A 144,179-nucleotide genomic window follows, 5' to 3' on the forward strand; every position below is an offset into this window, starting at 1 on the left:
TAATACTGGCCATATCGAGGAGAACAAGCAAAAATTATGTATATTTGCTAAAAATCAAGAACAGCAGTCGTCGTTATTATAACTCAGAATGTCTCATCTTTTAACTTAGAATGCACAAAATTTATATCATTTGAAGAATTATCTAATCGTTGCCACATGTTCTATTCATAATAAATCTAGAACGATGTATAAAAGAAATTAAGAAAACAAAGCAAAAAAGAAAAAGTTTTTCGCAGACGATTTAGTACTTCTATTTCAATTAATTCAGTTCTCACTTCACGACAAGGCAAAAATATATAAAACCTCAAAATATTTTTATTAAAAATTAAAAGATAAAGAAAAACATAAAACACCAAATACATTTAAAACAATTAATTTTTTTTTTTTCAATTAACATTAGTTTCTACGCAAAAACAAGCAATTCGGCCAGCGGGCATGAAGACAGATTTTTCGGTGTACAAAACTGAAAGTTTCCTTTTGGTCTCATTCAGCACAAAGACACTGAAGGCGTAAAAACTGACTTAATTTGTTGTGGACGCTATGTTGAGTCAATATATGGCATAATTTAATAACTTAAATGTTAATTCCAGAATGGATTAAGCATGATTTAATTCGCAATAATAAAAGACGTTACTTTGTTGTTGCGAAATTTAGTTTCTCTAGATTGGCAACAAATCCACTATTCTGCTAAGTTTCAAATGTAAACAAATATGGCTGCTGTGGAAACAAAATTAGGCTTAGCCGCACTTGAACAACTTTTAAATTGTTGATAATTCTACAACTATAACATGCTGGTTAACTAAAGGCATAAAACCTTAACCGGAATATATGACCGACATTTTTCAATCATTTTAAAGCAAAAAATGCACAGCTTACAAACTTATAAGAATAAAGAAACTGAGCTCACTGAGCCGAGTAACAGAGCGGATATATATTTACATACGTTTGGTGAGGCCGATTGCAACCAAAATACGAGGTGCACATCTACATGTTATAGCAGTCCTATATACAAAATTTCAACGTTCTGAGACTACTCGTTTTTGAGTTATGCGAGATACGTACATACGTTCGTACAGATGCCACGAAAAATTCTCTTCAGAATTCATTTTAAAGCAGTTATATAATTTTTTTTGGAGGAAAAGAGTCTTTTATTCTGTCTTTACGTACAGATGTCAGGCAAAAACATCGTTAAATTGCATTCGATAGCGGTCAAAATGGATATTTTCCTTGAAATATGATACCCGGAATTTTTTGTTACTAGAATACTTCCTTTACTTCGTACAAGGAAGTAAAAAGAACGCGAATGTGGTAATTTCATTCGACCTGAATATGAACTCATCGGGCTTGACTGCCTTAACTTTCTGAACATAATTTAGCATTCTATGTTTTATTCTCTATATTAATTTTTGAAATAATCCCCTCTTTCTTGATTTAAAATAATTTCTGCTTTTACTCAAATATTTTTGTTCAAATTAGATTGAAAAAATAAACCTTAAGAATTGTAATTACGTATCTCATTTACTAAACTTTGTGTCTTCTTAATAATGTAAGAGTATTTTTTAGATGTATTCTAAAATTTGTTTTTCATTAAACGCACATTTCAAATTTTGCTTTAATTAAAAACTTTTAATAATATATCATTGTGATTTTATCTTTATTCTTATATGAAGTAGTCGAGGTTCGAAAGATGCAAGAGACTCAACAACCTTTTGGATTTTGGATTCTGGAATAGTTATTGTTTAACCCAGGTGCTCTCAACACGGGGAAAAATTAAATATTTAGTTTATGAATATAAATGATGACTTTTATTCAAGTTCTGGTATTTAACATCATTTTCTATAATTTTGGTGTTTAGTTTATATAACGTATTAAAAATAATCTAAATAAATGTATTTGTGTATTTTTTAAGTTTTGGAAAGGAGGGGTAGTTGATTTTCTAGCAATAGTGAAAGGGGTGAATGGGGCAAAAGAGGTTGAGAACCACTAGTCTAACTTCTAGAAAACAGGATCGCCGAGAAATGGTTATACCACGCCATGTCTGGCATAATTCCAATATGAATTGTCCAGAGTCGCACAGGATGTGAAAAATAAAATAAATCAATATACAGATGGTGTCGTATTTCGTTCGCGGCTTCCCTGGCGAAGAGGATATTCCGGGAGCATTACGCAACGCCATCTATGACAACTTCCCTTTCCGCCGTTTTGTTTCGGTGGTTTGGTTTCAGAATCGTTTGTTCCCTGCAAGGAAGATGGAATCTCTGAGTGCTAGTGCCGTTTTTCCATACCTGAGGTCTTGTAAAAAGGAATGTGATCAGGTCATTGACGGAGAGCTGAGAGGTAAATTCCTTAAAACCTTTTGAAATAAACTTTCTCAAACCCATGGTGATAATATTTCACAGAACGTTTTTTTTTTCATGACATTATTGGGTCCAGTTAGAAAACCGAGCAATGATTCTATTCAAAATTATCATTGCTGCCAGTTATTAATATTTAATTAACGATAACTTCGTAGTTAAATCACTTTTATTTCCTCAAAAACTGTTTAAATGGCACTTAAGTTACTTCTATTACTATTTATGACAGATCATGATGATATTTTATCATTTAAGATTTAAAATATTTAATACCTAAAAAACCAAAGACTGATATGTTTTAGTTCTATGACTGCAGATTCCGCAGAAAACACCTTTATCACAAAATAAGGAGAAAATGTATTCCATGAATCGACTTTGGTTGCATTGTATCACACAAATATGCATCTTTAGGAGCTAGTAATGACATAAATCGTTACCTATACATATGAAAGTTAGAACTGTTTAGTGAATTGAAAGTAATAATTTCGAAACGAGTTTAAAATTCTATAATAATAATAATATATATAATAAGATAAACAAAACGAAATCAGGACTACTTGAGAATCCTGCTCCTAGGCTGCAATGATTTAATTAAATATAATGAATGAAAGGGGGAATACTCCTATTAAAATTCCAATAAAGTAAAAATTAAGAATGCCAATAAAGAAAATTAAGAATTATACACACGCATGTATACTGCCATCAATTAATAACAAAGTCATTATTCTAAACAGAATTCAAATTAAAGGTGGGAAATGCGAGTACACCTTATGTCTGAAACGTAATTTTCTTCAAATATAAGTATCAGCCTACATAGCTCATGTTTGCCAGATTCACTTTCTTATTCAAAACACAATAGCAATAATGAAAAGCGAGTAATAAGGCAAAAATGTATCTATTTAATTCAAACTTTTACAGCATTAAGAGTTCCAGATTCAAACCATCGCTTTCTTACTTATTGGAACAAAAAGAGTTTAATAGGAAATAGAATATTCCAAAGTAAAATATAAAGTTGACATAGATTTTGAAAAAAATCCTACACCAGTCTAAGTTTTTTTTTGCTTAAAAATGAAAAAAAAAATCTGATGGATGCAAAGTTTTGATATAAGAAAAGTTAAGTCATTTTAAACCAACGGCGAGTTAACATTGATTGCTGGCTACTTGTTTGAAGTGATTTTCTTCCGTCTAATAAATAAAACTGCTACTGCTCACCAAATTGAGAGATTTAAATACACTAAATTTAATGAGGGAGTTAAATATGCTTCTTAATGATTTATAGCTTTATTTTATTTTTAATAATACATTACATTTTGTATAATTTAGAGCAGATTTGATAAATATAATTCGTAATATACTTATCGGCTAATTTTTAGGAAATGTTCTGGATCCATAAAGAAAAAATTCAAACGTTACAAAAAATAGCCATTTTTCACCCTGATGATTCAGTTCAGTCAAGTGTTTACTTTGAAGACTGAGTTCTGTTAAATAAGATTTTCTATTTTCTGGGGTTTATAACGTTAAACTTACAAGTATATGGTAAAATCCGATAACCGTAAAAGATAAATTGACCTTTGATGATTTCAAGCACATTAATTATGTTACAGTATGTTATCTAGATTACATCAAGTAACTTCTGTTATGTAATTAAATAACCCATTCTTATAATTACAAACGCAATTGCTAAGGTTTAATTATCAAATCATACGTATAAGTAAAGCTAATAATTTTGCTCTTCATCCTATACATATCAAAACAAAAATCATTTAATTAATTTGCTTACCTATTTTTAGTAAAATATTTAGTGATTTTTTTCACTGTATCATTAAAAAATGCATCACATCTGATTCTCTAATTAATAAAAGATTTTGAAATATTATTTGGAATTCGTTTGGCCTTTCTTGTATGAGAATTCTGATATTCGTAATCAGTTTGGGTTTACATACTTCATTATCAAAATCGGGTGCAGCCCTATTAGTGGCGAATGGTTAAGACTGCTAATGCTGGAAGTTTGGCTTGGGTTTGATTCCTTGCAAACGTGCTGATTACATGGTTAGTTTTCAGGATATTCCCAATATGTAACGTGAATATGAACCCGTGATAGCCCTCACGCGCTTTGATATATTAAAATAATACAGCTTAACTAAAACTGATTACTTATGTATTAGCACAACGTTGCCAAGTTTTTAGAATGTGCCAAACTCTGGCAACTCAGAATATTTCTTCTCGAAATATTTCGGGCAGGAAAATAAATTTTATAATTTAAATATACATTTTCTTTCTTGTTTTTCTTTCTGTCATTCAAATAACTGTCATTTGTAGGATTGCTTTGTAAATTTTGCTTTAAATCATTAATGTGTTTTACCTTTTGTATGTTAAGACTCTTAATTACATATCGCAAATAATAAATAATAATAATGGAAGAAGGGAGAAATTAAGGGGTACTGTTCTGTTATTGGGAACAGATTCAGAAATGTATGTATGTATGTGCGTATGTTTACACACACATACATTCGTACGTATATATATATATATATGCATACATGAACACATGCATACATACCTACATTTTGTTTTATTATCGAATGGCGTTTGCCAATCGTGTTTTGAAGGGTTACCGTAACTAATAAGGGTAGGTGTATTAAGGAAGAGATTAGTTATGCTGTTGATAAATGCAATACAGGCTACGGATGAGTTGCACAAAAGATTTCTTTTAAGGAGGATTTGCCTAGATAAGAAATCTTCTGCTTTTAAAAACTTTACAGAAGCATGAAACCTCTTTCATTTAAAATTCTAGTTGAACTAAGATCTCACTTAACTGTTATATTCCTAAAATCGAAAAAAAAAAAAAAGTTTTAAGTGCCTCAGAAAACATTTAAGTATCGTTTGATCATTTTTAAAGATTAAAAAAAATCTCAGACGTCGATCAAATCCATGGATTTGACGACTGTCTTTCATGAAACAAAATGCCTTTTGATAAATTTATTGCAATAACTTTCATCTGACTGTGATATTCAGGTAAAATTCTTAGAATTATTTGTTAAAATTATATATATGGTTATGATATGTTATTTTACTTCTGATTTACATAAATACTCATTGACTTAATTTCAAGTAACTAATTAGCGTAAAATGAAATTCAGCGCAGTCGAATACTTTCTACATAATCTATTTAATTCAAAATTTACAATCAAATAAAAAATATCGAATGCTGAATCAATTTGCGAAGTAATCTTTCGAAAGAAATTTCGTAATTTTTAATTTTCTTATGTAGATAGTATACTGCTAATGAGGTGTGAATTTTTTTAATTTTTTCCCCATCAAACACAGAGCCTAAATTAATATTATATGTCATCGAATAGTTGTTTCTGGATTAAAATTCGAAGATGGTAACGCAGTATCTTATTTTTTGTCTCATACTTGTTGCATCATGGTTTGTGTAATTCATATTCTCCTTGTTAATAGTATAGGGTTAGGTCAGGCCTACATAGGTTATACAAATCTGTATTTGCCAAATCTTAAATGTTTCACCATAATCACAATGCTGTAAGAAAGTATAATTACATTTTCCCGTTTATTGCAGCCAATCAGCGGCCGAGCAGCAAAGTCGTTAAATACTGGTAGTTCGATCCGGGGCTCGAATCCCGGCGAACGGGCTGGCTGTTTGGGCGTTTTCGTTGTTTTCCACATGTGTAAATGTGTATACGAGATAGTTTCTCTTAGAAAGTCCTCCTCGAAGGTATCTCTCCCCTTAGGCGGGTAGCTCTCGAGTGCTTTGCCATAATCAAATAAACCAAACCAAACCAAACCAATCTGAGTTGTTGTAGTTGTGCAAATGTTCACCTAGCAATTGAAAGATCTGTAGTTAGAATTTTAGTCCATTTTTTTTTAAACACAGCAGGTCACTGTGGCGTTTTCTGAATTAAAAAGCCTAGCAGTTCATATTTGCTTTATTTTATACTACACTATTTTCGTCGGGATTTGTCTGCAAGTTTCAGTTTCCATAAACAATCCATGAAAAACAAGAAAAAAATACTTTACAACTGTTTTTCTATACATTGTTAGAATGTCACCTAAAATGCTTCTGATTTCAGTCACAATGTAATTTTTAAGGGATCTAAAATAAAGAACAAGCGAAAATGTACAAGCAGGTAATTAACAGGAAGGTAATTGAAGGTTTAAATACTATGATCCATTAATAACAAAACACCCTATTTTGTTTTTTAGAATTATTTTTGTTTTTATTCATGCGTGTCATGTATTAAGAGATATGTTTGCTTTTGCGGACTACTGCACATTTTTTTCCAAATGTATGCTGGAACCAGTGTACAGATATCCTTTAGTTTATACGTATACAATAAGAATACACGAATAAGATGCCAGGGTAAAATTTAAAGCTAGGATAAAAGCAGCCTTAGATTGGCATAAATTTAAAATCTGCAGCAAACTCGGTTTTTTTTTTTTTTTTTTTTTTTTTTGCTTGTTTTAAACATGTTATATGCTGAAACTTTAAATAAAGCATGTCTCTTACTTTGCTTTTCTCGTTACATGCAAATGGCGTAAAATTTTATGATTTACCGACAATTGTTAAAACTGGAGGTTGCGTTTTACCGAAATTTTGCTTTTACAGGAGCCGGGGATTTTTGAGTTGGTAATTTATTTATCGAAGTTTAAAATTCCCTTTTGGAAATTCTCAAGACTTTAAAACCTCCTTTTAGGTAAACAATAAATAAATAAAGTATATTTTAATAAAGTGTGAAACAAAACGATATAGAGACAATCAATCAACATGAAAGCAGAAAAAATGTTAGACTGTTTTGCATTCGTTTTTCTCTTCAATGTTTTAATTATATCGAAAATTAAAAGTATTTCTTTTAACCATTCTAATAGTTTTTATTCAAATAGCTTTTAATTACTAATTTCTGTTTACTAATTTTTATGATAAACATTTTGAATATGTAGACATAAAATTCCACAAATGGCGAATATCATCTCGTACTGTATTAACTTCAGTTTTACGCAGAATGGGGTATTTTTCTGTATTTACAAATTGCATAGGCATACGTAATAAATTTCTGATACAAAGCTTTGTCGTGATTTTTCTACTTTTACACTGTTGTCTATCATGAGCGAAACCTGATGATCACTGTCAAAAAAGACCCAAAAATATAGATTTACCGTTCCTAATTTGAATATAAGCAGATCTGTGAAATTTCATTCCACTTTTCAATAGTACTTTCTTCACAGCTTTGAATGATAGAGGGTAAATCTGGTCACATTCTGTTGTATCTTGAAATAAAATTCCTGCTTTTGAAAGAAATTACCGATTATATTCTATGTTGCTCAAAACTCATCACATCAAAGCACTAAATGAAATAACTTGAGATTTCATTTCTACATTATTTAATATTGATTTTTGTATTTCAGTTTAAGTAATCGAATAATTCCTATGTTTCGTGGTTCACTTGCGCAGTTACGTGGGGGAGGGGGAAAATTTTTCGGTTATAGGAAATCATATGTGTGATGAGTGGAAATAATTTTATTTTACGTTCCCTGATTTTCTAAAAATTTTTCTCGAGAAAAGAGAAATTTCCCAAGACCAAATACTCTAATTAAATTTTAAAGTTAAATGAAAGAAAAAATCTCTTCTCGAGAAAACAAATATGAAATTAAAGTCCTAATTAGAAAGGAAATCAATAGTCATGCTGCAAGAAAAAGAAATTTTTCACTCGAGATGGGCAATGATAAAAGAGCCGAAGGGACATTGTGAAAAATCTGTTGGTATGCATATATAGTGATGGACTGTCGCCAATAGCGCGATAAACTGTGTGAACTGGAAACCCTGCAAAAGAGTTAATTATGTAACACACTTATTCTTCACACTTACTTTTCTTACTCCTTCAGGAAAGGACAGTGATATGACACTCTGTATAATATAACTCCTTTTTCAATGTATATATTTGGAATACTAACGAACGTTTATCTATTTTTCATGTATTAATAAAGAATGTGTTTTGTGATCTTACAATTTCCGTCTACACCTATTTTGTATTACAAGTTAATTCGGTATGATCTCGCTTGCGCTGTAGTGTAGAGTTGGGTGTCCCTTCGATTGGCGACATTTTTTAAAAAATTTTGGCGATGAAACCTCACTTCTGGTTACCACGATAGTTTTAAATTTGTTTTAGCTTCCCGATTTTATTTAAATGAAAAGAAATTGATGTGTACATGGACATGTTTAAGGCAGTGCGCAATGCCTAGTTTGTGCAATTCTAGGATTTTTTTAAAAGTAAAAACAGATCGATGTGTACATGGACACAGATCTTATGCAATTCTTCGACTTCATATTTTGGTTTTGTGTAGCGGCCATCTTGAAATTGTGACTTCCTGGCGCCGATCTTGGCGTCAAGAAAGAATCGCCAATAAACAAGGGGCACCCAACTGTAAACTTTTACCCTCGCTTGAAACTGCGCTGGATACAAGGTAAGAAGAATCATTTTGATCTCTATTTTTTATTAATTTGTTGTGAAAATTCGAGGCTAAAAAATGTTTTACAACAAAATCTACAGGACAAGTGTGATGGCGGCTACTACTAAAGCCAATAATCGTTTCCATGAGTGCTGCTGTAGAGATCAGAAATTTCGTTGCATTCTCGAAAGAGAGTTTACCACTATTGCAAAGGCAGGTCAAGGCCAACCAGCGGCTGAGTGGTAAAGTCGCTGAACACTCGTAGTTCGGTACTTTGTTCGAATTCAGGCTGGCTGCATGAGTGTCTATGTGTTTTCCTCCATGTTTAACGTGGATACCAGTAAGTTTCCTTTGAAAGTCCTCAGTGGGGCATCCCTCCTTTTGGCATATACCATTCTTTGCGTCGCCATAATAATAACAACAAAAAGGACCAAACAGCATTTGCAAATGAGAACTGACTAAGGGACTCATCAAAGAAGAAGAAACACTTGAAGTCACCATTCTGATCGATCCACTCATCAAAAATATGAAATAATAAACGAAGAGATAAAAATGGGAAGAAACATAGTTTGACGGTCAGTACACAATAACATAAAATGAAAGATTAAACAGAAATAGAATAGAACATTTAATCCTACCGATTCAGCTAAATCAAAGATGTCAAACTCGAGGCCCGCGGGCCGCATGCAGCCCACAACAAATATTTTTGCGGCCCGGCCAATATATCGGCAAATAATAATATATAATAATAAAATAACATATCGACGAAGAAAAAAATGAAATGTTTACTGCTAAGTAATTAATGATAATTTATTCAGTGTTGTTAGATTACTCACAGCGAGCTGACACACACACTACTTAAATTATAAATGCGTGTGAGTAGCTTGCGTTCAGCTACCTTCGGCTTTTGGGGGACACGTGCACTCAGAACTTGTACACATCCCCCGATAGCCGAATGTGGCCGAACTCATGGTCTCAGTTTTCCAATCATAGTTTTGTACGATATATTGGTGCATGCATGTGCATGCACTTTGCTTTATTATTAATTATTACTTAATTCATATTGTTACGGATTTCATAGATATTTATTTAGTTAGTTTTTTTATTTAGAATTGTAATTAGATTTGCTTCATGTTGCCTTAGCAACGCAGACGATTTTTGAAAAGACAGCTGCGTTGGAAGGTTAAAAATAGAACAGCGCGTGCATTTAATACCTAATAAATAAATATCTCGTAATTGCTGTTGCCATCCACAGAAATCCAGATATTTATAGATGTTTCCAGTATATTCGAGAAATTAATTATAAAGCTTATAAAAGCCGAGAACAAACAACTCATCTCAGTAGTAGCTGTAGTTCTAGCGAATTGTTTGTTTACTTAATGCTGTGATTGATTTGTAGCGATTTCGCTGTGAGATAGAATTAGTTTCTCTTTTTGAATTGATTTTTGCTAAACGTTTGACATTTTGTGATATTGTTAGAATATTTTTGAAGAAATATTTCAGCCTTTTGATTTATCTCTTGTGGGAAGAATAAATTTTTGTTAACTTTTTAACGTTAACCTTGTTTATTGCAGCCCTTTGTATTCAGTATGTCTATATCAAAACCAAGTGGTAGTAAAATTAAACGAAAAATCGCTGACGAACATAGAATATTCCAAATAAAATGGGAATTAGAATATTTTTGCTGTGAAATAAAAGATAAAATAATCTGCTTGATATGTAATAATACTATTAATGTACCAAAGTTATATAATATTAAACGTCATTACGAACAACACAAATCGAAATATAACAATTACGAAGGATTAATGAGAGAAGAAAAGTTGAAAGAGCTCAAGTTAGGAGTGAAAAAGCAACAGTCCAAGTGTTGCATCAGGTTTTTATATTTACAATAAAATCGATGTAAAATTCCTTACCTGCTGCATTTTCAGTGTTCTCGACGCCAGGCTTCTAATAATCACGTTTCCAGTAAGAGTTTCTATTACAATTAGCAGGCCATCTTGTCTTTTAATTATTTATTGAAATAAGACACTAATATACACTATTTACAAGGTAGGTAATAATTATTTTAAGACAGTACATTTTTAATTCTGAGTCTGAAGTATCGTCTTTACGCTCCTCAGAGCGGTTCCAATCTAGTCTCGTTCTCAGAACTCAATTACAGAAAAAGTAAAGGAAGAGATGCCCGCCATCTAGTGGCAAGAATGTGACACCATGTTTAGTAAAGTATTGCAAGAAAGTGAAGGGGCGGTACATGCAAGCTACGTCTTGTCCGAGTTGATAGCTAAACATTCGAAGCCTTTTACTGACGGTGATTTCATCAAGGAATGCCTAATGAAAGCTGGAGAAATTGTTTGTCCTGGAAATGTGAAGGCTTTTCAATCAATTTCATTGTCTCGAAATACAGTTGCGGAAACAGTTACTGATTTAGCCGCGAATTTAAGTGATCAGATCAAAGCAAATTCATCTAGTTTCGAAAGTTTCTCCATTGCTTGTGACGAGAGCACGGACATTAGTGGCAAAGCTCAATTAGCAGTGTTTCTTCGTTCTTGTGACAAGAATTTTAACATTTTTGAGGAATTACTGGAACTAATACCGATGCCTGGTACTACCACAGGAGAAGATATATTTACTTGTGTTTTAGGACTTCTGCAGAAATACAATCTACCTTTGGCAAAATTAAATTCTGTAGCTACAGATGGCGCTCCATCAATGACCGGGAAAAACAAGAGCTTCGTAGCATTACTAAGAAAAAAACTTAGTGAAATTCACGGTTCAAACATTCATCATATGCATTGTATTATACATCAAGAAGTTCTATGCACGAAAGTAATAAATATGGAGAATGTTTTGTCATATATAAAAAAAAAGTTATAAATTTTATAAGATCTCGAGGTTTAAATCAGCGTCAATTCACTGCTTTCTTAAGTGAGTTAGATAGTGAATATTCGGGTTTGTCCTTCTATACCGAGGTACGTTGGTTATCTTGCTCCAAGATTCTCAAACAATTCTGGGATTTGAAAGAAGAAATATGTCAGTTTTTAAAAACGAAAAATCAAGACGTAAATTTGTTTTACGATCCAATATGGATGCAAGATTTATCTTTCTTGGTTGATATAACCAAACACTTAACCGATTTAAATTTATCGTTACAAGGAAAAGATCATATCATTACGAACATGTTTGACATAATTAAAGCATTCAAATGTCAACTAGTTCTTTGGGAAAAACAACTTAAAAATGAAGATTTGACGCACTTCCCGACGTGTAGCATGAACAAATCAAGTTTAGATGATACTTGTTCGTATCAAAAATACGCAGAAAAAATTGCAAATTTAACAACTGAATTTGAAACGAGGTTTAATGATTTTAGTTCCCTCGAAAACAATTTTTTTTTGTTTTGTTTTTTTTTTTTTTTGTTTTTTTTTTGTTTTCTTCGATTTTTCTCAATAAGCATTGACTCAGTACCCAGCCATATGCAAATGGAGGTGATCGAGATTCAATGCAACTCAAATTTGAAAGCAAATTTCATTGAAGTGGGCGTGCCTGAATTTTACATATATTTACCAGCCAGGTTTGAAAATACTCGAAAATTCGCATATGAAATTATTTCCATGTTTGGTAGCACTTATCGGTGCGTTTTGTTTGAGCATGCAGAATCAACTTTATTTTTTTCACAAATCCAGCTAGTTGAATAACTGTAGATTGTAATTACATTGGAATGAAATTATTGAAAATACAGAATTTTTTTTAAAAGAGGGGATATTTTTTTTGCTTGTTCAGAAGTAAATAAAGTACAGTAAAACCTCAGTTCACGAATTTAATTCGTTCTTAAAGCCCGTTCGTCAACCGAAATGTTCATAAGCCGAAAGCATTTTCCCAATAGAATATGTAACTGTAACAGTATCCGACCCTTTATAGTAGGTAACTTTAACCTTATATAATTTCTAGTAATTTCGAGAAACGGAGGGTAGTAGGAAATCTGTATAAGCCCGGAGAGATTCTCAGTTCTTAATATAGCGTCATGTCTCTTATATATGGCTATATTAAGAACGCTTAATATAGCGAGGCTCGCTCTTTGGATGTACTTTGCATTGCGTTCTGTTTAACGTTCTTAGTAGTTTTAAGTACTGATTGTACTCCGTGATACTTAGAAGAGCTGTATCAGTACTTTTGTGGAAAGTTCTAGAATTCCTTTTTTTTAAATAAATTTTATCAAGCTATCATCGATTTTGTGTGCGTTCAATCCATTATGAATGCAACAATATTATCTCAAAATTTGAAAGTTATTCTGAGACAATGTATTGCCTGCAATCAAGGTAATTCTTGTTGGCCCAAGGCCCAAGGCGTTTGACTTCCGGAGTACCTTTGCAACTTAATGCAATTACCTCCACAACTTCGATAAGGAAACTGAGTTGGATAAGAAAAAGCAATGGCTAAAGGAGAGATGAACAAACCATTAAGGGTTTACTGAAAGAAATGAATAAGGAGTCCACATATGGGACGAGCATTCTCTCTGTTTTCAACTTGTAATTCAAGATTAAAAGAGAGAAAGGTGTTGATTGAGGCGAATTCCGGAACGCATTGCGTTAATGGAATAAGAAAGGTTGGAAGACAATCAGCCGGGAAACATAATTTTCCAGGGCTTGGGAAAGGTAATATTAGGTAATACGGACAGCCGCAGTGATAGCTAATGCCTTGGGGATGAGCCATGGAGGTAGGAAAGGGAGGAGGGGCCATTCCGCGCTAGAAGTGAAGCACTGCTTTGAAGCTTGGGTCACCAGACGGGGTGTTTTTTGTTTACATTCAGAAGCTCGCTTGACAAAATTCTGATAGTATTTCGACACACGACAGTTCCATAGAAATCGAAAAAGGGACACTTTCGCATGAAAGAAACATTCATAGTGGGATGGATAATAGCAATTTGTATAGTTTAGTGACATTTACGCAAAAATCACATCTTGGTTATTTTTCGATAACTAACAACAGCGATTTTGATTATGAATTTGTTTTATAAAATTCTAAGCTGTTGCACTACAAAAATATAGATTTTAAGAAAATTGCTAAAAGAGATCTGCCAAAATTTATTTTCTAGAAGATTTGAAAAGTTTGAAACTTGATGGCTAAATGTAAATATAAAATTATGTATGTTAAAATATTTGTAATTAGGCACATAGGTCAGATTAAGTTTTTAAATAGAGTAACGCATGAAAGGGCTATCTGCCTAAAGAGAGAGATGCCATCGTGGGGGAATTTTGAAGAAAAACTGACCTTTGAGTGGGTATTAAAAATAATACTTATAATTTTCATTCAAATTATATTCATATATATTTTTTATGTAAAACTTTCGGGTGTATGCTAAATTAGTGTAAAGTACTTTACACGAAAAATATAGTGAATGCACAGAAATTAAAGATTTGCACATGCCGGAAATGATAAATAGGAAATATGTATGGGTATTTATGCATGTGCTTGCAAAAAGCATGTATCTGCCTTTGACAAAATACTTAAATATTCATTAAATTATTTATAAATGTATTTGAAATGAAGAATTTATTCATTTATAAACAACTGTGAAAGTACTGTGAAGAAATCTAATGATTAAATGTATCTAATTTATAATGATTATAAATGTTATCTAAATATATAATAACCTTAATATTGAATTGTAAACATAAATTGAAATCCTGTTGACAAATACGTTATAAAACTATTTAAGCAAGAATTGTTCGTATTGGAAAGCAATCTGTTAAAAGGTATTGTAAAGCAAATGCTATGAGATGCGCACTTAAGAACGTAATAAAGAGTTTTGGAATATGTATTGTTGAAATGAAGGGTAAAAAGAACAAAATCTGATAAGTATAATTAAAAGAATTATTCCCTTTACATATTCCCTTAATACATTATTCCCTTAATAACTCAGTTACAAGTTTTAAATAATACATTTTATTCCCTTTCAGAAATGGTCAGAGAAAGTCAAATACTATTTTTCTAATAATTCTCTAATTTAAAATGAACCGAATAGAGCATCAATTATAAATTGACTTACATTTTTCGATTTAAAAGAAGCCAAAAAATCATGTCATATTTAAGAAAGTATTTTAGGAAGAAGCTCTATAAATAGAAAAGAAATAATGCATAATTTTAATATTAATAATACAATAAACTTTGATCTTAATTTTTGTACCTTAACCGAATAAAATCGAACTACCTTAATTTTTTTTTCTAATGTAATTAACGAAAACTTGTGAAAATATTTCATTCAAATTAAACCATTCTGAGAAAAGTATAGCATTTAATTCCGTTCAGAATGAAATGTTGTTTAAAAATATGTTGTTTTCACATACTTAGGACTCTGAAGTGTTGTAGAAAAAGAAAATATATACATTTATATGTATATTTGCGACGTAATTACAAAATATTTACACCCGAACGCGTCAAATCCCATAGAACTCAATGGTAAATGACCCAATGTTTTGGTCACCACGTAGGGATCGCCGGTGCTTCAGAGCAGGGTACGGAGAAACTTGTTTAGGGCGACTCCTTCTTACTTCCTACCTCCATGGGATGAGCGGGGGGGGGAAGAGTCTTACGACTAAAACTGGAATCCAGGGAAGAAGGAGCGAAGAGGAGGGGGGGGGGAGAGTCAATTCAGGAAGGCGAAAAGTTCTCCGACCGCCCGTGGCGAGAGGAGAATAGGAGCAATTTTTGGAGCGGAAAAGAACCCTGAGGAAAGTTAACTGTGAAAAAGACGGAGAAATTATTAGGTGAGGATTTAAAGGGACAGAAATAGAGCAAAGGAAGGAAGTAGAAGGAATTAAAGAAAGTGAAAAGAGTTAAGGGGGAGTGCGAGATTTAAATTTAATTATTGAAGAAGGTCTTGAAGTGATGAAATGCAAGCCTGTGATACCTGTGCAAAAATAAGGAAATGATAAGTTGTAGTTAGGTGAATGGAGCATTGCAGGAATGATTAAAAGTAGATTAATTATTGCTGTATTAATTAAGTCAAAATTTTAATGGAATTTATTAATAGTTATATAAGTTTGAATATGTTGATTTTAATTATTGCTAATTTTTTAAAATTTTCTTTAATGTTAAAAGTCTGGTCCGTGATATATGAAAAGGTGAGGTCCTGATAAATGGGGGGAGGTCATGTTTAGTGGTACAGATGTAGGTCGCGATAAACGAGGCCAGATTAGGTCTAGCGGGCAGTGATGTAAAAAGAGAGTTAATTAAAGGTCGCCGGGTTAGGCCCGTGAAGTGCTGGTTAAAGTTTAAATTTAAAAATTAGAATTCCTAGTCAAGCAAGCACCTCCGCTTTGGCTTCCTAGGAAAGATGTTAAATGTTCTATCAAGAACGCTCCTAGGTCGCTTGGCAGAGCTGGGCTCTGCTGGATTATAAGCAGGAAGTGAGTGCAAGACTGGGTTTTCAATCTGAGATAGTCTATTGAAAAACTTGGCCGAATTTTGCCGAAAAAAGGCATCCAGGGGTAAAATTTTGAGATCATTATGTAGCACTTCATTCCGGACGAAATAATGAGCATTGGTGAGTATGCGAAGCGTAACACTCTGGAATACTTGGAGTTTCTTTAGGTGACTGTTAGCTGCGGTTGACCAGATGATAGCTGCATATGTGAGGATGGGAAAGATGGTACTGCGATATAGGAGGATCTTGTTGCTGAGGGAGAGGTTGCTGGTTCGGTTGATAAGTGACATTAGTTGAGTTCTGACAGTTCTTGCTTTGGCTATTGTATAGTTGATATGAGTACTCCAGAGTAGCTTCACATCTAGATAAACTCCCAGATATTTATAGGATTCCACCCAGGGTATCTCCTCATCAAATAACCTGAGTGGTTGGAGTTGACTATGGACATTCCTCTTTCTGGAAAAGAAAACGGTGGCGGCACTTTTTGCGACGTTGATTTTGATTTTCCAGGTAATGAGCCAGGACTCCAAGTCTGTTAAATAAAGTTGAAGGTAATTGAGAGTGGCGTTAAGTGTTGGGTGCTGAGAGATGATGGCTGTGTCGTCTGCGTAAAGGGCTAGATCGACACTTGGTGATTGTGGTATGTCATTTACATACAAGTTGAAGAGCGTAGCGCTAAGAATTCCTCCCTGAGGCACCCCCGCTAGGATAGGCCGAGGAGAAGAGACAGAATATTTGACTTTAACAGAAAAGGTACGATTATTGAGGTAAGAGTGCATTATGTGCACAAAATTAGCCGAAATTTCAAGTCGCATGAGCTTGAATAAAATTCCGATATGCCAACACCTGTCGAAAGCCTTTGCTACGTCTAAATAAACAATAGCTGTAGGCTTTCCACTGCGAGATCCTGTGTGAATGATTTCTACTACCCTCAGTAGCTGGGTCTGAGTTGAGTGTTTTGCACGAAAACCGAATTGTTGAGGAATAATAATATTTCGGCTTCGGCAGAAATCATTCAGGTATCTAAGCAGTATAGCTTCGTAGATTTTACTAAGTGAAGACAGGAGGCTGATCGGTCTATAATTTTGAGGGACCTTAGGGTCCATGCCAGGTTTTAGAATAGGAATGACTAAAGCATTCTTCCAGCTATTAGGGTAATATTTTAACCTTAGCATTGAGTTAATCAAAACTGCTAGGTAAAATATGAATTTAATAGGCAAGTTTTTAATCATGCGATTAGAAATCCTATCCAGGCCAGGTGCTTTTGCAGGGGTGAGATTTTTGACAATTGCAGAAATCTAGGTCATGGTTGTGGTAATGGGTTCCTCAGAATGTGTATCTGAGGAGAGAAATTCAACTTGGTGTTGGACTTCATGCGTGTGCGTTGCACAGGTATCGAACATGAGTCCAGTGTTTAATGAGAATTGCGTTTGAAGACTGTCCGCTATGCGTTCAGCCTTCTCGGTGTCTGTTAATGCCATCCGGTCATTGACCGTGCCCATTAGGGGGGGACTGTCATGTTTTGGTTTGCGTAGCCGTGTGCTAGCAACCCAGAGGCTATTGTCAGAAGTCTTTAAGGACTTAAGATAATTTGAATATTTATCATCTGCAAATTTTTTAATGTCAGACTTGATCTCATTCTGGATTCTTCGCAGTTGTACTCGAAAGGATTCTAAACGTGTGTTTTGCCAATCTCTGCGAAGACGGTTTTTAATTTTGATTTTATCCTTAATGAAGTCAGGTAATTTATAGTGATTAGGTCTAAATTTGGGTTTGGAAGCAGCTGTGAACGCACTTCCCAGGGTTTGGTTGAGCCTGTCAATGGCTAAGTCAACCTCCTGATTATCGTTAATTTTGATAGGGGGGAGAATACCATTTTCCGAAACATACCGAAAGTTGTCCCAGCTAGTCGAGACTTGCGCCGGTAAATTTTGATTGATTTTGGTAGTTTTAAGGGTGAGGTGAACCGGATAATGGTCAGAGGACAGTTCCGGAATCACTTTGATCGAATAATCTAAAGGAATATTTTTAAATAAGGCCAAATCAATAATGGAAGGAGCACCTAACCCCCCAGGAAACTGGTAATGGGTAGGTGAGTTCGGCGCTATAATTTGGATACGGGCGTCCTGAGCCCAAATTTTGAGTTTATCGCCATAGTTGTTGGCAGTGACACAATCCCAACTTCTATGACGGGCATTTAAATCACCTGCGATAATCAGGTTATTTGCAACACCACTTAATTTTCTGAGATCAGAGAGAAATGCAGGTCCCTGTCTCGGAGGCATGTAGCAGGACGCTACTGTTATTGGGGGGGGGAATTTTGAATATGAATTTGGATAATTGTCGCTTCTAGGGCCTCCAGTGGTGGCGTGGGTATTCTAGAATGCTTTAAGGAGCGTTTTACATAGATGCTAGTACCGCCACTAGCACGAACAGTGTCACTGATGCATACCTCTCTATCATTTCGGTAGCAGAAATAATTCGCGATGTTCGCGCTAAGTCCCTCAACCAGATGTGTCTCCTGAACGAGGAAGAGGTCCATGTGGTGCTCATTAATAAAATCCCGGACTTCGTGGATCTTGTTCTTTATTCCGTTGGCATTCCAGAACGAAATCAGGAGGTCTTCTCTATTTGAGTCGTTGAACTTGATGCTTTAGTTGAGGAGTCCAACGTAGGCTTCATAAATAAAAAATGCTCGCTCAGGTCCGGTGGAGACTGTCCATAGCTGAGGCAGGGCATTTCTGAAGGCTTTCAATAGGGTTTTATGTTCGATTCCAAACTCTGATGAGATCTGGAATACGCAACGGAGAGTATCGGTGCAGCTGTAGTCCTCAGGAGTTGGGGCTAGAGCCTGGGCCGGTGGTGCTGGCTGTGGTGCAGGTTGCAGTGCCGGGGCTTGCTTGAGGGCTTGCTTCTGGCCTTGCTTCTGCTCCGAAGTCATATTAAGTCCGGGATTTTTTCGTCCGGAAGCGATTACGCTAAATAGGGAATCTGTACCACTAAGGAGAGGTTTAGCTGGCGCCGGTACAAATTTTGATTTCCCGCTATCCTTACGAATGTTGGGGTTTTTGCCCTTGTTCATGGGATTCCTGGGATAGTGGAACCAGTTGGCCGCATGCTGACCAAGGCAGTTCGCACATGTGTTCGGTTTCTCAGGGTCTTTGGTACATTGGTACGCAAAATGCGGGCCAGCGCACCGCAGGCATTTGATGGGGAGCGTGCACACTGCTGAACTGTGGAAATATCCTTGGCAGCGCCAACACTGACTGGGTCCCTTTTTTCCATGGTGCTTTTCCACTTTTATTTCGACTCCAAACATGAGAGTTTCCTCGAAGATGTCGTATACATTCAACGAGGGGTTCAATTGAATTAAGAACAGGGGCATTGGATAACGGGTTTTATGCCGACGTAGTTGCGTGACACTGATTACTGAATAGCCCAGAAGCTGAAGTTCGGCTTTGATTTTCTCGGGCTTTGCATTACTTGGCAGTCCCCTTAGCATGGCCTTTACAGGGCGATCTTGTTTGAGATTGAATGATTTATACTCGGCCCCCTGGTTATTTAAAATTTGGGCGACCGAGCGGTAATCGTTCTCATTTTGCATCTCTATTCGAAGATATTTGCCTTTCATGCGGCATATGGCTGTTGGAACTTCAGACTGCACAAGTGAAGTCAGGAATTCAAAGTCCTTAGGGTCTACAAAAAAATATTCTTGTTGGGTCACTCCTGTAATATCGATCATGGACACAAGGCAAATCATGAAATGAATTCCTAGGAATACTTCCATTTCAGCTTTATTTGTGTTTACTGAATTTTCTGTTTTTTCGCATGAATATATGCTATTTTGATTGGCCAAACTTCCAGTTATTTTGTGATCACAAAGCAATAAAGTCTTCATATTATGTAGATAATTCAAGAATATTGTCCTTGAAATATAGAATTAAAATTCTCATGATCTTGTATTCAAGGAACAGTTTCAGTCGGTTACTTTTTTGAATTGCTCATTTTCTTTCTTTTTTTTTTTTTTTTTTCTTACCTTGTGTCTCACTAGCTGGCTCAAGATTTTTACCATTATCTAATTTCATAATTTCTACTTCGTGATCTTCCAAATGATTTTCATATTCAGAATTTGTCGCATGTTTTTGTTCCTCATCTACTTTGATTACAATTAATTTGTTCCCAACAGATATATAACAACATCATTTGACTGATTATTAATTCAGCTTTCAATTTCATCATCCTTAGATAACTTAACCTGTAACATCTTCTCTGATTTCCTCACTGGAATCATCCAATTCAATATCTGAAAAATTTAAGATATTCTTCTGTTATCGAGACCGGTTTCAGAAATGTATGTATGCATGAATGGATGGATGGATGGACGCATGTGATCATGGATGCATGTCTATATGGACCGTGCTCACGTATTTATGTGTATATACACACATACAACACTGCATAGCATACATAAATACATTTTTGAATCCGGTTCTGATAACAGAAGTGTATCAAATTCAATAAATTCTCTGATCAATTGATAAAAATTTCCGTTTTATACTCTGAAACTTAGAAGAAATAACACATGTAACAATAAATCCTATATATAGTCATAAATGTTCCTCAGAAATAACAAAATATTATGAGAAGACACGCCTGGAAGGGCCTCGAGAAAATAGTGATTCCAAGGCTTATTACAGATGACTCTTTCGAATAGTAATAGCAGTATAAATCTAAAGTAAAGAACACAGCAACCAAGATGTGTTACGCTGTACTTAACTTCCACTGATGCCATTTGGAACCTTCAATAAATAAAAATACCAAAATTTTGAAAGAAACATTTGTTAAAGATATTTAAACTACTATTTATAAACACTAAAAAATAAAATAGAAAAGCATTTGATACCGTTAATTCACTTCAATTTCTTCCAAAACTAAACTGATAAATTTGTCTTGATATCTTTATCGGCGTGGTGTATTTAATTATGGCAAAGCACACTAGGGCTATCTGTCTAAGGGGAGGGATGCCTTCGTGGAGGACTTTCTAAGGAAAACTGGCTCGTATACACGTTACACATGGGGAAAACGACGAAAATATCCTATGCAGCCAGCCCGTTCGCTGGATTCGAACCTCGGACCAAACTACCAGTGTTCAGCGACTTAACCGCTCGGCCGCTGGTGAGCTATTTTCATTGGAATAAAGTAAACTTTAAGCAACCATCATTTCATTCATCAACAGGGATAGTGCAACCAATTACTGGTAGAAAGCGAAAATGTATTTTGATAGGAAAATTTATATTGATTATAATATTTTTCATTTGGAATCCGTGGGAGTTTTCGATGGGAAGGGGAAAAAGTCGTAAGTATTACGAATTCCATTTGGCATCACTGGGACAGAAAGGGTTAAAAGAAGCCATAGGCGAAATCAATCAAGCTCGAGTTGCTTTGACTTAATCATTTACCGAAACCTTACCTTTTATAAGCTTGCAACAGTAGATATTATTTTCAAGAAGATATTCAAGTCATTTGTATGTTTTGTTTTTAAATAGTTTTAATAGAACTCTTTTACATGATGATAGGTTATCAAAAGTTGTTCTCAGTTTGCAAGAATTTCTTTTTTCTTTGCCGGGGGGGGGGGCATCGATTCGAACTTTTCTTTGAGTTCATCGGCAATCCCAACTCCTGCCAGGAAACGTGCGTCGTCTGCTAGTTACTTGAAGCTTATCCAAAAACGCATTCACGTATAACAAATTTAGAAAGCGTTTACTCTTAAAGTGCTGCGTCATGCATGCCAGTTTTCAATGTCAAAACGAAGTAGCACGTGAAATAAGCTCTAAAAGCTGTTCAGGATCAAGGTTGACGAATTTGTTACATTACTGGACGAGTGGTGTAACAGAACGGCGATGAAATTGTTGAATTTCGCGAACGACACTTAATTTTTATAGTCTTAAAGAATTCCTTTCTCTTGTTAATTCTTCAGAGTGCTTGCTTTCGATGAAACAGGGTTTTATTTAAGAAAATTCAGAGTTTCAAATAAAGAGCAGAAGAAAGCTTCACTACTTCACTACTTCTGCTTCACTACTTACGGCAGCTTTATCATCATATGAATTGTGATACAGCTTCTTTTCTGAGTTTACACGTAAAGATACTTGAGAAATATAAACAACTGCAAAGCTAATTTATGCAGAACATTGAAATCGTTAAATGGAAGCCATTATTCAAATACCAGATATCTTATTAATAATTTTGTTGCCGATGACGCTATGTGTTTAAAAGGTATACTACCTCACTGTGTTTCAGCTTTAACAAACGCTGTTACTATTATTAAGTTATTTGCAAACATATCGATTATTTAATCTTGTTTCTTCAAAACTCTTCATAATCAATATTCCGTTTTCGTAATCATTGCTGTTCCTCGTCATCTTTTATTCTAGACATATTTTCTTTACTCAGTCTGTTAGAATTCTTTGGATAAGCTAAGTTCTTTTTGTGAGTATCTTATACCTTTATTTCAGACCTTGACAATATGATCCTCGGATCACCAAGTGATCCATTTCATAATTTCAAGTGACCCATTTGAGCTCCGAAAATAAAGTATAATATATAAATTGTAAAACATAAATATGAAACGAACACTTGAAGAATACGTAAATAAATAAACTGAAAATGACTAATATAACATTTTTATTTGATTACATGCTTGCAGTAATGAAGGTGAATTTTTAAAAACTGCAATTTAATTTCAAGGAGAAATCGATAAATCTGCGATAATTGATAATTAACGCCAATCTATAATCTATAATTCTAAATAAATGGCTTAGCCATTTTGTCCGCAACTTATAAATGAAAGCAATTATTATCACACATAAAATTTATTTTAAAAATAGAAGCAGCTTAACTACTGAAAATTCAGATGTTTGTATTAAAAGGATTTAGTGTAAGCCAGCCTGACTATCGAAAGAGAAAATAAAGCTCATTCAGTTGTGTTTGCTTTTATAATAATTAGAATTTTATTTTTATGTTTAAAGGTTAAAGCCTATTGTAATTACTTTCTCAATCAAATTTATCTTGTTATTCATCAAAAAAGGCTGTTAAAGTGGAAATACCGTTGACCTAAAACGTGTTCTTATACACACATTTGGTTGATTTTGATCGCAGCCAAAAAAGGTTACTGACGCCTGTTTTTATAGTAGTAGGTATTATAATTGCATTGATAAATAGCAAAGATGTATAATCACGAATGAAAGGATCTAAAAGATCACTTTTTATAAAGTCTGTGTAGTATGAACACCAGCAGAGGATGCAAATCATTTTTGAGCTACTGTGTTTATCGCGTGTCTTCAGAGAGACTATCACTCATTCGCAGTGCCAGCCAGTCCTGCGCCGCATTTTCACCGAAGTTCGTTCAGAAATTTAGGGCACGCCTAGTCATTGATTTTTGCTATCTTAGTACGAATATCATGTTTTAGCTTCTCATTTGTTTGCATTCTTTCATTTTTTTTTTCGATTGCCTAAAGACTTCAGCTTTTAAGAAATAAAATAACAACAGATTCATTTGTCATGTGTGTTGTAGCTCCATATTGTTGGAACCACAAAGCTACATTTCTAGATCAGAGTTTCTCAAACTGTTGTATATTGCATTATATTTGTAGGTACAGATTTACACAAAAGATAGAAATGAATATTCGAAACGAATGTAAAATGGCGTAGCTTCTAACATTTTATTATAAAATTTATTATATATATTTCGCTTTCATTGCCCTCCCCCTTTAATTTGTATCTGTGACAGCGGCCGCATTTGACCTGTCACGGTTGTGTGGTTAATACTGAAACCAGTATTAATTCATAATATACGGTGAACTGAACGCTTTTTTATGGTGATTAGTGGTAATAGAAAAGGAGTTGGAGATCCTCGGACACCTTCCCTGGGACTTTCATAACACTGGGGTGGAGGGACCCACCAGCGGCCGAGCGGTAAAGTCGCTGAACACTGGTAGTTCGGTCTGAGGTTCGAATCCCGCGAACGGGCTGGCTGCATGGGTGTTTTCGTGGTTTTCCCCATGTGTAACGTGTATACGAGCCAGTTTCCCTTAGAAAGTCCTCCACGAAGACATTTCTTCCCTTAGGCAGATAGCCCTCGAGGCTTTGCCGCAATTAAAATAACCTAACCTAACCTAACACTGGGGTGGAACTAGGCAAAGTGGTATTGTCACCTATATGGTGCCCAACGTTTATGCCAACGACAGATGCAATCTTACACAATTTGTCAGATAAAATTCGTGGGCTTGGTTCTGATTAGGTCACACAAATTAGACTTGGCACAATAACAAGAAACGTCGTTATCCACACAGCGAATGCAGCGGCCTTGTTGATATGAATATTCTCATTAATGTGAGGTATAACTTTAATTGCATAGGCGATTATGGCTACGGCAGGAGCCTCATGTAGTTAACCCTTTTCGGCCATATATCTACTGTCAGCCATCATCAAAGTTTTTTTTATCGTTCCAATCGTATGTTTACTCTCAACCACCAAAACTATTGTTCCAATTGTATGCCTACTGTCAGCCACCACATCAAAGAACAATGCTGTTCATATATTAAGCCAACAAGCTTCATAGTCTTGCATGTTATGTATTACTGTTCGTTCAACGAAAATTTATTGCGACTAGAATGTAACTCAGGTATAAACATAATACAACCGCAAAATGTTAATTGTGTAGCCTTTTGCCGAAATTTGGCGATAAAATTGCCGATATGTCATGGACGGATGGAGAACCTTCTGGAACGAATTCTTACCGGTTTAGCCCAGAATGTTCTCGAACACCAGCCAAAAGCTATATAAACCCTGCTGGTCCGCAGTAAGCGTGTGGGCCTCGCATAGAGTGCGAGTGAGAGTGCCTAGTTAGTATCGAGTTGGTGTCTCGTCTAGCGAGTCAATCCCTGCAGAGTCGATCGAGTTGACAGCCGGGCAGCGAGTGCCGAGTGGGTCGTCAAGTGCACCGAAAAAGTCTCGTAGTGTATCGCAGTTAGTGCATCGTCGAGAGAGCGTGTTGAGCTCCGGGAAAGACTGAACCGAAGAGTCGGGAGCTGTGCTCTGCGTGTCGTCGAAAGCATCGCGAGTTGTAGCGTGGAGAGTCTCGAGAGTACGTGGAGTTCCGAGAACGACCAAGCAGTGTCGGGAGCTGTACTGTGGTGCTTTGCAGTGAAGCTGTCTCCACCGTGATAGCCTGATAACCTGGAGGCTGTGTCGCTGATCGTGTCATCGTGTTTATGGTAGTTCATCGACGACTGTAAACGTGTTTTGGAGCTGTCCTGACAATACTGGCCAATAAAGTGTGTTTTGATACTTCATCGAGTATTGTCGTCTTTATTCACTCCAAATCCACAGAAACCCCGTACGAATGTGAAGGAAGAAAATAACGTAACAACTGGTGTCAGAAAAGAATAAGTTATATTACAGTCGTGTAGGAAATAATGTAGGCTATGATTCCGGTACGCAATATTTCACAAGTGCAGCACATGCTTCCGGTACAATACAAAGAGCATCGCATTAAAACAAGCTACTTGCGTCTTTTTCCCTACTTTAGCATACATAGTACACTACGTGAAACATGTGGATGCTCTCGGGCAAGCAGCAGATTTTCTCACTGTCGTAATAGTGTATGTGCTGAAGTGAAAAAGAGCTAATAGGGTGACCGGAAATTAATGCCGCTTTCTTACATTAAATTCAAACGAATACATTTTTAACAAGTTTTTATTTTTAATCAGTAATATAATCACCCTCGTTATCTACAAACTTTTGCCATCTAATGTACAGATTTTCAATCCCAGACCGATAAAAATCAATTGGTTTTTGAGTAAAATATCTCGAGAGGACATTTTGGACATCATCGAAATTTTCAAACATTTTTGCCACTATGTTGGGTGAGTATGGCAATACCTCCCACCACAATTCATTAATTTTTTTTTTTCCAGTGTTCGTCTTGCACACTGCGGTCTTGCATTGTCGTGTTGCAGAATGACGCCTTTTCTGTTGACAATTGATATTTTTCCATTAAAGATTGGTTCACTCCATCAAATTGTTCACAATAAATGTCTGCATTAACAGTTTGTTCAAGTTTCAGCAATTCAAAATGAACAATTCCGCGAATACTCCATCAAACACCCAGAAGCGCCTTTTAGGGATGTAAACCCTTTGCAACCCCTATTAAAACTGCCTTTTGAGTTTTGGATTACATAGGACTTATTTTTTAGTCTCCACTAATCAAACAATCAAAAAACGGTTCTGTAGGGTGCCGTTGAAGCAATACGTTGCGTGAGGATAATGTGATGGATAGGTTGGCTTTATTCTTTTCGAACAGATTATGGGGGGACTTAAACACCTGCTTTGCTTATTTTTCCATTCTGCTTTAAATGTTCTTGGATGGTCGACCAAGGTGCTTGACGTGGATTTGCTTCCACTTCTGCCCTTAGCATGTTGTTGTCGATGCGCAGAAACGACATTAGTTTCCGGTCTCCCTATTACATTCAGAGGTATCACAGCAAACCTTAAAACCTGAAATGGGTGGGAAAAGTCAACTCAGTGATTTGGAAAAAGTGAATGATAGTTGTTAAAAATCCTCTCGTGAAATTTAAGCAATGTAAGGTGGCGCATTCTACTATGAATAATAATACTGAGAACGGAAAAGCTTGAGGAGTTAACATTCCATAGTACTTTTAGATTTTACGTGAGGATAATGATAATTCATAGAAATTAATAAAATTAATAAAAGCTTCATAGAAATTAATAAAAGCTTGAGGAGTTAACATTCCATAGTACTTTTAGATTTTACGTGAGGATAATGATAATTCATAGAAAGCTGCAAAATATAAGTTTTAACTGAAGAAAAGTTGCTTATAAACATGCATCAAGTGCATCTAATATGAAATATTGCTTTAATGTGTAAAGTGAAAGGTAAGTCGAACCTGAAATAGTGGCGACGTGAGAAGAAACGCTGTACGTTCTATTGGAAGCCTCATGACCGCGTCTTGGTGTGGAGAATAGCAGGTGCAGGGTAGAAGCGGGCTAGACACCAGAATTTCACGGTTGGTCCTAAGGTTGCAATTCTTCTCCAATTTAGAGGAAGAACATCCCGGGGAGCGGTCCAAGGGTCTTCCGATGTGTTCTCCCTCTTCCCCTACCTCTCATCACCTGAGAAAACTTTCAGCTTGCCGTGCATTTTGGCTGCCACCTTGCCACTCAGTCATTTCCCGTGTAAAAACATCGATATGTTTTCCGGGATTTGAATCTGACCCCTTCGGTATGGCATTCAGCGTCACTAACCACTATACTGTTAGGGTGGCGTGGAGAATGCCAGGTGAACGGAATTTACAAGAGCGTATTTGTCCTCAAGTTTGGCGGAAGGTGTATTAGTGTGCTATTTTTAGATTGCTTCGCTTTGGACTCCTGCTTCCTGTGAAAGGAAATATAAAAGCAAAGACTTAACGTAATATTTTAAACATTCCAATCCTTCCTGCATTCTGTCAACTATTTGCTGTGATGCTGTAATTGTTTCAGTAGAGTCGAGCAACGACCCATGTAATGCAGGCTGTTGACGCATGTTTTTCTTATATAGATGTTGTGGAAATGAACTAGCCATTCAGAGCAATAGAATATTTATATGAACTGGAATGCCATTTATCAACGAAGCAACATTGCAAAACCTTTTACTGCTCCTCAACAAGCATTTGTGGTTTCTTTGATTTATTTGATTATGGCAAAACGCTCTGGCTATTTTTCTAAGGGATGGGATGATTTTGTGGAGGAAAATTGACTGCTAGCCACATTACATATGGGGAAAACCATGGCAACGCTTATGCAGCCGTCTACTCGCTTGGAATCGAACTATAAGTATTCAACGATTTCACCGCTCAGTCACCAGTGAGCGGCCCAATAAGAGTGGAAAAGTATTACTGCAACAGTTTATCAAAGTAATATAAAGTAGCCTTTCTGAGTGGTCACTGTCATTTCATCCAGCCGGAGTCCCACTTCCTGCTCATTCCCACCGTGTATGCTCGTAATTCTATTCTACAAGTACTCTGATATTTTTCGTCGCTATAAAGCAGTAAGGTTGCTTTCTCGTGTGTTCGTTAAGAAAGAATTTTTGATATGCTTTAAAATTATTTCTTTCATAAATCTATCAATGCTGGATGCAAGAAACTTCCTTTCGAGCTTTCTCGATGTCTTTCTTTCTAATACTGACCATCTGTAATTTTTACCTTAAGTGAGAGACATACAAATCTTTTCTCTTTAGGCAATGGTTCGATTATTAGTAGTTCAAATTCCTTCATAACTTGAAATATTGAAAGAATAAGCGGCATTTGTATTAGATATGTTTACAGGAGTATAATATTTTAAAAAGGAGAACTACGGAAGTTAAATAATTTTTATAATTACCAAAGTTAAATGAGAGCTTCTTAAAAACTTTTCCAGCAGTATATGAGTAGAAAAGACCTCTGCACATTGTTCGCCTCACGGAAAACGGCCAGTTTATAGCCCGAAAACAGTTTACGTTACTGACAAAAAGTTAATGATCGATTAACTCAATACAGGATTATCACAGATCTTCGAGTTGCGACAAAATAAAATAAGATAGATTTACGGAATACAATAAAATGAGCTGTATTTATGTATGCTATACCCCATATCAGTGTAATCGCTTCAGTGTTCTTAAAATTAACTATGTTTCATAAGTCATTTGAAATTCTTTAAAGTTTTTTTTAGATTGCGACGAGATTAGATTGTAATAATGTTCACTATCTCTTGTATTTTGAAGGTGAAATTCCCAGGTGGCTGAAAGGTTGTCTCATTCGTATCGGATCTGGGTTGTTGGAAGTGGGCAAAGACAGATTCAATCACGTTTTCGATGGCTTGGCTCTGATGCACCGGTTCGCCTTTCTTGATGGCAGAGTCACCTACCAGAGCCAGTTCTTAAGAAGTGACGCCTGCCGGAAGGCTATGAAAGCGAATAGAATTGTGCAGTCGGAATTCGGCACACGCGGAATACCTGATCCTTGTAAGACAATATTTCAGAGGTATGACTTCCGTTCTTTTAATCCCAATTGTTTAGAATTTGTTCGCTTGCTTGATTTCGTTTCCATATCATGATTTCCTTATAAATGACGCAGAGAGCCAAACGTAAACTTGAGTGCAAATTTAATTTTAATTAAATAAAAGTAATGTCTGTGATAAAATAAAAATAAGATCGTGTGTTCGATTTCAGGATTTGGGTCAATTAAAATCAGTTTCATCGTTTCAGTTTAGTTGGAATAAAAATGGGTTACGTAATTAAAATAAAAAATGATTTGTTCTCATAGCAAGTTTACCAAAACAAATGTATCAGAAAAATAAATATATATATAACTCTCTCTCTCTCTCTCTCTATATATATACGTAGCGTATTCGGAAACTAAGTACCGTTTCATTCTAGCGCCGTCGCAGCGCTGTGGTAGGCGTCCCGCCGCATGCGCACTAGTCTTTCTTGTTCACTGACTTTTGATTGCCGCCATTTTTGTTGCTCTACGTTGTGTTTTCAGTTTGCTGTACACATTCAAAATGTTTAAGACAATTAGTTCTCCCGCTAACTGTGAGATTCGTGCCGTGATTAAATTTTTGAACGCGAGGAATGTTAAACCAGCCGAAATTTATCGTCAAGTGACAGAAGTTTACGGTGAATACGCGATAAGTGATGGAATGGTGAGAAAGTGGGTAAGAATGTTTAATACAGGTCAAACAAATGTCCACGCCGAGGCTCGGAATGGTCGGCCTTCTGTTGTCACCGATGATTTGGTAAGGAAAGTTGATGAAGCAATTCATGAGAACAGACGCTTCTCAATGACAACTCTTTCAGAGGCATTTCCAGAAATTTCACGTACTGTTTTGTTCGAAATTGTGTCTGACCGCTTGAATTATCGCAAACTGTGTTCCCGATGGGTTCCAAAAATGCTCACTGATGTTCACAAAACAAAGCGACTTGGTAGTGCCCTGACATTTCTCACACGGTACAGTGATGAGGGAGAAAACGTTTTAAACCAAATTGTGACAGGTGATGAAACTTGGGTGTGTCATTTCACACCAGAATCGAAACAACAATCGATGGAGTGGAGACACACTCATTCTCCGAAAAAACAAAAGTTCAAAGTGACAATATCATCACAAAAAATCGTGTGCACTGTCTTCTGGGATAGGAAAGGCGTATTGCTTACTGAATTTCATCCCAGAGGTGAAACCATTAATGCGGCACGATATTGTGAGACTTTAACAAAACTAAGGCGTGCCATTCAAAACAAACGAAGAGGAATGCTCAGTAAAGGAATTGTGTTGCTCCATAACAATGCTCGGCCCCCATACTGCTGGTGTCACTCAATCGTTAATTCGACAGTTTCATTGGAAGCAGTTCGATCACCCGCCGTACAGCCCGGACTTGGCGCCGTCCCACTGTCACTTGTTCCTGCACATGAAGCGCGAGCTTGGTGGCAAGCGCTTTGGATCTGACGATGACACGAAAAATGCTGTGGAGTCGTAGTTATCGAAAATGGCGGGAAGTTTCATTGACGATGGTATACAAAAACTGGTCACCCGCTATGACAAGTTTTTGATCATTGGAAACTATGTTGAAAAATAGTTTAAGACATGTATTTTCATGTAAAAATAAAATTGGATTCGAAAAAATTGTTTTACTATTATTATTATTTTTTTTTTCCAAAACGGTACTTAGTTTTCGAATACGCTATATATCAAATTGGTCTTTCAGTATTATACTTACTACCTAGCTTGTTAATTTTATATATATATGTAGGATGAGGTTAGGATTAAAATAGAGGAAGGCAGTAGCATTTTAAGGGTATTTAATGATGAAAGAATAAACATGATTATGGTATTTACAGTATGAAAGGAAGTAAGATAAAAAGTTCATCATGAAACAGAATCACATCGTCAATCAATGTTCTCGAGCGGCATGGTTCAGCTCCATCCAACGCCACGTTCTCACATCATCGGAATGCAAATCTGTCCATTTTCTCACGCAGCTTGAAGAAGTATCTCGCTGCTGTCGCTGTTGCCAGATTTAGGAAAAGGCGGACGAGTTATAGGAGCGAATTACCACACGGCCATTCTGCCTTGCCGGGCGCCCTCGCCTGGGGGTTGATCTGAAAAGAAAGAAAAAAAAACAAAAAGCAGAGAAAGTGAAAAAAAAATCAATGTCCAGGTGCCGGATGTTAGCTTTGTGTACCACCAGTTCATCTCATCAGTACAGGTTGATATCATAGTGGTGTCGTCATGGCGTATCTTTCGTACTTCGTAATAATCAGAGGGATGAACTGTTTCATAAGGACCGAATAATTTGGGACGAAGTTTAAGTCCAAGTTTCAGTTCAAGTCGAAGATTTAGTCCAAGTGGAAGTTTCAGTTCAGGCTGGATTGGTATTTGGTGTTCAAGTTTGTATTTGCAGGGAGGTTTGCGACGTTTCTTATACTGTCGTATATGTGCTTGCTGTAAACGGAGGAGGTTCCGTTGAGCTTCAATGTATAATGCAGCTTTTTCATCATCATGCTGTGTCAGCAATTTCATTGTCTTTGTAACGAAAGTTCTAGATCAAAGTCGAATCACTCATAATCCAAAAGACGAGATGCATGGCCTGGAGGGTTTTCCATAAATTTTAATTAAACTTAATATTTACATATATACAATGTAGGCTAAAATGCCTGAATCGAATATTTAATGCTCAAAAGGCAAGAACTGAATAGTTCCAGCTAAAATCTAAATCGAATTCTATTGCGTAGTGCATCGAAATTCTACCTTCAAGAAGACGCATATGTTTTCAAGTCACGTGTTCAGAAGGGGAAAGGTTAAGTAAGCCAATAGATGGACTCCTAACGCCATCTCTTGGCGATATCAAAGAATATTCCTTAACACACTCCCCACCTGAACTCTGACAAGAGTTCATCTAACTCAGTTGTACATACAATCAAGTACAGAAATCACTATTCTATAAAAATATTAAAAAATACTAATTAGTCAAACACTTCAATTCCAATACAGGTTATACACTTCATGTATCAAATAATAAATGTTATAACTAATAAATGAACTAAATTTTAAAATATTTTCCACTTAACTGAACAGACTTAACTAACGATATTCAATTTAATCATTAATAGAAAAAAAAATAACTAAATCGTTAAAGTTCAAAATATCTAAAGTTCAAGAGGATATACATGTTGAACAGTACGTTTTAAAGTCCCATTACCAGTTTTTAATTCGAATGATCGGACTTTACCATCACGTCCAGGAATAATTTTTATGATTCTACCAAGTTTCCATAATAGTTTGTTTTTATTATCTCCTTCAACTAAAACATCTCCTACTTTTAGTTCTGGTTGAAGTTACGGATTCTTCAAGAAATGGGCAGTTCTAAGATCTAATAAATATTGTTGCTTCCATTTCCACCACAACTGTTTTAACAGCAATTCTTGATAACGCTTTCTTTTTAACAGCGTTTCTCTTGTCGTTTCGCTACCGATGATTCTAGCAAAGGTCAGAGGATACTTCAAATCAGTTTGTCCAGTGTTTAAGAAGTGCATTGGAGTCAACGATTGCGGCTCGTCATTGTCGTTGTAAACGTAACTTAGAGGTCGTGAATCAAGAACTGACTCCACTTCGACAAGTAGTGTAGACATTTCTTCGAAAGTCAACAATGCTTTTCCTACGATTTTTCTTAAACATTCTTTAACAGATCTAACAAGTCTCTCATAAAACCCTCCCCACCATGGGGTTCGTTCGATTATAAATTTCCAATGGATTCTTTCTTTGGCAATGAAATTCTTGAATTTGTCATCTTTTGAAACTTTTGAAAAATTCTCAAGTTCTTTCTTTGTCCTCTTAAAGGTCTTGGCGTTGTACGAGAAGATGATTACGCAGTTTCCTCTTCTGCTCAAAAATCTACGAAATGCAAGTAAAAAGGATTCTGTTGACATATCTGATATAAATTCTAAGTGTACAGCTCGGGTTACTGCACAAACGAACAAAACAATATAGGATTTTCGAATGTCTTTAGAATTCTTTACGTAAACTGGTCCGGCGAAATCAATTCCACAGACTGCAAATGGAGGCGATTCTTGGATTCTATCCTTTGGTAAGGGTGCTGTCATCTGGTCTGCTGGTTTAGCTAAATATTTTTGGCAAATTATACAACCTTTTAATGCTTTTTTGACTAACTGTCGTCCTTTAGGAATCCAGAAGCGTGATCTGACTTTAGCTAAATTCGCAGCAATTCCTCCATGCATTATCTTCTCATGTTCTTTGCATACAATCAGAATCGTTAGTCGAGAATTTTTAGGTAAGATTATTGGATGTTTATTATCTAGTGAGAAGTCAGAAAATTCCAGTCTTCCTCTCAACCTCATGATTTCCTTTTCATCAATGTAAGGAAGAAAATTGTACAAAGGAGAATTTTTTCCAACTGAATTACCTTCTTGGAGGGATTTATATTCTTCGGCAAAAAACGTCTTTTGCTCTGATCTTATCCAGAAATTTTATGCTTCTTGTAACTCTTCAGCTGTGAGAGTTCCTTGAATGTCGCTAGTTTTTCTTAATTTTCTAATGAAACGTGTTGTGCAAGCAGTGACTCTCAACACCTTCTCTAATTTGCTATATTTTGATATGTCGAAAAGATCATCTGCACTTTTTTCGATTGTACATTCAAGTTGATGTATATCACCGGATCCCTTTCGGTATTCCAGCTTGTTTTCATCTATTGTTTCTTTAATATCTAATCTTGGCCAAAGTTCGTGAGGGAGTTGAAGCCATTGGGGACCTTGCGTCCAAATGGTCTCATTTATTAACTTGGAAATCTTCGTTCCCCGAGATACGAGATCTGAAGGGTTGTCGACACCTGGGCAATAATGCCAATCTTGAGGTGAACTCAATTTTTGTATTTCTTCGACACGATTCCTGACAAAGGGTTTGAAGGCTTCAGGATGTTTCTGGATCCAAAAATAAGTAATTGTTGAGTCTGTCCAAAAATAGCACGGAATTCTCTTTCAGTGCTTTCAGAATATTGCTGACTAACTTAACTGATAACAATGCCCCCATTAATTCTAACCTCGGTAAAGTAAGGGATTTTAGTGGGGCTACCCTATTTTTAGAAGAGACAAAGGTCGTTTTGATTTCTTTATTTTCTGTCGTGAAACGTAAATATGCGACTGTACCATAGGCTTTGACACTTGCATCTGAAAAGCAATGTAGTTCGAGATTTTCGACATTAATGTTCGAGTGCATGAAAAGGTAACGAGAGATGGAGAATTCAGCTATTTGAGGTAGCTCTTCACAACACTTTTCCATTCAGAGGACAAATCTTCAGGTAACGGTTCATCCCAATCTATTTGTGACAACCAAATCTTCTGTATTAAGCACTTTATTCTAACAGTGAAAGGTCCTAAAATTCCAATCGAATCGAATATCCGACCCAACACTAGAAGAAATCGTTTTGTTTCTATTGGTTTAGATGTGAAAGACGATAAGTTCCGAACATCAAAATACAGTAAGTCCTTTGAATTATCCCATGCCATACCTAAGACTTTAAATGGGAAATTTTCTCTATTAAAATCTTCAGGATTTTCATCTGGAACGATACCCTTTTTTACCCACAATTCATGTAATTGTATTGAGTTACTATGCCATTTGTGAAGCTGCATGCTTGCTTCCTTAAATATTTGGACCGATTCTAGACTCGTGGTTAATGCTTCATTGATCGTTGGTTGGTTTCCAATCACATCATCTACATATAAGTTCTCATTCAAAAAGTTAACCGTTGTAGGATAAAGTTTATTATACTTTTTCAGATGATGTTTAATGGTAGCGGCTAATAGAAATGGACTACTATTTATTCCGAATAAAACTCTAGTGAACCTATATATGTCAGGAGAAATGGTTTCATCATTAGGGAAATCGGAAAACAGAAACCTGGTTGCGTCTCGATCTTTTTCATGTATGAGAATCTGTAAAAAGGCTTGTTTTATACCTGCGCTGAAGGCTATTAGATTATACCGAAATCTTAACAATATTTCGAACATTTCAGGGTATAAATTTGGCCCAACATGTAGACAGTCATTTAAAGAAATGGATCCTGGGGCATGCGATGATGCATCATAAACAATACGTAATTTACTTGTAGCTCGATCCTCGCGTATAACTTCCCTATGTGGCAAGTAAAACACGACATCCTCTTCATTTGAAATTTCTGAAACTGGTTCGATAATATTTTGTTTTAACTGATGTCTCAATACGTTCCTGTATTCGTAAAATAGATTAGGATCTTTTTTAAATCGTTTTCTAAGTCGATGAAATCTTTGTTCTGCGATTTCCCTATTATTATTTAGATTTGATGTGTCATGTTTCCAAGGCAATCTAACTTTATAGCGAGAATTTTCTTATGTTATATTTGATTCGAAATATTCGACGACTTCATTTTCAGTTGAATCGAAGTTTTCTCTCTTATCAATAAGTCCTGAGTTTTCCAAGTCCCAAAATTTTGTTATTTGTTTGGAAATCAAATCTTCTCCTACAACTACATTAAAAGCTAAAGAGACATCATCATCACCTTTTCGTCCATGTAGGCACCAGCCGAAAATAGTTTCCACTGCAACAAGATTTTTGCTTAAGTATTTAACGTGTCCCATTACTATGTTGTAATAATAATCTGCACCAATTAGAATGGCAATGGGTTTTTACAATCGGGAAAATCTGCAAGCATCAAATTTTTTAATTGTCTGTTTTGCTTAATTTCTTCTGATTTAGGAGGTGGAATATCTGTACCTGATATATGATCAGTTACTAATAATTCAACTTCTATTCTAGAATCGGGAGAACTTCTATGTTCTAAAGTTAATTTAACTACGTCATAATTTTTTTGGATGGGAGAAGTATTCCCAAAAGTGTAGACAATCAATTTTTCTTTTCTTATGACTTCGAGGTTTAACCTGTCCGCTAACTCGCGAGCACAAAAACTTTTCATACTTCCACTATCCAAGAGAAGTTTGGCAAACACCTTTTCCTTAGCTGTTTTAACTTTTATCGTGCAAGTCTGTAAAAGAATTGTATTATTTGCATTATGTGAAACGGCCGAAACAATTTCTTCTTTCTGTTCCTTAGTTTGTGTATCATTTTTCGAAATTGATATACTATCCTTTTTATCACTTGGTGTATTTTTAACTATCGAACTGGATTTAAAACATATGGCTTCTGAATGTTTACCTTTGCAAATTTTACAAACTTTAGTTTGGCATTGAGAGTTTGGCTTTAGTTGAGTTTTGTTTGGCTTTAGTTGAGATTTTGTGTTTAGGGGCCAGGCAAAGAAAACAACGCTCTTGTTTTTTTAAAATATCTCTCTTCTCATTAACTGTAAGGCATAAACAGGACTCTGAGTCATGGTTTTGAAAACAAAAAATGCAGTTTCGATTTGATGACGCGGCTGCCACAAATTCATGTGTAGTGACAGTTTGTTTATGTTTCGGCGTCGGTGGATATCTGTTAATACCTTTCATTTCCGGGTTTAACTTGCGTGGAAAGGATAACGAATTAATCTTTTCTCGCGATTCTATTTCTAATCGGAGAAAGTCTAGAAATTTGTTTAAATCATAGGTTGAAGGATTTTCAGTATTTGTACGATGAAATTCTAAAGTTATATCGTTCGGGACAATTTTCATCAAAATTGGAATAAACAAGTTGGAATATGTTTCTGGTTTCACACCGAATGCTAAAAGGCTTCTGACTTGAACGTTAATTGTATCATAAAGTTTTCGCAATTTTTCCACTTCACTTGAACTTTGAACGGGATTTAAATTTAAGAGATTAGAAATGTGTGTATTGATAATAAGGTCACTTTGACCGAATCTATTTTTAAGAATGTCTATAGCAGAGTCATAATTAGCCTCCGAGATTGAGAGACCTTCTATGGCTGATGCTGCGTTTCCACATAAATAAATTTTCAAATAATTAAATTTTTCTATCTTCGAAAGTGTAACATTGTCATGAATAGTGACCTTGAATGAATTCCAAAAATTTATCCAATCGTTATATTCTCCGGAAAATTTGTGAATTAAGAGTTTGGGCAATTTCACATTGCCTTCAATTTGTCTTTTGGTTTCAACTTCTGTAGATGAATTATTTAAATTCGTGTTGATATTTTGAGTATTGTATTTCTTTAAATAACGGTTGATTTTAGACTTCGCTATTATTATTTTATCGTTATATTCCATAGAAGTGTTAATATCTGAATCTAATTTTGATTCAACTTCAATCAAATTTTGTATTTTTTCATTTAAATCATGTAGTTCCGTTTCTTTACTATTTAACAATTCCAAACAATTTTCTAACTCTTCTTGATTTTCTTCTTTTAAATACTCATCTACATTTTTAATAATTTGAGTTACAGAAGCACGTATATGTGCTCGATTCTTAATTAGTGTCTTCTGTTCCATTTTAATAAATTATCAAAGGAGACTTACCGTGAGAAGTCTTCGCTTACAAAGCTAATCCAAACGGCGAAAAACACAAATTTTCAAATTAATCAGATTCTTTTCTGTGACCGATGCACCATTATGTAACAAAAATTCTAGATCAAAGTCGAATCACTCATAATCCAAAAGACGAGATGCATGGCCTGGAGGGTTTTCCATAAATTTTAATTAAACTTAATATTTACATATATACAATGTAGGCTAAAATGCCTGAATCGAATATTTAATGCTCAAAAGGCAAGAACTGAATAGTTCCAGCTAAAATCTAAATCGAATTATATTGCGTAGTGCATCGAAATTCTACCTTCAAGAAGACGCATATGTTTTCAAGTCACATGTTCAGAAGGGGAAAGGTTAAGTAAGCCAATAGATGGACTCCTAACGCCATCTCTTGGCGATATCAAAGAATATTCGTTAACAGTCTTTGAAGTTTGTTTAAATTTTCTTCGTTTCTACTTCCAAGCTCTTTTCTTGCGTTTCTTTGGGCGTGAAGCAGATAAAGTGTATGAAATTGTAATTTTTCTTCCAAATATTTCAGCATTCTTTGTTGCCTCAAAAGCTTCAACTGGAATGTCAGAAACAAGTTGTTTCCTTAGATTATTTTTCTGTTCTTTGGGAGTTTCTGCACATTTAGCAGGCGTTTTCTCGTTTGCGGGATCAGCACATGCTTGTTCAAATTGAATCAGCTGATTTTTCACAGTTTCTTCAGTATTCTGCACGTTTGGATCATTATCGACATCATCATCATCAACTTCATGACTGTCATCATCATCTGCGTTGTCATCAACATCATTTTCATTGACATGATCTTCATCAACAACAGCAACGTCATCTTGATCAACATCATTATCATCATCTTCATTAGCTTCATGAGTGCCATCATCATCATCAGCACCATTAGCGTTAGTATTTTCGTCATCATCAATATGATCTTGATTCTTGTCGTCGTCTGCGTCATCACCATCATCGTCATGAGCTCCATGATTGGTATCAGCATCATCTTTGTCATCGTGATCATCCAAATCCAAAGTGTCATCATCTAAATCCAATTCTGAATCGTCATGTGCATCATCATTATTTTCCTTACTTGTTTTCTTCAACTGATTTTCACTTTCTTTTATTTTCTGAAAATCTTCCATAGCAGTTTTAACTTCGTGTGGGTTGTGAGGAGTAATGATATGTTGAACTTCTTGGAAAATTTCCGATTTTGGGATGTGTGAAAGATCAGGTGGAAATGTGTGATCATGAGTAACATTAGCGACATTAACAAAAATTTGATCATTATTATTGCTGCATAAATGAATACCATCTTTATCAAATGTAAATCGAGTTTGTTACAAAAAGTCTATTCCAATAATCGCATCAAGAGGAATCATATAGTTTTTTACTACATGGATTTTAGCAGATATAAAATAGTATTTTCAATTTGAATGTAGTCCTGAAAGAATCGAATACTTTGAACTGTCTCTCGGCCAAGTCCTGAGAATGTAATTCTGGAAGGATGTAATGGTGAAGAACCAATTTTGCGGTATGTTTTCTCCGTAATAAGTGTTGCTTGTGATCCAGTGTCATAGAGAGCAGTTAACTGAGTTCCTTTAAGTTGAATATCAACATGCATCGGATGTTTAGAAAAATTTTGGGTGGAAAGTGCATTTACAATACTATCAGATGTAGAACAACTAGGAGCAGATTCCGTGGTAGAACTACCAGAACGTTTGGGACAGTTGGAATGAACGTGACCATAATTGTGGCAACCATAACATAATTTGCCATTAGATTTATTAGGACAAGTGTTGCTTTTGTAGCCTTCCAAACCACAAAAATAACAGACTGGTTGAGTGTCTGATGTACGTTTAGCATCAATTTTAGCATTGGGAAAGGAATTTGTAAATTTCTTTGGAGTATTTTGCTTCAAATGTTTTGAATTGTTAAAGAGGTTTTCATAAATCTTCAGTTTTTCTTTAATTTCAGGAATGGATTTACAACCGTATAAAATTATTTTATTGTTTGATGAATCGGGAATTCCATTTATAATATACTCAATCAAAGAAGAATCATCCATAGAACCTTTGTGTGGGAGGTCTCTCACAGCTAAAAAATATTCTTGTAAGGTTTCAAATGGTTTCATGTGACGAGATTCCATTAATTTATGTAAATGAAGGCTATTAATATTTTCCGAAAATTCATCTAATAAATGGTGTTTTAATTGTTCCCAATTAGTAATTCCACGAATTGATCTAATTAATGTTAAAGCTGGACCTGTAAGACATTTTTTAACAAAAATTACTCGGTGAACTGGATTCGTGATTTGATAGAGATTAAAAATGTCATCAATGTCAGAAATAAAATCTTCAACGCTGTAATTATCCCGAGAGGAAAAGGGTTTGATCAAATCAACAATGTCCTTTAAGCCAAAACATTGAAACGGAACAGTCTGTATTTGCGGGTTAGTTGATACCAATAAATTTGCAAGCGCACTTTCAAGAGAGATTTTTGCCTCCATTTGTTTACATAAGAGTCATCTGAAGCGTGCTTAATGTTCTTTTGGGCGACGCTATTCGTCGAGGGTGAACTTTGCACCAAAGCGTCTTCTTCAAGGTCGCTGTAGTCAGCGGAATCTGATTTTAATAACGATACATCAGCTAGATTTGTAAGAACATTGTTAGCACAGTTTTCAATATCGGTGGAAAATTCTAAATATAGTAAGTTACATATGGCAATTAATTCCGCAAGAGAAAATTCTTTTATAATTTTTTGTTTCGTTTCTTCAAAATTAAATGGTTTGGGAAAACCAGAAAAATTGCGTAACCTAGCACGATTCTGCCGATCACCATCTGAGCCAAAAACTAAACGATCTAAAAGCTTGATATGCTTGGTACGGCAGTGTTTAATGACTGTGCAATGTTGGGATAATCGTTAAGTGTAGCCATTATTTATCAGTTTTCTTTTTACCAAATATGAAATTCCACAAAATATGTATGTTTTCGATTTCATCAAATATTATTTATCTGGTTTCAGAAATTAATATACCAAAATATATTCTTAATTTTTCTTATTATTCTTCAAAATAGTATTAATTCTTCTTAGTATATTACACAATAACTATGATGTTAAAACACTCAAAAATCATAAATGAAATCGTGAACATATGATTCAAACAAATGGTAAAATATATCATCAAACAAATCTTCATATAAGAAAGACTATGTTAAGAATGGAAAATAGAATTTCACGTTAAAATATGATATCAAAATTATTAACTTAAAAAAATATTGTACAGTCCTTGTAAAATATAGGCATCACAAGAAATAAGAAATTTATGCACCAAATTCGAAAACGAAAGTAATTCTTCAAAGTTACTTTTTTAATATATCACAATTCTGTAAATAGTCAGTAATGTATTTCCATCAAAATGAAATACCTGTAGTTTATTCAATTAAACTTCATCAAAACTGTTTAATTAATTATCATCAACATCAAATTCGAAAACGGAAGTGTGAATTCTTCAAAGTAATAATCATTCGAAAATAAAATGAATTTTCATCAACATCAAATGCCTTTCGCTTCATCAAATAAACTTCATAAAAAAGCGTCATCAAATATTCATAATAATTTGAAAGAATATTACTTCCTCATTAGCATTACTTCATGAAATAAAATTAGCTCTACTTACGCGCTGACGAATCACAACAACTGGGATCTTGCGATATTATTCCATAGTAGTACATCATTTATAGGTATATTCGATATGTTATATGGTAGTCTAGGGGATTTAAAAGGCTGAAGAGAAGAACAGATTTTAGTTCAAGGAGTCGAAAGAGTTCGTGGGGCCGAGCCCCCATGTGGGCTGAGGTTAGAATTAAAATAGAGGAAGGCAGTAGCATTTTAAGGGTATTTAATGATGAAAGAATAAACATGATTATGGTATTTACAGTGTGAAAGGAAGTAAGATAAAAAGTTCTTCATCATGAAACAGAACCACATCGTCAATCAATGTTCTCGAGCGACATGGTTCAGCTCCATCCAACGCCACGTTCTCACATCATCGGAATGCAAATCTGTCCATTTCCTCACGCAGCTTGAAGAAGTATCTCGCTGCTGTCGTTGTTGCCAGATTTAGGAAAAGGCGGACGAGTTATAGGAGCGAATTACCACATATATATTACAGAAAATACGATAAAGTAATAGTAAAGTCTTCCATTTGTGTTGGAATAAATACGCATTTGACATAAAGATAGTATATTCATCTGTATATACCAGGGATTCCTAACCCTTTCATTGCATGGATTCTTTCTAAGAAAACAGTTTTCTTCGCCTTGGCTGTTTTTAAATAGTAATTCCTTATGTGGCATGGGTGTGCTCAAAATATACGGCAAGCCTTAAGTCTGTCGAATGATTTCGTGGTGGGGAAAGAGGACGGGTGGCCCTGGGACCCGTCCTCCACGATACTTTCTTTCAAAATTGGAGCGGAAGTGAGCAAAGTCATACCGTCAATTTAGTGCTCAAGCCTCATGATGGGCTTGTTTTAATTCAGAGATCAGATAAGGCAGATTGCCCACAGCAACATATCATCAAAAAAAAAAAAAAAAAAAGGTTTTAAAAAAAGCTTATTATTTTTATGTTTTTGTGCTATTACTATTTTTAATTTTACAAATATAAAGAAATTTTCAAAAACAAAATCACAGATTCTAATTGCACAAACATTGATTTTAATTTATGTCATGGCTGCACTTGATGTATTTAATCTTTTTAAGAAATATTTTCCATAAAATTGCTTAACTTAGTTCTTAAATCACTTCGTTCAAAAATTTGAACCTGCTGCTTGTTTTCGATATTAAATTATTGACTTGACTAAAGCTTGCTTCCACTAGGTTTGAATACGGCAAAGAACAGAAGGGCTATCTGCTTAAGGCGAAGGAACACCTTCGTAGAAGGCTTTCTAAAGGAATTGCTCATATCCACGGTACACATTTGAAAAACCTCGATAACCAACCATGCTGCCAACTCGTTCATCCGGGTTCGAACGCGGAACGAATTATCAGCATTCAGCAGTCTTTAACTGCTCGGTAACGGGTAAGAAAAGGGAAAAGTCAATAATGTTCTTTCGGTAATAACTTTTATTTCCGATTACTTTTAAAATTCAATGTGGAGGAAAGTATAGGCATAGATTTTGCTATCTTTTAATTAGTTTTGCGTTCTTCGTATTTTTTTAGTTCGGTTTTCTTATGTTCCTGCGTTTTACTTTGTTATATTGCACTTATTGGATAAAAATGTTATGTATTTTAAAAAAGAACAGTGTCGATTTAAAAAATATATTAAATAATTTAGTGCAGTTTTCCCTTATGATTAGGATTTCTTCCTTGTTACGACATACAGCTTTATATCATTAAACAACTGATTATCTATTTTTTAATAATTTTTGTAATTAGTGGAATCTTAATAATGATGCTCAGTTGCTGGTGCATATTCGGCTATCGATCCCTTGATCATCACCCGATCACCTTTAAAACTTCACCGACCCCGCTGGGAACTCACAGCATGTTTCAGTTGTTTTGATATTTGGAAGACTATTTTATGTAAAAATTTTATTGATGCCTTCCGCTGAGTAAGCACTTTTTTGCTGCAGTACTTTGAAAGTGCTGAAGTTCAGACCGCTTTTCTTGCCTCTAACCGCATAGTTAATTTTCACAGCATAAAGTGCTTCTGCGGACGTAAAAATCTTTTTAAATATTTTTCACCTGACGATCTGTTCCTCACTTTCGATATTGCTACTTTGTTAATTTTTTGAAAACCTTTTAACAACATTTTTACAAGATAACGTGTGATGTCTTTAATTATTTGCTTATACTAATTTTAAATGATGAATGACTGCAATTTATTAAGACCAATAAGTATTTTATTTATTAATTAAATTAAAAATTTCTTCTTACAGCATACTATGTTTATCATAATGATGAATTTCAAAGTACTCCATATTTTTGTTTCGTCAAATTTACTGCCTCTGTTTTAGTTCTCTAAATAAATTTTTAATGATTTTTCTTAAATAAATAAAATGAATAATTTTATAGGTTCGCAAGTTTTTTCAGTTTGGAAGAAACAACAGATAATGATCTCATCAACATTGTACTATACAGTGATGAGGCGTATGCCTGTTCAGAAACCAACAATATATGGAAGATAGATCCGGACACTTTGGAATCCTTGCAAAAGGTGAAGTGAAGACAGTTTTACAGGTAGATCTATTGCATTCGGGAGGGGAAGGAATGAAGGCAAGAGAAAGAAATTTAACGAATAGTATTTATTTTTAAAAAAATGTATTAAATAATTTAGTGTAGTAGGATTATATTATAGCTGTCCACGCTGTGGTTAAAGTTACCCTGTTTAGACCTAGTACATAGAACCCGTTCTGGTTGTTGACTATTTCGTTGTAACTTTGTGTATACGTTATTGGGAAATTAGGAAAAGAAATCTGCAATAGTTCAAATTTTGATTGAGAGATCGCGCTTTTCATGCAATGTAGAAATTACATTATGCAAATCTGGAACGTTTAAAAAGCCAGTAGTCAATGCCGTAATATCATTCTTCACTATGCCTTTGGAGAAGAAAGATCAAGCTTTACTGGTGTGTGCTTTTATCAGAACGGCAGTAATGTTTCAACTACACTACGAGAATGTCGATGCTTGAAAGGCTTACAAAAAATGCCTACGTTAAGGCAAGGTTTAAAAACGATTACTAAATTTCAAGAGACTAGGCTGTTGTATGTGCTGCGAGAATAGGGACGGAAACTCGTTTCAAATGAAACTGCGAAGAAGTCGCTATCGCCGTATTCGAAAAAGCATTCGGCTCCATTATTCTTCAACAAGTGCTCGAGTTGGTGTCATGTGATTTTTATCTCCCTTGATCGGCAGTACGAATGTTTCTGCGATCCATTGTAAAGTGGTATCCATACAAATCTGCATCCTGCACGCCTGGACAAACGCACATATGTGCTGGCCTTCTAATGGCTAAAATATCTGTTAACAATGCATGGCCTTGGAACATTTTCTGGTTGGCTCAGGCAAACTCGATGAGGTTCGCAAAACGGGTGCCCGCGTGTAGACGCTACCCCGGCGTACTGATTTCGACTTTCTAATCTTTGTAATTTTGAACAGGTTATAATTCGTGTCGAAGAAAATGAAAGTTCGGAACAGTTCATAATCTGGGTGAGCACGTAAAAGAGTCCAACAGAAACACTCCTGCGGTGCAGGCCATGACGAAGGTAAGTGCGAAGATAAGCAAATGGCATGGAAAACGAAATGCCTTAAGCTCACAGAATTTGAGAGTCTCTCATGTGTGAAGTTTACACAATAGGAGTAAATAACATAAAATAGCAATGGACATAAAGGCATAGTGAAAAATATAATATATACATTATATACAGGTCAATATATACAACAAATGCAGCAACACCAGAAAAACAACCAGTATGAGATAGTGTGACGATATAATTAAGATGGGACAAATAGGTGAATGAGTAATTTGAAAGACAGTTACTGATCGAGGTATCTGAGGATCGCAAGCGGTCGTTTTCTATTGCTATCAATGTTATAATCATAATTAAGCACTGGAATTGTGCTGTTGTTAACATTTGGTGTTGTTACGAATTTGGTATTTAAAAAGCTAATGTTAGTTCAATTATAAATTAAATGGTTTTATTTCCCGCGCAGTGCAGCGCGTGGCGAATATTAAAAGAAGAAAGCTAAGCCGGAAAATTAAAAATACAAGAGCACGTGCATTTAACATTTAAATAAATAAATATGTCTTTTTGATTTCGAGAAAGTACCAGAAAATTCTCGCACGCGATTTAAAAATCTTATAAAAAGAGGAAAACCTCTCAGTTCGTAGTACGTTGTCAAAAATTTTTGTGTCTGTAAATAAGTCATTGATTTGCGAAACCGAAAAACAAAAATGTCCTTTTATAGGACACCACTCGATAGTTCTGATGAAGAGGACTACGGAAGCGAGCATTCGTCGAAAACCAACAAGACGTATCCATTGAAGAAAGAGGATTTCATCCTTATGGCCAAAGAAAAGAAAAGTAAAGCGAAAAAGGCGAAAACTATGTCAGATACGGAAAGCGAACAACCAAGTAAGAAGAGAGATGTTAAACCTGGTAAGGAAAAAAGAGACATTCAAACACCGAATGGAGAAGCTACTGATAAACATACACCAGAAGATTTATCAATGGGAAATGATGAGGACATCCCAAAATTCAAGTCATGTTCTGAAGAAGAAATCCGGGACCAGATTGCGAAATTTGGATTTGACGTAATTTGCAATTACTTTCATAAAAGAACTAAGGGTGAGATGGAGGTAGAGACATTCACGAAAAGATTTTATCCAGGGCAGATAACTGAAAGAGGAACAGACAGCAGGGAACAAGAATGGATTTCTCGTAAGAAAACCGCGAAAGTATCAAAAAACGAAGCTCCAATGGAAGTTACGACGGAAAATCGATTTGAGAAGCTAAGTGAAGTAGAAGGTATGGAAGAAGAAGGAGGAGCCGAAAAAGAGGAAACTCCACCCCCAATAGTTTTCCAGCAAAGCGAAGTGAATTGGCCTAAAATTCATGAAATCCTTATCAATACCTGCAGTGAAGAATTCGAAGCCAATATGAAAATGAAACTACTATATGTTAATTTAAAGTCAGTAGACGATTACAGAAAAGCAACTCTGATTTTGCAGAAAAGAAATATACCGTTTCATACTTTCCAGTTACTCAGCGAAAAACCTATTAAGGTTGTTCTTAAGGGCCTCCCATCGACGATGAAGGAAGAAATAATCCAGGCAGATCTGGAGAGAAGGAAATTCCCGATAAGTAAAGTCAAGCAGTTTTCCAGACGAAGAGGAGACGCTATCGAGAAACTTCCGATTTTCCTGTTGGAGCTGAAGAAAACGAAGGAAGGACGTGCAATTCATGGACTCAACAATATGTTAAGTGTTAATGTCAAGAGAGTAGTTTGCCCCGAAAAAACGCGTGATTCAATGCTCTAGATGTCAAGAATATGGACATTCGCAACATCTTTGCTCAAATCCTGAGCGATGCTGCAAGTGTTGACAGCACCATAGAAGTAAAGAATGCCCTCTAAAGCCAGAAAAAAAACCTAAGTGCATCTTCTGTCTACCGCATGTAAGTTCATATAGGGGTTGCCCCGTTTATACAAGAAGCGATATGAAGCAAAGAAGCAGCAGGCGAAGCCAGCAGCTAAGATTCCTACGCTGGCAGATTTTCCGAAATTCATCGAAACAGAGGAAGACAGCAGTAAAACCCAGATGAAACATCTCTACAGTGATAGAGTAAAGAAAAAATTGGAAAACCCACCCACAGAGTACAAGGATATCATAAACTGGATCCAAGATCCTAAAGTCAAAAAATTTCTGAACAGTATGGTTGAGCACGTTGAGAAGATACGCGCTGCAAAAACCACGGCTGAGAAGTTTACTGCCGGGTTCAAAGCAGCCATGACACTGATGAGATTTGCTGAAAGTGAAGAGTAATCACCAGCTTAGAAGCATTTGAAGGAATTTCACTATGTTTACGATTTCTTTTCACTTTTTCAACACACAGGTTCCCCTGTTTACAGCAGCAAAGCTCGTGGTCAGTACTTGGGTGGGTGACCACCCACGTGACTGGCCTCGACGTATCATCTTTCTTCAACTAGTGAAGATACATCACAGCTTGTACGGCGGCCAGATGCTTGAACCCTCCTTCTCCAAAGTCTACTTGACCAACTCACGTGCATTAGCACATGTTCCTGCTTCACCTTTGTCGGTGCGGTGTAAATCAACTTAATTTTTAATTCTTCCCAACGCCTTAGGGCATATCTTCAACAGAGACGGTTAAAGTAGCAGAGGCTACTAAATGCCGCTTAACCATTCACTCGATTTCGATTTCAGTTCGTAGTAGTTAAGTAGTTTGTTGTTGTTTAGAAAATTGCTCTTGTTGACTGTAGCGAATTCGCGGATTAGCTTTCTTTAGCTGTTTTAATTACGTTCGATTGGACATTTGAGTAGTTAAAAGATAACTACTGTGAGATATTGTAATACTGCATGATAGTTTGAGAAAATTTAAGCATTTTTGTTGTGATAATAATAAATTTTTGTTCATTTTTCATCGGATTGGTGCATTCATTTCGTAACGAACCCGTACGCACGCAACAATTTTTGGTGTCAGAAGTGGGATTTGAATGCCAATAACTTGAGCGATGGAGGAACAATTGAGGCAGCTAATTACTGCATTTGCTGCTTTCCAAGAAAAGATGGAAGGGGCCGTCAACTCTGTTAAAGAAGAAATGAAACGGGACAGGATTCTGTTAAAGCAAAGATGACATCCGTTAAGGAAGAGATTAAAGCGAGACAAGAAGCCGTTCAAGAAAATATTGAAGCAGGTCAAGACGAAATGAAAAGAGAAATAACCTGCGTAATAGAAAGTAAATTTGAGGCTATGGAAGACAGAATAGGAGCTGTCGAAAATAAAGTCGGGCAAATTGAAGAAAAGATTTCTTCTGTCAAAGATGAAATAGAAGATAGAGTGTCGGCTGTGGAGCAACGAGTCGAAGGAAGAGTTTCGGCCTTCCAACAACAAATTGAAGAAAGAGTTTCTGCCGTCCAAGGACATATTGAACAACAAATCGAAGACAGAATTTCTGCTGTCGTCGCCAAAGAAGTTGACACTTTAAAGAAATTCGTAGCGACTTCAGGGAGCACTTCGGATGGTTTAAAATTTCTACCCATGCCTGCTGAAGCTATCGACATATGATGGGAAGACCTCCTGGCAGGTGTATAAGACACAATTTTATATCGTGGCGGATGCGAATGGATGGGATTCCCAAGCTAAAGCCTGTCATCTCGCCGCTTCTTTAAGAGCCGACGCAGCGGATATCCTTCAGACTCTTCCCGAAAACAAAAGATTAGATTTCGAAGCTCTGTCCGGCGCCTTAGAGCTGCGCTTCGGGGAGAAGTGTTTAAAAGACTACAGCAGGCTGCAATTAAAATCTCGTCAACAGAAGCCTACCGAAACACTTCAGGAGCTCGCCACGGATGTTGAAAGGCTGCCCCATCTCGCCTTTTCGGAATGCCCGACAGAAGCAAGAGAAATCTTGTCCTTGCAATACTTTATCGACGGCATCCGGGATACTGAAATTCAGAAAGATCTACGAATGGCGGATGTAAAAGATTTAAAAAGCGCTCTAGTGTACGCTATGAAATTCCAGGCAGCCCAGCAAGCAACTCGTAGAGACCGCCACCCAATCAGAGCTGCTCATGTCCAGGAACCAAGGGATAAAGTTACTGTTCGTCTAGACGATATAACCAGACAACTCAATGACTTAACAAGAAATATCAGTGAAAAGAAACCGACCTTAAAATGTTGGAACTGTGGAGCTGAAGGACACATACGGCGGAACTGCAGAACACCCCAGGGCACGGATGTTAAAACCGCTCCTAGCAAGCAGCAGGGAAACTAATTAGTGGCCATCTCGCGGGGCGGAGGTTGCGAGATAATGAAAAGCCCCAGTTTAAAGCGCTTCAAATTTCTGCAGTGAGAGGCGGCAGTAATGGACTTTTCATAATAGGACATATTAATGGAGTTCCCTGGAATATGACGATAGATACAGGAGCCAACGTTACCATCATCCGAAAAGATTTGGCTCAACAACTGGGAAGCAAACTCATCTGGACGCCGCCCTGCGTTACCCTCCAGACTGTGTCCCGTGAGAAAATCGACATCGACGGAAAAGTGAGCGTTAACATTACGTTTGGAAGTGCCGTTTACCATCTCACGGCCTATATAGCAGAGATCACTGATTCTTGCATACTCGAATTGGACTTTCTAAGGAAATACAATTTTTCCTTGGACTTTAAAAATAACGAATTGCATTCTACATCTGAGGACATAGCCCTATTCGGAACTAATGATGGAGTGAAATCTATCCACAAAATTATAGCTCAAGACGATATCACAATACCCGCAAGAACCGAGTTTTTACTTCCTGGATTCATAGCCGAAAATAGAAATTTCCGCTACGCCATCATAGAATATCCCAATAACTGTAATAGCCCGAAAGGAGTACTAGTAGCCTCAACATTCGTCGACCTATCCAGAACGGTTATTCCGGTGAGAGTCGCCAATGTAACTGAGAAGGCGAGAGTTATTAAGAAAGGTGAAGTGGTTGCAACATGTACTCCAGTAACCACCGTTGAAAGAAAGAGTAACATCCAAGAATCCGTGTCCTCAGAGAGCATTACATCGGAGTTATTGCAGAATGCGCAATTAAACGATAAAGAGAGGAATGCTGCCGATCGCGTCATTAAAGATCTTCAAGTTGTTTTCTCCCGCTCGTCTTCTGACGTGGGTCGAACTAGTTTGACACAACATAGAATAAATACCGGCGATCATCCCCGATCAAGCAACATCCAAGACATCAACCGTTTGCTAAACAGGAAGAGGTGCGAACGCTTTTAAAGGATATGGAAGAAGGCGATGTCATCGAGCCTTCAGCAAGTCCATGGGCATCTCCCATTGTCCTAGTCAGAAAGAAAGACGGCTCAACAAGATTTTGCGTTTATCACCGGTTGAATGCGGTTACGAAGAAAGATAGTTATTTTCTTCTTAGAATTGACGACATTCTATACACTTTTTCTGGAAGCAAGTGGTTCTCAACACTTGATTTAAAGAGTGAGTATTAGCAGGTAGAAATACAGCCTGAAGACCGAGAAAAGACGGCATTTACTACGGGACAAGGGCTTTGGCAATTCAAGGTGATGCCGTTTGGACTGTGTAATGCGCCGGCAACATTCGAACGTCTTATGGAGACTGTTTTGAAAGGCCTTTCCTACGAAGCCTTCCTAATATACCTGGAAGACATCATCATCATCGTCGGAAAGAGTTTTGAAGAACATTTAGAAAATCTTAGGAATGTGCTTCAGAAACTGAAGGAAGTCAATCTGAAGCTGAGTTCCGCTAAATGAAAATTGTTCCAAACGGAAGGGACTTACCTGGGACATGTCATCTCTGAAGAAGGTGTGCGCACGGATCCTGAAAAGGTATCAGCGGTTAAATCCTGGAAACGTCCCAAAATGTCCATCAGCTGAGAAGCTTTCTAGGGCTTTGCACTTACTATAGGAGATTCGTGAAGAACTTTTCTTCCATCGCAAGACCCTTTCACAATCTGATAGAGAGCAACCAAAAGTTCTTGTGGACAAAAGAATGCGACGATGCATTTAACAACTTAAAGGAGGCTTTAACATCTGCTCCAATCCTGACATATCCTCAGCTCGACCGATCATTTATTCTCGACACCGACGCGAGCAATGAAAGTGTCGGTGCTGTTTTGTCCCAAGAAATAGACGGCCAAGAACGTGTAGTAGAGTACTGGAGCAAGTGCCTGTCTAAACCGGAGAGGAATTATTGTGTCACCAGGAAAGAGTTACTCGCCATAGTCAAAGCTGTAGAACAGTTCCATCACTATCTATACGGCAGAAAATTCCTGCTCCGCACCGATCATGCATCATTGACCTGGCTTTTAAATTTCAAGAATCCTGAGGGTCAAATAGCCAGGTGGATGCAGAGAGTCCAGGAATATGGCATCACTATCCGTCATCGTAAGGGATCATCACGCGGAAACGCCGACGCCTGTCTAGAAGACCTTGCCCAGAAAGCTGCCGATATTGTTCCAGGGTGGAAGCGAGATACGAGCTGCTGACTCCGGTCGCAAGACAAATTACAACATCAACATCGGCTGATCGAGAACCGTGGAGTGATGATGAAGTCAGGAAAGACCAGCTGGAAGACCGCGACATTAAACCCATAATTGATTTAATGGAGTCATCAAACAGAAAACCTACTTGAAAGGACATTTCTATCTGTAGTCCTACAACCAAACAATTCACTTCACATTCGAAACGGCGTCTTATAGAGAATTCCGAATCGAATGATGGGAAGACGTTCCGATGGCAACTTATACTTCCAAGATCCCGCATTCCTGATGTACTTAAAGAATAACACAGTAGCCCTACAGGAGGTCACTTTGGAATAATAAAGACCTTGCGTAGAGTTGGTGAGTGCTTTTACTGGAATAATGCAAAGGATGACCTGCAAAAGTGGTCTTGCGATGCCTGTGCAAGCCGGAAAGGACCGAGGAGACGCAGCCGAGGCAAGCTGCAACGTTACAACGTAGGGGCGCCTTTTGAACGTATCGCCTTTGACATCCTGGTACCTCTGCCACGAACTGCTGATGGCAACAAATACATATTCGTTGTCATTGATTACTTCAACAAGTGGCCTGAAGCTTATCCTATTCCTGATCAAGAGGCTGTTACAGTAGCTGAGGTAATGATAGAGCACTGGATTTCCAAATTCGCAGTGCCTCTTCAGTTACATTCCGATCAGGGAAGGAATTTTGCCTCGGCAGTAGTCAAAGAACTATGCAAACTACTCGGCATTGACAAAACTCAAACGACGCCATTGCATCCCCAGTCGGACGGCATGCTAGAGAGGTTCAATCGAACCATCCTTAATAACCTCTCATTATTGGTTTCCAGAAACCAACAGGACTGGAACAAGAAATTACCACTCTTTTTATTGGCTTACCGCAGTGCTGTCCACGAAACTACCAGCTATTCTCCATAACAGATGCTCTTCGGTCGTGACCTTCGTCTGCCTTGTGATCTATTGTTTGGCCGCCTTCCGGATGCTCCTTCATTGTCTTAGGAATATATTCAAGATCTCCAGGCCCGGTTTGAAGTGATGCACAACTTTGCACGAGAGCGAGTCAACTTGGCGACGGAGAAGATGAAGACCCGATACGACACAAGAGCTACTGAACATCAATTCCACGAAGGAGACAAGGTGTGGTTGTGGAATCCGACTCGACGGAAAGGACTTTGTCCGAAATTACAGTCACCTTGGGATGGCCCGTACACCGTCCTAAACAGGTTGAATGACGTCGTGGTTCGGATTCGTAAGTCTTCGAACTCTAAACCTAAAGTCGTTCATTACGACAGGTTAGCTCATTACTATGGCCATAGTACGTAATGTAAATAGTATAAGACCATGGTCCTTTTTGTTTTTAAATGTGTATTTGATTTGATTTGTATTTAGTATTTGTTTTGTATTTAGTATTTGATAGCATTTGATTTGTTTTATTTAGTGCATTTATTGGTCATGTTTATTATTGTAATGTAATGCTTATTAATGCATTTATGCCACAGTTGTAAGGTTAGCTTCCAGTCCAGGGATTGTACTGCCCGGGACGTGCAGTACTTGGGAAGGGGGCAGCGTTACGAATTTGATATTTAAAAAGCTAATGTTAGTTCAATTATAAATTAAATGGTTTTATTTCCCGCGCAGTGCAGCGCGTGACGAATATTAAAAGAAGAAAGCTAAGCCGGAAAATTAAAAATACAAGAGCACGTGCATTTAACATTTAAATAAATAAATATGTCTTTTTGATTTCGAGAAAGTACTGAAAATTCTCGCACGCGATTTAAAAATCTTATAAAAGGAGGAAAACCTCTCAGTTCGTAGTAGTTACGTAGTTTGTTGTTGTTTAGAAAATTGCTCTTGTTGACTGTAGCGTATTCGCGGATTAGCTTTCTTTAGCTGTTTTGAATTATATTCTATTGGACATTTGAGTAGTTAAAAGATAATTACTGTGAGATATTGTAATACTGCATGATAATTTGAGAAAATTTAAGCATTTTTGTTGTGATAATAATAAATTTTTGTTCATTTCTCATCGGATTTGTGCATTCATTTCGTAACGAACCCGTACGCACGCAACAGTATATTTTTATAGAATTTTTTGGCAAGGTTAGCAAAATGAACATATAAAGTTGGTATCTCAAGCTCTTGGTGAATTGCCGAGTTTCTGATGAACCATCGACAGTTTTGAGTAATAGTATATTCTGCAGTATTTGGAGTTTCTTTACATTAGTAATACTAGCATATCCCCAAACAGAGCAAGTATATAAGAGTAAGGGACGCAAAAGGGTCTTGTAAATGAGTAATTTGTTGTCAATAGAGAGAATTGAGTTCCGGCCAATTAAGGGGGTAAGTATTCGCTTACGGACACGGAACTTGGCTATAATATGTGTAATATGTGGGGTCCAGGTGAGTCGCCTATGCAAAGTAATTCCAAGGTATCGGGCATTCTTAGTCCATTGAATAGGGATGTCATACATGTTGATGCAGTCATCGTTATCGATGCTAGTCCTTTTGGTGAACCAGACGGCCTCGATTTATCCACATTAATCTTTACTTTTTAGGCCTTGAGCCAGGACTCAAGTGTATGGATGTGTTTGGAGTGCTTATATAACTGGTCCAGGAGATGCGTTTTTTGAGAGAATTGCCGTGTCATCGGCGTACACAGGGTGGTGTGTGGTGATTGTGGGATATCGTTCGTGTAGTTATTATAGTGAATGGGCTCAAGGAGGCTCCCTTGCGGGACGCCAGTCTTGATAGCCCGTGGGGTAGAGTGTGAATTGTTTACACGAACGATAAAGTGTATATCCTTAATATAGGAGTAGGTGATGGCTGTGATGTACTCTGGGAAACCCAGAGTGATGATTTTGTGCATGAGGCCCTCGAGCTAAACCCAATCAAAGGCTTTAGCTACATCGAGGAAGATGGCACCCTTAGTCTGATGGTCTTGGAGGCCTTGTGAGATCAGCTCAGTGACCCTGTAAAGCTGGTGAACAGTAGAGTGCTTCTTACGAAACCCATGCTGCTGTGAAATAATGATGTTTTTTGATTCAGATTCTCTGAAGGATGATGAATTCTGCTACCTTGCTTAGCGAAGATAAAAGGCTGATGGGTCTGTAAGACGATGGCTCCGATGGTGGCTTTCTAGGCTTTGGGACTCGGGTGATGATGGCGGTCTTCCATGGTGTAGGATAGTGGCTCAGGCGTAGCATGGCATTGATAATTGCAACAAGTTTTAAAAGCATAACAATCCCCATGCTTTTGAGCATCTTGTTTGAAATTTTATCCAGTCCAGGACTCTTTCTGACTTGGAGTTTCTCGATATAGCCGTTGACCTCTGATGGTTTGACAGGAGTTATGTTGTTCGTGCATGGCTTTGAGAGAAATTCTGTTAGTGTGCTGGTAACCCAGTGTTCCGTTGGAGGGTGGGAGATGTTGTTTGTGCAGAATTGAGAAGCATAGTGATCAGCTAGTGATTCATCTTTCTCAATTTCAGTGGTGTTAATTTGTTGTCAGCCGTTTAAGGGCGGAATGTTGGTGTAGCATCTCTTTAATTTTGCTGTTGCCTTCCAGATGGAGCTTTTCTCAGCTGATAGGGATGAGAGATAAGTGGCTCAATGACGTTGTGCGTGTTGACGTGTATGAGCCCTGACCTGGTGGTTTAATCGATTTAATGCAGTCTTATCCGCTGGATATCTGTACCTTTGCCATTCCTTGAGGGCAGCATTTCTTTTTTGAATGAGCTTTTTAAGTTCAGGATCTGTGGCTTTTTTCCTGTGAGAAGTAGGAGTGCTGTTGGCATCAAGAGCATTTATCAGATCAGTAGTGAAGCTGGTGACCAATGCGTCTAACTCATCACCTGTGTGTGCTGTTGGAATGTGTAATGTAGTGTTATTTAGGGCTTTGGCATATCCTGTTCAATTTGTAATAAAGGCCTTTTTGTGTGGTGTGCTACAGACAGAGGTCCCCACTTTAATCATGACAATGTCATGGTCAGAGAATAACTCATTAAGAGTTTGGATAGATCATGAGAGGCAGCCTTGGACGAGTCGCATTTTACCATAGATGGAACACTTAATACTCAAAACTGTCGGATGCACTAAAAGTCCTAATGTATGCGCGAACGGTCTTGATCCTGATTGCGTTACTTTATGGTGTATTTTTACCGCTGATTTCATTTCTTTTTTCTTTGAGAAGAACACTCTTTCTAGATGTTCCATCACGCGTGCACGTAGCAGCAGACCTCTTCAGCAGCAAGTCATTCTTGTTTTACAAGAGCGACAATGTATAGAGACTATTTGTTTCTTGCAAGATGGTGCACCAACTCACATTGCCGGGCCAGGGAAAATACTGCTTTGTGCCCACTTTGGAGATGATCGGATAATTTCGGGAAGTTTTCCAACTGCCTGGTCTTCTCGTATTCCGCGCTTGAATCCCTGTGACTTCTGTTTGTGGGTATTCCTGAAAGATAGTGTCTGCGGAGGAAGCGTACGGACTATGCGTGAATTGAAAGCAAGTATAACAACATCATGCTAGTGCAACTGATTTAGAAAGCCTTCGCGCTGCTATTGAACGCGCTATAACACACGTTGAACGTGTGATTAACGCAAATGGAATGCACATTGAACAAATTCCGTGATAAGGTTTGTGTTTCCGGTTTGTATTTTTTATTATTCATGTACCTCTTTCTCACCTGGCGGTCGAAATTTGAACTATTAATTTTTATTCCATTTTTTGTTCCATGGTTCATATAACATATATACCAAGTTTCAACGAAATAGGTATACCAGAACGGGCTCTACGTAAATCTAAATAGGGTAACTTTTATTAATTATAACCATCATGTATATATTATCAAGATAATTTATCGCGATGCTAGATGAGATTTCAAAGCGCTATAGTTTCTTATCTGTAGCACTGCGTCTCAGACCTATTCCTTCATAATCTTGTAATTTAGCGAATATACTACAGTACCGTGCGCTGTAGCTAGTATACCTGCTACCCAGCCAGTATAGCGGTTAGTAGCTCTGACTCTCGTATTGGTTGGCCGGGATTTGAATACCGGAAGAGATAGCTGTTTTTAAGCGTATAATCTCTGTGTGTGGGCACTCAGAATAATACAACGACCCGAAAGTCCTTTCGAGAGGTTAGTGGTAGGGAAAGAAGGGTGGGAGACCTTCGGACACACCGCCGAAATGTTCTCCCTCAAAACTGCAACGGAACTGCACAGCTAGTGCGGCAAGACTATACTTGTGCAGCCAATGGTAAAATTCTGGTGTTCCGCCTGCTTGTACCTGTAGCGAGTGGTACACCATATCTTTTTTGTAAACCAGTGAGATCGCTTCAGGGTGATCCTTCTTGACAGAGCCATTTAGAAATCTACAAACGTACACCAAAATTTGTTGCGCAAAGGTAATGCTTGATTCAGGAGCAGCAGACTTTTTTTTTTTTTTTTTTTTTTTTGTTTGTTTTTGTTTTGTTTGTTTTCAAATTTCTTATCAGCAAACTTTGGGAAGAAGCTAATACTGATAGAGTTAGTAGAATGTTTCGTGTAAAGCGCAGAAATCGTTTTAATATGTACCATTAACTTTCAAATAAGTGTTTTTTAACTGACAGTTTAAGAGTTTACTAGAATTCAGTCAGGGTGCTTAAATAGCTTCCGTGCTTAAATAGTATTTGACTATCATTTTAAAATCGATCCATCACCAGTATTTTAATATTTTTTAATATGAATTTTACGTTCAGTGACTCTTTAGTAATATAAAATAGTAATAAAATGTGTTGCAAGTAACCTGGAAAGAAACATTTAATTTTAAATAGGTTTAAAACGTTTTTGAATAATTTTAATTTTCATTCTTCTCTTTATATATACTTAAAATAATAGGAACTTTTAATGTAACCTTGACTTGAATTTTGTAGGAGATAAAATTTTTATGTTTGCTACTTTTCACTTTACACAAGTTGTTGCTTTTTATACATTCAGAACATTTTATTCTAATTATTTTTGATTTTTCAGGTAACTCTAAGCAGGTTTGTGCCAGTCAATTTAGCCATTGCACATGCGCACAATGATACAGATGGAACAGTTTACAATGTGGGAACCAGTTTTGGAATCCAATGTTCTTCCTCCTTCCTTACTCCATCCTATTGCATAATTAAATTTCCTCCTAAAGGTAATTATTATAGATTGACATTTTTTTTAAAAACAATTTGTTTCTATGGACAAATAAGAGTTATTGTTATCGAAATTTCAGCGGAGGAAAAGAACCTGAACAAACAACAGCTGCAAAAATTGCACGTATTGTGTGCTCATGGCTGTTTTGACATATTATTAAGGAACTACTACATATGACGTGATGCGCCTTTTTTTATTATACCAAATTCGAAAATTTAACCTCACGGGCTGGCACGGAGCTTTATTTTATATATTTTGGGGACAGGCATTTACGATTTAATGGAATCCCGCCAACAAAAAAAAAAAAAAAAAAAAATTAAATAATTCATCCTTATTAACACATGTAAATAAATCAGGTGCTTCGCAGAAGTTATAGACATTTTGATTTTCCGAAAATAATGTCAAAAAATTTAAATACGATAATTTAAAATCTCAATTTTGTTTGAAGTAAACATTCATTTAATTTTCTTTCCTACAAGTGAAAGCTTCTTTCCCAGATACTTTTCCTAGAAGTGAAAAATTTACCTTGAAATTTAACACCGGATTTTGAAAGGAAAAATAACATGAAATTGATCGGTTATTTATAAGTCTGCAAATTTTTAAAAAATCTTAAAATATGTTTTCTATGTTGTTGGATTATCATTACTGTAATAAAATGGCCTAATCATTTTGTCGAGGATTCTGCTAAGATTTTAATATACTTCTTGTATAACAGCTAGATATTTTATATACCTTCTTTAGCAAGACTCTTCTGCTTAGACTTTTAATATACTGAAATACTACGCATTTTGGATTATTAAGAAACAGCTAGAACTTCAGATTCGTAGACATATGGAGTTTTTGTCTTTATAGAATTTGGAATTAGTTCCCAGGTTTAGTTTCCAAGATTTTGTACCATTAATTTCAAATTTCATCTTAAAATGTCAATATATTCAACATCATCCATTATAATATCAACAAATTTAATATTATGATTTCAAACAGTGATATTCATAGCTATGTCCTAACTTCTTCTCCGCCATTTTCTACGGTTGGAGTTTAGTTTTGAAGTTCATTTCTGTTCTGCTAGCTAGAAACTGATCATCTTGATCAATGATGCTATATAAGATTCCCTCAAAAATATTGCTTTATTCTAGTAGTCAGAAATCTTATTATTTTAATAGATTTTGAGAAAGATAATTGAAGTTTTATGTTCTTTCTCTAACGTCGAATTTTTAACTTGCCACATGTCCATTATGCACAGTATAGTTGACTAGTGTGTATAATTAAACTAAAGATCAGTCTGACCTTCTATACTGCCGAATGAATTCTTGTCCTGTCTTGAAAACTTATTAAATAAAACCGTATAAAAGATTTATTTGTACATGAACTAGAAATTATAGAATTAAACAATTAACAAAATTAATTCCTCTGCTCAAGGTTGGGCAGCCTCAATGACTCAAAGTATTTTCAAATCAGACAACAAATTGCCAAAAGGCCTAACAAATTGCTTATGCAATTTCATAACTACTGATTTAATTTTAAATCGTAGACAAATTCAACGAGTTCCACGGTACGGTTTTAATGGTCTTTGAAAATTTTTTATGTGCTTAATATTTTGTCTTGCTCTAAAGAACATTTTAGTGGGTCAAAAACTGTTAAATGCTTTAAATTAACCATTTCAGCATCTTTCTAATAGGCTTCACTTTCTCGATTTGCAAATTAAGAATAAAATAAAATTTCATCCGGGTGTACTTGACGAGGCTATGATGACAAAAAAGGGAAACAATTCACATTATTCTTAAAATTTTGCTGAAAAATTGAAGCGGATTGTTTTTCAGTTATTGTCTATAGCGTTTCGATCCAAAATGATTTTAAAAATTTACATATTATATTTATTACGGACTTTCGCTTCCCTTTAAGTAATATCCGTGCACTTTTATGACATAATTTTCTTACTGTAAGGATAAAATATTAACTCTTAAGCTTACTATATTACATTATTTACATTCTATATTTTTATATTTACCTACTGTTATATTTACCATGATACCTACTGTTAGATTTGAGAGTGCTTAGGTTCGTATTTTGCAGCTAAGTCTGTAGATTCTAAATATTGAGTGCCAATAAATCCTTATATGAATTATCGCGATAGAAGTGAAACTTCAAAATTCATGCAGACAAGCACTGAATAAAATGCAACTCAAATCTTAATTGGCTGTACTTAAGCTTTAACAGCCCATTTGATTATAATAAAATTCAAAATTCAGTTTTACTCTAAGAACCACAAAACTGTACCTAATATTAACGAGTTAAACCTTTAACTGCAGCGTACCGCTTTGCACAGGACTTCTCCAGAATCAGCTACACGGGAGAGGATTAAACAGAAACGTTTACCAACAGCTAATTTCTCAAGAATCCATAGCTGCGGTGGCTTGTTCAACCGCATCTAGGCACAGACTCGGAATGACACTCTTCAGACTACAGACGGTTCTAGTAATCTTCTCATACTCCAAACGGTCCCAATCCAGATCTTACCGTCTGGAGCCAATAAATAAAACCTTATTGGGCAGGTACTATCTTACCATCTCTCCGCATTACCATCTGGAGAAAACGAGCTGCGTGACTAAGTGATAGTAAAGATGCAAATTGAAACCCAACTTTTTAGTTAAAATGAAATAAATTGTCACACTTGCCCTTTCCAGGAAAAAACGCTTTGATCACATAATCCTGAAACGGACTTTATGAAACGTTTGAAGTCTAAATTAACGTGTTGTGGTTCCTTTGCAACTTGTGGCACTTTACCTTTCCAATCCTTCCTATTATATTAGATGCACTTCTATTATTCATTAATTTATCTCATTTTAAGTTAAGCTACTTAAGTGCAGTTCACTTGTAAATATACACTAAGACAAGATAAAAACATTTCAATGTAAATTCAACAGCTATATCAAATCAACTATGCAATTTAAGTACTAATTCCAGAAAGGGCAATAGAATAAATTAATTTTTTTTTAAAAAAAAGAAAAAGTAATAAAATGAATATGAAGAAAGGAAAAAATATGTAAAGGGAAAATTGTCTGTCAAGCAATAGTTTGTATTATATATATATATATATATATCTATATCTATATATATATATATATATATATATATATGTAAGAAAAGTAAAAAAGATTAAATTAGCAACGTAAATTTCCCTTCTCTATTCTAAAAAATAGTAACCCCTTTCTGCACTGCGTCATTTCGAGAAAAATCTATGTCCTATGACTCTTACGTAATTCTGGTGATGTAAACGGAACTAAAACTCTTAACAGCCAATAATAATTTTACAGCAATATTAACTGCCCAATCAGAATGTATTGAGAACCAAAACTAACTCAGTCTGAATAAGATTTCACCCTGAAAATAACGCACTTGCTTTCCACGCTTTGGCCTAGCTGCAGTGCTGTCTGTCTGCTCTGCTTTCTTGCTACAAAATTATCAAAAATGTAAGCCTTTTGGAACAGGCACATTTAATGTGCCTACGTGCGTGAGCCGCAACATATTGCTGTAAATAAAACTGATTCCTGCTCCTGGTCATTACTTCAAAGTTTGAATTTCTTACGCATATATATATACTTATTTTAAGTTTTGCCTAAGAGCTCAGAATTTCTAGCTACGCTACTATATGTACTGCTTTTGAGTTCGAATTCACACTGTATTAATCTTGCAAAAACTATAACCCAGACATTAAGAATTGTTACATACAATTACATACAAAGTTGTGTATACAATTTTATACAAGGGTTTTGAACACACAAATTTGAATAACAAGATGAGTTCAAAAATTAATTTCATGTTCACGGAATATGCAGATTTACTATAAAAATTTGATGTGAAGAAAAGGTTCAGTTCACTAAAATTGTCTTTTCGTTGGTTTTATTAATTAAGGCCCTTTTTTTGGGGAGGGACAGGGCCGGTGCAACCGGTGTAGCTGCACCGGACGGCAGAATTCAGGGATGGCAGAGCTTTTAGAACTAAGCCGGACAGGTGACAGCAGGGCCGGACACCCGGATGGCTTACAATGACTACTCGGGTGCTGTCCAGCAGAACTCAGGGGGCAACAAAATTTTTTTAATTAAGGAGACACCGAATTTAAGATCTACAAAATTGAACAACGCGGCAAAAAGCCAGCGCCAACTCTATGAGGCTCACCTTGATAAATTTAAATTATTGATCAAAATATTATAACGTGTTGTTTTCTGAAAGTTGTCTTTTGATCTCTAGAGGAAAAAAATGCCAGCCCTTTTGAGCATGCATCCGTGATTAGCCAGATCCCGTCGTCCAGGTTCTTGAAATTAAGCTACCACCATAGCTTCGGCATGACAGAGAATTACTTTATATTTGTGGAGCAGCCTCTATACCTTTCCATGCTGCGACTGGCGTGGTCGCATTTCGTCGCAGGAACCTACTCTGATGCAATGCACTGGGACGAAAATGAGAAGGTATGATCCTATTTCAACCCCCCCCCAAATAATCGAAGTCGTTTTCTCAAGAACAGATGGTGATTGATATTTCTTAGGCTATGTATTTTCTAAATCGTGCAGACCTATTGAAAATACGTAAGTCTGTAAAAATTATTTTCTTCTTACTATTATTTAGCTGTTATTTTTTACTCTAAAATTTTATTTGCTATTATTTTTTAAACCCTTTGTTTACCTGAGAAAGTTCTCTAATGTTTAATTTACATGAAATTTCATTTATTTTCGTTTCTAACCGTCTTTATGGGACTCATAGCTTGAAATTAAATTTTAATTCCTCTTCCGTCAATCCGATGATTTTGAAATTTTACACAAATGCGTGTTTTCAGTGGCAATGCAAATCAATTTAATGTTTTTCACATTTTCAAAATTTGGTATACACTTATTTAAAAAGATTTAGTATTGAAATTCTTTCGCATATTATTGCTTATCAATCAGACTAACGTTGCAGAACTTCAAGTCTTTGCGCCATCGAACAAAATGAAAAGTAATCCTGAAGTGAACGTTTTCTTTGGAATACCTAACGTAGCTTACCGAATTTTGACAATTTTCAGAAGTATCACATTGCGGCTGGTAAAATTAACAAACGTTTGGGCTAAAACTTTAATTTATTGTTGTTAACTACCCTGTGCACTCCAAGTGATGATGAGAGCAGACTTTTAAATAAAGAGACATTTTAAAAACTGTAATCTTTAGCCTCTGATAGATCGGATGATCTCGAAAGAAATGTGATGTCTCTTAACTTACTTAGTACATTGACTAGAAGGAAAAATTTTCCTACATTCAGAGTTAATGATATTCGTTCTTTATTATTTTCCGACATATGATTAAAGTACTTAAATTACACTCATGTCCATAAATTAAGGAGAATGGCAAATGAAGGTTCAGAAACAAAACAAATGTGACTTATTCAAAAAGCCCATTTATTAAACAAAAGATAAAAAAAACAAAAGAGATGGTTTATGTATACCATTCATAAAAACTACGATTTATGTTCTCGGGAGCAAATGCAAAAAATATCTAATTTACAAAAACTTAACAATACATGATTGTTATGACAGTTAATACATTGTATGTCTCCCAGAAGATGAAATACATTTCGTGCAATTCGTAGGCATGCTGAGTATAAAATTATCGAGCTGATCTTGCGGAAAATTACTCAGCAAGCAATGCTCTCCGAAGCACCGGTGCACATGTAGGAGGTGCTTGAAGGGCTGCAATTCGTCGTCCTGCACATTCTCTGTAGGATTCAAGTCAGGTGAGAATGCTGGCCATTCCATACGGGTGATATCTTCAGATTGAAGGCATTCCTTTACAATGTTTGCACGGTGAGGACGGGCGTTGTAATCCATAAACACAAATTTTGAGCCCATGACACCCTTAAACAAACGTACATGTTGTTCTAGAATGATGTCTCGATAAATTTGTTCTGTCATAGTTGAGATCTGAACATGCAAATCTGTTCTACAGCCCAGTATAATTCCACCCCAAGCGAGTATTCCTGCACCACCGTAGCGGTGTCGTTCAGTGATGTTGGCTTGGTGCTAGCGGGTACCTGGAGTTCTCCATATGAAATTCCTATGTGAATCAGACTGCAAGCTAAACCTGGATTCGTCTAAAAATATCACACAAGCCCACTGTGACGATTTCCACATTGCATGTTCTCTACTCTAGGCTAGCCGCTGGCCGCAGTAAGTTGCCGTGAGCGGAACGCATCTGACAGACCTGCGAGCTTCTAGACCAATCTGTCCCAAACGTCTGTACATGGTTCGCCTTGAAACTGTCGTACCCGTGGCTGAAGATAACTGATGAGACAGATCTGATGATGTGCTCCTGTTTCTTTTGGCAGTTACTGCCAAATACCGGTCGTCATTTGGCTTTGTAACTCGGAGGAGTGCGACCTGTACTACTGACATTTCCATCATTTTAAAATCGTTGCTAAAGCTTAAAGATGACACTTTGGGCTATTCCAATTTCCTCGGATACTTCCACTTGAGTACGCCCACATTCCAGGCGGCTGATAATTCTACCACGTAAAAAATCATCCGCATGCGTCCTCTGTGTCATAGCTATTCGGTTGTAGCACTGAGAGACTTACAGAACGCCCCTTGTGAACAATTTTACTTCTTTGCTACTATTCCTTGTGTACACTTTTCTTATACTCTCGTCATTGTGACGTACTATCGGCGTCATCTGATGGCTCCCTGTAATTTGCATATTATTTTTAAAAAGATGCGCGATACTTCTACAGGAGAAATTTTTACTTTAGAGTTCGATTTCCATGTGATTCTGAATTATCCTTAATTTGTGGACACGAGTGTATTATACATGCGAAGGAAACCTTTTAAACAACAAAGTTAAAAGCACTAAAACGTTTAGCTGTCACAGTAGTTTTGTTCTTTTGTGATTAAAGATAAATTCTTATGGCTTCCATAGCGTCTGAATTTGAACATTTGATTAAAAGAGTTAATACTCCAGTTATCATTTAATTAAGAGAAAAATGTTATCTTTTTTTTTTTTTTCCTGTATCTCTGATTCTACTTGAGCTCTTCCAGCAGCAGTCAATTTAGAATTAAAATTTAAAATACATTAACTAAAGAAATGCGAACACAGAAAATGGCCATAAATACAAGATTAAATAATATACGCAATACATATAAACAACCCCCTTACAAAATGTATTAAACAAAAAGTAATAAAATATATAAAACAAATAAATAATAATATAAAATTATAAAAACCCGAGTAAGAATCAAATACATACTGCAGACATGAACAACAGTATAAAAGTTCTAGAGGAACTGTGATAATATTTTTTTCTAAATTCAATATGTTGTTCCTTCTCCAATTTAGACTCGCTTCCATGTTGTTCGACGAACAGATGGAAAGCTTCTGGATACCGTTTATGTTTCTAAAGGTTTCTTCGTGTTTCATCACATAAACGCTTATGAAGAAGATGAGCATCTTGTGGTAGATATGTGTTGCTACGACGAAGGTGAAGTGATAAATTCATTGTATGTAAAAGCTCTAGAAGAACTTTTCTCGAATCCAAAATTACCTTCCTACACTTTTGTTTCAAGAGGGAAAAGGTACGTTTTGCCGCTAAGGAAGTTTGGAGACAACACAGTAAGTAAATAACGAATTTTATATCAAAGTATATAATACATGGCGTTAGCAACTATTTTTATTCATTATCTTTTAAATTGTAAATAATTTTTTACCGTCACTGATCACCGAATTTAGTGCATAATTTAAAAAGTACTTTGCATTTTATATGTACATTGGCGTGTCTGAGACTTCAGTTGGACAAGGTTTGCAGTATTTGGTCACAGCAATATAAAGTACCTAGTACAATTTATAATGGCCGGTGAAGATTATGTATTTTCTGCAGATATCCAACTGAGTTTTAAACTTGGGAAGAGCTATGGAGAAAGTTACAATATGCATATGGTGGTGGAATACTATATAACTGTGCTTAAGCTTCACTGATGGAGATACTTCGAAACGACAATGCACGAATTTAATGAAGCATGTTCAGGCATGTTACTCACGGAGGTCATAGATATTGAGAGTGACATATTATCACGCTGACAATCCTGAAAAACCGCTAATGCCCACTAGTAACAGGACAATGCCCACTTACATGTTGCTACTGTGGCATTGAGAATGGCACAGCAGCAACATTCTCAATGGCATTGTCATTGTCTGAACATTGGCATGGTCTGAATTCAACAGAACGCCTCGAAAATAACTTTCTTATAGTTCAGATTTAGCTTCAGACGATTTCTGGTGAAAACGCAATTGCATAGGAAGAAATTCTTTTCACATGAGGTAAGTGTAAAAACGCCGCAGCGCTAAAAGGCATATCACAAACAGTCTGTTTCATGTTTTTGAATAGTTCATAAAATGCTGAAGTAAATGTAATTCAGTTTGAAAGATTCTGCTGTGAAAGTGAACAAATTATAGGATCCATACACCCATGTTATTCTGAATTAAAAAAGTCAATTTTTGAACTTTTCAGTCAGCCTACATAGAAATAGGTTAAATATGTACAAATATCTATAGAGAGAGAGAGAGAAAAAAAAGAAGATGACAGATAAATAAAAAGCATTTAAATCCATTACATATTTAACCTGGATCAAACTATTATAAAAATAAAAATTGTTTACATTCGCGATAAATAATATGAATAAGAAAACTAGATCAAGGTTGAGATCAGTAGTGAACAAATGCATAAAAATGCGTAAAATAAATATAAAAAAGAGTGCAAATAATAATATAAAATGAAATGTAAAATTTATCATCTCTTGGCACAACGTTGTCAAGGGATTTGTGTAAAGAGAAAGTAAATGGAACAGCTTGTTTCTGGCCTAACAATGATACAAATTTACAGTTTAAAATTTAAATCTTCAATAAACTACAAATAATTTGTCTCCTTATCACTCCAACCTCTACAGTAGCATAACTGCCAATTTTCTACGAGTTTAAAAAATTCTTAATTATTATATAAAACAGCAACAAAACCATTAATGTTGTATTTTTGGAGCATTATGTTGCATTTTTGGTTAAAATACAAAACATGTCGAGCACACAAAGTGTAAATAAACATATAAAATAACAACATATAAGAAAGAACACATGAAACATTATAGAGAGTAGAGAGCAAGAATCGAACCGTAATCTGTAGTTGTATATTCTAAATAAGAAAACAATATTATGTCAAATATTAAATATGAGTTAAATTCGAAAAAACGTTTAAAGTACTCCAAATAATAAATCCATATATTTATTTAAATAATAAATCCATATATTTATTTAAATAATAAATCCATATATTTATTTAAATAATAAATCCATATATTTGATTTAAAATAATACGCCGAAAAACGCTTATTGGAGGAGTAGCATAAGAATTATCATAATATTCATAAATTCGCAGGACTAGTTTCGAAAGCTTAACTACAGAAGAACTTTCTTCTTTTGGTTGTAGAGTAAAGTCCCACAAACTTGACATAATGTATACTTAGAGACTGTCGAGTTTCCGAAAAGTCGAGCATTACGGAGTACGGGGCGTGTTTTTCAGAACTCTTAATATTTAACTGTAAATTACTTTAGAGATTAGTGGCACGATACTGGACACGGAACAGTACAGCATACAATTAAATTAATGTTGATTTTTTTGTGTCAAGTTCTGACACAATAGGAGTCAATAAAATTTTAGGGCTTTCTCTTGTAAAATTGGTCCTGAAATTGGGGGTTCCCTGTTATCTTTGCTGCCTGAAACAAAAATAAAGCGCCTCGATCACTTTTTCGTATTCACCACTTTTCAAACTTTTTCGTTCCTTTAAACTATCCGCACATGCTCTTTTCACACACCAAAACTCGATTTCGAACCTCTTCTTTTTCCATCCTATCAAAGTCGTCCGTCCAACACATAAATAAATGCTAATTTTGTTTACTTTTTCCTCTTTGTCCATTCTCTTTAAGGCATAGTTTCATCTCCATTATCACGTTAGTTTGTCTTCTTTTCTTTTCGAACGACATTTTAATTTCACAGAATATCAAAAGTTCCCAAAAATATGTTAACATTTATACGCCTGGATGTGTACTGAGGAGCGATAACCGTAATGAACTGGTGTGAGTTTACTTTGCAAAGTAAACTCACACAGTAATAAGATGCAGTCACGAAACTTCAGATAAGTCTCCTAACGTTTCGCAAGAATAGAAAGAAATGTGAGCCAGTGACCAGCTGCTACTTGACTTTCTTCGTATCCTCGAAAGAAGCAAACAGCATTGCCAAGTATTACAACATATCTTGAAATTTGTTCTTCAGTTCCAAGATTTAATGGCACAGCGAGAAAACGGAAAAATTACAGAAAAAGAACACTCAAATCTTGGTACAGAATAGGAAAGACATACGCATAAATAATAATTATATATACTGTATGTAATATTTGCTCTGTTTGGTCTAAAGATATCTTAAAAAGTTGTAAAGGTCCCTAAAAAGTTGTCGAGTTCTACGGTATACGAGATATCGGGAGTCGAGTTTGCGGGATTCTACTGTAATATTTATTTTGAAAAACAAAATGTGTATGTTTCAGACAGAGTGAGGACAGTTAATTCATCAGTTTCATTACTCCTGTATCAAAATTGATAAGTTGATGGGTAGTTGACGGGATTTTCGAAGTAACGTGCATGCGAGCAGTTTCCAATCGAAAAACCGCCACGAAGGCATCTCTCGAAAAGTAGACAGATTTCTCATACTTTTTACAATCAGCAAAATAATTCCTGCGTGTTTCAGATGCAGTAAATACACATTGTTTCAAACTAATATATGCACTCGGAAAGAATTGAGCTACAACTACGAAACTCGGCAGCAGTACAGTGTTCGAGGAGATAAACAAATAAGCAAACTCCGGGTCGTAAAAAACATTTTGTTTATGAGTAGCAATACAAAGAATTGGAAAATCAGTAGGTAATAATAGAGTAGGTAATCGGTAGGAATGTGAAAATCAGTGGGTAATAATCTGGAGGTTATACAAGCTGATACTCGGTAGGGCATATTTCTATTAAGTTGCCAAGGTTCCCCTGTGGTAGATTGTGCCACAAATAGAGCAACTGGCCAGTAAGTTGGGATATATCTGTACATGGCTGAATTTACCTACCCAACATGTCCCAAATATGTTCGATAAGCGACAGGTCTATAGATCTGAAAGACCAGTCGAGGATATTAACACGTTGAAGATTTTGTTGCGAAAATCGTGTTAATGTGGCCGAGCGTGTTAATGTGCTAGCAGGTAATGTTGCGAAAATCGTGTTAATGTGCTAGCAGGTTGTCTAGGTCTGTTGAAAAACAGAACCAAAACAGAACCTAGACAACCTGCTAGCACAGGTAGTACGATCGGCTAAAAAATGTCGTCATTGTATCTGCGAGCAGTTAAGAGTACCTCGCAGCACGACAAATGGTGAATGACTGTCGGAGCTGATCCCCTCCTCAGACTGTCACACCGTATATTTTGGCTGTGTGCTGCTTGGTAACAAATGGTACATTGAATCGCTCACCTGTCTGTCTCCAAACACGTATGCGGCAGTCATGAGTAGTGAGAGAAAGCGTGATCACATTTTTTGCAATCGATCACTGTCCAGACCGAGAGCAGCACCGTGCAAGACGACATTGTTTATGATGGAGTGTTAATGGCAAGCGTCTTAATGGGCGTCGAGATTTGAGCTCAACATCACCTAATCTGCGAATCGTAACCCCAGATATTCCGGGATCCTTGCGAGCTGGAAAATGGCTTTGTATCAATGATAGCGTAACTGTTGGTGCGGAAGTGGCAGCTGTTTTTATTGGACTTTTCTCGTACATCGGCGGCCCGGAGTCGTCTCGAGCCTCTTTGGCGGCTGACTATGCCTTCGCTGAGCCATTGGATCCAACAACAAGCAAAGACCATATCTCTTCGACCAGTATGCCACCGATCCGCCTGTTCGACCAACTAGCCTCTTTGAGCCCTATGATGTGACCCCTCACAAAATCTAACAACTGTTCTTAAGGCTGTGGAGTTCGTCTTAAAAGCATCTTTCGTTACAAAGTCATGTATTCAAAGCTGTCAGCACGGTCGTAAATGCTCGTCACTCGCCGCAGCTGCTCTTTACATTCTATCAGTTGCGCAATTCAGACGCGCATTGTATCACTCAACAATGGTAACTGGTGCTGCAAGTTTAATCATTTATACAACTCGCGAAAGTACATTTTGCATGCCACATTTCATAGTTGTGGCTCAATGTTTTCTGGGTGCAAATATTCTTTCTGCAACAGAGTGTAGTTAATGTTATTTATTACACAGTTTCAAATTAAATTGTAAACAAACTGAAAAATGAAGATGATTTAAGATGCGAAAGTCTGTTATATTAGGACCTTTTCATTTTTTTAAAGAAAGTATCATCATGTATGTTATATATCAATAAATGTATTTTCAGGACGAAAAACAAAATCTTGTCAGTTTACTAAATTCTGAAGCCAAAGCCTATCGTCTGTCTGGAGGCAGTATATTTCTAGAGCCAGAAACTCTCTCCGGTTCAGGTAAACTTTATATCAGGTTGCTTTCCTTTCGTAATGTAAGAGACTTTTTTCATAACTGTATTTAGTGCTATCTTTTTTAAATTCAGTATATTGGAGCATGATGATTTTAAAAGACATGCATCCAAAACTTAAAGATGAGCGAATATTTTTGCGTGCATTGAAAAAATTATACAAAAATAGGGAAAAATATAATATATCAATTTATTGCCGAATGGAAACCATCTGGCATGACCAAAACCCTGTTTGAAAAACAAATTGATGTAGCTATATTGAATGTTGTTGTTATAAAGAACTCAAAATAATTGTAATATTGTTGACAGTGATAGCAAAGTTTTCGCAGAAATGCTATGCACAGTAGTTGGGCAGAGCTGAAGGACTGGTAAAAATACGTATTAATACCCAGCCAGTTAGTTTTTTTAGAAGGAATATGTCTACCTCGAAAATAATGCAATGTGCTCAATACCGAAAAATAATACCCAGGGTTCGTAGCGGTCCTTATAAGTCCTTATATTTGAAAATAAAATATAAAGGCCCTTATAGGTGCTTACGTTTTCTTTAAAGCCCTTATCTTTTTGTTTTTATTGCTTATTTTTTTGCTTTTAGTACTTTTTTTTTTTTTAATGAACGCGCCAAACCCCCCCCCCCGTACCCCGAATTTTTCCCCGTACCAAAGCCGAAACTAAATAAACAACTTTTCTTCCTAATATGGAATGTCAGATGGTGAATCATACTCCCGGAAATAGCTTTTCCCCCATTCTCTGCATTAACATAACCTTTGGTGTGCACGAAGAGTACAGACAGGTGCCCGTCGTTCTATTGGTCAAAGAATTGCGAAAGCAGTAGAAAATTCCGCTGCATTCGGCATTCTTTTCCTTCCACCCAAATACTACACACGTTTGAATTTCTATCAAGATCTTAAAAATTTGCATTCTCGTTCTGCTTGGTCAGTTCATATTCGTGTTTGTTATGATCGTTATGCTTATAATATGAGCATATGTATGAATGTTTATAATAACATAGTTGCAGTAACTGCTGAAGTATAGTAAACTTCCAAAAATGGTTGTGTTTTAACACAGATTAGCTTTCTAAGGAATAATATTCGGAATGGCTTAAATAAAGGGAAAGTAATCGAATAGTCAAAATAATTAAATTTTTTGGCCAATATATTATACAGTACGAAGGTTGGGAGGTCTCCCCTTTCTCCGCAAAATCTTGAATATTGAAAACTGTTACAGTTCGCTGCAAAACAAGCAACGGACTCTTTTTTTTTTTTTTTTTTTTTTTTTTGGTTACTTTCCGATCTGGATTGAATAGGACTAAAAGTTCTGCGGTCTACCAACCCAAGCGAAGAATAATTCTATTCCGGAAATTTAACGCCGTCTGTTGAAAATTAGAATGAAAAACACCCCAGTTATTTAGTTCTTTATTCTCCCAATACCGGCAGTTGTTGTTGATTCCGATTGCGTAATATCACGTAGGGAAGAATTACGGCGCACGTTGCGCCATAACGTTTGCGATGTTTTGCAGAGATAATTAATTTTGATGTTCAGTCCGAGATTTGTTTATGAACACTTACTTACTAACTGAAAGAGTTTTACTGTGTGTTTGGGTCTCGTCCCAAATAACACACACTAAATAAATTCGCTGGTTCGATTCTTTATTAAATCTCATAATTAATTACAATTAACTCATGGCTGTGACCAGCCCTCTTACACCGTCGATGGCGATTCTCAAAACTCGTTTGATCATCACATTACAGATGCGCATGCGTGGATTACATTACAGATGCGCAGGCGCGAACATGCCGCCCCGCGTTGCAATGCTTAGCATTCAACTATTGTAATTAAGATATAGCATAAAAAAATTAAACAAGTATATCATAAACAATTTTGAATAAGTACTATTACATAAAAATCATTATTATAATTAGACATTTACCATATACATTAGCGTACAACTCAAAGCAATACAATATAACATTTCAGTTACATAATGACATTTTATGTGAAGCACATTCAATACTGTACAATAACTATAAAGACAAATACTCATTTTTGTATTGGTAAGACACATAATTTGGTAATTGGTCGTTTGAAAGTTCCAGTTTGAGTTTTTACATTACACACGCGAACCTTTCCATCTTTACCATAAAATACTTCTATTATACGACCAACCGCCCAATTACAACAAGGCAAATTATCTTTAATTAAGACCATGTCTCCAACTTGTATATTGGTTTTAGAACTTTGCCATTTAGATCGATTTTGTAAATGACTTAAATAATTGCAGTTCCATTTTTTCCAGATAATTTGTATTATTTTTGTGATCTGTTGCCACAATTTTAACCTGTTAATGTTAACTTCCGTGATATCTGGCTCAGGGATCGAATTAATTGCTCTACCAATTAAAAAATGCCCAGCTGTTAGAACCTCTAAATCATCAATGTCCGAAGACAAGTCAATAGTCGGGAATTTAAAATTCCTTCAATCTGAATCATAATTGTTAAAAATTGTTCAAATGTCAATTTTGCATTACCTACAACACGTTTGAAGTGGTACTTAAAAGATTTAACTCCAGCCTCCCAAAGGCCTCCAAAATTGGGTGCTCTGGGAGGGAGAAATTTCCATTCGATATTCTCAGAACTCAAATAACCAGCTAAAAGCTCATCTTGTTCGTTCACTAGTTTGTTTAACCTCTTTAATTCTGCATTTGCACCTACAAAATTCGTAGCGTTATCACTAAATAGTGTTAAACTTTTACCTCTTCGTGCAAAGAAACGTTTCAAGGTAGCTATTAATGCTTCAGATGTTAGGTCTGTTATAAGCTCTAAATGAATGGCCTTAGTAACCATACAAATGAATATACACACATAAACTTTTTGATACATACCTTTTCTCTGATTTTTGTATTTAATTAAGAATGGGCCACAGAGGTCAACTCCAGTACAATTGAATGTAAGATTAGCTGTGATTCTTTCCTTGGGTAAATCACCCATGATTTACTGAGCTACAATGGGATTAGCTTTAAAACATATTATACAATTTTTACAATTTTTCTACAAACATTTCTACCACTTACAATCCAAAATTTTTGTCTTATATGATATAACAAAGATTGAGGACCCACATGCAAATATTTTAAATGATAGTAATTAACTATTAACTCTGTTAATTTATGTTTAGAAGGCAGAATAATAGGAAATTTTTTCTCATAAGTTAAATTGCTATTTTTTAATCTACCTCCAACTCTCAACAGTCCATTACTGTCAATGGAAGGGTTAAGACTTTTAATAGAACTATTTCTTGGAACAATACCTAATTTTTTAAGATCATTTATCTCATTTATAGAATACTCACCCTGTACTAATTTTATTAAAGTTTCTTCAGCTGCTCTCAATTCTCCCACTTGCAAATTACCTACCTGCTTTTGTTCTTGCTTACAATTCTTGTAAAACCTAAAAATATAACTTATAATACGAATTAATTTTAAATACTTATTACTGCAATTCAATAAATCATTAATAAAATTATTCACATTCAGATTTAAACATGTAGATAGTTCAGAATCAGCAAAGTTTTTAAGTCATTACTGTCCTTTTCAGGAATTGCTTCAGGTATAACTCTTATAGGGTACTCATCCTTCATTAAGAAATCAGGCCCGTTCCACCACAGTTGACTTAGTTGCAGTTTTTTGGCAGACATACCTCTAGATATGAGATCTGATGGGTTTTCTTCAGAAGCGATATGATGCCACTGTGCTATTTCAGTCAGATCCTGTATCTTTGAAATCCGGTTTGCGACAAATGTCTTGAGCAGGTGTGGATCTTTGTTGATCCATGACAGCATAATCATAGAATCGGTCCAAAGGTGGATAGTAGTAAGCTCCAATTTTAACGATGATTTCACTCGATGCATCAGTTTAGCTAATAGCACTGCTGCGCAAAGCTCAAGTCTTGGGATTGTAGTCTTCTTTAGGGGGGAGACACGCGATTTACTGCACACCAACCTCACTGATGTACGGTTTATTGCTGATGTTGCTTTACAGTAGATAACTGCTCCATAGGCGGCCTCTGAGGCATCACAGAAACCATGTAATTCAATCTTGATTCTATCCGGTAATAAAATACATCTAGGGACTTCAATGTTGTTAATTAGCTGCAAGGTAGTGGAGAATTCTTTCCATTCTTTAGCTTCCTTTTCTGGCAAAACATCATTCCAGTTCAATTTTAACAGCCATAATTTCTGCATAAATATTTTTGCTACAATTATAACTGGAGAAATTATACCCAATGGGTCAAAGATGCGAGATATGACGGATAACACTTGCCGTTTCGTAACCTTTACGTTGTCTTCGATTTTAACGTTGATGCTCAAACAATCTCCTTTTGACTTCCATAAAATACCTAATGCTTTAGATTCTTCTGATTTACCAAAGGGATATGTTTTGTCGTTTGTTTGACACAGTTCAGTAGCATTACTACACCACTTATGGAGTAACATGCCTCCACTCTTTAAAATGCCTATTAATTGATTTTGAAGTTCTAACGCAGAACTTAGCGACTCAGCTCCAGATAGAATATCGTCCATGTACATGTCTTCTCTCAGTACAGGTGCTGCTAAAGGAAATTTATCTCCTTCGTCCTTTGACAGCTGTACAAGTGTTCTCATTGCTAAAAATGGTGCACTCACAGTTCCATAGGTAACAGTAGTTAGCTCAAAGTTTTTAACTGGCTTATCAATGCCTTCTTTCCATAAAATCCTTTGCAACTTCCACTGATCTGGATGGATAGAAATAGCTCGATACATCTTTTGTATATCAGCAGTGAAAGCAAAAATATATTTCCTGAATCTCAGCATAATTGAGAATAAATCATCTTGTATCACACCTCCATTATACTGTATAGAATTTAGAGAGTTTCCTTTGGTTGTCAAAGAAGAAGCGTTAAATACTACCCTCAAGGGAGTCGACTTACTTTTCTCTTCTCCCCTATATACTCCAATATGAGGAATGTAATATGAACCTCGTTCCTCCTCGCTTTCACTCACCTCGACCATATGTCCTAACTGTTGATATTCTTTTAAAAAATCTGAATATAATTTTAAATATTCGGGATTCTTTACTAAGCGTTTCCATAAGGAATTTAATTTACTCGTTGCAATTTGTTTAGAACTTCCTAAAGTGTCCGGATCCTCCCTTAATGGCATTTTAACAACGTACCTACCGGTTTTATCTCGTGTATAATTTTCTACGAAATGTTTCTCACAAAATAAAAATTCTTTGTTTTTGGGTTTATCAGTTTCAATATTTTCTAATTCCCAAAATTTTCTAAGATCTTTATCTAAGCTGTCTTCTTCCTTTATCAACCCACAATGAACCCTGTTTTCAGTCTCTGTTGGAATACTTCCAGACACGATGAAACCAAAAACTGTATCTTGAAAAATAAGATCAGGATTATTCATTCGAATTTGACTCGGTTTCAAAAGTTCATAAAAAACTCCCGCTCCCAACAACATATCTACCCTTTCTGGAACATTAAATCCTTCATCTGCTAATTTTAAAGTAGGAAGATCTTGCACTGAAATTTTAATTTTGCGCGAAGGTGTTAAATCAGCAGTTATTTTTGGAATTACTAAAAAGTCCAAATTCTTTATAAAAGTTCCTTCTTTATTGCATATCGAAGCATTAATTTTATGCTTTATTGTTAAAGTAGTAGCATTTATTCCCGAAACAGAAATGTTTGTTTTTTCTTTCTCTAACTGCAAATGCTCAATAAGATTCCGTGTCAAAAAGTTCGACATACTGCCCCCGTCCAACAGACACTTCACTCTGTGTTTTTTTTTTCTCGTTATCAATTAGAAAACATACGACTGTTGAAAGCAGAACTGTACTCTGTTTATTCGAATAATTGCTAATAAATGCCTTTTGAACGAACTCCTGCGCATTAACATTCAAGGTCGATGAGTCATCTCGTTTGGGAATGTTGCAGGCAGATACATTTGTTTTGTTTTTATTTTGTTCCGATGAAGAACATTCTTTCTCCTTTACGATATTATTTACTTTCGGAAAGTGAATAGTTTTGTGGTGCCGTTTTTGACAAAAACAAGAATATTTCGATGGGCAATTTGATACTGAATGCATATGTAGACAGTTAAAACATAATTTATTAGATTTCACAACCTGTACTCTTTCTTGTACCGGTAATTTTAAATACGATGGACATTTTGCCAATCCGTGAGTCTCGTGGCATAAAATACAGTTCTCTGTTTTAACATCTGATAAAAACACTTTAGCTACACTTTTTGAACTATTATACTTACGATTAACATGAGAATTCTCAGTAAGAGGTTTTCCTCGTGACGTGAAATATAAATCTATTTCTTTACCTAACTTACTAGGTGAAAACCAGAAGCTGTTCCCGTATCTAAAGATTGGTATAACCTATCTGAAACTATTAATTGTTTGAGGGTCTCGAAGTCAGTTACCTTCCTTAATTTTAAATAATAATCCCAAGTAGTTACTAAGCGAGAAGCAAACTGCACATGAGTTTCATGTGGTTGTTTAACAGTTTTTCTAAAGTTTTCTAAACACGAATATGGTGTTTAGAAAACTCCTTCTTCCTGGCTGAACTTCCTGGCTGAAACTCCTTCAGAACTACTTCTTTTACTTTTTCATAATTCGCGATATCCTTATCATGTAAATAGGTTATTATATTCGAAGCTTTCTCCTAACAGATTTAACAGAATTTCTGCTTTATAGTCCTCCGAAACATTTTTTGTAATAAACGCTCGTTCTAATGACGAAAAGAAAAATCCCCAACTCTCAGGCCGTATAGGAATTTTTACAGTTAAGGTTCTGATACTTTTTATTAATTGATCTAGTGACTCTGATTTTGTTTCGGTTTCGCTTACACCATCAAGTTTAGTTTCTGCTTTAAGCTTAGCCAACTCTAACTCATTCTTTGATCTCTCAAGTTTTATTTTTTCTAACTCGACAAGTTTTTGTTCTTCCTGTTTTCTATTTTCGATAATAGAGTTTGCTATCTCTTTTACTAAATCTTGTTTAGTTTTAAAAATTTCACTATTCTCAATAATATCAGTCAAATCTGCTATAGTCATTTTTTCGTCAACATTTAGATTTATTTCTAAGGCAATAAGCCTTAAATCTTCCTTTTTAGCACCCTTAAATAACATTGTTATTTATAACAGAACAAGCACAGAATGTACAGAATTAACAAGAGAGGAATCACTTACCTCTGCAGTGATTCACTTTTGATGAATATCCTTATCCCAAATCAGCGATATTCGTTGAAAAGAACAAGCTTGGAATACTGGCAAACACAAACACTCCTGTGTTCTCAAAAACGAAACACTACTTAGTCATGCACAAACTCACACTCCGGCTCGACGGACCAGATATGTTTGGGTCTCGTCCCAAATAACACACACTAAATAAATTCGCTGGTTCGATTCTTTATTAAATCTCATAATTAATTACAATTAACTCATGGCTGTGACCAGCCCTCTTACACCGTCGATGGCGATTCTCAAAACTCGTTTGATCATCACATTACAAATGCGCATGCGTGGATTACATTACAGATGCGCAGGCGCGAACACTGTGCTTGCTAAGCAGAATATTTTTTAGTTCCGTTGGTTTATTTTTATATGAAGCACATATTGAAATGTCAAAAGCATTTATTAGCGGAAAAATCTAAAGAGCGGCTACAGTCTACCCCCCTCCCGCTCCTTCAAGTTACGCTCGACTGTCCGAATATTCGCCAATTCCAAGTATGCGGGTTATTTAAGCTTTTACTGTTAAAGATGGCTGCATAAAGCAAATTTCTGTCTTCTGATTTCAGAAATGTTCCCCTTTTTTACTTAAATTACTTTGCTTGCAATTTCTGTTAAGAGGAAACTGATATACAATGAAAATTTAGAAAATGTTCAGAATTTAGATTTAAATTATTTAAATATCAATATGAGTGGAAAAATAAATTGTATTTATTATTAGGTTCCGAGCGAATACAATAAATATGCCTTATTATTGTTTATTTTCTCTATTTTGAACTGAAATTTCATCATTAAATCTTGTAATATAGTTTAGTTCTTCATAGTTTTTTTTTTTTTTTCCTCTCATTGTAAACTAGTTCTGTAAATTGAACTATTATTTAAAATTTAAAAAAAAAAAAAAGTAATTATTTTCCATGGTTGATGTAATGCTTATTCTCTCTTAATAAGTACTTCATTTCTCATAGTATTTTAAATTACAAGTCTAATTTTTAAGGTTATGCAGTTGTGTATGATGTAATTAGACAGGTGCTTATTTTTTTTCTTAAAATGTGCTTGAAAAGTGCTTATAGGTGCTTATTTTTTTAACTAAAATGTGGCTATGAACCCTGATACCGTTTCTGGGGCAGCTTTTTCTTAATCTCTTGAATACGGATTAGGATTTGCAGCAAAAGATTTCGATCTTTTTCTTCTATTTTCTTTCTTTTTTTTCTGGCAGGAAATGTCGATTTCTTTCCCTGTAATGTAGGATGTGGTCTGGTAACCATGCAGTCCAGTCGTTTTTCCTGACTCTTTTTAGAAAACCGATTCTGCATTTCTATTATTCCGGGAATCATGCGGTTATTATCCATTTAAATGAAAGCTTCAATACTGGCAAAACGGAAACGATTGTGTTCAACGTTTCTTTACATTCGTCATCATGTCGGCATTTATAACTCAGAACGTTCATCAGTCATGATACTGTCTCACGCCATAATATCAACACCACCCTTTAAGATATCATTATAGTATACTTCCCGGCTGGTATACTTTATAACTTTCACGTCAAGTGAACTGGCTGTTACCTTGAACCGCTTTGCAGACTATAACGACTGTTACCGAAACAAGACTTATTGATGCACCATTCAACTGATGTATAACGTATCAAACTTGCCCCCCCCAATTAAAATTCCATGGAAGAATAAGCCTGGGGAAGCGGTCCGAAGATCTCCCACCCCTCTTCTCTTACCACAAACCTCTCAAAAGTATTTTGGCTGTGTGCCCCCTTACCGCGCGCATACATCTGCACACAAGAATCCTTACAATCAATGCCTTCTCCGAGATTCCAGTCTGGGCTTTCGGTATAAAGTCAGCGTCACTAACCACTATTCCGTCTGGACGGCAGGTTTTTTTATACGGGTACGGGTAAAAGCTAGGCCAACACCTCTTTTAGTACCACAGATAATTGAGATACTACTGAACCTAGCTAACCTAGCTTCCGCCCAGTTTTGTGAAAGAACATCCCGGGGCGATCCTAGGATCTCCCAAGCCTCTTCCCTTACCCCCAGCCTCTCGAGAGGACTTTCGATTCAATGTGTATTTTGAGTGCCCCCCATGCTGCACGGACACTATACGCGTATAAACATTCATACCTTGTCTGCAGTTCGAATCCCGGACCATCGGTGCTGCAGTTAGTTAGTGTCACTAACCACTATAAGGGTTGGGAGGCGTTGAGCATAGTAGCTAAAAAAAGGTATCCTTGAAAACTTCGGCAGTTGAGGCATTCGGAAGTCAAAATATTCTTTCCAATACCCTTTCTGAGGTTTTTCTTCTCTTTTCTTTTCTTTAAAAGTTTCGAGCATCAACACTGCATTATGGAATTTGTGAATTGTCGGAAAGAATCCTTTGGGGCGTTAACATAGGTGATAATTTGGATCCAAATGCCTTTTTCGAAAGAAAGTAAAATTGTTGAAACATTATATTTTGAAAGTGAAATTAATACATTTTAATAAAATTATACAAATTCAATGACGTTCGACTTCACAAATATCCAATTCGAGTCTCTGAATGTGTAGAAGAATGTTTCTGATCTTAATCCTAAGATGTCTACTCTTTATTGCGTATTTGCTGAAGAGAATTAGACCATCGCGAGGTTTTATCAAATATTTACACTTCGTCAAACCGCAGTCACAGATGCAATGATATGCGATTCCTATCACCACATACGCAGAGATCCATAGGGCACGCGCCCCTGTCAGGGAAATGGCGGATAAAAGGCCGTGCCCTACTGATTCAGAATGTGGTCGTAGTGAAGTGACTCTTTGTAGGTTTGGGGGAAGAATTTGTGAAATATCCTGCCTTTCAAAGAAAATTCCCATTCTCGTTGCTACTTTGAGTCAATAATTGCATTTAAGATACAATTTATATGGGACTGGGCCCACGGAACTTGGATCACGACACTGCTGATGTTAGTTGTTCTGTAATAGAAAACTAAAGTCCTTATCACTTTTAAATTAAGTTAGATGAATGAAACTGTAGAGCGATTAGTCTTACTTCGGAATTGAAAATATGAAAAATGAATGATGCTCTCATTGCAATTCGAATTCCAACCTCCCAATGTTAGCCAGATGTACACTGTGGGGGGAAAAAGGGGGGGGAAGTTTTATATCTCCCGTTCTACTGGGCCGATTGACAAAATTCAAATTGCGTTTTTCATGTCTCAAAAGCGCGACTTAGGATATATATTAAATTGATATATAGCATTGTTCTAACATGGATATTTTGACACAAATCAGACATTTTCTGACATAGCATACCAATATTTTCCCATATTTCGATTCTACGATTCAAATTTTGCCTAGATATTAAATTTTGTAAAATTTGGTGAGAAATTTACGGAGAAATTAAAAAATTAATCTTGGCACAATTTTTTCAGTTTTCGCCAAGAAAAATTCACTTGGCGAACTTCTTAATATGTGGCAACCAATTTTCCTTTCTCTTCCTTTATGCCGGAGAGAAAAAAAGGCACCTCGTTCCTACCTTTTTACATAATGCATAGAAAAAAAAAAAAAAAAAAAGTCGCATTGTTTCTATTTCCAAATTATTTTAGAAAAAAAAAGTGTCTAAACCACATTTGATGTTTTGTCGCTTTCAATGAATATGCCAAATTTCAAAACTCACCAATATATAAATTCACGTATATCTTCGGAAATTTTGAGTAAAAAACTGTCATTTTTTGCAGGTATGCTTAGAAATACGTCTACTTTAAGATGACAGTAAAAACTTTAAAGATTATAATTCAAAAATGTTTTGAAAAATTTATAATTTTTTTTTAAATACAGATTTTAAAAATAAATCATAAAAAATGGGTGAATTTTATTTGGAATGAACCTAAATTTCGAAATGTGAAAGGAAGAATCAAATAAGTTTAATAAAAACAGAGAGATTAATAAATATATTCCAAACTCAATTAACATTGAGGAGCTAAAATTTTGAAGAGCTAATTGTTTAAAAACTACTCGTGCGATTTTTACAAAATTTGGTAGTTTGGCGTAATTTGAGTCGTAGAATCGAAATACGGGAAAAAATTGGTATGTTATTTCAGAAAAAGTCCGATTTTGTGTCAAAATACCTATATTAGAACAATGCTATATATAAATCTAAAGACATATCCTAAGTCACTCTTTCGAGACATGAAAATCGCAAGTTGAATTTCGTCAATCGGCCCAATAGAACGGGAGATATCGAACTGTCTCCCCCTCCCCCCGCAATGTACTTCCCATTTCTCCACGAATGCAAGTGGTAAGGCAGGAGAGAATTTTGTATACTCTCTCTCACTTAAAGGGCGATGGGAGGAGAAAGGAACCCAGTCTCCAAATCCGAGTTATGACCAACGAACATCAAACACATTTCAATTTGATGCCACTGTAGAGCAATTTTGAAGTTTTTTAGAGCCATAAAACATGAAGAATCTGAAGATTCGAACTGCGGACTTCCCGATTGTCTGTTGGACGTGTTTCCAATTTCACCATGAAAAGGAAGAGGAAAATTTCTTACAAAGTTATTAACATCAATTAGTGCTGCCATAGATTTTTTATAACCTACTCAATATGACTAATGCTCAGTTGTAAATTTCTGGCTACTCCTAGGAGTTTATTGTGATTGAGTTATCGGAATCACATGTCCGTTTACTTTTAATTTTATATAGACATCTGTGTTGGTAATCTCTGAAAAGCAAGCCATTGCTCTTTTAAGCATCAATTTGCCGGATTTTCAATGATAAACATTACTTAATGTGAACTTCAGTCCCAAATCATTCAAGAGGAAATAGACAGTTGCAGTGTATATGTTGCTAATTAATTTTATAAATTTTTATTGTCGTTTCCGATGCAAATAAAAGGATAAAGATTTTGGTGCAAATAAAAGGATTTTGTAGAGAAGCAGTTTATAAATGCTTATTCTTTTTGATGTGAATGAAAGGATAAAGAGAAAAAAAAACTTATATAGAGGAGATACATAATATTGGGCTTTTGTTGCTTATATAATTCTAATGCGATTTACTGCTCTCGAATAATTTCGGAAAATAAAAGATCGATTTTATTTTAAGTCCTTAATGTCTTGCTTTGGTTCATGTGTGATTAGAACAAATAACATCTGCCAACAGAGTTTAGAAGAGAGATATAGAAATATTAAGAAACTGCTTGAATGAAGTAATGAAGAAAATAAAGATGTTTCAAAAGAATTGCGTAATATTAATATTTGATCATAGAGCCTGTAGAAACTGCCAAACATTTCTCATGCAGGAAACATGAATAATCAACTGTGGCCATTGGCGGCATTCAAACCACAGATTTTCTAACACTCACAGGCGGATGATTACTCTCTTAAGAACGACTGCAAGGAAGAACGAGACGCAGATCAAGTCGAAATGGTTACAAATTTCATCACACTTTATTCGAACGCCTTTCTAGACACCATTAGGTTTTTTTTTTTTAACAGGAGGCACAGAAATTTCACTATACCCTTCCTTGTATTCGAATCACACATCATCCAGTTACTAGCTGGATGTCTTAATTGCTTATATCACGAGAGTATGAAGGGGGAAAATGCAACTCTCTTTTTTATTTTTTTTTTCCAATCTCCATTTAAAGAGGTGAATGGGAAAAGCCATGAAACTCAGTTGAGCGAATTCAGTCGGTGACGAGTTATCATCCACCACATTTTAGTTTGGACGTCACTGAAGAGTTTAATAGGTTTTTTGATACAAGAATCATAAAAAATTAGCGATGCCTTCACCGGGATGCGAAGATCTTTCAACTGCTGCAGAATGTGTTGACCACTTACATTGTGAGAGCACACGCTGGGTAAAGCGATAATTCCTTATAAACCGTGGTTTCAGGAGAAAAAGAAGAGAGTCAAATGAGATGTGCTTACGAAATATGACAATTTGGCTACAGACATCCTTTAATAAAAATATACGAAACTTGGCGAATTACTCAAAGATTTATGATAAAATATTAGCGGCATACCTTTATATGACCAAACGTAATGATCACATTATTAACTAAAAGTTATGAGGACCATATGCAAATTTTTCTAAAAGCAGTTATACACATGAGTTTTTCAAACGAAAGTTATGATATCTTTTGCATTATACAAGCGTTAATACAGAAGTATGGGTTTCACGTTCGTATTTCTGAAAAGCTAAAAATCTAAAATTCCACATCCTACGAAATGAAATATTTATGCAACCTCGTAAAAACCAATTACTTCGCTCCAGGTGAAAGAGGTTTTAGTAATAATACATTTTTTCCAGAATTAGTTTTTCATATTACAAAACTTTTCTTTCCGTTCCATTAGAAGTTTTCTTGAAGCACAAAAGATGAGTACCGAAATTACTAGATGGAACTTAAATTTCAACTGAATACTTTAGTTGAAATTAAAGCTCAATATCAATCATATTCATTGGACTGAATTATTTAAAGAATCGAAGCATAATAAACTAATTAAAAGATTTGTACACTGTTTACACATTACAAACTTATATTTAAAGAATTACACCACATTTACAAAATAACTTGACTGATTAGCATCTCTTACAGTCTGAGAACTTACTTTATTTTAAAGATTCTCAGAATGGACCCATTATAGTTTTTCAAAATTTAACAACTAATTTAATGAAACCATCAGTCTATGCCCAGTCATCGTAGGAAAACACTGCAGGACTCTTGTTCTTTCAGATTTCTTAACTATGCCAGATGAAATTTCTGGAAATGAAAAACAGCTCCAACAAAATAGACAGCTGTAAATAGCTCAAGGAGTAAAACAGAGTTAAGGTGAGTTTGCCTTAAGCAATTACGCTAAGAATTACTAAAATAACTTGCGCAGAGAAATTCAAAATAACAATCACCAAAGATGAAGCTTTCTAAAAAAAAAAACCATTTACTAACTCTGAACTAACTATTCAACTAACTGACTGACTATCACTCATAGCATCCTTTTTAGAAATGGATTGCTCAAAGGGAAAGGGCTTTCAGCATGTCCACATACTGTAAAAATCGTCAAAGCTAGTCAGGAATGTTTATGTCCGCATCTCTACTTGAGCTACCTTTCCAATTATACCATCATCTACTTGAGCTGCCTTTCCAATTTAGTTGATTCAGAATTTAAATATACAATACAATACCTGAAATAAACACAAATTCTTTAATTGGCCTCAAATTCAGAGAAAAATCAAATTCAGAATGAACAGAAGTGAAATTACTTACAACATATTCTAATTAAATAAAAAAGTAATTAAATAACAACAGTTAACGTGGTACTGGAAAAATACATTAAAACAAAATTATAAACAAAGAAATAAAAATAGTTATAAATATCTACAATATTTAGCTGAAGAGCCTTGTAGAAACATTAGATTTCTGTACAGATTTAATTTAATTTTAGATTAATTTCTGTGAATTTACACAAAAGAAACTTAATGAAAATATGAAATTTTTATTGTTCACAGTAATTCACGGTTTCAAATGTTAAAATTTTAAGTTGTATTGCCAGTGAATGTTTACAAAGAGCAATGTAATAAAGCATTATATGGAAAATGCGGCTTACACGTTTGTTTCATCGGCTATAAATTAGGAATATTTTTGCCTTGCAGATCCTTGGTGTCCAGAACTTCCAAGAATTAATTACGATTATAATGGACGAAAATATAAATATTACTACGCTATAGCAAGGAAGGATGAAACTGTAGACAATGTGCATTTGGTAAGATTTATATTGCATATTTAACAAAATCATTAACAATTATATTCGTTATGATTCATTGATAGTATAATTTACAAATGGGTAAAACTTGCACTGTGACTTGCAGGGGGTAGCAATCATGGCTATTTAACTCTAGACTCGGGGCATGCTTTTAGTCCAATCGCCCGTGAAGTAAGTGCTTTCCTACAAATAAGCTAGAGATCCGCGGTTCGATGCTTGCCGGTAAACTATGTCGTATCGAACCCTCGTCGATAGATGGCGCCATTGCAGTAACATTTGTTTGAAAACCTAATTAGCGAATCACCATAAACTGGTAACAACGCATGTGATGCAAAGTATTCCTTTAGAGCTTAGGTTTAGAACGACGGCAATACTGCCCTCTAGTGGACGCTGGAGCGTCAACACCTAAGTAACAGTATTCTGTGGTAAAGGATGGAGCCTTTCTTTGAGAGCGGTAGTAGGTCCAAGTGCAAATGGAGTCTGTTGTGTACCTAGTATTGCGAAACCGTGCCACGTTTCGCGAATTTTCTCCCTTTGATTAAATCTCTGCTACTAAAATTTATAAGATTTTGTGAAATTTGTACTGCTCCATCATTTCCTTGTGCTACATTTTGTGATTTAAAAAATTTTAATATACACTGAAGTGCCACTGAATTAGGGATAAACAGGGCTATGCAAATTTTATAGCGCTGCGTGGCATCTGTGCTCACGTGAGGAAGTTGTGGTAAATTCACATACAGCTAGTACTATGGTTGTTATTAACAGTCGTTTCAATTGCCAGTATGGGTAAAACTTCTGGGCAATTCAATTTCCAAAACATTCAGCGGGCTAAAGATTTTCAAGGTCGACAGTGTCAAGAGTATACCGAGAATACACGGACGGTGAGAAAAAGAACTAGCCATCGGGCAAATTGCAAAGGACAATTGACCTAGAACAAGCGTAGTGTGAGACGGCTCAGCCGTATTGTACATAGTCAACGAAGCCAAACATTAACTCAAATTACCACCCAGCTGAATCAGGGCGACAGTCGTACAGTTAGTGCAAATGTGGTGTTGAAAATATTTCACTTATTTGAATGAATTTTTGCACTAAGAATACTCGTTTAGCTTGGAAATAAATCTATATGTGAACAGCTTTTTCTTCGTAGTTAAAAACTGATAAGGAAAGAACCCGATTCATTGATGAACATTTACAATCTGTGATGAAGATTATTTCCCGTAATTTCTCTGCAAGGCTACAGAATTTAGCAGAATCTAAACACCATCAAGTGTCAAGCTGTAGTAAAAAATAAATAGTTTACCATTATTTACATATAAACATACTATGTATTTTTATTTATGCACTGAAGAAAAGTTTAACAAATAAGAGAAGGAAATTAGGTTGTTTTTATTTATTCTCAAGTTTTGAGCTACTTGTAAAAGTTGCTCTGAAAACTTAGGAAACTTCTATAATATGTTTATTTTTAAAGAAATTATTTAATGATTAATTAAATATGTTAAAGTTAATTGAAAGAAAGGTCAATCTAAGAATTAATATTTAGCTCTCAGTATGTTTGAATTATTAAGTATAACCAACAAAAATCTCTTACAGGTATCAAACTTTAGATTTTAAATAGAAAATAAATATAAATATGATTTTTTTCCTTTATGATATTATTATGTTATATTTTGATGAATGTTTAGTAAGCGAAAATTAAGTTTTGTATTTTGTTAGTAAAAGTTTTCGTTTTATAAAAAGCAAAACAAACAAAGAAATGAATAAATCTGGCCTGTCAATCATTCTTATATCGTGCATGCTACCCGCATACAATGAGTTTGAGACCACTGCTGCACTATATTTCTATCTGATATAATTCGTAATTACACAATAATTTTATCACTAAGGAGAAAAGAATTCGCATAGTTGCCGCGAAATATCAGATAACCGAGAAAGTTCGTGCGGTTTTCGTCATTCATCAAAAACGGCCTACAAAAAATCTTAAACACTCATTGTATTCTTCGAATAATTACCATTGGTTTCAATTACATGTTCCCAGCGAGAAACAAGCTTATAAGTGCACTTTTTGGAAGAATTCTTCTTTCTGGAGGCCAAAAACTGCGATACAGCCTTTGTGACATCGTCGCGTTTTTGGAACTGCTGTTCCCGCAGGTGGTTATCCATGGCCAAAAACAGGTACGATAGAGCACGATAGAGCGAAGTCCGCGGAATAGGATGTCTGAGGCAGAACTTTCCAGTTCAGTATTTTGATCACCTCTTTGGTCGCTTTTGCTGTATGAAGTCTGGCATTATCATATAGGATGAGAACTTCTCTTCTGTTAATCAGTGCTGGCTGCTTCTGGTGCACTGCAGGGGAAACATTTGCAACTGTGACGAGTAGGCCTCAGCTGTTATGTCTTCTTCCTCTTTCTAGGTATTCATAGTGGGATATGCCAGCGCTTGTCCACCAAACACACAGCATTACCTTATTTAAGTGAATGTCCAGCTTAGCGATGAGACCGAGCCAGAAGTCGACCAACGATGTTTCCTCTTCCGGTTATCATACGTGATCTATTTTTCATCACATGTCAAGATTTGATCCTGTAACGAGCCTTTATTATTGCGCGACAGCAATGACAAGCAGATGTTCAACCGCTGGAGATTATTTTCCTCGGACAGAACATTGTTTTCCTCGGACAGAACATGAGGAGCACACTTAGTTTCCATGTCATCCCAAGGTTATGAAAATGTGATCGAATGGTTTTGTCAGATACTCTAAACCTGTCAACAAGCTTCTGGCAGGTTTGATGAGGATTCTGGTTGATTTCCTTATGATTTGGAATTTGTCGAGTATGGATGGACGAGCAACACGCGGCTTGTCTTCAAGGCTCTCGTCTTTGGAAGAAAATCGGCTGAACTACTTTTGAGCAATACGTTCACTTACTGGCGTCTCTCCAAACGAGGACCATATTTTTTTCTAACCGCCTCTGCAGTTTTGTTTCCTAATTTGTCCTCGTAAATCAAAATAGGCTGAAAATCTCCTTCGCCAACAACATGTTCTTTCGAAGATTGCGCCTCCTACAAAACCGATAGTTAAATGTGCAATACATTGAACAACTCTCTACTGAATAAGGTGTGATAGGAAATTAGTAAAAGAAATAGCTAACCAGTTATTAGAATTCTATAGACACTGCATAAAAATAGTACAAATATCGCTTAGTAACGTATTTGCGACATGTTTTAACATGCAGTTTTGAAAAAAAAGTTACAGACAAATTTTTTGCTGAACTGTATTTGAATCTTTTCTTGCTTTGCTGAACTGTTCCCTTCCTGAGGAAACTTCAGGAAGAGAAAATTAATGATTAATGTTATTACCATTTTATTTATTTCATTTTTTAGATTAAAGTGGATACAGTAAGTCGAACCACAGTATCTTGGAGCGAAGAAAATGTTGTACCTTCTGAACCTGTTTTCATAGCGGAGCCGAATTCTGTTAATGAAGACTCTGGTAAGATACAGCGTGATGTATTATTTAAGAAAAGTATTAATTTCTTCTTCGAGTGAACAGAAGTATGTAATTAATACACAGTTAAATTTTTTTTCAAAAGTTTAGGAGCTGATATTACGGACTTCTGCATATTCCCGATATATACAGTGTTCGAAAATAGTGGCTACGTCTTTACTTCCTTAAACATTGAACACTTGATTTCCATTTTATATTAAACGGTTATACCTTATCTAACTGCACTCGCTTAACCTTCTCTGCTCTCAAGAATTAGGGATTATGATATTCAAGAAGCTGAGTGTTCTGGCCGACCTACTGATGTTGGTAAGGCCCGCTCGTGAGAACTTGTTGAAGAAGATGAGTATGAAACCACTCGAGAACTTGCTAAGGAGTTAGACGTTAGTGCCATGCCCATTAATCGCGCTATGCATGACATAAACTTGACGTACAAGTTCAATCGTTGGCTGCAGCTTGAGCTGAAGCAAGCAGATAAGGCAGACGTGTTCGTGCCTGCACTGATCTGCTCGAATATCAACGCAAGAACAAAATTCTGGACCGGATCGCCACTTGTGATGAAAGGTGGATTTACTTCAACAACACAGGCTGGAAAAGGGGTTTGGTCTGCGCCTGGTGAGCCCGTCGGCAGCGTAGCAAATCACAATTTGAATAACAAAAAGATCATGCTTTGTATCTGATAGGATTGCTGTGGTATTATCCATAAACGGTATCTAAAAAAGTGTAAAATCCTCGACATTAAGGTTACAGTGAGATGCTAGTTCGTGTTGACGCTGCTATCAAGGAAAAACGTCGAACTGCGTTCCAGCGCAAAAAGGTAATGTTCCACCAAGATAATGCAAGACAATGTGTCTGCATTTACCGGCTGGACTCTGTACGGATTCGAATTGGATCTATTGCCACATCCATCATATAGCCTCCAGATCACTCCTTCGGACATTTACCTTTTTTCACCTGCAGCTGCATCTAGCTGGTGCTACCCTGCATTCTGCACAGAATGTCCGAAATGAGGTTGATCTGTTTTTGGACTCGCGGCCACCAAATGTCTGTAAAACTACCCAAATTTTGGCAGAAAATCGTAGATTTGGATGGTGATTACTGCCTGCACTAATGGTACTGTTTTAATTTTGTTTTCCCCGTAACTTTATTAAGAACGTGTTTTGGCGGAAAACTTTCGTTACAACCAGATATTATTTATTTTATTAAATTTAAATACAAAAATTTGTTTGCTGTATGTTATTTATTTGAGCATGACTACACTACACAGAAAAATTAATTTTTGACATTTTAACATAAACGTCGTGCATTGCCCTGTGATCCTTTGCTTAATTTTGCTTCAATTAAAAATTCTTTTCATTTTTCTTTTCGTTTCCACTTTGCGCAGAGAAATAACTTTTTTAAGCTCCTTAAGTCTCCATGAAATTCGGATCTAGTTAGCCCATTTCTACTGAAGTTTTATCTCCTCCCTTCCCATACTCCTTATAAATCCAAACCGAAAACTAAACCTGAAACTTCTAAAGATTAATAGGAATAAGTTGACGAAAATAACAGAAATAAACCGAGTATAACATGCAACTAATTAGCACTCGAATATAATGTCAAAAGCACGAACGGAGAGCTAAGGTCCACGTGCCAAACCTTATAGCATTGCTCTGAAGCCAAACACCAAAAATAATCTAATTCATATAACATTCACATAACACATTCCTCACTTCAGTTCTTCCCCCAACTATTCATGCATAAATTGATGCTCCAAGAATATGATTTACAAACGATGTTTGGAGTAAAACAGTAGTTCAGAGATTGGTGGATTCGAGAATTAGTAATCATATTTGTATGCAATTTCATTCGGGATGAAGAATGGTGAATAATACACAGGAAAAAACTGTTGTACAAACGATAGATCGAGGCTGTATTAGAGGCATGCCAAACTCATTACCTCTAATGGGTAAAATAAATATCGTTTTACAATAGTGCAGCTTACAAGGAAGGCGAAAAATAAAATTTTTCATTCTTAGTGATGTATATAAAAAATGAATAAATGCATAAACTCTTATTTAGCACTGTAGTTCTTTAACAAAAAAAAAAAAAAAAAAAAAAAAGCATAAAAAAAAGTCCTGAAAGTAGATACTATATAGCTATAGTTTCTTTCTCGACAGCTGGCATCGTTTTTCTACAACTAGCTTTCGAATGTCTAGAGACATGAGAGACTAATACAATACAAAAATGCGGCTGTCTAAGGGCCATGCAAGCAAGTATTTATAAAAGTCCAGGATGCCCAAATTTTTAATTTACTTACTTTGAATTCACTGAAAGTTTTCCATCAAAAATAGACATAAAATGAAGTTTGCCTTAGAGTTTGTAATTAATTCCAACTGTAAAAGATCTGGCACGTTCTTAACATCGGTTGAGAAAATATTTTTGTAAGGAGACCATCTTAAGAATTTTTTTCAACACCCGAGATAGTATACAAGGTGTGACACACACACACAAAAAAAAAAAAAAAAAAAAAAAAAAGAGAGACTGGTCTAATAAATCATTGTAGTTATATAATCAGCTATCCCTGACATTATCAGACATGCCATATACATGATATGTATATGACAGATAGGGCCGTGTGAGCAGGTGCATTTTCCTGGTACAACAGCCATCCATTACACTAAAACTGACTTTTTTAAAAATTTTTCACAAAGTCTTTTTAGTACTTCAATGTAGTAGTGTGGATTAACAATCTGACCACTGGAACCCATTCAATCATGACGAAGAGCGCCCAGCACGTTCATCATCTTCCGCACTGTCACTTTTCCCTGAAAACCGCTTATACCATTCAAACACACGTGCATGAGACAAAGTTTCATCTCTATAAATCTCAGTTAACATTTGAAATGTTTTCTCCGTGGCTGATATCTTAAGTTTCACAAGGAACTTTATGTTGATTAGCTGTTCAGTTTTTACATTAGACATTTTTAGGCAGAATGCAGTTGCACATGTTCACTCAATGACGCAGTACTCCCCGCTGGCGTGGTTCGAAACTGGACGCATGGATAGAGGAGGTGTGTGGCATGACATACCAAAACAGTTGTTGCCAACTCCACTGTTTTCAAGCTACACACATCTCGTTTTTTTTGTTTTTTTTTTTGGGGGGGGTCACACCTCGTTTATGCCTCAGTTATGGAGTGAAATTCTAGTTTTTGTTAACATATTATTATTATTATGTAATTCTTGCTAGTTTCTCGGGGTAAACCGAGACTTCAGAAAAATGAGTCATGGCCCTCGAGTCTGACATGCCTGATCTACTTTATATGAAATCGTTATAATCTAAATACGTTTCTTTGTTTTCAATTTTAGGTGTTATATTAGCCTCTCTTCTATACAAAGATGACGAAACCAAAGTTTCCATGTTAGTTTTAAATGCGAAAACAATGAAAGAAATTGGAAGAGTTACCTTCGCTACGAATGCGTCTGTACCTGGTGACTTTCATGGGACTTTTATATCTAAAGCTTAATTTTTCCCCCTACGTTTTAAATCAAAAGTGACAGTTTTTCGTTTTTTTCACATTTCTGATGTGTACCAACTATGGAGAAAAGTACATTTGCTGAATTTATGTAATAAGTGTTCAAATTTTATGAATTTATACAAGATTTTGAAAATGCTTACATGTTTTCTGATTGTAATTTTATTTAAATTTTATTAAAGTAGTTTTGATATATGTATTGATTGCCTAATTATGTGTCTTTAAATATGTTTTATAATACGAATAATGACATCTGTAAATTTCTAAAGCACATAAAACCTATGTGTTGCATACTTACGGCAGTGCGTATCACTACGGGAAGAAAACCATTTTTGAGAGAATAACGAATGAACGCTTAAGGCTGTCTATTAAAATTCACTTTAGGAGCATTGCGGGCAAAAATCATTAGTTCAAAAGACAAGCATTTTAAAAAATCAAAGAAGAAAATAAATTAAAATCTCTAGATTCCCAGGGATTTCGAGTTAATTTTTTAAAAAAATATTATATAAAAGTCGAGTCTTCCGTATTCTTTTCTTTTAAGAACTTTATTACAGCGAAAATATTTTTGTGAGAAATAAAGTTTTAAATAATTATCGTAGAGGTGGCTATTGGGCGTCTCTGAGTTACGAATTTCTGAGTTCCGGATGAGTACAGGCTGTTTATCATAAGAAAAGCTCTCGCCAGTTAATCTGCAGCTGTCTGTTGCCTTAGAAACGAACCTTGACCCATTTTCCGTAGGGCTGTCCTGAAGACGAAGGATTAAGTCTCTTACCCTCAGCCAACAGTCGCCAAAAACAAAATAACAATAAAGCAACCCTTGGTTCGTCCCTATTTAAAATATACTAGCCCGGTTTCTATAGCGACCGCCACCGCCAGACACTGGCGGGAGCTGTTCTCGTAGACAGATAGATAGAGGCGGAAACCAAAGTGGGACGGTCAGTGAGTGAAACAGAAAACGAATGTAATACTCGAGAATTATTTAATATTATACACAATTTTAGACTAGTTAAAAATAATTTAGAAGTTCATTCGGAGCTCAAATGTATGGCATTAAGGAGCTTCGTGAATTTGTAATAAATCTGACGGCGGCTCTGACAGATGTAAACTGGCCTTATGTAAATCTGTCAGAGCCGCTCGTAGCGAGTCGCTCGTCCGTGCGTTTCGAATTGAGTGAACGGACTTGTACTCTGATAGATTGTTTACACCAATCAGAGTGGACTGACAACTCGCCTCCGTTTGTTTACGAAATGGATACCGACGTGGCAGCTGCAGGAAGGAATATGCATTGAACATACATAGATGTTCTTTGGCTGCAGTGCTTGAAGTCTGGGAAGCAGTTTCAAACGAATTAATTTCTGCTCTTGCGAAGGGAAAAAAAAAGAAGAAAAGGAAATGGGTACGTGACTGGGTAGCTTGCGATGAATTAGGAGTATCAAATGAACTATTAAATGAATTTCGGACGAGAATGTCCAAAGTTACAAAAACGTTATTGCATATCAGATAGAAGAATTTAAACGAAACTCAGTTTGAGAGAAGTTATTTAGCCAACTGCGGTTACTGAAATTCAAATTAACGAAGTTTTTCTACTATATACAACTGTTTATTTACATCTAATTAATCATTTACAAAATAATGTAAAAGTAATAATGTGTTTTATTATTTATTAACCTTCCAGCGGGCGCGCGTATGTGTGACATACACTAGATTTTAATTTCGCATATTTTTCTTAGACCAGAAGGCGCTATGACCGCGTGTTCTTGGCTATTCTCTCCTCTTCGTTCGCCCTTCTTTCAGTCGTCTGCTGGATTTCGAGGGGTTAATGCGAGTCTGCAGATTTACTATTTGTATTCCAGAAATACGCGCGACTGTTGAAGTAAGTTTTTGCTATATCTAATTTCCTTTTTTATTATAGAAAATCTTTATTCCTTTGCATCTAAATCTTATAATTTTGTATAATTTGTGTGCATAATTACTTTTAATGATAAAATAGAAGCACTGTATGCGTCACATACGCGCGACCATGAAATAATATTTTTGTTCTTTTCTTTTCAGTTATGGCGAATAAAAGTAAAATACTCGACATGAATGATCTTGAGATTATAAGAAATATGCTTTTATGTGACAGTGATGACGATGAGGACATTATTTTAGATGAAAGCATTACAGATGAAGAAGAGCGAATTTCAGAAAAAGGTGATTCAGAATCGGAGATAAGTGCAGAGGGCAATTCTGAAGAGGGAAATAATGATGATAATTCTTCCGAAATATATATAGTTCATAAAACAGAAAAGTCATCGATTCTTGGACATGGCATAAAAAGAAAACTAAACGAGCGCCTCGTAACATGTGTGTTCATGTTTCTGGAGTCATCGGTGAAGCTAAATATCTAACAGATATTTTGGATATATGGAAATGCCTCTTTACTGATAGTTTGATAGAAATCATCGCTGAAGATACGAATAAGTTTATTTCTTCTGTGAAGTATAATTATTCTCGTATAAGGAACAGCAGAGAAACGAATGCGCAGAAATAAACTTTTTTGGGCTTACTTATCTTAGCTGATATTTATCATGGTAACAGAGCTCTGTAATCTTGAGGAACTGTGGAGAATGGAGGAATTTAAAGTAGTAATGAACTTGAAGAGAGTTTTGTTTTTACTGAGAGTTTTGTTTTTACTAAGAGCTTTACTGTTTGATGACATAAACACAAGAGCAGAACGAAGAGAAGTCGACCGGTTGGCTCCAATAAGAAACATTTTTGAAAAGTTTGTCTCTAATTGCCAGAAGTGCTATTCACTTAGAGAGAATGTCACAACCGATGAGAAATTAGAAGGATTTTGAGGAAGATGTGGTGTCATTCAATACATTCCCCCCCAAAAAAAACCGAACAAATATGGCATAAAAATTTATGCCATGGTAGACGCTCGTATGTTTTACACATACAATATGGACATTTATGCTGGAGCGCAGCCAGATTGTCTTTTTACGTAAGCAACAAACCACAAGATGTTGTAAAAAGGTTGACAGAACCTATTGATAACACTGGAAGAAATGTAACCACAGACAACTGGTTTTCAAGTTTTGAGTTAGTACGAGAAATAGATGAAAAAAATTATCATTTGTAGGTACTTTGAAAAACAATAAACCTCAAATTCCGGATCAGTTCAAGCTGGCGAAAACTCGGGAACCCAATACGAGTCTTTTTGGATTTAGAAAAAATATGACACTTCTCTCCTATGTACCCAAACGTTATAGAAACGTCATATTGATTTCAAATCTTCATGATGACGTAGCAATAGATGAAAATACCAAAGACCAAAAAAAGCTTGAGATTATCACATTTTACAATCGTACCAAAGGAGGTGTGGACTCTTGTAGTTTTCTCCTATATGCTGAATATAGCAGCAATCAACAGCTACATAATTCATTCAAAGAATAATAGTGAAAAATTACTTAGAAGATAATATCTGCGAAAGCTAGCAAATGCTCTTGTGAAAAAAAACGTTGAAAGAAGAATCCCTAACTCTCTTCAAAGTGAGCTGAAATTTAAATTGTTGAAACGAAAAGCAGAATTAGCTGTTGTTGAAGAAATGACTTCAGGGAAAAAAAGATGCAAACCCTACCAAAATGACAAGCATACTGGAATTACGAGGTTCATCAGTGAGATTTGTTTAAAATTCATTTGTCTAGAGCACTTTAAACATATTTGTTCAGACTGTACCGATGCAATGAAAAGACTATGAAATTGATTTGTTATGTAATATTTAATGATTAAAAATTACTGATTAAAAATATAAAAGTTCAATTGAAATATTGGCAGTTTAATTTTGTTTTACTTTCAAGTTAGTTTGATAAGTCTTTAGTCCATTTTATATTGTTTTTTTTTTCTTTATACTTATTTTATTTTCCTTAATTTAAAGTTAATATTGTTTAACTCAATTGTACTTATTAACATTTAACTATTTACAAGCTAATTTTAATATATTTGCTCTGGAAAATTTATTTTTTATAATAGCGTATCTAAGAAATACGCGCGACTTTTCTTGTTGGTTCAGAAGGCGCGCCCGCTGGAAGGTTAATAGAGAGAATATATTTATTCATCCAGAATCCACAGAATCAATAGCTCTCTGTGCATGTAATTAATTATGCAGAGTTCTGACTGGAACTGTGTTATTTCTAGAGAAGAATGCAAAATTAACACATAAAATATTTATTCAAAGCAACGGCAGAAGTAAAATATATAATATCTACCTAATTATTCAGAAAATCTTAAATAAATAAGTAGCAAAAAACTTAGGAGCATTACATATATTACCACAGGTAAAAGAATATGTATATTATGACATAGTTCCAACAGGAAGATATTTATCTCAAATTCTTACTTTTGGATCCTACTTAAATTGTGCTTCTGGACAACACACAAAGTGATATCAACAAAATTAATAAAGGTTAAATATAGTGATTATATTTTACTTTTAAAATGCTAAAACGGATAGTTTAAGAAGATTAGAATTCTTCTAGCATAATTTGTATAAGCCTTAATACACCTTCAGTACACTCACACATCCAAGCTGAACATGTTTCACATCCAAGCTGAATTGTAACGAATTCTAGCCCAGAATGCTTTTATACAAAGCAAGAAATTTAAATATCCACAATAAAACAGATCTATTTATTTTTTTCATAATTCCATTTTTATTTTTATAGTTTATAATATCATATATTTATTGCATCATCATGTAGGATGCTTGTAGAAAAACGAATATAAGCTCACATAATTATAGAAGTATGCAACATCTTAATGAAGCAGTGAAGTATTCCCTAAAACTCTTCATAAGATGCGTATGCATTAAAAAGTGCCATGGTTTGGCTTTCGCTTTACATCTCGGCATTATAGAACTCACTGTCACGACGTCCCTGCGAACGCTGCTCGGACTAAATGCCCGGATAGATTTTTCAACAGGTTCAAAGTAGAAACGGAAGCGCTGACTCATCTCCCCTACGTTTCTACTCCGACGAAGTGAGCGTTTACACTGTCAAAGTAATCGTAACGAGCGACTCGCTCCGAGCCGCTCTGACAAGTGTAAACTGACGATGTTACTTTTAGAAAATTTCGAGAGTACGTAAAATTTGAGGACAACAAATGTGCGTCTTGCCTGCCTTGGAACGAGCATGCAGGGGAATTACGATAATTTTAAAGTAGCAGAAAAACATTCTGAGTCACTATACCGCAGATCGAAATTTCATGAGTATTTCAAAACTGCGATAGCTAAACATTTATAAAAAAGTATCGGAATACTTAAAATTTGAAAAAAAGTACTTTTTACAGTATCAAGTTTGAGAAAACAAAGACAACATAAAACTTCGCGTTTTCTTCGATGCATCATCACATGCTGAAGGCAAATTGCCGTTGCGTTTTCTTCGATGCATCATCACATGCTGAAGGCAAATTGCCGTTGAAAGATATTTTAGAATCAGACGTTTCTAACCAATAAAGCCTATGTTTAGTTTTTAATCAATTTTAAAAAGGCAATCAGTCTTAGTTTTTCCATCACGGAAGTTCGTCGACGTTATGGTTCATACTGATATGAAGTTTGACCAACCTGAATGATCGCATTGCTCGTGCATACTCTGGTTGTGTGAGCAGTAGCATATCCAACTAGAACTCTGATTCAAATTCCAACAATAACGCAGTTTGTGTCCTGCTTCTAAAAACAAAATAGTCTATACAAAATAAATTACTTCACAGTACAAACTGAAAACTGATCTCATAAAGGCAATGACAGTGACTGATGTAGAAGAAGGATCAGATTTCTAAGTTTGGATATTGACTTCTCAGAAACCTTAATACATATTAGCATTTTTCACTGGTGGTTGAATTTTTCAGTTTAACTGCCGAAAAATAATAATCAGAAATACTTTAATAATTCCTCCAGATGTAGCAATATCGGCATTATATGCAGAGAAAAAGCTTTCTTAAGTCTTAGTTATACAACCATGTAAAAAGGTTTCGACGTTTAAAAAATAAATAAGTAAATAAAATAAATAACTGCAGAACTTCTTTTTGCATTCTAAGAAGATGCGATCTGACACCATCCGCGGGTCAAAACAACGTTAACCTATAAGGAATGTACTTCAGCGAAAGATGACTTTCCCCTCCTAGACGTTAAGATTGAAAAGTTTTTCCTTCATTATTTTCTGGAATTTAAAAAAAAATTCACCCGCTTTTTCCGTGAAATGACTCATTTGAAAGCGTTAAAATATTTTGGGTCCTCTTAGAAAGAGTGATTTTATACTGAATGAAATAAGTGTATTGCAAATTATTATTTGGCACTTAGTGCTGCATACTTATTTACAGGCAGAAATGTGACTATATAGTCTCCATTTCTTCTAGGTACATTTGACATCATTCTTTAACACGTAATCGTAGGCTATCAGACTTGCACTTCCTTAGCTTTCAACCTAGTAATTGGGAAGAATTATCGGTGATGAATGTCGATTTTGAATCAATGATACGCATCTTTTAAACGTCATTTAAATTTGGGGGGGGGGAAAGAAAGAAATTCTTTAGGATATTCGTTTGGTGCATTCCTTAAGCTATATGGTGTTTCTTTCTGAAATTCTAAAGTATATTTCGAAAAGTTCGTCAACTTGTAGAGAACCACTTATTTACTACATTAATGTTGGTTCCTCGTGCGACTGTCAGAAGTAAAACAACTGTACGCAGTGGCAGTAGTTAAAATTCTCGCCACCCGGGGCATTTGCTGCCTGGGGCGATCCTGCAATTGATATATAAACAAAATGTTTCAAAAAATATCAAACGACATGCAGAGATATAAATTAAAATTTTATGTTTATTTTTTATGGAAAACTTTAATTCCAACAATTTAAAATTATATTATTATTTTCCTTATCCAAACTATCCATGACATTGTAGAAGTCTATTTGATTACTCCTTTTGCCTTATATGCAAAATATGCATTTGCAGTTCTTGAATGCTTCTTAAATGATTTTTATTTATAAAACGCTTCTCATAACTAGAGAAATATACAGAAATGGAGAGGAAAGTTCGCATTTACAGTATTTGAAACTTGGCTCTGGAAATCGTATTTTATAATAAACTGCAAAAATTCAAAAGAACTGCCTTTCCACATTTCTGTTTCGATTTCCCTTACAGGAGGGAAAATCAAACTGTGAAATACTTCTTTCTGAAAGAGAAATCCTTCCGTATCAATGTTTTAAACTTAACAAAATGCAAAAGTTGTGCTTATAAATCAGTCTCCTCTATTTGCGGCGTCTAAACTAACAAACAAAAAAACTGTTAAGTACTTACAAGGGACCTAAAAACTTGGCTTAAACTTTCTGAATCTGCTGACGACCGACACCTTTTTATAATACTTACCTGGAGCGGATTGGCAACTGTAGGTCCTTCTCTAGCAAAATAGCGGTATCCGAAACCGTAACTTGTAACGAACCTTCATTTCTGTAAATAAATTTATGTTTTTATTACGCTTATGAAGAGTATTTTTCTTGCCACATAACACGACTCGGTAGAGTTCATTTAGTGAAAGTGAATGATTGTAGTAGTATGACAATTTTGGCGTTCGTGAAACGACAGTATTTGTAAAAAGATCATCAAATCGAGGAAAGTGGAAAGACGTTCTTTCAGTGGATTGTCGACAAGATATACGAACACCATCAACAAAGAGAATCCAGAGGATATTATCAAAATTTGAAATTTTAAAGAAGAAATTTGAAGAGCTGCAAAGCTTGGGTAGCCAAGTAATAGATATGATGTTAGAAGCTAACAAATCGGATGAGGAGCTTTAAAAACAAAAGTAAGTCCGTCGAACAGTATTTAAGTAATTATATTTAGATCTTTTTTAGAAAAAATTTAGTTTTAGTTTAATTTAATTAAATAATTTTTGACAAAATAAAATGAAGAAGGTGATCTTGATAGTAAAGCAGATTGTTCTGATAGCGTAAGTATTTCGCCAAAACGGAAGTTTAAATTTCTGCAAATTGAGTTAAAGAAATGTGATAAAAATATTAGAGAATGGTTGCCATTTTGGTCCTTATTTAAAAACATACATGAAATGTTTCTGCTGTAACCAAAGAAATTGGTACCCTAAAAAGATTCGTAGCAACAGCAGGAAACTATTCTCATGGGTTTAAACTTTTACATATGCCTTCTCGTCCCTCTCTAAAACTATCCACATATGACGGTAGACCTCCTCGCAAATATATGAGACACAGTTTTCTATAGTTTCTATAGTATAGGAAGCGAATGGACGGGATGTCAGCTAAGGCCTGTCATCTCATCGCTTCTGTGAGAACAGACGCAACATATATCCTTCTGACTCTTCCGAAAACCAATAGCTAGATTTCGAAGCTCTGTCTCGCGCTTTGGAGAAAAATGTTTAAAAGACTACAGCAGAGTTGTAGTCTTAAAACAAGTTAAAATCCCGTTGACAAAACGCGTTGACAAACGTTGTTAGAAACGCGGGAAGTCCCTGCAGTACTTCATTTTTCGATGGCATCTGATCAGAAAATACGGAAGGCTCTACGAATGGCGGATGTCAAGGACTTAAAAAGCGCTCTGGTGTGCGCTATGAAATTCGAGGTAGCCCAGCAAGCAACTCGCATAGATCGTCACCCGATCAGAGCTGCTCAAATCCAGGAGCCAGTGGATGAAATGGCTGCTCGTCTAGATCATTTAACCGTCAAGTCAATGCCTTGACACGAAATAGAAGTAACAACAAACTGAACTTAAAGTACGGTATTGAAGGCCAAATACGGAGGAATTGCAGAACGCCCCAGGCCACGGAAAATAAAACTATTTCCCAGCAAGTCCGCAGGAAACAAATTAGTGGCCATCTCGCGGAGCAGAGTTTCAAAGATAATGAGAAGCCCCATTTTAAAGCGCTACAGATTTCTCCACTGAGTGGCGGCAGTAATCGACTATTCATCAATGGGAATATCAATAGATTTCCTTGCAATATGACCATCGACACGGGAGCCAATTTTACCATCACTCGGGAAGACTTTCTTCTACAATTTTAAGGTAAACTCATTTGGACGCCTGTGTTATCTTCACACCGTGTATGGTGAAAAAATCGAAATTGATGGGAAGTTAAACATAAGCATGATATTTGGAAGTGTCGTTTACCATCACACGGCATATGTAGCAGATCGTACAGATCCTTGCATATTCAGATTGGACTTTCTAAGGAAATTAGACTTTACAATTTTCCCTTGGATTTAGAAAACAACAAAACGCATTCAGCCTCTGAAGACAAAACTATCCGTCATCGGAAGCGATCATCACTTCGAAACGCCGACACTTTGTCTTGACCTTGCTCAGAAAGCTGCCGATATTGTACCAGGGTCGAAGAAAAACATGAGTTGCTGAATCCGGTCGCTGGAGAAGTTACCACTTCGACATCGGCTAATCGAGACCCATGGAGTGATGAAGAATTCAGGAAAGACCAATTGGAAGACAGCGACATTAAACCCATAATTGAGTTAATGAAATCTTCAAACAGGAGACCTACCTGGCAGGACATTTCGATGTACAGTCCAACGACAAAATACTGGGCTCTCGGGAATTCACTCCTTATTCGAAACGGCGTCTTGTACCGAAAGTTCGAATTGTATGATGGAAAGGCACTCCGATGGCAGCTGATATTTCCAGGATTCCAGATTCCGGACGTTTTCGAAGAACTACCTAGCAGCCCTACAGCCCTTCGAATAATGAAGACTTTGTAGGGAGTTAGAGAGCGTTTCTACTGGAGTAAATCAGAGTATTACGTGCAAAAGTGGTGCCAATCTTGCGATGCATGTGCAGGTCGGAAAGGAACAAAGAAACGCAGCCGAGAGAAGCTACAACGTTAGAATGTCTTTTGAACGTATTACCTTTGATATGCTGGGACCTCTGACACGAAATGATGATGGCAACAAATACATCCTCGATGTCATTGATCACTTCACCTGTAGAGACATTAGGATTTTTTTTTGAAAGCAGGAGAGATGAAAAATTTGCAACGCCTTCGCCGGGGATCAAACCGCGGACCTCTGGAATACGCACCCATCGTGCAAACCACCACACCACGAAGGCTCGCTAAGAAGGAGAGAGAAATACTTAATATACTCCCTTTTATAGGGCGACTGGGGTTTCTAGGGGACCTAATCGCCAAATCCTGGCTGTGGAGAATCATCATCCACGACCCTTTTAGTTCGGACGCCACTGTAGAGACATTAGGAATATTTTTTGGAAGCAGGAGAGATGGAAAATTAGCAACGCCAACCGCGGACCTCTGGGATACATACCCAGCGTGCTGACCACCACACCACGAAGGCTCGCTAAGAAGGCGGGAGAAATACTTTATACACGAAGTGGCCTGAAGCGTATTCTATTCCTGATGAAAAGGCTGTCACGGTAGCAGAGGTAATACAGGATACTGGATTGGATTTCCAGATTCGGGAATGCCTCTTCCGTTACATTCCGATCAAAGATGAAATTATACCTCGCCTGTAATTAAATAATTCTGCTAGCTACTCGGCATCGAGAAAACCCAAACGACACCTTTACATCTCCAGTCAGATGGTATGGTAGGGAAGTTTAATCGAACCCTCCTTAATAACCTCTCGCTGGTGGTTTCGAGAAACCAAAAGGACTGGGTGAAGAAATTACCACTGTTCTTACTGGCTTATCGCCGTGCTGTCCTCGAGACTACCGGCTACTCCCCATCGCAGAGGTTGTTCGATCGGGACCTTCGTCTGCTTGTGATCTATTGTTTGGTCGCCCTTTCATCACCTGAGGTGTACATCCAAGATCTCCAGGCACGGTTTGAAGTGATGTACAATTTGCACGAGAGCGAGTGAATTTAGCGACAAAGAAAATAAAATCCAGATATGACATGATAGCTACAAGACATCGACTCAACGAAGGTGACGACACAGCTTAGTTGTGGAATCCGATTTGAAGGACTCTAGTTTAAACTGCAGTCATCTTGGGATGGTCCTTAGACAATCCTAAACAGGCTGAATGACGTCGTTATTCGGATCCGAAGTCACTGAATTCTAAGCCTAAAATGGTTCAATACGATAGGCTAACCCCTTACTATGGCCACACTACGCAGTCTCCATAGTGTATATAATGTAAGTAATATAAGACTATGACCTTATTTGTTTCTAAATTTGTAAGTTTATGTACTCAGTTATTAATTTAGTAATTGATTTGTTATTTCCTGAAATTATTGTTTCAGTATTACACTAATTTTTCTTAGTTGTAAGTATGGCTTCCTGTCCAAGGGTTTGTACTGTCTGGGACATGCAATCCTTAAGAGAAAGGCGATGTTACGAATTTTGTACATAGATAGCTAATTTTAGTGCAGTTATATCATATACACACACACACACACACACACATATATATATATATATATATATATACATAATAATTTATTTCCTAAACCGTATTGATTAATTGATTATATTATCTCCTAAGTTTAATTAAAGTAGAATTATTTTAAAAGTGTGCATCCATACTGGTAAGTTATATTTTGAAAGATGTTTTGAAGTAATTTGAAAGCAAAATGTTAATAATGTTTTAACGGGGACTGGAGTTAAATCATCACGAAGAATAATATTACAATTGTAAAAGTAAAAATTAAAACATGTAATTATTGTCATTGATCGGAAATTAGTTGACTTTTCAAGGGGAACAAACCAACTCCCGTTCAATGATCAATAATTGATAGAAATACGTAAATATGAAAGTGTTTCGTCTTTACTCGAGTTATAAATTAAAGCCAAACCGGCAATTCTAGTCAGGCCAAATATTTCCGCGAATAGTTGTTACTCAAAGAACTGATTCTCATGAAGCATTTTAGTCAATTCAATTTGGAGTAAAAATCAATTACTGTAGAGAAATCTTGTAAAACTCGAGTAATCGTCCCCGACACTATCATCTTTATGTATTTGAGTACCATATTATTTGTAGAAATTAAACATTGGAAATTGTCATTATGAAATCGAAATCAAAGTAAAGTTGAAATAAACATAGAAGATTATAAAAAAGATAAATAATGCAAACTTTGCAAAAACAAATCAAAGAGAACATAAAAATAATATAAAAATAATATAAAAATAAAATAGAAAATAATATAAATAAGATCAGTGAATGTACATGAAGATATAAAGGCCAGAAAGGTATTAAGTAACTTACTGGGCTTACATTCCAGCACCTCGATCTGTAATATCTTTTTATTTGTCAAAGAATTTAACTTCCAAAAAAATCTACAACCACAAGAGTTAAATTACTACAAACACACCTACAGATTTATTGATGACCTTATTACAATTAATAATTTTGGTAAAATTGAAAACTCCGACATTTATCCGAATTGTCTTAAACTTAATAAAACTAATAATTCACAAAATAGCATAGACTTTCTAGATCTTCAAATCATTAACTACAAAAAAATTTTACTTTTTGACAAAACAAGAAACTTCAATTTCAATACTAACAAATTAATAAATTGGAACTCCAACATATCCAAAAAAGTAATTAACAATACTATAATTAATCAAATACAACGAATTAAAACTATATGCACAGATACAATAGATTTACAACGCGAAATTTTGATCCTTATCAAAATTCTCAAAAATAATCTAATTCCCTTTCAATTTATCAACCATTACCTTAAAAGAGCAGGCGTTAAATACTCACTCTAAATCATTTAACTGATAGGGATATGATAATTTATTCCTAAACCTGAGAAGGCGGTATAAGTTGGATGACTGTCAGTTGAAAGATTTGTATATAGTGTAATTACTCAATTGTATATATTGTAAAAAGCTAATTGTCTTCGGACATATACTGTTACTATACTGTTACTAAAAAAATGGGCCTATTTCCTGCCTTTAGACTGTCTACTAGCTCTTGGAATAGCGAAAATGCCTTTTTCCTTTCTTAAATTCTTAATCATTGCGACACGACAATTAGCCAGAAATTAATTAATTTCCATTCACTAGTATTTTTAAAAAAATCTTAACAGACGGTCTCTCTCAGATAAGAACTCCACAAAATACATCCCTCAAGAATTCCAAGTCCCACCCACTACCATAAATTTCTTCTCCCAAGTCTTGCCGACTGATATAATTCAAAGCCCCTACTGCCGCTAAGAATTTTCGGACACCCTACACTTCTGAGTCAGACACGAAGAGAACACACTGCCAACTCCCCACTAGAAAGAATGTAAGTTACTTAATACCTTTCTGGCCTTTATATCTTCATGTACATTCACTGATCTTATTTATATTATTTTCTATTTTATTTTTATATTATTTTTATATTATTTTTATGTATTCGCACTAAATGGATTTAAGTTCATACAACATTATATATATACATAGATATAGAATTCTCCTTAGACTCAAAGCATGAAAGCACGGATAATTTAAAATTGGTTTATTTAATAGAAAGAAATAAAAATAAGAAAAAGTAAATTAAGTAAAGATGAAGTTAACGGTATGCAGGATTAACATAATGATGCACAGACAGTCCTTTACATAAAGTTCCTCCGGCATTGATAGAATAAGCGTTCCCAGCTTTAAATAGTATGATCATCTAAAGTCATCACAGTTAAAGGCATAACAGCAAAACTCTTGAAGAGGACAGAGCCGTCTGCTCACGTCCACGTCTGCCGGTTATCTCTCGCCTTCTGGGATGATTCTTACTGCGCTGGGATATACTGATGACGTCATAATCCTGGTATTCTAATTCAGCATCGGGCATCGGTGATTTCCCACAGCTTCGGCCAGCCTGAAGAGGCATCGTCCTCGATGTCTGTTGAATGACTACCACTATCATGTACCTGCAAAGAGAATAAAAAAGAAAAAAGAGTATCAGGTCCTTAGGTTTTGAGCTGATACAAACATCAAATCAATTTGACCATGGCTTCATATGGTCAGCTGTAGTAGATGTCAAATTCGGTCCTTCATTGCATCCTACTTTCTCGACTTCATATCTGTCATTTGGTCTTACAGCTATGATTTTATACGGTCCATGAAACTTAGATCGTAGTTTCAAACCAGTCCCATATTGAGTTCGCTGAATGGCTACCAAGTCGCCAATCTTGTATAGTTTCGGTTTCTTACGTTTTTTGTTGAATTGCTTTCGATTCTCTTCTTGTATCTTCAAAATGTTGTTTTTCGCATCTTCTCTCATTTCATCACGTTCTTGTATCAATTGCTTTAAATATTCTTCATTCAATATTTCACTAATTCTCAAATCTTCTTTATTCTTCATTTTCGTGCCTATGAGAAGCTCAAACGGTGAATATTTCGTACTTCTCGTAGTTGTACTGTTGATTATCCTCTGGACATCTGGAACATACTTAAACCATTTCGTTGAATCTTCATGTGATAATTTTGACAAAACAGGAATCAAAATTCTATGTATTCGTTCAATCTATCCGTTACCTCTTGGAATACCGGTAGTAATTTTGACATGTTCTATACCTTCTTCAGTACAATAAGCTGAAAATTCTTTCGATGTAAAGGCACTACCTCGATCTGAAATGATTCTGGCTGGATTTCCAAATACAGTCTGTTGTTGCTTCAATTTTGAAATAACTTCTTGCGTAGTTGGTGATTTCACTGGATAGAACCAAGTAAATTTCGTAAAAGCGTCGACTACAGTTAGAATGTGTTGGTATCTCTTGTTCGTCGATGGAAGAGGTCCAATAAAGTCGATATGGTACGTACTCAAAGGAACGTTTTCTTTCGGTACAGGATGAAGAAATCCTTGTGCTTTTCCTTGCTTCTTGTTGTACAGTATACATTCTATACAGTTAGCAATTACTTTTTCAACTTTGCATTTCAGTTTAGGAATATAGAATTCTTGCTCAACAGCATTCACAGTTTTATCTACAGCAAAGTGACCCTTTCTATGTACCTTCTTGTATGATTTCATTCTGTAAGGATTCTGGCACTACTATAAGATCTTTACCATTTTCAAATTTGTACAAAATATCATTTCTCACGAAGAATCCATTTTCTTCTCCCTTCTCAACTAAATTCTTGATCAGTTTCACATGTTCATCTTCATTCTGTTGTTGTACTAACCGAATCTTCTCAGTTACATCGGATGTGTATGATGTTAAAATTAGAGAGCATTTCTACTTAGAGCATCAGCATGTTTCATTTGGCTTCCTGAAAGATGTACGATTTCATAATCGAATTCTTCAATAAACATTGCCCATCTCGCAATTTTAGGAGTTAAATCTTTCTTATCTAAAGTTTTCTGAAAAGCACTACAATCAGTTACAATTTTGAATTTAGTCCCTAACAAATAGTTTCGAAATTTCTTCAGAGCTTCTATTACTGCAAGGGCTTCTAATTCGTAACTACAGAGTTTCTCTTGCTGCGGTCTTTTTACTCATATACTGGATTGGGTGATAATTACCATCATCAGACAATTGGAGTAATACCGCACCAAAGCCTTGACTACTAGCATCAGTATGGAGTTCTAATGGATATCCTTGCCTAAATATGTGTAGAACAGGTGCTTGAGAGAGAATTTCTTTTAATCTGCAAAACGCTTCCCGTTGTTCGGAATCGAACTTAAAACCAATACCTTTCCTAAGCAAGTCACTAAGAGGTTTAGCTATTTTAGCATACTGAGGAATGAATTTACGAAAATATCCCGTTAGTCCTAAAAAGCTTTGTAGTTGTTTACAGTTACGCGGTTGTGGAAAGTTTCGAACAGCAACAATTTTGGAAGGCGATGGTCGAATAGTTCCGTTTTCAATTACATGTCCCAAAAATTCAATTTTACGTTTTAAGAATTGACACTTTTTGAAATTTATTTGTAATCCATACTCTGAAGCAGATTTGAATACTCTTTCTAATTTGTCTAAACATTCAGCTTCATCATTAGCCGGTATGACTATATCATCCATATAAATAATTAGTACACCTTCATTTAACAAGTCACGAAATATTGAATAAGTATACCTTTGAAAAACATTTGGACTAATACATAAACCAAAAGGAGCTTTAAGAAATTCGTAAATACCATTATGTGTTACAAATGCGGTATATTTGATGCAATTTTCATCTATGTCTACATGGAAAAAGCCATTTTTCAAATCTAGTGTCGTGAAGACTTTTGACTGTTCTAAACGATCAAGTACTTCCGGAATTAAAGGCAGTGGAAATTTGTCTTTAATAATCTTCTTATTTAATTTCCGATAGCCTATACATAAACGTTTCGAATTGTCACGCTTGTTACACAAAACAATAGGAGCCGCATAATTAGAGGTGCTAGGTTTTATTATTTTTTCTTTCAGCCATTCTTTAATTTGATCGTCAACAATTTTTTGCTCCGCGAAAGACATGTATCTTCTATTTTGACAAACAGGAATATCATCGCATAAATTTATTTGCATCTTGAAGTCAGATTGTCTATTTTTCCGAGGCTGGTACGAATTAATTAAATTACACAGTCTTTCTTTATGTTCCGCATTCGAAATATGCGATAAATCAATCTCGTTGACAGAAATAGCATTCACCAGATGTGAAAGGTAATTAATTTCCGAACGACTTCCGCTTTCGGGGTTTTTGTTTACATTAACAGAGACGTCAGACGACTGAGAAAGATCATAAACATTCTTCAATGACACAGCAATATTCAAATTTCCCATAACGCAACGAACGTTAGAATTTCGAGATGACTCAGCAGTTATCAAGTTTACATTACTTTTATTCCGATGAGAAATTATTTGAAGGCCATTCTCGGTAAAAGAGAAGTTAAACTGATTCAATACATCCAAACCTAATACAATTTGATTACATAACGACTTAACAACATAAATTTTCGTACGCAGTAAAAATCTATCAATTGAAATATCAGAAATGAAAAAGCCGATGGGGTACGTTTGCTTTGATTCAATTCCGTTTAATGTGATATCGCTACAATTTAAATTAGGAAAACAAATCTGCTTGTGTAACTCCGCGCTGCATATTGTTACATCTGAACCAGTGTCAACTAAACTATTAACTAAATGATTATTTATTTCTACAGTCTTCATAATTCTATTCTTGTCAAAAATTCGTTGTATTAAAGCTGCTTGTTTCTCGGGGGTCTGCTCTGGATAGTTCGTTGAATAATGCCCGAACTTTTTACATTTTATACCCTTTGATTTGTTTACACAATGCTTCGATAGATGCCCAAATTCCTAGCAATTAAAACATTTGACCTTATTAACGCTAGATTGATTTCGGTTTGATGACGCAAACTTACTTCTATCTTTAACTTGAGTGTCTACTTTCGGTTTCGGATTTTTAAACTTATCATTGTCCGATCTCATTTTATCATAAATTTTAAGCCTTTCTTAAATTCAGTTATCGTTTCGCAACTATATAGTATAGTTTACCTCACCACCGAATCAGGAATACCATCAATAACATATTTAATTAATGAAGCATCTTCAATGTTACCTCGCGAACACATTTCTTTCATTTTCAAAAAATACTCATCTAAAGATTCATTAGGCATTAATTTACGTTTACATAACATTTCATGCAAATCAGCAGAATTAAAAGCTTTACCATATTCAGATTTCAAAAGTTTTTTTTTTTAACTTACATCAGTCATTAACTTTAGGTTCACTCTGAATAAATAGTTTCGCTTAACCTTTTAATGATCTTTTAGCAAAAACTAATTTATGCAAATAACTAAATTTCAAAGAATTTATAACATCTTCAAATTCTAATTCAGAAGTCAAACAAAAAAAATCAGCGTTATACCTACAAAATTTTCACAGGACTAATTTCGATGGTTTTACCGAACCATCATCTTCAGCTGCAAAACCGCAAATGAACAAGATAGGAAATAATGGTTAGATAAGATAAGAAAGCCTGGACAAGAATAAGCAAGTGGCGCCATCTGTTGGCGAAACCAGAACTAAAACATAATTTCTCTAAAAGCCGAAGGCAAATTTGGATTGGAATTAGGATCGTTAACTAGAACAGAAAGATTTTTATGAATGTGAAATGCCTCTAGAAAATCCAGTTCTCCAATGGAAGATGTTTTTTGAATAATTTTGGCAGCAGAAAAATTGAAAGTGTGATTTTCGGACCAACAATGTTGAGCAACAGAAGACCTCTGTGTTTCCTTTTTTCTAACATATGCCTCATGTTCTTTGACGCGAAATTTTAAGGCTCTCTTAGTTTGGCCAATGTAAATTAAACCACACTGGCAAGGAATCCTATAAATACCCCAGGAATTCATATCCGGAATGGGGTCCTTGAGTATAGAAGTTGGAATTTTATTGATGGGAGAGTAAACAACCCGAAAGTTAAATTTCTGCAAAATATGTGCAACTTTATAGCTAATTGATGGAAAGAAGGGAATGACAACAGAATTTTTATAATCTCCTAAAATAAGAGTGTGGCTTTTAGTGTGTTGAGATGAGAATTTTTTAACTGCTTGATTAATAATGTTGGGTGAAAAGCCCCTGTCAATAGCTATTGCTTTTAAATAATTTAGTTCTTCATCAAGGGCTAGTTTGGAGGAGCAAACTTGAAGAGCACGGAAAACATAGGAATAAAATGAAGCTAACTTTTGTTTAGTCGGATGACATGATTTAAAGTGTGGTGGAAGGCAAACCGATGAAGGTTTACGGTAAACTGTAGTACTGAAGTTGGATGTGTTACGTGTGACCAGAATGTCGAGAAACGGAAGAGAATTGCAAGTCTCAAGTTCAAAAGTGAACTGAATAGCAGGATCAATAGAATTCAAGTCTCAAGTTCAAAAGTGAACTGAATAGCAGGATCAATAGAATTCAGTTCACTTTTGAACTTGAGACTTGCAATTCTCTTCCGTTTCTCGACATTCTGGTCACACGTAACACATCCAACTTCAGTACTACAGTTTACCGTAAACCTTCATCGGTTTGCCTTCCACCACACTTTAAATCATGTCATCCGACTAAACAAAAGTTAGCTTCATTTTATTCCTATGTTTTCCGTGCTCTTCAAGTTTGCTCCTCCAAACTAGCCCTTGATGAAGAACTAAATTATTTAAAAGCAATAGCTATTGACAGGGGCTTTTCACCCAACATTATTAATCAAGCAGTTAAAAAATTATCATCTCAACACACTAAAAGCCACACTCTTATTTTAGGAGATTATAAAAATTCTGTTGTCATTCCCTTCTTTCCATCAATTAGCTATAAAGTTGCACATATTTTGCAGAAATTTAACTTTCGGGTTGTTTTTTCTCCCATCAATAAAATTCCAACTTCTATACTCAAGGACCCCATTCCGGATATGAATTCCTGGGGTATTTATAGGATTCCTTGCCAGTGCGGTTTAATTTACATTGGCCAAACTAAGAGAGCCTTAAAATTTCGCGTCAAAGAACATGAGGCATATGTTAGAAAAAAGGAAACACAGAAGTCTTCTGTTGCTCAACATTGTTGGTCCGAAAATCACACTTTCAATTTTTCTGCTACCAAAATTATTCAAAAAACATCTTCCATTAGAGAACTGGATTTTCTAGAGGCATTTCACATTCATAAAAATCTTTCTGTTCTAGTTAACGATCCTAATTCCAATCCAAATTTGCCTTCGGCTTTTAGAGAAATTATGTTTTAGTTCTGGTTTCGCCAACAGATGGCGCCACTTGCTTATTCTTGTCCAGGCTTTCTTATCTTATCTAATCATTATTTCCTATCTTGTTCATTTGCGGTTTTGCAGCTGAAGATGATGGTTCGGTAAAACCATCGAAACTAGTCCTGTGAAAATTTTGTAGGTATAACGCTGATTTTTGTTGTTTGACTTCTGAATTAGTATTTATTCGGCATGTTATTGTGTCTTAATTATCTTCAAATTCATCAATCCATTTATCAACATTTTCATATGCATTACCAGAAAAAGGATTAACAATACTTTCAATATCAGAAAAACTAAGATGAGGTTTAAAATGATCTTGAATTGGAAGCTGCATACTGTTATTTATTTGAGACTCGTTAAAACCAGGATTGTCTCTTTGATTATCATCAAGCATTACTTCAGAAATTTGATTAATAGTTTCATGTTCAATATCACTATTTTCTTCATGCAAAATATTTTCAAATAATACAGATAAATCACATAGGAAAGAGACAATTCGGGTTACAACTTCCGTTTTTAAACCCTCTGAATTTATGCACAATACATTGCAAACTTTAATTAACTCATTCAAAGTAAAACTATTCTGAACTGTATCTATTTTCTTATTATATTCTTCAGAATCTGGTTTAAATATAAAGCCAGAAAATTCACGTAATCTTTTCCGGTTATTTCGATCTCCATCAGTATTAAAAATAAGCTTATGCAAACTTTTGATTTCAGAACTTTTACTGTTCTTTAAAGCTGCTTTCAATTCTGGAATTTCTACTAACTTCATATTGGAAAGAAAGTCTTGTACTCACCCGACAGATGATCGTCGTCAATTGGGGTAATCCACACTTTATACGAGTAATCCAATAAATCGAATAACTTGTAAGAATAGTTCACTCAGTTCACAGTTCAAAGCACAGTTCAGAACACAGTTCATAATGTCACTCACACGTTCGAGGCCGCAGATTGGTCGCCAAGTTTTTTTGTAGAATTCTCCTTAGACTCAGAGCATGAGAGCACGGATAATTTAAAATTGGTTTATCTAATAGAAAGAAATAAAAATAAGAAAAAGTAAATTAAGTAAAGATGAAGATGCAGGATTAACGTAATGATGCACAGACAGTCCTTTACACAAAGTTCCTCCGGCGTTGATAGAATAAGCGTTTCCAGCTTTAAATAGTATGATCATCTAAAGTTATCACAGCTAAAGGCATAACAGCAAAACTCTTGAAGAGGACAGAGCCGTCTGCTCACGTCCACGTCTGCCGGTTATCTCTCACCGTCTGGGATGATTCTTACTGCGCTGGGCTATACTGATGACGTCATAATCCTGGTATTCTAATTCAGCATCGGGCATTGGTGATTTCCCACATATATATATATCCCCCATAGCACAAAACATCCTCAGGATGTCCTATTTAAGTCGCAATATCCCGGGACATACTTAGGATGTCCTGAGGATGTTGATTCTCAGATGTCCTGCGGACATCGTAATTTAACATCCTGAAGATGTCTTATTTAAGTCGCTATGTCCCGGGATATGAGAGCATGTCCTGAGGATGTTGATTCTCAGATGTCCTGAGGACTTCACCAATTTCACATCCTGAGGACATTCATACTGCATTGTCCAGAGGACTTCGGTTGTCAAACATTCTGAGGATATTTGTTCTCAAATTTACCTGTTTTAGTTTTTTGACATTGCACATCTGAAACTTGCACATTATTTAATTTTCATATGTATTTTACTAAGTTGTTTCTAAATGATATGATTGATAATTTATTCTTGTTATTTTGTTATTAATTTTAACTGCTATTTTTTCTGACGTTTTTAAAAATTTTTTAGTCATGAAAAGATTTTTTTCAATGGATTAGCATTTTCTAGAATATTTTCTAAATTCCAAATAATATATATTTTTTATAAAAAATGCATAAATTACTTACAGATTACAAACCCTACTATAAATACAGGTAAAATTGGAATTTTTTTTTTCAGTACGGAAACGAATTTTTTTTTAATTAGGCTGTAGAGACATTAGGTATCTTTTTGGAAGCAGGAAAGATGAAAAATTAGCAACTGCCTTCGCCGGGAATCGAACCACGGACTTCTGGAATACCTGCCCAGAGTGCAGAACCACTACACCACAAAGGCACACTAGGAAAGCGGGAGAAATACCTTATATTACTCCCCTTTTTAAAGAGCGACTTTTTTTTTTTTTTTTTTTTTTTTTTTTAAAGAGGCACCCAATCGCTAAATTCTGAGTGTGGATATATCTCTTCCAACACCCTTTTAGTTCGGGCGCCACTGTAGAGACATTAGGATTTTTTGGAGTGCCGGAGAGATGAAAAATTAGCAACCGCCTTCGCCGGGAATCGAACCACGGACATCTAAATTACCGGGCCAGCGGGCAGAACCACTACATCACGAAGGCACTCTAGGAAAGTGGGAGAAATACCTTATAAGGGGGAAAAAATTTTCCCCTAATTTCAGGACTGAAAATGTTTTTCAATCGCGCGATCTGTTATTGATATTGAATTATAGTCGTGCGATAATTTCGCAGTAAAAATAATTCTCTGATGACTATCCAAGATTCTAGCTTTGGTCTTATATAGACATGGTCGTCTTAGAGAAATAATGCTTAATATCAATATTTATTTATAATCAAGACACAATAACACGCCGAATAAATACTAATTCAGAAGTCAAACAACAAAAATCAGCGTTATATTTACAAAATTTTCACAGGACTAGTTTCGATGGTTTTACCGAACCACCAACTTCAGCTGCAAAACCGGGGAAAAAAAAAAAAGAAAAAAAAAAAAAATTCTGCTATCCAAATGTTTGTGACTGAATTTTTTTTAGTCTAGTTTATGCATTTAGTTTCAAAATAATATGTGTGATCAGATTGCTCATTATTTTATTGCAGCAATAAATTTATGTTAAATAGTTTGAACAATTGCATAAAAATAAGAGTTTCCATTGTTTTGTCCAAAATATGTATAGTTGAAACATTATCTTAAATTAGTTTGTAATTCAATTTTAAACCATGGAGAATTAGAAGTTTTGGGGGGGGGTACTGTTCTATTATTGGGACCAGAATCGAAAATGTATGAACCTGTGTTTGTAATGTATGTGCATAGATGTATATATGTAGACACACACACATACAAATATACAAGCATACATAAATACATTTCTGAACTCGGTCCTGATAACAAAACAGTACCTTTTTTTAATCTTTTTTGAATATTTTATAAAAGGATTAAGCATTTTTAAAACTGCATATCATTTTAAGATTTGACTTGCAGGAAGACAAAATATGGTTATTCAATCAAATGCTTATGATTGCTTTTAACATTTTCTCATAAATATTGTTTGCATTTTTATTGTATTTTAGATACTTTAGTTATATAAAGTGAACATGAGAATATTAGGAAAGCTGAAGAATATGAATAGCTACTACCATAATACATGTATTTTTTCATCCAGCCCATTGTTTTAGAAACCAATGCACCATTATTATATGCTGGCTTATTTTATAGTTATATGCAGTTTAATTTTATGTTCAGGTTACTGTAGTATTGTCATTATAATAAAAGTATTGATAATTTTTGTTGAATCTTGCAAGTTGTCCAACATTCAGAATTATTACAACCAAATTTTACTGATAGGTTTCTTTTGAGTTGACATAATCTGTCTGATAAATAAAATAAACTGGTGTTTAAATTATATGCATTTTTCTTAATATTTCATTGAAAGTGAGATGGAAATATAAATGCTATCCAGAAAAGTGAATTCTTTTTGCCTGAAATAACAAACTGTACTAAATGATTAATGTTTATATCATTTTAGAAATGCCAATATTATAGTTTCTCCCGCTTCTCTTCTTTGATTTTGAAATAATTTATAATAAAATAATATATGCATAAGTTTGATTACTGTAAAGTGTCATTCAATAATATAATTTATTTTTACTGATATTTTTATATTTCTTATCTGAGTTTTCTTTTGGTGTTAGAAAGAAGAAAAGACTGTAATGTTTTAATTAAGTAAATAATTAAAACATTACAGTCTTTTAAATAACACAATTACAGTAGTGTTTATTGAAGCAATCAGTACTGTGTGATCGCCAGTGATAGAATAATGTTAAAATGCATTGTTTATAAGGAAATTTGCTTATCTTTGTCTTATTTTTTACTTTGACATAAGCTGAAATTTGAATTATTGGAAGCAATTTGAAAACCCGAATTATTTCCTGAATCATTAATCAGGCCAATATATAACATACAAATTTTCATACAAAATTATTTCTTTGAGCATATTATAAAGAGCTCATTTAATTTTATTATTTGTACAAATTTTATACAAAAGTAGCATGTAACAGTTAAAGATTTATTGAAGCCTACTCGTTACTTGTGGTAACAAAGAAGTGTGAAAGATATTGTCACGTTAGCGAACATGATGATCATTGATGCTTAGTTTAGTAATTTAATAATATACTGAGAAATGCTGGGAACTTTCAGAAGTGGACATTTCAGAAATGATGGGCTTCATAAGAAATTTACATGGTTTTATTATTTATTTTTTAGTAAGAATGGATTTTAGATGTTCATGTGAAAGAATTCTGTTTAATTATATGTGAAAGAATTCTGTTTAATTATATGTGAAAGAATTGTTATAAGTTTGGCATTTACAAAAATGAATTAATAGTATGCAATTATATTTTTATTATACATATATTACTATATATTTCTAATGCACTATGTAAATGTCAGTGCTAAACAATTGAGATACTATTGTCAGGGCAATCTTTTCTTATACATGAAAAATTCTGATACTTTCTGATCATCTGCCCTCATAGCTTATGCTAAAACTGCAAGAGTATGTACACGATAATAGCAAACTATGAATATGCATACCACACACATGTATTTACATGCTTTATATTTAATCTTTATTTCTGAATAGTATTCCATTGGATGAAAATATGTGAATATTGACCCAATATATATATTTTTGTGTGTGTGTGCATCCTAAAATTTCTTGTTTCTTATAAAGTGCTTATTTGAATTACTACTTGTGAACAGAGCAGTAGATATGAGCCATAAACTAACCATTTTGCAGCTTTGCAGATAGTCAGAAAGCACCAAAATTTGTAATAATGTTAAGTTTAAATGATGTTCTATACTTTTTTGTTAATTTTTCTATTCTATTAATTTTATTATTGTGTTATCAAACTTTCTGTAGGAATTTCAACTGGTTAAGATGTTATTACCATGTGAAGAAAAATTTGGTTTTCAAGCTTGAAAAAATTGCAGCTGAAGGATTTTGTAGAAGATCAGTCAAACTGGTTTTAGTTAATTATAATTTAATTTTGGGTGAAGAATTCTCAAATTTATTTATCATAAGTGTCTAAAGGTCTAAATTAAATTCTGCTTGTTTTTCAAAAGTTTCATGACATTCATTCTTTGATTATTATTATTATTATTATTATTTTTAATTTACTAACTTATGTCCAAGCGCATAATGTTGCATTTAATGCCATACCTTAAATATTGTAAAATGTTAAAATAATACATTTCACTTAAAAATGTGGTTGTGACAGTAAATTTTCTGTTACATTTAATCATATCGATAAACACTGGTATACATCATTTTTCAATAATCTATTATTTTGTGCATTTATTTTACAACCAAGATCTGGCATATGACTTGCTTTTCAAACTGATAACTGGTGTAATAATGTAATCTAATGGTTAAAGTTTACTATGGAACGGGACAAATTTAATAAATTATTTTTTGATAGAAATTTATTCATGTGTTCAGTGTGTCTCATCTCTTTAAATTGCTAAAATTTTATGGACTTGCATTTAGGAGTTTTGACTGTATCAGTGTTATTTTGTTTCAGTTATTATAACATGCAAGGGAAAAAAATTCATGCATAGCTCCGTATTTAAAATTAGTTAATTAAAGTCCTTAATAAAGAGGGACGTTTTGTTGTTTTTAAAGTCGATAGAGTTTAACTCAAAAATATGCTACATTAAGGGTTACTTTTTAACCTAATTTAAAATTTTCAGTACTTTTAACATGTCCAATAATTGTTATTTGGAATGTTATTTTAACTCAGATATTGTAATAATATCAAAATTCCTTACTTCTTGATAGGTAATCCAAATGTAAGACAAGAAAAGAAAAAATTAAAATGTAGAAGTATATTTATTTCATAGCTCTAACAAATAAAAACAACACAAGCACTTTTTACTGTCTATCTGCATAATGTGGCATGTCTCGTAAGATTGAGATTTGTATGGTCAAATCCATGTTTCGATTAAAGGAAATGCATGCACAGTCTTCTCATTTTCACTTTGATTAAGAATTCTGTATATACTAGCATAAGAAATATATTAGTTAATGCAGTGTTATACATCAATATTTATAGACAATTATTGTGGCTATGTTTATTGTAATCTTGTTCACTGTAATGGCTGGAGTGCCTAAACCATCATGCTGTGTAAACAAAACTCAAATCTTCATTTCTGCATACTGCTCCACTAGTGTTTAAACCACTGAAATGGTGATTATGGTAGAACATCTTTGGTAAAAATTTACTCTACTGTAACCCTTGGCGAATTGTTTCTTTTTTTATATCAAGATCGGCACCAATTTCAAGATGGCCGCTACACAAAACCAAAATAAGAAGTCAAAGATATACACAAACTCGGTGTCCATGTACACATCGACCTATTTTAACTTAAAAAAAAAAAAAAAAAAAAAAAAAAAAAACAGAGAACTGCACAAACTAGAGGGCACTACTACTTATATACTAAAGGTGAAAGAATAAGCTTTCCTTGAAAACACAAAAGTTTTTAGACGTTTAAAAAAATTGGTATACGTAAAAAAGTTCTCAAATTGCCACATATGCGAAACTGAAAATGTTATATATGAAATAGTTCAGAAATATAAATATTTTCACTATTTTTTAACTATAATTCACTGCATTTGTTATATATAATCAGAATTTAAGGTAGCAGTGCTTTTCTCACTGTGATTTCTCATGTATTTTGATTCATAAATACACATACATAAATCCACGTATTTTGATTTCTCTTTTAAGACTGAATAAAGAATGAACTAAACATTCTCGTTGACATTGAGAGTTGAATAAAAGCTCACCTCAAAATAAATTTATGGAACATTTTACACAGCATATATTGAGCAGAAAGAATAGTAAACTGAATATACTTAGAAGTATTAATAATTGGTAAAGTTGATTGCAGAATAAAGTGCCTTAATTGCATGGTAAACAGTAGATCTTTTGGAGTTTTTCTATGTTGCATAAAATGCAGATTTAAATTTTTGATATTGATTGACATATAAATGGCAATTACTGTTTTATTTTGCTCTGAAATGAATGGTTAGTAATAAAATTATGGATGAGATAACCTTTAACATGCGCTAGAATTTACTAAGTTTAATTTGGTGCGGATTTCAACTGGAAAATTTAATTTTACTGAATTTTGCATAAAATAATACCAATGAACCATTGCAAATTATTTTCAAAACTTTTTTTTTTTAATCCAAAAGGGCTATTAATCTCGAAATGTGACTTCATATCGTCATTCATAAACTTGTTTCGCTTTTCATTCAAGTCTTGCCATTTGGCAAAATTTAACATATTTTCCTTTAAAATCTAATCTATTATTAACAAGCCAAGCTATTTAAAAGCAATACACACAGTTCTCAACAATGCTTTTTTAAAATTTTTAATCTGATTGATTTAAAATGCATTTAATTCATGATATATCTAATTGAAAACATTTAATATTTTTACATAATTATTTACATAATTTTGCTATTTCCACTGCCCCATCTGTATTGATAATCTATGCATTCATAAACTTTAGCATTTTTGAGTGACTGCTAAAATCTGAGGTCTTTCAGATTTTTTTTTAATTGTGTGAGCAGAAAGGTAGAATTTTAGAAGAGCTTCTTGAGTTACCTTTTGAATGATGTAAACAATTGTTAACATAATGTCAAATTTTTACAACTAAATATTAAATATATAAAAAAGCCTGCAGCATTCTCAAGTTACAAAAACATATTTATTGAGGCTAGAAATTGATTTAGTTTTAAAAATACAATTTATTCCTTTTAACAATTTCCCAACAATGTCATCAAAACACTATAAATTCCTTACATGTTTTAAAGAAAGATGATTCATTTATGTAAAGATTATTAAATGGCTAATTTTATTATTGAATTTTTAATACAAATTAACTGAAATAAAAACTGATTTTGTAAAATAATTTAATTATGAATAATTCAATTTGGGGGCTATTGGATGTTTAAAAATGATCGAAAGATTTTTAATATCTTAAAAATAAAAGCAAAATTTTCAGTTTTAATATTTTGTATTAATAATTCATTTTAATTTCCTTGCTCAGTTTTAACATATTCAAAAATTCAGATTTAAAAACAGAATAAGTTGTATAAATATTTTCAACATTTTTGATTTTTCCATAGTAACTACAGGAGAAGGATTTGAGACTGTCTGTGTAAAATAAGTAGGTTTTAGATCATCACAACACCTTCACATACATTCACTAGAAGTTTCCTCTGTATATATACTGTGATGTGACACTAAGCAGTTGAGAGTATGTATTTAAGAGGTTAAAGGGATGTTGTAACTAGTGTTTCAAATATTGATAACATCCCATACGCTGTCGGTGGGACCTAGATAGGATGTCCTAAGGATATACTGGGATGTGACATTAAGCACTCAGGAGGATGAGTTTAGGAGGAAACTGTGATATTACGGGATGTCCTGAGGATGTAGTAAGTAGGACTTTAAATCCTAAAACATCCCATACGCTGTCGATGGGACATAGATAGGATGTTTTTAGGATATAATGGGATGTGTTTAGGAGGTTAGTGGGATATCCCGGGATGTCCTGAGGATGTAGTAAGTAGGAGTTCATATCCTAATAACATCCCGCACGCTGTCGATGGGACTTGGTTAGGATGTCCTGAGGATATCCTGGGATGTGACAATCAGCACTCGGGAGGAGGTGTTTAGGAGGCTCGCGGGATATTCCGGGATGTCCTGAGGATGTGCGCATATCCCGCGAGCAACATCCTCGGGATATCCCAAGGATGTTTTTGTGCTATGTGGGATATATATATTATGCTATATATATATATATATATATATATGCTGTAAAAGAGACAAGCTGGGCAGGAAAAGTAAGAATACAGGGGCAGGTCTATTTAACATTGAGATGTGGCATGTCTATTTAACATTAGATATCTCAGTAATTTGGCGAGATATCGCCAAGCTGGCAACTGTTTTGGCGACTTATCGCCGAACTTGAAGAAAACTTTCCAAAAGTCGCCAAATTTTAGGACTATTTTGGTTCGATCCCTGTATTACCATAAAAGGTATTGTAATTGAATAAATGTAATTGTTCTATATCTTAGCTGCAACAGTAATTCGACCCTCATATTACTTCCCAGTAAATTCAAGAAGCAGAAAGTACTAGAAATATCTTGGCGGCATAGAGGAAAAGCTATGTAAAGCCGGTGACAGCATCTGCTCCGAGTTGCTGTTTTTAGCTGTTAGCTCAGCGTGAATTAGCTTCTCTCTTTGACTGCACTTTGCATTCCGTTGTCTGTAACGTTCATAATAGTTTGAAATGTAACTACTGATTGTACTTTGTGATATTGTGAAGAGTTGTGCGGCTATTTTTGTGGAAAGTTTCAGATCTTTGAAGTGTTTGGTAAAATAATCTTATTACAAAATCTAAATTTCTTGATAACTACTGATATTTCTGACATGATATTAAAAACAGAATGGATTGAAAAATTGCCACACCATATTAGACATATATTGGAGGTTAGGAATAAGGATGCTCATAAATTGGGGATTATGGCTGATATTTTTCTTATGCATTCACAAACTGAAGTATACGAGGCTCATTCCACTGAAATTACGAATTCAAGCGAGTCGCCAAATATCGTTTCACATTTTACTGAAAAAGTATCTTCGTTGGAACGCCGCATTGAAGTGCGCTATTTCCCTCACTAGCCAAATAAAAGAATTCGTAGTGCAGAAAGAAATAACAGATTATTGTCTAGAGGCAGAAGGAGAAGTCGAAGGCATTACAACCCGGATAATAAACTGTGTTATTACCACTTTACTTTCTGATCAAGATGCTTTAAAAAAAACTGTAAGCCGCCATGTAACTGGGAAAACTTCCGAGTGCAGCACAATCAGAACTAGCTGCCTATTCTGCTGATGAAGATTGAAAGAGTTGCAGTGAATTCAGTTACAAAGTTTCGGTAATTGACAAGAAACGGGAATACAATTCTTGGTTAATAGTGATGCGGATTAAGTCTAATTCCAGCCACATGTAATGACAAAGTAAGTGGTGAGTTTAAAAATTATGCTGCAAAGTGCATTAAAATCCCGCGTTTCGCACACAAAATTTTAAATCTTGATTTGGCATTTCGCCGGGATTTTCAGTGGCCATTTATCATTGCCCGAATCAGTAAGGCATTTTGGACACAGATTGTCTTAACCGGTTTAATTCAGCGATTGATATTAAAATTAAGAAACTAAAGGATGGTGTAACTACACTGAGCCTCATTGAGGAAATTACATGGTGAGCCGATGAATTAAATGGAAGCACCTTAAACAAAAATAATAATTTTTTCTAATATTTTGGCACAATTTTTGGAAATAACAAAACCTGATTTACTAATTTCTAAAACAAAATTCAATATTGAGTATTAATTATTACTAATGGCAAACCAGTTTATCCATCTGTATCCAGTAATACTGTTAGATCTTAAAAGATTAGAAATAGCCAAACCAGAATTCACCTTTATGCTTGAAAACGATATTATAGGACCTTCAAAATCACCGTGGGCAAGCCCACTTCACTTAGTCACAAAAAAAAAAAAAAAAAAAAAAAAAAAAAAAAAAAACAGACGGCACTCTGCGACCATGTGAAGCAGATTGTTACCCTTTACCCATTCTTGCGATGGAGTTAAAGATTTCCATCGCATTTTAAAAGGCAAAGAGACTCTAAACTTGATTCACTTAAAGCCTATTACCAAATTCAAGTAGCAGAAGAAGATGAACAAAAAACAGCGATAATAATACCATTTGAACTTTTATGTCTTTGTGATTTATTGATGCAAATTAGATTTATCGCTTCCATTCAGTACGATCACAGACAGAAGAAATCAGTTCAGATAAGAATTTTCAAATGCCTATATATTAGTCGTGGAATTAAAATACAGTCAATTTCATAACATCCACAAAGCAACGGAAAAATTTAAGCTCAACACAGAACATTAAAAGCAGCCGTTAGCGCTCACAATCCAGCCAAATGGAGTGAAAGTTTACAAGCTATAAACCTTGGAAACATACCTCTCTGTGCGATGATACAACTACTCCATTGCATAAATGGTTTATGGTAAATCAATAAAGCTACCAGGAAAATACTTTCAAGAGCCAAAAACCAAATTAGAGCCAGATACCTTCACTAGATAACTGCAAAACCGAATGGAAAAATTAAAACCAATTAAAAGCCAATGTAAAAAAAAAAAAAAAAAAAAAAAAAAAAAAAAAAAAAAAAAAAAGATATTATTTTTCCATAAGGATTTAGATTCCTGTTCATGTGTATTTTTTAGAGTATACCATGTCAAGGAAACTTCAGAATCCCCTTATTAAGGACACCTTTCTGTGATTACTAGAAATTACAACTGTTATAAAGTAAAAAATTGAAGGAAAGGAAATCAGTTTTTCCGTCCATCGATTAAAACAAGCTTATTTATTTGTTAGACATGTGAAGATGATTGTCGAAACCCAACAAATAAAGAGAAACAAAACACCATTCAACGCAGATGAAAATGGAAAGGAAGAGGATTCAAAATTTAAAACAGCACCCCATAGTGGGAAAAGAATTACTTTTCCAGCACGTTATTAAGATTACGTGAAGATTTAAGGTATATTAATTTTTGATTTAATGACTGTAAGCAGTATTTATGTACTTTATTGCAATGTAAGTATTCAGGTAATATCAACAACTATTTTCCTCTTTATATCGCAACTGTGTTGATTGGTGGGGGAATAGTGTAATCTCTAAAAACTATGTGTATTTTTGTTTCTACAACTTTATGTAGACTACGGTGGAAAGAATATTATTAGACTTATAATGTTTTAATAAGATCTATGTTTTAAACATAATAGACTATTTTCTTTAAAACATATAATAGACTAGACTAGAAGAGAAACACGCTAATGTGACAATCAAAATCGTAAAAAACAACCTTATATTTAGCGTAGGTATAATGAAACACTCAATCGATTTCGAGGGCAGCTAAAGGTCCCTCCTCATCAGGAGAAAGAAATACACAGAAAGAAGAAAATAGGAGAAGGAGTCACAGAAACACGTAGTGCTTATCAGCACTGCACGTGGTTATAACTAGATTTTTAATCAGAGTTGCACTGGCCGCCTACTTTTACTGAGCCAGGCTGTCTGATCAAGCATAAAGAAATATTAGCGAAGTTAAAATAGGGAGCGAGGGGCAAATGCACATTACGCTCAAAATCTGAACTTCAAATAATGGAAAGCAACCACTGAACGGATTTTTATACCCTCTGGTAGTACCAAGCGCGATGAGGTAGCGCCATCTATCGGCAAAAATAATGAATTAAGATAGTAGAATTTTAAAGGCATTAGGAAGGACTGGATTGGACTTCAAATCATTAACTAAACTTTCTAAATCTTTGTGAATGTGAAAAGCCTCAAGAAAATCCAATTCGCCTATGGAAGAAGCCTTTTGGATGATTTTTGCAGACCCAAAATCAAAATTATGGTTAAAAGTCCAGCTATGATACGCTATTGAAGACTTGTTAATTTCGCCTTTTTTGACATAAGATTTATGTTCCTTGATACGAAACCTCAACGCTCTTTTTGTTTGGCCAATATATCTTAAACCACACTGACATGATATACTATAAATTCCCCAAGAATTCAAGACAGAAACGCAATCTTTTAGAATCGAAGGGTGAATTTTATTAATAGGGGAGAAACCGACTTGAAAATTGAATATCTGGAGAATCCGTGCAATTTTATAGCTAACAGAAGGATAAAATGGAAGCACGACAAGGTCATTAATATTATTTCTAACAGTGGAATGTCTTCTTTGATGGGAATCTGAAAATTTTTTGACGGCTTTATCAATAATCACGGAAGAAAATCCACGGTCAATCGCAACTGCTCTCAAATAATTAAGTTCATTGGTAAGCAAAGATTCAGAGGAACAAACTTTTAGCGCGCGGAAAACATAATAGTAAAAAGAAGCCATTTTTTGCTTAACAGGGTGGCATGACTTGGCATGGGGTGGTAAACAAACTGCAAAGGGTTTACGGTACACAGTGGTGCTAAAATCGGTTTCATTGCGGATTATAAGAATATCGAGGAAGGGGAGGGAATTGTTGGATTCAATTTCAAGAGTGAATTGGATGGCTGGATCAATTGAATTCATAATAGATAGAATCTCGGATAAATCCTCTTTATAACCGTCAAAAAGTGCGAAAGTGTCGTCAACATACCGAATCCAAAGACGAAAAGATAATTTATCAAATAATTTCATCTCAAAATAGTGCATATAAATGTCAGCAAGTACCGGACTGAGAGGATTACCCATAGCCAATCCTTCAACTTGACGAAAATATGCATTTTGGAAAACAAAGTGGGTTTGACTTAGAGAAACTTTAGTAAGCGAAACCAACTCATTAATTTCAGTATGTGTGAAGTGAAATTCCCGAAGCCTAGTTTCAAGACAATTTAGTGCTCCTTCGACCGGAACATTAGTAAACAATGATTTGACATCAAATGAAACCATAATGGAACGAAGTGGGGAAATATTTTTAAGTTTATCAATGACTTCAACAGAATTTTTTACAGTGTGAATATTGTTAGCAAGTAGAGGAGAAAATCTGCAAACTAAATATTTGGCCAAAGGATATGAAGCAGTACCTATGTTGGAAACAATTGGTCGAAAAGGAATACCGGTTTTGTGGACTTTTGGAAGAGCATAAAGTCTAGCGCAATTAGTAATAGGCGGAATAAGTGATTTCTTCAACTGAGTTGGCAGAATGTGGGAAGATTTAATAGCACTTTTTACGTTCATGAGGTCCGAAGTTGAAGGATCTTTAGGGATCGAGCAGTATGGGCCTTCATTTATCAATTTAGAGACTCCAGTAATATATGTGTGTTTGTCCATAACAACGATCTGTCCGCCCTTATCAGCTTTAGAGATAATGATATTAGTATCAGAATGAATTTCACGTACGATCTCATTTTCCTTTTTGCTAAGATTAGAACCCAAAGATTTATTGTTAAAATCAACGTTATGAGTAATTAGGTAGCGGATTGTATCCTTCTGCGTTTCCGAAATTTTGGAGAATTTAAAGGCTTTCTCTATAGGGGCGATGACTTGAGGAATTGAAGGTTTAGATGTCTTTGAAAAGTTGAAATTATATTTTAATACTTTTAACTGATCCTCCGAAAGATTCCTATTGGAGATATTAACGATGGAGTTAACATTTACAGTGGGAAGATCAGCTAGATAATTGGGACTATCCGACTGGTGTGTGAGTTTTAGGAATTTAGAAATGAGCACATTTTTATGCCGTTGACAAACGGTATCGGTTCTAGACCAGGATGTATGTTCAAATGAGGAAACATTTTCAGTGGAATTAGCAATTTTTAAATGGAGGTAATATAATTCAAATTCAGTTTTAGATAAACGTTTGCGTGTGTCCCTTATAATGTGACGAAGAAGTGCCAATTTGAATTTATGCAAAATTTTTGTAACGTGAACGGAAGCTTGAAGGCTACATTTCACATGTATAAATTTGGGAATGAAATTTTGATGTTTGCATTTAAGTAAAAACTGTAGATGATTCAAGAATTTCGTACGCTTAAGGCGTAACTTACAAAATCGGTTCCTGTCAGTGGACATATTGTGAAAAGGGCACAAGCAAGAAACAAGTGAACAAAAGAAGTGTAATTCCGAAGTGATGAAAATTGTCTTCATTATTTATTGGTGTTTTTTCATGTTATAAGTAATTACTTGTTTGGACTTTCGGAATTACACTTCTTTTGTTCACTTGTTTCTTGCTTGTGCCCTTTTCACAATATGTCCACTGACAGGAACCGATTTTGTAAGTTACGCCTTAAGCGTACGAAATTCTTGAATCATCTACAGTTTTTACTTAAATGCAAACATCAAAATTTCATTCCCAAATTTATACATGTGAAATGTAGCCTTCAAGCTTCCGTTCACGTTACAAAAATTTTGCATAAATTCAAATTGGCACTTCTTCGTCACATTATAAGGGACACACGCAAACGTTTATCTAAAATTGAATTTGAATTATATTACCTCCATTTAAAAATTGCTAATTCCACTGAAAATGTTTCCTCATTTGAACATACATCCTGGTCTAGAACCGATACCGTTTGTCAACGGCATAAAAATGTGCTCATTTCTAAATTCCTAAAACTCACACACCAGTCGGATAGTCCCAATTATCTAGCTGATCTTCCCACTGTAAACGTTAACTCCATCGTTAATATCTCCAATAGGAATCTTTCGGAGGATCAGTTAAAAGTATTAAAATATAATTTCAACTTTTCAAAGACATCTAAAACTTCAATTCCTCAAGTCATCGCCCCTATAGAGAAAGCCTTTAAATTCTCCAAAATTTCGGAAACGCAGAAGGATACAATCCGCCACCTAATTACTCATAACGTTGATTTTAACAATAAATCTTTGGGTTCTAATCTTAGCAAAAAGGAAAATGAGATCGTACGTGAAATTCATTCTGATACTAATATCATTATCTCTAAAGCTGATAAGGGCGGACAGATCGTTGTTATGGACAAACACACATATATTACTGGAGTCTCTAAATTGATAAATGAAGGCCCATACTGCTCGATCCCTAAAGATCCTTCAACTTCGGACCTCATGAAAGTAAAAAGTGCTATTAAATCTTCCCACATTCTGCCAACTCAGTTGAAGAAATCACTTATTCCGCCTATTACTAATTGCGCTAGACTTTATGCTCTTCCAAAAGTCCACAAAACCGGTATTCCTTTTCGACCAATTGTTTCCAACATAGGTACTGCTTCATATCCTTTGGCCAAATATTTAGTTTCCAGATTTTCTCCTCTACTTGCTAACAATATTCACACTGTAAAAAATTCTGTTGAAGTCATTGATAAACTTAAAAATATTTCCCCACTTCGTTCCATTATGGTTTCATTTGATGTCAAATCATTGTTTACTAATGTTCCGGTCGAAGGAGCACTAAATTGTCTTGAAACTAGGCTTCGGGAATTTCACTTCACACATACTGAAATTAATGAGTTGGTTTCGCTTACTAAAGTTTCTCTAAGTCAAACCCACTTTGTTTTCCAAAATGCATATTTTCGTCAAGTTGAAGGATTGGCTATGGGTAATCCTCTCAGTCCGGTACTTGCTGACATTTATATGCACTATTTTGAGATGAAATTATTTGATAAATTATCTTTTCGTCTTTGGATTCGGTATGTTGACGACACTTTCGCACTTTTTGACGGTTATAAAGAGGATTTATCCGAGATTCTATCTATTATGAATTCAATTGATCCAGCCATCCAATTCACTCTTGAAATTGAATCCAACAATTCCCTCCCCTTCCTCGATATTCTTATAATCCGCAATGAAACCGATTTTAGCACCACTGTGTACCGTAAACCCTTTGCAGTTTGTTTACCACCCCATGCCAAGTCATGCCACCCTGTTAAGCAAAAAATGGCTTCTTTTTACTATTATGTTTTCCGCGCGCTAAAAGTTTGTTCCTCTGAATCTTTGCTTACCAATGAACTTAATTATTTGAGAGCAGTTGCGATTGACCGTGGATTTTCTCCCGTGATTATTGATAAAGCCGTCAAAAAATTTTCAGATTCCCATCAAAGAAGACATTCCACTGTTAGAAATAATATTAATGACCTTGTCGTGCTTCCATTTTATCCTTCTGTTAGCTATAAAATTGCACGAATTCTCCAGATATTCAATTTTCAAGTCGGTTTCTCCCCTATTAATAAAATTCACCCTTCGATTCTAAAAGATTGCGTTTCTGTCTTGAATTCTTGGGGAATTTATAGTATATCATGTCAGTGTGGTTTAAGATATATTGGCCAAACAAAAAGAGCGTTGAGGTTTCGTATCAAGGAACATAAATCTTATGTCAAAAAAGGCGAAATTAACAAGTCTTCAATAGCGTATCATAGCTGGACTTTTAACCATAATTTTGATTTTCGGTCTGCAAAAATCATCCAAAAGGCTTCTTCCATAGGCGAATTGGATTTTCTTGAGGCTTTTCACATTCACAAAGATTTAGAAAGTTTAGTTAATGATTTGAAGTCCAATCCAGTCCTTCCTAATGCCTTTAAAATTCTACTATCTTAATTCATTATTTTTGTCGATAGATGGCGTTACCTCCTCGCGCTTGGTACTACCAGAGGGTATAAAAATCCGTTCAGTGGTTGCTTTCCATTATTTGAAGTTCAGATTTTGAGCGTAATGTGCATTTGCCCCTCGCTCCCTATTTTAACTTCGCTAATATTTCTTTATGCTTGATCAGACAGCCTGGCTCAGTAAAAGTAGGCGGCCAGTGCAACTCTGATTAAAAATCTAGTTATAACCACGTGCAGTGCTGATAAGCACTACGTGTTTCTGTGACTCCTTCTCCTATTTTCTTCTTTCTATGTATTTCTTTCTCCTGATGAGTAGGGACCTTTAGCTGCCCTCGAAATCGATTGAGTGTTTCATTATACCTACGCTAAATATAAGGTTGTTTTTTACGATTTTGATATAATAGACTATTTTCTTTAAAACATATAATAGACTATTTTCTTTAAAACATAGTCGTGAGAAGTTATTCTTAAACAAAAAAATAATATTTTTAATGTAGCGACCGCTACATAACTACGATAATTTACTTTCAGTTATAAGGTATTTTGCCCGCCTTCTTGCCCTGCTTTCGTGGTGTGGTGGTCTGCACACTGGGCCGGTATTCCAGAGGTCCGCGTTACGATTCCCGGCGATGCTTTGTTAATTTTTCATCTTTCCTGCTTCCAAAAAATAACCTAATATCTCATAACAGTAAACAAACACTATCGAGTCATATTATGTGGCAAGAAAAAAATGCTCTCATAAGAGAAATAAAAACATAAATTTATTTACAGAAAATGCAGGTTCGTTATTGTTTCATTAAATGTGACATATAACGATATTTTATATTCTAAACCACGAAATTCTGTAGACATGCATTTGTACTTAGAGGCATTTACTTTGAGTCCTGCTTTGTTTAGAAGGGAAAATACTTCATGTAAGTGTTCAATGTGTCCTTCAGTTGTGTCACTACTAATCATTATGCAGTCTAGGTAAACGAATGTACTTTTTCCGAAGATTTTTTCAAGATGATATCCATTGCCCGATGGAAATTCGCAGGTCCTCAGCATAAGCCGAACTGCATTCTTAGAAAAGCATAAATGTGAGGCCTGCGTTAAATGAAGGAAGCTCCACTGTGTTTTTCTAGCAACTGTGGCGAGCATATTTGGCGTTAATTTGTGTCTTGGTTAAAACACCGCGTCAGAAAGGAAGCTCCGCCGTTATATGAGTTCGGGAAATGGTATGGCAAAGATAAAAGGTTTGTAGAGTACGGAAAGAACTGTTAATTTTGTGAGGTATTGAACGTTATTTTGGTACCGATAATCTGGTTTTTAATTTCACTGAAGGACTTCAAATTAGTTGTTAAACACCAGAAAACAAAACTCATAAGATTGCATGCTATAATTAGAGCAATAACATATTAAAATTGAGCTTTCGTAAAAGTATATCATGAAATAGTAGAATGTATTGTATCGTGAATATATAAACTTGTGTTAGCCAAGTAATATGATTGATTTAAATCATTTCAATAGTTTAGGTCGTTTAATATCATCAGAAAACATTAATGAAATGAAGGTACTGACGATAAGATAAGGTATAATGTAACAGAGAAGTTTCCTAGATCTGATGTTGGCCATTGCCCGATTTTTCTCTTGTAATTCTGTTGATACGTTAACATATCTTATTATTATATTAGAATTGTATTAAGTTAGAAGTAACCTTAAGCAAAGGAACTGTACAGTTTTGGAATAAATTTAGATGATTTACCAAGTTATTTTTGTGTATGTATTTGTATTATATGTTTTTTTTTTTTTTTTTTTTTTTTTTTTTTTTTTTTTTTGCGATTATGCTATAATTGTAAAATGTTACCAGTCTTATTAGTATACATTTGTAATCAACCAACGTTGGTATTAGTCTTGAAACAAACATTTTTAAAATTTCATCTTAATAAAGTTTAGAAAGTTAACTTATTTTCAAACAACACATTAAAGCAAAAAGCTTTTGGAAAACTTTAAAATAATTCTCATTTAGAAATTATAAAAATTGAAATTAAATTTTTTTTCCTGTATGGAAATTTAATTTGCAATACGATACTACAATTTAATGGACACAACTTTGATGCTTTTGTGAAATAAATTTAAAAAAAAAATATGATATTAGTTCTTTGAAAGATTTGCTTGAATAAGCATTCATAATTATTTCTAAAAATTTAGGAGTGATATTTTAATATTGTGATACTTAACAGTATTGAATTACACAAAACATCAAGAAGAATGCTAGCTCGTAATACAGGAAACTGATTTTCAAGAAATGTTTAAAAATGCATTTAAAATGTTTCGAAAGTTGCATGATTTTACTGAAAATTATAAGTATTAATCAAAAAAGGCAATAGTTGCAAGAACTGTATTTTTATTTTATCAAATGTCAGTGGCCACTAGGTCATTAGACTGCATGCTTCTCCAGTATTTTCAACAAGACGATGAAAATGAGTGTGGGGCATTTGTTTATATCAGCAGTGTTCAGTTGAGCACAAAATACACACGGAAGAGTCAACGATATTAAAACAAAATAAATGGGCACAGATACAGTCATACTCCGTCAGCGGTCTATAAGTGGCCAGTGAAACTGCACTAAGTTTCGAAGAGGTGAGTACTCTCCAATATTTTTCGGAAGACAATGAAAGTGAGTGTGAGCAGCAGTCATATCTCGTCCAATTGAACACAAAATATGCATGGAACATTGAAAAATATTAAAACTAATGGGCATAGAGACGGTTATGTCCAGTCGACAGTTTAAAAGTGGCCACTGCAGCTGCCTGAAGAGCATCCAGAAAAAGATGGGAATTGGTGCTGAGGACATTCCCTTTTTGGAAAAAGGTCCACTTTCTTATTTTTCTTAACACTACAATAGGTGGGTACAATGCTTTACGTTGAATTCTTTCAAGTAGAGACGTACGTTGAATTCTCTCAAGCAATCTCACGGAGTACTTGAGGACAGCAGTCTGCCTTTTTAATTTTTTATTATAGGTCCAGTACGTTGAACTCTCTCAAGTAGAGATCTACACTGCTAGATGTTAGAGCTTTTACTCCCCTGATTAGATATTAAATCCTGAAGAGGATTACACCCTTCTCAAAGGAATTCTGCAGAATGAAACATTGCGGAAGAGTTACATAGATTATTTCCAGCTCACCAACAGAATGGGTCATGAAATTTCCAGCTGGCAGATAAAAACAAAAAATATCAGCCTTACCTGCTTTAGTATAGTCCAGATGGGAACCATCTGTACAAATGTAAGTAGGATAGCGAGTTTCTAGAGCAATCTCACGGAGTACTTGAGGACAGCAGTCTGCCTTTTTAATTTTTTATTATAGGTCCAGTCTTCCATCAAAGCCCATATAGTTCTAGGAGTTACCAAGATAGAGTACTCACAAAAAAAAAAGAGTTATTAGAAAGCGTAATCAACCTGTTATGAGTAACAGTGCAATAAAATAAGTTGGGTGTTCTGCAATCATCTCATTAAAATGATCTTAAAAAATTTATTAGTGGCTGAACTTCTCTATTGAAATTTATTTAAATGTATGTTGCTGATATGCAAGTATCAATACTCTAGTTAAATTTATTACTATTATTTTTTTTGAATAATACAACTTAGATTTATCAAAATGTATAAACTGAATAACGTATTTGGTATAAAAGGGGGAAGATTTTTTTTTAAATAGTAATTTGAAGTGGCGACATGTATCTTTATGATGAACCTCACTGTAAAAACTCTTGGTTGCACTGTTTTTAGTCAATTTGCCACTGTGTTTATTAGTCATAGCAGGCTCACAAACTGTCATTTAAAATTGTTACCTTCTTTGTTACATGTGCCTTGCTATTTTCTTAATTCTGACAAATCTTCGAGCTATTTTGATAAATTCTTATAAATTTTCTATGCTATGAAGCTGTAGGAACATGAAAATTGTATGAAATCTCCTGGCTAAAGTATTTTACACTGAGCCAGATTAAGATTTCTAGATGCCCTTTAAGCACTTAAAATGTTTTAGTATCCCTTTTCTCTGTCTTAATTTACCTACTACATGCATTCCATGGTAAGACCAGGAGTGAGAAATTTTTATAATGCCGTATTTTCTGGAGTCTAAGCAACTTTTTATGGTGTCCGCTTTCCTTGATGCCCCAGGCACGTGCTTATTTTGTGTTATTATTAAATGTGAATTTAAATAAATATGGAATTTAATCCGGCTCGACTACTTCTTCATCAAAATGGATGGATGCTCTAAGTATGAAGTATATATGCTTAAACAACATTGTGCACACTTCTATATCTCAGTGTTCTTACATTACTGCTTATCTGTGCTTTCATTACATTTTTTTAAAGCCCGACATGATTGGATTATGCGCTACTAACCTCAGTGGAATATTTATTCCTCATTTGGATTTCTGTAAAATAGTATCTTCAAATTCAGCATTCTAAAAGTTTGTTGTCATCGAGTATTCAAATAAATTGTGCTTTCATTGCAATTTTAAGGTGCAGTCATTTTCAAACAAACATGGATGTCTCAAGTGCGTGGAACTCTGAATGCAAAGTATATTCAACTAATCTGTCATCGTTTAACTAGTGGATAAAATAAAGTATTCATCACTAAAATTCCGAATAAGGCCAAGGTCACTGTAACACCAAAGTATGCTGCGCGAAAATTTCTTTTCACAGCATATAGGCAGTGTGTTTTTCAGCAAGTATGTTAATGATTTAATGTCGTCATATTAAAAGTCGAAATCATCGCATAAGAAAAATGTCGAATACCTTCTCGCCATGCATCACAAATGTGTCCCCCTTTTCATGATATCCTAATCATATGCTCATTTTGTTAATAATTAATCCAACTGTGCTTTTGGATTTATTTTTCTTTCTTTCTCTTTTTAAAAATTTTATTTTTAGGCGTATCTGCAGGTTCTTTTCATTGCTTAGAAGAAAACTGCATGCAATCCTTTTTATATGGAAAAGATTTACGTAATCATCTTCAAACAGTTCATTCAAAATTTCTGTACGAGAGAGAGTTGACATTTACTTCCATTAAGGAATTTTACATGTGGAAATCTGATTATGAAGAAAAAGAAAAGGTGAATTTTATGAAAAGAAAATAAAATATTAGAAAATTGGGATACAATCTATTACTTTGCTTGTCATAGAAGTAGTCAATCTAGGAAAAAAGAAAGTTCTTCACGAATACATCCAAATTCTTGCAAGTCTGGATTTATGTGCACTGCATCTTTAACTGTGAATGAGAAACCAAATAAAACTGTTATTTGTACATTATATGAAAATCATTATGGCCATGTGAAAGATCTTGGCCTTCTAAGATTGACGGATAATGAAAAGCAAGTTATTACTCTTAAACTTGCAAATAAAATGAGCATTGATGACATACTAAAAGAAATTCGTGACTCTTTTATAACAAAATCAAAAGCATCTAGATATGATTTAACATCACGACAGGATATTAAAAATATTCAACAAAAATACCAATTGTGTGAAGAACAAAGACATACGAATGATGCCATTAGTGTATCTTTACTTATAAATGAATTAAAATTAGATTCTGAATACAATCCAATTTTAGCCTGTAAATTTCAAGGAGAAAATGGAGAGGATTTTTTACGAGATTTAAATATAAATGATATATTTTTGGCCATCCAGCATCCTGTCCAAAGAGAAATGTTACAAAAATTTGGTCAAAATCTTGTGTGTGTCGATTCAACTCATGGGACTAATAAATATGGTTTTAATTTGATAACACTCCTTGTCATTGATGAACATCATGAAGGCTTCCCTGCAGCCTTTTGCATTAGCAATAAGGAGGACAAGGCTGTACTCAAATCATTTTTTGGTCTTATTAAGCAGTATTTACCATCAGATTTCTGTCCGAAGTTTTTTATGTCAGATGATGCTCCTGCATATTTTAATGCATGGGTTGACATTTTTGAGAAAAGTCCAAGAAAATTACTTTGTGCTTGGCATGTTCAAAGGGCATTGAGAATAAAACTTCAAAACTTGATTAAAAATAATGAATTAATGTGTCAAGTATACAAGTCGCTTATAATTTTGTTAGAAGAAAAAGAAGAAAAGCAGTTTCAAACTCTTTGGTCTAATGTAATAGATTTACTGCAGTTTAACGAAAATGTCAAAGAATTTGGCAAATATTTTTTAAAAATTTATGGTTGCCGTAGGACAGAAATAGCAGCGTGCTATAGATTAGAAGCTGGTGTAAATACAAATATGCACTTAGAATCTTTTCATCGAGTCTTTAAATATAAATTTTTAGGATCAAAAGTAAATCACAGATTAGATACATGCATTTTTCAACTATTAGAATTTATAAAAGACAAAGCAGTTGAAAGAATAAGGAAACTAGAACGAGGAAAACTGTCGAATAAATTGAAGATGATCCATAATCGCCATAAGATTAGTCTCAATTTAAATCTTTGTCTTGTAGATGATGTGAGTGAAGATGGTTTCAAAGTAAAAAGTTCATCATGTGATAAGGAATATCAAATATATGTTAACAAAATAAGTTGCAACTGTCACATGCGATGCATACCATGTGAAATTTGTATTCACAATGTAAGTTGCAACTGTTTAGATTTTTTAATTAGGAATGTAATATGCAAACACATACATCTTGCAATGCGAAAAATAAAAGTTGGGCAGAGTACTTTGTGTGAATCTAAATATGATACTAAATCAAAAAATTGAAGTAGAGAGTGTTTGTCAGTTGGAAGCACCACTAATGTACACACTGATTCAAATATTTATTCACCAAACAGTTCAGAAATCCATTCTCTTATTCGAAGAACACCTAGTTCTCAGATTAATAAATCTGTTGAATTAATTCAGAAAATTAGCAGTCAAATAAAATAACTAAATCCTGTAACCCAAAATAATACTATAGTTAAAACAAACAGAATATTAAATTTGATTTAAGCTCTTTCTTAAACTCTCAGCTAGATGTGTCAGTTCACAAACTGCCTTCACCAACATGTCAGACTGTCAGCATAAAAACCCAAAGATCTTTTTTTTCTACAAAACGGAAACCCAAAACTAGAAGAAATACAATTTCTAAACCATTGGGCAATGAAACAGATCTTATTAAGAGTGAAATTTTAAATGTTACAAGTGAAGTTACTCCTCTATTACAAGTTGCTTCATCTGAAGACCACACATATTCAAAAAAATAAAGAAGCCAATTTTTAATAAATAAAAGTAAAGAAATTATTAAGATATAATTGGAAAATTAAAAAAAAAAGTTTTATTTTGTGTATTTATTTGAATTGATGCTTCATTTAATACTGAAATTTAATAAATTTTGCAAACTTTGGGGAAAAACAAATGCTATACTTGTGTGCACTTTTATGTCAAAATTTTAATTTAGTGTCCAAACAAATTTTTTGATACCTCTTGAAAGTATTTTTTTTATATATAAAGTCATCTATAGTCATATGACTTTTTTATGTAAATATTATTTCTATATCTTGAGTTTATTGTTTTTTGTAATTGTGTGCTTATAATAAAAATACTGAATGACTACTTCATTAAGGAAAGAATTTGATAAAATGTCTTTTCTGTTGGAGTATTTTTCCAGACTTATAAAAATCAGCAAAAGCAATTAAATATAAAGTTCTTGTTGATTCTTTCAGTTTAATATTTTCCCTATGCTTTCTTTTATATATGTAATGATAAATTTCAAAATTGTGTGCTATTTATTAAACAGTATTTGTTTTCTAAATCTAAAAATATTTCTTAGGTATGTTTTGTAATCCTTCTAAATTTTAAATTGTTATATTCTTAATATACATGTAATACTTATATTCATCTTAAGAAGCAACTGAATTGCACAAAGACTGTAATTTGTATTGTAGATTGTAAAAATAAAAGATGATATTTAGAAGTTCCTTTCCTGCATGGTGTGCTAATGCTACTGATACTTAACCAAATGGCTTAGTAAATTTTCAGTCAAATGCTTCCTCTATCATGTTAACTTGTTTGGGTTCAAGTGGAAGTTAAAGTGGTTCGAAAGGAGGTTAACTGAAATACAAATTATTCTTTTACAGAAGTCTAAAGTAATAAGTCTTTTTCAGTGCCATCGTAATTAAAGTCATTGAACACTGGTTGTTTCATTAACATTAAAAAATAATATTTTTGCATAACCATATATCCATGTTATTAACATTCATAGAATTGTTATGATAACAATAAACAAAATATTTCCAGTTATTATACAGGCTGGTTACATGAGATTTTTGTGGTTCTTCTCTCCTCTTATGTCATATAAACATGGACCAGTTTTCCTTAGAAAGTTTTCTATAAAAGCAGTTTGTATTGCTTCCCATTAATAAACGTAATAGTGCTTTGTCATAATCAAATATTTCAATCCTAAAAGGCATAAATACGTAGAATTGAAACATAACCAAACAATATTAGTGTATAAGATGTTCAGCATGCTTCTGCATACTTATTATATATATGCCAGATTTCTCTTCCTTTTTTTTCCTTAATAAAGTAGCCTTATACATCAGTCTTTTAGATACGAGTTGATTTCAATTCACATTTCAGTAGAATTTTGTTTTAGTAAAATTCTTATCTGCTGTCTAGGAATATGTTATTTTTTTCTCTTAACTGCTATAAACTATCTCAAATGAAAACATACTAATAGCAATCGTTAGCAATCTTGCTTTTAAGCAAGAAGAAAGGAGATGAGGACTTTGGAGAACGCTGTTACCTCCAGTCCGTGAGGTATTGTCAGTCGCCATACTAATAAAACATAGTCTTGAATACGCTATTGAATTCTAAAAACTTTGCTACTTGGATTGGCTGCACTAGCCTTAGTATGGTCTATCTGAGATCACATGCCTGTTGTCATATATTGAACGGAAATCATTTTCATTCTCAGCAATATGGAGTTTCACACACACTCACACATCTCCTACAAAAGGAGATCTGGTGCTTAATTAGTTTTGTAGCAGAAAGAAGTAAATTTCTAATATACCAGCAAGAGAGAAATATCAGAATTCTCCTTTATAGAAGAGAAATTTTGATTGTTTTTGATTAAGTATCCATGCAAAATTTTTCCCTGTGGGCAAAATTCAACTTGAGACTGATATAGAACAATTGTATTTTGAGTGATAATCTGGTGTACTTTAGTGTCTGACGTACTTTGGTAATCTGGAGTTTTATCTCTGCATTTCAAAAATTATAATATGAGGGTTGAATTTTAATCACTTTTAAAATCTCTGTTCTTCTCTACACTTGTTCTATATTATCTTGGTTCTGAACTCTAGCACTAATAGTTGCAGCAAATTCATGCCTTGCTGTTACACTGTTTCATTCTTTTCTGGAAAAGACATACGTAGATACTAATTAGAAGTAAGTGAGGGCAGCCCAGTGGCCCTTTCTGAAACATAAATATAAATGAGGCTTACAGGTGCTGCTATATGTTTTTATGTATGGATAAATGAACTTTGGTCGTAATATTATATACCTTTCAGTATATAATATGCGTAGCACTAGCTGATAAAAAATGATTTGAAACAATAATAATTATTTAACATAACTAATTTTTGTTCCTTCTATGTGCTCAAAGTTTTTCTTTGAGAGTTTTTTTAGCCTAATGAATAAATATTTCAGTAATAAATAATATGAATGAAAAATTGAGTAACAAATGTAATATTGATATTGTGAACATAAGAACCACTGCATCATATTATTTAGCCTAATTTCCATATAATAAAAATGAAATAATGTTTGAAATTTTGTAACAAGTACTACAATGTGATACAGTAGTACAAATAATAAATATGGTTAATTAAAGTGAATTTTCTGAATGTTTACAACATATTTATTTAAGACAGATTTGGTGTTTGTAATGAAATGCAATGTGCCTGAAACACACAAATCAAAGCAAAATAAAAATGACATACGCTCGTATCATAAATACGGTTCTGTACAAATTAAAGTCATGTTTTTGAATTAAACCAGGAAACAAAAGAAAAAGTAATATTAATACATTTCAGCAATTAAGAAACGAAATACTAAGCTTGTACTATTGTTACAGTAATTTCAAAACATTTTGAACATGAATTTAAATCAGTAATAACATAAATATAGGTGTATACACTAGTATATTATTTACGGTATAGAAACAAGAAAGATTTATGAACGTTTCCAGTCAATGCACATGTGAAGTCATTGAACACTGATTGTATATTATATACTGGTTGTTTATATATAAACACTGGTTGTAATATTATACGGGCATATAAAAAGAATTCAGGATTCTGCCAAAAATATAATTAATCAAGCATACTAAGGCACAATACACAAAAAGATTTAAAAGCTGCAAAACAAGACATGTCTTTAATTTTACCCATTGGTGATAGGTCGCCGCTTTTTCGGATGACCCAAGCTTTCCTTTCCCCATCGATGACGAATAGCTGATAGCTTTGCACTTTGTAATCGATTACGATGTCTCGATACTTTGTTTACGTTTCATGCGGAATTGTGGTAAGGTTGCATATGGAAAACCTTGCCGAATTGGATAAGAGCCGCTCTTCATATGTAATTTTTTTTCCTTGCTGTATACGAGAGTGGACGCAGTACGAATAAATCTCGGTTAAATCGCAGAATAGGCTGCATCAGTCGATGCTGTGTTTACTTCTCTTATGCTTGGACACGCCTTTTTATGACGTAATATTGGTTACGCCTCTTCTTCAAAACAAGTTATAAGTATGCTATAGCTTCGTATTTAAAGAAAACTTAAATTATATTTTAACTGATTTGAAATGATAGGTTTAAAATGTTATGTGCGAGATTTTTTAAATTATAAATCTACTTTTGTGTGTTTTGTGGTATTGTTAGCATTTAACGCAACGAATTATCTCTCACAAATGTATTATTAAGATACCAAACGATTGAAAATGATCATTAGCAAACGATTGAAAATATTGAATACATGAATTAAAAATTATAACCGTAACTCCTGAAAATACAGAAAAGAATTCTTTTGATTAAAGAATGTTTTGATTATTCATGAGTGTGTCTAATTCGGTGCTTACTGCAGAATGGATGAGTATCTGAATCTGGATTTCTTTTATCAGTTGGAGCGAAGAGATTAAAAATGCGTAATTGAGTGGTGTATGGAGAAAGGTTTGATTGCAATATCGTATAATTGCCCGATTTGTGGAACAAATATGAAACTAGTAGAGCGAAAAAACCGTATAGACGGTTTTGAGTGGATGTGCAAAGTTACTGGAGGCGAATGTAGGCATCAAATTTCAAGGTCAGTTCGAAAGAACTCCTGGCTTGCGAAGAGTAAATTGAGCATGTGTGATGTTTTGCAAGTTACCTATAGGTGGTTGGGTAAGTGCGGGAATGATTTTATACGAACGGAATTACGTATTGCTAAAAATACAGTGACAGATTGGAAAAGTTTTTGTAGAGAAGTATGCATGGAGTTATGTTTGAAGGAGAATGTTAAGTTGGGTGGGGAAGGTGTCATTGTCGAAATCGACGAAAGCAAGTTTGGCAAGCAAAAGTATCATAGAGGGAAAAGAGTCGAAGGAAAATGGGTTTTTGGTTTGGTTGAGAGAGGAACAGATAAATGCGTCTTTAGAGTTGTTGAAAACAGAGGTGCCGAAACATTGCTAGAAATCATTAAAGAGAATGTTCTACCAGGATCGATTATTATATCCGATTGTTGGAAAGCGTACGACTGTCTCGAGTTCGAAGGGTATGCGCACCTGAAAGTCAATCATAGCTTGAGTTTTAAAGATCCAGAAACAGGTGCGCATACCAATAGTATTGAAGGAACTTGGGCGGCAATCAAAAGAAGTTTCCGTGGCTCTAGTAAGGCAAAAGGACAGTTTGATTCCTATCTTGCGGAATATATTTGGAGAAGGAAACACAAGAAATCTGACGCCAGCCAACTGATGCGTATATTTCTCAGTGAGATCACAGCCATATATTCTGCAAAAGGAGAGGACTGAAGGTAAATTTCATTTATTATTATTGACTTAAGTAAAATATTGGGTGCTTTTCTAATATGGCAGTTTGGATGTTTGATAGTTGCATTATTCTGGCAGCTTTATTTTTGTTTTGTATAATTTTTCTGGACACATTTTTTGCAACTCGAATCAATGGAGTTGGTTCCGCGCGAGTTTCTGCAATTCTCTGATTTCTTAAAGTGAAAGTAAATTTCTGAGTATATGAGCAATGGAGAATTTATTTAATGTCTGATTTTTTTAAGTAAAATAGATCGATGTTCACATGGGCAAAGCCAATGTGGTGCGCAATGCCGAGGTTGTGCGCGATGCCGAGTTTGTGCAATTCTGGGATGTTTTTTTAAGTGAAAATAGATCGATGTGCACATGGGCAAAGCCAATGTGGTGCTGCGCAATGCCGAGTTTGTGCAATTCTGTGACTTTTTTTAAGTGAAAATAGGTCGATGTGCACATGGGCAAAGCCAATGTGGTGCGCAATGCCGAGTTTGTGCAATTCTGGGATTTTTTTTAAGTGAAAATAGATCGATGTGAGCATGGGCAAAGCCAATGTGGTGCGCAATGCCGAGTTTGTGCAATTCTGGAATGTTTTTTTAAGTGAAAATAGATCGATGTGCACATGGGCAAACCCAATGTGGTGCGCAATGCCGAGTTTGTGCAATTCTGGGATGTTTTTTTAAGTGAAAATAGATCAATGTGCACATGGGCAAAGCCAATGTGGTGCGCAATGCCGAGTTTGTGCAACTCTGGGATGTTTTTTAAGTGAAAATAGATCGATGTGCACATGGGCAAAGCCAATGTGGTGCGCAATGCCGAGTTTGTGCAACTCTGGGATGTTTTTTTAAGTGAAAATAGATCGATGTGCACATGGGTAAAGCCAATGTGGTGCGCAATGCCGAGTTTGTGCACATGGGCAAAGCCAATGTGGTGCGCAATGCCGAGTTTGTGCACATGGGCAAAGCCAATGTGGTGCGCAATGCCGAGTTTGAGCAATTCTCTGATTTTTCTTCAAGTGAAAATAGATAAATGAGCACATGGACACCGAGTTTGTGGAATTCTTTGATGTTTTTCGAGGGAATACTGATCGTTGTGTAAAAGGGAAAACGAGGTTGTGCGTGATGTCGAGGAATAATGTAACTTTATTTATGTGCAATGTTTAACATATCGTTTGTGTATTTTAAATTTGTATTGTTGTTTTAATTGTGAATTATATTTAAGACATAATTTTTCATTTAAATTGTATTTTTAATTTTTTGTTTTTTGATATGTTTATAATGCTTTCCGACTTACGATATATATGGATAGTTCGACGATCGACTCAACAGTAGCAAAACTGTAAACTTTAACCCTTGAAGTAACGTTTACCTCATATTTTAATACGTAGTGTTTGGTATCGTAATTGCACTTGATAATATGAGTTCATTGATAATATGTGTGTGTGTGCGTATGTGAAGCATTACTTAGTGTTCCAAGTTTGTAGTATTTATTTTATTATATTATTTTCTTTGAGAGATCCTTCTGAGAAATTAGATTTTTTTATTTATTAATGCGTAGAATTCTAGCATACCTACACAGAATATGGCGTGATTTAGGAATTTTATAAACTGATATGAAAGCTGTGTAATGATGTTCACATGCAATAAAAAATATTCTTTTTTTATTAATGTAAAGTTTAAAATTTTTAGAAATAATGAAAATTGTCTAATTATTGGTATGTAAGGAATTATGTCATTACGTAGCAAGAAGGTAATTTGTAAAAATGATAAAATTGAAATGTTCCACAATATGAATTTAAATTTTAAAAAAAAAGTTTATTTGTATAAATAAAAAAAAATAATAAAAAAAATAATAATAATTTAATAAAAATCTTTGAAAATATTGAAGCTATACAACTATTAGAGACTGCGACGTTGTTTATCGTTTTAATAATTGGTAGAATTCGCTCACTGTATCATGGTAATTTTAAATATAAACAATTTATTATACTTATTATCAGTAACGCCTAAGCTTAAATGTTATAAATGTAAATTAAAAGTAAAGAATTTGATATTAATTTACAATAATAAACAATTTATTATTGTTATTTTTAAGAGAAAATAGAAAGTGCACATAGTGTAAATGCGAGACTACATTGTGACGTCATAAGCTGAGTCCCACCCATTTAATGACGTCACGAAGCTCCTCCTACTGAACTTTGTTGATGCAGCCTATTCTGCGCTTTTACCTAAATCTCTATGCTACAGTCAATTATTTCCATTATTCGAATTAATTCATCGTGAGAACTTTAAAAGTCTTAATAAACAGAAACTTACTCATATTGCTGATACGAAAGTATTGATATGCTTTGTTCAATTCTCTTGTTAATAAAAAACAGCAATTGTGCATGTAATGAAAGTAAAAAATAGTGAAAATTTATTATATGTCTGTATTGTTGCCTAAGTAGTAATAATGCATGATTATAAAATAAATATTAGAATCTACTGAAGTAATAATTACATATGTTAGAACACAAGAAAAGAATCTGAATTTTTATTTATTTCAATGACCCGTATTTTTTTTTTATTATGTTCACAGAGTTCTTTTTTAAGTTTCCTCCA

The 144,179-nt window shown here is 34.9% G+C and overlaps 2 protein-coding genes across 4 annotated transcripts; both read left to right on the forward strand.

Moving 5' to 3' along the window:
- The first annotated feature begins 2,180 nt into the window (after window positions 1-2,180).
- On the forward strand, window positions 2,181-96,135 carry LOC118193732 (carotenoid-cleaving dioxygenase, mitochondrial-like). Of its 3 annotated transcripts, XR_015043131.1 has the most exons (11): window positions 2,181-2,337; window positions 29,060-29,318; window positions 43,868-44,009; window positions 57,557-57,713; window positions 61,964-62,181; window positions 65,071-65,343; window positions 70,195-70,297; window positions 85,217-85,326; window positions 88,702-88,810; window positions 94,068-94,210; window positions 94,390-96,135. XR_015043131.1 is itself a non-coding variant. In XM_085824301.1 (10 exons), the coding sequence occupies exons 1-10, from the start codon at window positions 2,250-2,252 to the stop codon at window positions 92,326-92,328; spliced, it is 1,617 nt and encodes a 538-aa protein (XP_085680427.1). In that variant the 5' UTR covers window positions 2,181-2,249; the 3' UTR covers window positions 92,329-92,536. The 3 variants fall into 3 exon arrangements, 2 of the variants coding, with proteins under 2 accessions (XP_085680427.1, XP_085680435.1); XM_085824301.1 differs by lacking the exons at window positions 94,068-94,210; window positions 94,390-96,135 and adding an exon at window positions 92,171-92,536; XM_085824309.1 differs by lacking the exons at window positions 65,071-65,343; window positions 94,068-94,210; window positions 94,390-96,135 and adding an exon at window positions 92,171-92,536.
- Window positions 96,136-140,907: 44,772 nt separating this feature from the next.
- Window positions 140,908-141,671, forward strand: LOC146999429 (uncharacterized). The gene has a single exon (XM_085826364.1). The coding sequence runs from the start codon at window positions 140,908-140,910 to the stop codon at window positions 141,568-141,570; it is 663 nt and encodes a 220-aa protein (XP_085682490.1). The 3' UTR covers window positions 141,571-141,671.
- The last annotated feature ends 2,508 nt before the right edge of the window (window positions 141,672-144,179 follow it).

Source organism: Stegodyphus dumicola, chromosome 1, assembly GCF_044657685.1.
Source record: "Stegodyphus dumicola isolate Sdum_Otavi_A_Nest chromosome 1, ASM4465768v1".
NCBI classification, from domain to species: Eukaryota; Metazoa; Arthropoda; class Arachnida; order Araneae; family Eresidae; genus Stegodyphus; species Stegodyphus dumicola.

Bases quoted from the DNA above. Each gene is read 5' to 3' on its own strand.
- LOC118193732 (XM_085824301.1), top strand. From the start codon at position 2,250: ATGGAATCTCTGAGTGCTAGTGCCGTTTTTCCATACCTGAGGTCTTGT. The intron at 2,338-29,059 runs GTAAATTCCTTA...TGTATTTTGAAG, and splicing joins CATTGACGGAGAGCTGAGAG to GTGAAATTCCCAGGTGGCTG. The intron at 62,182-65,070 runs GTATGATCCTAT...TCTCCAATTTAG, and splicing joins ACTGGGACGAAAATGAGAAG to ACTCGCTTCCATGTTGTTCG.
- LOC146999429 (XM_085826364.1), top strand. From the start codon at position 140,908: ATGTGTGATGTTTTGCAAGTTACCTATAGGTGGTTGGGTAAGTGCGGG.